Source organism: Perca flavescens, chromosome 17 (assembly GCF_004354835.1).
Source record: "Perca flavescens isolate YP-PL-M2 chromosome 17, PFLA_1.0, whole genome shotgun sequence".
In the NCBI taxonomy this organism is placed as follows: domain Eukaryota; kingdom Metazoa; phylum Chordata; class Actinopteri; order Perciformes; family Percidae; genus Perca; species Perca flavescens.
The window spans coordinates 8,197,751-8,341,929 of record NC_041347.1 but is presented as its reverse complement, the minus strand read 5'-3'; the positions used below and the strand labels follow the sequence as shown (position 1 = coordinate 8,341,929).

The 144,179-nt window shown below is 42.0% G+C and overlaps 3 protein-coding genes and 1 pseudogene across 8 annotated transcripts in view; 3 read left to right on the top strand and 1 right to left on the bottom strand.

Moving 5' to 3' along the window:
• The window catches only part of atp6v1ba (ATPase, H+ transporting, lysosomal, V1 subunit B, member a), a 59,143-nt gene extending 37,485 nt beyond the window's left edge, over positions 1-21,658 (top strand). Inside the window, exons 7-14 of the mRNA XM_028603991.1 lie at positions 5,312-5,413; positions 7,912-8,009; positions 9,406-9,529; positions 12,183-12,333; positions 13,971-14,053; positions 15,689-15,793; positions 18,562-18,691; positions 20,518-21,658. Coding sequence (XP_028459792.1) covers positions 5,312-5,413; positions 7,912-8,009; positions 9,406-9,529; positions 12,183-12,333; positions 13,971-14,053; positions 15,689-15,793; positions 18,562-18,691; positions 20,518-20,660 — 936 coding nt within the window. The 3' untranslated portion in view covers positions 20,661-21,658. The remainder of the gene's footprint in view (positions 1-5,311; positions 5,414-7,911; positions 8,010-9,405; positions 9,530-12,182; positions 12,334-13,970; positions 14,054-15,688; positions 15,794-18,561; positions 18,692-20,517) is intronic.
• Positions 21,659-25,828: 4,170 nt separating this feature from the next.
• Positions 25,829-106,141, top strand: shtn1 (shootin 1). Of its 3 annotated transcripts, none has more exons than XM_028603992.1 (16): positions 25,829-25,899; positions 32,080-32,132; positions 41,471-41,531; positions 60,107-60,201; positions 74,685-74,856; positions 76,741-76,823; positions 82,396-82,477; positions 82,930-83,024; positions 83,163-83,309; positions 93,221-93,374; positions 94,056-94,173; positions 95,798-95,880; positions 101,577-101,680; positions 103,310-103,360; positions 104,209-104,329; positions 105,852-106,141. In XM_028603992.1, exons 1-16 carry the CDS (start codon positions 25,845-25,847, stop codon positions 105,881-105,883), a joined length of 1,506 nt encoding a protein of 501 aa, XP_028459793.1. In that variant the 5' UTR covers positions 25,829-25,844; the 3' UTR covers positions 105,884-106,141. The 3 variants fall into 3 exon arrangements, with proteins under 3 accessions (XP_028459793.1, XP_028459795.1, XP_028459794.1); XM_028603993.1 differs by lacking the exon at positions 25,829-25,899 and adding an exon at positions 25,964-26,012; XM_028603994.1 differs by lacking the exons at positions 103,310-103,360; positions 104,209-104,329; positions 105,852-106,141 and adding an exon at positions 97,318-97,435 and having other exon boundaries at positions 101,577-101,644.
• Positions 106,142-112,553: 6,412 nt separating this feature from the next.
• eno4 (enolase 4) lies at positions 112,554-143,350 on the bottom strand. Of its 4 annotated transcripts, none has more exons than XM_028603985.1 (13): positions 143,065-143,350; positions 138,687-138,815; positions 136,276-136,460; positions 130,083-130,225; positions 127,649-127,818; positions 127,427-127,555; positions 127,171-127,239; positions 126,543-126,707; positions 125,180-125,305; positions 121,884-122,058; positions 113,909-113,970; positions 113,341-113,382; positions 112,554-112,900 (listed from the first exon to the last, which is right to left on the bottom strand). In XM_028603985.1, the coding sequence occupies exons 1-13, from the start codon at positions 143,302-143,304 to the stop codon at positions 112,727-112,729; spliced, it is 1,809 nt and encodes a 602-aa protein (XP_028459786.1). In that variant the 5' UTR covers positions 143,305-143,350; the 3' UTR covers positions 112,554-112,726. The 4 variants fall into 4 exon arrangements, with proteins under 4 accessions (XP_028459786.1, XP_028459788.1, XP_028459787.1 ...); XM_028603986.1 differs by lacking the exon at positions 113,341-113,382 and adding an exon at positions 113,431-113,548 and having other exon boundaries at positions 112,716-112,900; XM_028603987.1 differs by lacking the exon at positions 126,543-126,707.
• On the top strand, positions 132,548-132,982 carry LOC114571886 (28S ribosomal protein S28, mitochondrial pseudogene; annotated as a pseudogene).
• Positions 143,351-144,179: the final 829 nt, after the last annotated feature.

Below are 144,179 nucleotides of genomic sequence, written 5' to 3'. Positions count from 1 at the left end.
CGTCGTGTTTCCCCTGTCAACACATCCCCATGGCTTAGTGACTCCATACGCTGTTTCAGGCGCATTTGTCGCATGAGGGCGGAACGACAGTGGAAATCCTCCAAGCTTCATGTTCACCAACTATATTACAAGGACCTCTTAACTGAATACAACAACATGGTTAAGGAGGCAAGAACAACTTAATTTGCTAATCTTATTTCATCAAGTAAACAAAACCCTAAAATCCTTTTTGAAACCATCAATAATATTGTCAGTCCTGCACCTCCTGAAGTGCCAATTTTTTCAAACAAGGATCGCAGTGACTTTCTCAAGTTCTTTGTAAAGAAAATCAGTGACGTCAGAAATGGAATTATCCCTTCGACTACTCCATTTTCGGCTCACTCAATCAGGCCACCAATCATGAACCATTTTGCTCCAATCTTGCTACAAGAACTCACTGATCTGGTTAACAGTATGAAATCTTCCTCGAGCCCAGGAGATATTATACCAACTTCATTATTTAAAAATGTTCTTGGGTCTGTGAGTACTTGGGTTCTCGCTATACTCAACAGCTCTCTGCAATCTGGTTGTGTCCCTTTTTATATTTTAAACATGCAAGTGTGCAGCCACTTTTAAAGAAAACCAACCTGGATACATCACTGCCTGAAAATTATAGGCCCATTTCGAAAATGCCTTTTTATCTCCAAAATTATAGAAAAAGTTGTTGCTAAACAGCTCATTGCTGTTTTGAACATTTTAGACAAATTTCAATCTGGTTTCCGTCAGAAACACTCAACTGAAACCGCTCTTCTTAGAGTGTCCAACAATTTATTAATGTCCTCTGACAAGGGTCAATGCTCTGTTTTGGTGCTGCTGGATCTTAGTGCCGCTTTCGATACTGTGGATCATAACATCATGCTTGAAAGACTTAAGCATTGGGTTGGTATCTCAGGAAGCGCCCTGGATTGGTTCACCTATGTATCAGACAGAAGTTTCTCGGTGTATCTTGGCCCCTATTCAACATCCTTAGATGTTTCAATTTGATTAAGGATTGGCTCGCAAACAACTTTCTACAGCTAAATGAAAATAAGACCAATTGTTGCACCACATCACTCCAGTTTTATACACATTACATTGGCTTCCGATTAACGACAGGATCAAATTTAAAGTTTTGGTTCTGACTTATAAAGCTTTGCACGGTCAGGCTCCAGCGTATATCTTGGACCTGCTCCATTCATACAGTACAAATAGGCCCCTCAGGTCTTCTAACCAGGTATTACTGGTTGTCCCACGCACCCGTTTAAAGACTAGAGGTGACCGTTCCTTTGAAGCGGTGGCTCCAAACCTGTGGAATGTGCTTCCTATTGCCTTACGTTCTGCAGTCTCTGTTGAAGCTTTTAAAAAGCAGCTGAAGACGCACTTGTTTAAATTTGCTTTTGATTCATTTATGTAAAATGTTGTCTTTTAATGACTGTTTTTTAGTCTTTTATCTTTATTGTTGTATAATTTACTATGTTTTGTACAAATTTTTATCATGTGAAGCACTTTGTGATTCTGTCTGTGAAAGGTGCTATATCAAATAAACTTATTATTATTATTATTATTATTATTATTATTATTATTATTATTATTATTATTATATAAAAGATACTTCAGATACAGTATTAGGGGACCACTAAGGTCTATATAAAAGAGACTTCAGATACAGTATTAGGGGACCACTAAGGTCTATATAAAAGCATCCAAAGAGCACCATGTCATGGGACCTTTTAACAAAAGCAAAACTTAAACCAAACTCATTGTGCTTGTATAGCGTTCACTGGGCTTTGGCTTTAGCTCCAGTGTCAACCAGATTAGGTCATACTTAAAGAAGGAGAGTGATGTATTATTTCCAGACTAATGGAGGTTATTTGTCACAATACACCAGTTTAAGTAGGACAGCTTTGGAGATCGTCCACACACCCCCCATTGTATTCCATGAAACCATATTGATTGATTCAATCTACTGAAGCACAACTGAGGTTTCTTATGTGATAGGCCATCGGCTGTTCTTGATCCTCTTCAGCTGATGGAAAAAAAAAAAAAAAAAAAGGTTTTAGAAACCAATGCCGACCCCTGTATTCTTCTTTTCACTCCAACAGTCTTGTACACATCAATGCTCAGGGACAAAAATGAATGCATTACTGACTGACAATGGTGTGCAATTCGGTCAGTAACAACGTTGTATTTCTTTATGTATTTCGGGAGATGTTTTGATAGCCACTAAAACCCTATTTTGAATGTGTTATGACACCGGGAACAAGACCATGTTTAAACTTCATTTGTTATCTGCCACCATCAGTTTCCAAAATGCAAGTAGAAATGTGAAAATGAACTCTTATAAAACTAGGTTTCTGTGTTAGTACAGATACAGTTATAAAAATATAAATGTAATGAATAATTTATGAATGTAATCAGTGTTGCATATTTCTGACTGGGAATCCCCACATGTCAGTTAAAAGGGGCTGTACTTGACATTCAGAACATTAATATAGCAGTAAAGAAATATTTACTGTGTAAAGGTATAGTGGAGTAAAGAATGAAGTCACACTCCCTCTGTGTGTGTGTTGTACTCTGAGCTTCTCTAGTGTTTGTTTTGGTAGCCGGTCTGGCCATGCGTGCATATGAATGCATGTGGGGGGGTAAAACGCCGGTATTTCATGTATTGGGGGTCTGTGAGAGCCATGAAGAATTTTTTTTTTTCAGTATTTTGAGTACAGCTCCTTTTTTAAAATCAACAGTTGGCGGATTTCACATTTAGGCTCCTCTTTATCCCTGATCAGAGAACAATATTCCATGGACCTGCTTTTAATATTTGTATGGTTATGCTTTCCACAAATACTTTTAAAGTGAAGTCAGTTAGATTAAGGTTGCAACCAAGCCAGGTTGTAGTGAAAATGTACAGTGCAAATATGCCATAGAATCAGTTTCTTTAATCAGTTATTGTGTTATGAGCATAAATACAGCCGTCAACCCCAATCTCATCCGCAGTCTGAAAATGAATGGTCCAAAGGGTCCCGCTGGTGAACGGGCCAAAGAACCAGGGCGTGTGTTGTCCGCCTAATGAGGACCCGCTTGTTGTGCCATCGGGATGGTGTGAACATTTGGCTCATTGTTTGATGAAGCACATGTCACAGAGGTCAATCATGTGTTGGTGTTGTGTATGGGCCAGGTGCCTGAACCCGGGGGTGCACGGAGAGGTCAGGCCGGATCAACGCTGTGGCCATGACATTATGTGATCAGCGTGAAATTCCTCTTTCATTCCACAAAGTCATGACGCATCACACAGAATCTTCACTCTGCTGGATTTATTAGTTTCAGTGAAGACGTTAGTTGTGGTTTGTTGTACAGTATAACAAATGTAGAATTAAAGACTTGATGAGTTGTCTCTGTGGAGCCTTTAAACAGAATAATTTAAGCATAAGCTGATATCTTAGATTTGTCTTATTGTTAACTAGGGCTGTGTATCATTCAAAAATATTCGATACAGATACCAATAACGTGACTTTGATACCGGTTCCTAAACGATATACCAATTTTGTAAAACGAAAAGAAATTACAACATTACACATTACCGCACAAATCTTTTCATTGTTTTTCCAGCTCCTACTACGTGAGTGATCTCTGTGTAACAGAGTTTTTTTTGCGTGTCTCTACGACGTGTAACCTTAGACAGCCAATCCTAGACATTTATTAGTGCTTTGGTAGAAGAATGCTGCGTGCTGATTGGCTCACCGACGCTGATGAGATTTACTGATTTAGGTATTCAATGACGAGGCATTTTTCGATACTCGATACTTCATAGGCAATTCGGTCGGTGCCTAAAAAGTACTGAATTCTGTACCCAGCCCTATTGTTAACACATTCCATTAAAAGAGTAAAACCTTTTAACCATGTAAACGGACTCCGATCCAAGCCCATTGGTTCCTTCTGAAGAGGTAAATCTTTAAATAGAGCTCAATACATTCCTTAATATAAAATAAGGTATGCTAAGCAAGTAGGCTACACTTGTTATTACATTTGTTTAGGATTTCATATCTTGTGTTGCTCATGTAGTTCAGCTTGCAGCTCCAAGTTGTGAACATGAATTAGGCTACCATTTAAAGCTATGGTGTTTCTGAATTTTCTCAGCCAATACAAGTTGATCACAGATCTCAAGAGTAGTTATCTATAACCTTAGGTGCTTGGAAATGTTGGAAGTTAAATCTAATTACAGTGTTTCCCACACTTGGACTAATGTGTGGCGGTGAGCAATACAATCAACACCGGCCGCCACATATTGCGTTTTGTTATAAAAACATTTTTTTAACGCTATTTAAAACACGCAGCGTATTCATTCAGCTGCATTTCCTTTCCCTGCTCTCCTCCATCTCTCTGTCGCTCATGCGTCTCTCACACAGATACACGAACAAGCGATTGCGCCTGCTTTAGAAAGTTAACATGCAAAATGGGTTGAGTTGTCGAGGTCTATATGTAGCAGCTGTGAATCAAATAAACTTATTATAAATAATGTTATGTCATTTTTTGTACTCTTACACTGAATGTTTGCTGCTTCAATCCAGATGAGTATTGAAAAGTATTTTCCGCGACTGAAAAAGGCCCGTGTTGAGGATGAGGACCAGCTTGAACCAAATTAGATTCAACCAAATGCTGTCCAGTCCCAACAATACAGTACTTGACACATTCTTGTACTCATAGAAATAGAAACCTATCGTTTACATCCTCTCGTAAATATACGTTGCGTCATTAGGTGGACATTTGTTATGATAGTAAAGACTGTAGCCATGTTTCCATCCACATGTTTTTATGCAACTGAAAAAGGCAAAGAAATGCCATCTGCATCATCATAGCGATGTTTTGATAGTGTCATTGTCTTATTATAGCTTGACATGTCGCTATCAGCTGGCACATAAGCACTATTACAACTTGTACTGTAGTACGTAGGCAGCGTGATCCATTTTGGCTAGCAAACTTTGTTCGCAAATGTTAGCTTGAAAATGTTAGCTTGAATGTTGAGCGATTCAGTGCGAAAATGAACGGAAACACCTTCAAATGTCTCAAATCTATTCAATATAAGAGTGTGACAGCAACACAGCATGTGACGTCATTACACACAGGTCTTTATTGGCTTTAAAGCCGTTGGATGGAAACGCTCTCACCGGCTTTATTCGCATGATATTTTTTAGCGAAATTCAGATAATAAGATTGACAAGTGGGTGGAAACCTAGCTTGTTGTGTTGACATTAAGACCTCCTGAGTGTCTGAATGCTCCTGTGTGTTTTCTTGCTCTCAGATTGCAGCCCAGATCTGTCGCCAGGCTGGCCTGGTGCAGAAGTCCAAGGATGTGATGGACTACAGTTCTGAGAACTTTGCCATTGTCTTCGCAGCCATGGGGGTAAGCAGACCCCCCTCCCCCTTCCAATCTGTGACTCTAATCCCCCTTTTAACCCTGACGTGACACCCTGTCCCTTCTCCCTCCTCTCCCACCCTGCTTTCTGTCTTTTATTCACCAGGTGATTTCACCTTTAAGTCCCTCTTGTTACTTCTGCCCCTCTGAGCATATCCCCCGGCCATGTAGACAGGTTACTAATTCAACAGGCCCTTTAACGCTGTCAGCCCCGCAGTATCAGGTTCTCCCCTCCTGGCTGCTCTAATTCCCACGATTGTGACAGGTTGACCTCTACCCAACGCACGCACATTTGCTTCACTTGCTAAACACTAATCCTTCCCTCTTCCACTTCTCCACCAGTACATATCCCATTGTGCCTATTCTAGCAGGAGCGTTGCTAATAGGGATTTATACAGGTCAACACATGGATATGCATTTTTTGAAAGGGCAAATTGAAGAACATAGTGCGCACAGTGACAGCAATGCATATGTTTAATGGTAGTTAAAATGTTAACACCCCAAACCTTTGTTTACCCAGAGTATAAGACTTGTACTGAGCTGCGATCTCCTATGGAATGACTCCTGATTAGAATTTGTCTTGGTCTTAATCCTGAGTGCAAAAATCAGTGTTTTTGTCATGTTTGATTTTGACCAAAACTCTGACCATGACAAGACTAACTATAGGAAACCTTAACACACTTTGGTCTAGTTTTAGTCTGGGCCAGTCCTTTTCCATCACAACCGCAAACATTGCACAGTTCCAGCTTCTCAGTTGTGAGGATTTGCTGCTTTATGTCAACCCATGTAAACATGTTGACCATTTTACATGTTGGTCTCATGTCTGAATAAACGCTTGAGTCACTTTTACATAAAAGTCATAACAATAGTCTGCAAGTCTGAAATTATGAATATCCAGCAAACCACTAAACATACTGCATTGACATTCTAAAACCGGCAGCAGAAATAGGCACCTAAGAAATGCTGAAGCTGATGAGGACATTTAATATGGAATTGACTTTAAGAAGAAAAGAAAAGATCAAGAAAAGAAGATACCTTGCTAGCATGATTGCAATGGAAGAGACAAAACTGTCCTCTTTTTGTTGGAAAATGCATTCCAAAGTGCAGTTTAAGCTAATGTCTGAGTTAGTCTAATCAACTGTGGATGTTTGAAAGTTCCTGTCTATTTAGGACAGAATTGCCTCTTTTTATTCCCTTGCTGAGCTACAGTACGAGAGACATAGCAATAAAGGGGGGGTTGAACTTTAAAGAGAAGATACCCACTGGGTTTCTATAACTCAGACTGCCGAACCCTGATATTTGCTTCACTTTAGCTATGAAATCTATTTTTGCACACAACGAGGATAGTGGTGAAAGAAAAAAATCTTTGTTTGGTACAGATCCTCGCAAAAATCGCACTATAATCATTTTCATTTCTTTCAATGATAATAATTTCAATGAAAATGAGAATAATGATACAAAAATGATCATTCCCTCCAATATCGTGAATCATATTGCAACATCAGTCAAAAATAATCGTAAATTAGATATTTTCCTCACATCATGCTGCCCTACTCACCACTGTTCTCTGCAGTGCACCGCGCTCTCTCCACAGTGCTCCCGTCATGTTTGTATAGATCATAACCAGCATTTCTTTAATGGACACATATATCCGAATGACAAAAGCTTTTATATGTATACAGATATTGATACAGATAGTGTTATTTATCCGCGAAGGGCAATTCAGTTTCTACAGTTCACTGAAACATACACATTCATACTGCCAGTCATCAATGATAGAGGGAGCTCAATAAAAAGTCATATGGGAAGGTGCGATAAAGAGAGAGGAAATAAAATGGATAAAGTGCCAAGTGTATTGCACATAACAAATTACAATCCACCAATTTTAAACCATAACCAATATGAGGTTTGTGCAGAATACAATTCATTCAAGACAGCTACTCGGCATTCAGCAGCTTAATGGCAGAGGGAATGAAGGATTTGGAGTAACAGTTGGTCTTTTTGGGTGGCAGCAGATAGCGCCGTCCTGAAGGCATTAACATTTGTGTTGTATAACACAAGGTTTTTTTCCAAAAGATGTGCCTTGAGTTATGTCTCCCAAGAAGGAGTAAGATTTTGACTCCAATAGCCGCAATCGGGTAACTGTACCTCCACTGCCTCCATCAACGGTGTTTCACAGCCTCTGCTGCAGCTTCAGCAGCTAACAGGGATGGTCATCCGGTCAAATCAACATGCCAAACTACAATAACTATCATGCCATGGTTTTCTCCAGCATGTACCTGTCCCTTTCAGCTCACGCACATCTTTTCCTTCAACTCTCCGGCGTCCCCGTCGGGAAGCAGTTTAAGTAACTTTGCTGTGACCGATGCCTGAAGCCAGTAATGTTACTTATTTGATGTCTGAAAAGGGTCTTATTTTTAACCTTTAGTAAAAACGGTTTAAGATCTTTCACCTCATCTCATTAACTTGTATAATTTGTCTGTCAGGTCAACATGGAAACTGCCCGCTTCTTCAAGTCTGATTTTGAGGAGAATGGCTCCATGGACAACGTCTGTCTTTTCCTCAACCTGGCCAATGACCCCACGTAAGATTCACTCCGAAATGATCCTCAGCAATGACAATAGTAATTGTACCAGCCAATCCTAGCTTCTGTATGTTTTGCTTAGTTATTGATTCTGAATGATGTTCTATACTAGAGATAGTCTATATCGACCACGTTACACTTCCGGGATTGTTCAGGTGCCGCTGGAAATTCCACTGGATGTCCGTCCCCTTCCCTTTGTCTTTGTGTTGGCGTTCTAACCTCCGGTGGATTTGTGAGGACTATGGTTAACTGCTCCTCAGGTCTCTGCAGGGTAAATCCAGACAGCTAGCTAGACCATCTGTCCAATCTGAGTTTTCTGTTGCACGACTAAAACTACTTTGAACGTACACATGTTCCACCAAAACAAGTTCCTTCCTGAGATTATTTAGATATTTAGCAGAGTCACCGTGGCTCCGTCCGGTGCTTAGCGCCGCCCAAGATGATTGTGATTGGTTTAAAGAAATGCCAATAAACCAGAGCACGTTTTTCTCCCATCCTCCTCTGCAGCGCTGTGGAGGAAGGTCTGGCAATGCAATACTATACTAGAGGTGACCTCAAATCTTCAAATATTCGATGTAAAGAGCCTGATTCGACTGCCAGTCTCACAGGGGAATCTTGGCAGCGCCGTAAAGCCCAGTTCAGACCAAAGATTCTGGACGAGACGAGTGTAAACTAGTAGCTACTTGCAACGCATTGGTCTGCAACGTTCTGACAGCTGCCAGTTTACACCACTGTGACGAGACCGTGTATCATCTCCATAGCAACAACTCTGTGCACTTCTGTCCTACCTTCCAACTTTGAGGCTTTTTTTGTAGCTGGATTTATCACTTGTATGAATGTGGATAGCGTTGGTGATAGTGAGATATTTGCTACAGCTGCATTTCTAGTGATGAAACAGCAAAAACACGTTTTATTTCTCTGATTCACTGCTCAACAACACTCGCTCTCTTCAGTCACTCTCTAGGTCGCTCGGCCATACAGCGGGCTTGCGGGTGCTCGTTGAGCCTCCACCCATTGCAACTACTGCAACCTTTCCCCGCAACGTTCTAAATCAGTTTTGTCTTATTGCGAATCTTTGAAGCTTTTATTGAATCTGTTTAAAGTGGGTAAATAAATCCAACCGCCCCATGATGTCAGATTTAAGTTTTACTTTCCATGATCCGTGACCGACGGTCACCCCCAACCCCCACGATTAGTGGACGATAGGCAAGACTTGACAATTCTGATTATGATTCTGACTATGATAATTCTTAGTCGGCGACACCCCTATTCTATACACACAATCTTTTGTTCATTGGCTTCATATTGTCATGTAAAATGTATGAACAGATTTTAGAGTTGAATTCAGACCTCAATTTGTTATGTGTACAATATAACTTTTTTTGTAACCAACCAGCATCGAGCGTATCATCACCCCTCGCCTGGCGCTGACTTCAGCCGAGTACCTGGCCTACCAGTGCGAGAAGCACGTCCTGGTCATCTTGACTGACATGAGCTCCTACGCTGAGGCGCTGCGAGAGGTACCACACCAACTCATCTGCCTTACACACACACTGGTTACACTCACAGTCACAACATGTTCACATGCCCCATCTGCACCGAGGAGTAGAAAAAAAACCTTTCACTCCTGCATATAGTGTCGTTAATGTGGGCCCTGCTGGAAACTTAAAAATAAGGTAGTAATATGCCTCAGTAAGTAAACACAGCTGAAGATGTGCTTCTGTATGTTAATGTATTCTCAGCATGAGTGACGAGCTAGGAAAATTTGAGAAACGATTGAAGGATAAGTCTGGCATTTAAAAAATATTTTTCTTACTTTCAATTAATCTCAGCCGAAAGCCCTATCGTCCCTTGTGATGATGGAAATTTTCAAATTTGTTCACAATACAAAGCCAATTTATCAACTATCAAGCTATGGGAAAGCACTGCAGCAGAAATACCAGACCTAATGACCTCAGCCCCACAAGAGCTAGAGGAGAGTGACTAGGCAAGGTGTGGTTTCAGTTAGTTTGTTTTGTTCCTCGAGACCGTGGGGGGTGGGGAGGTGGGAGGGGTTTTTGTTCTTGTTCAATTTGTGTTTTTGTTTCTGTTCTGTGCACCATCTGATATTACCTGGCAAGTATTGTGGAATTTGTTCTGTATGTCTGAATGATAAATGGTGCTAATAATAAAAAATGTATCTTAAAAAAAATATATTTTACTATTTTCAGCTGTGGATTAATCCACATTTGGTGTGCTTGTCAATATTTCTGTAAGTAAGACTGTGTATGTAGGTTTAAATGTGGGAATAACAGTGTGTGTGTGCTTATGGTGATGGAAGAACATGTCAGCCAGTGCAGCAGTGTGTCTTTTAATGTATTACCATTGCACATTGTACCTAACCTTCTGCTGTATGCTTGTTGATAACGGTGCGGAGGCTCAACCCCACATGCTTATGTTTTATTACTTACTTCTCTCTTGCCAAGTAGTGTGTGTGTGTGTGTGTGTGTGTGTGTGTGTGTGTGTGTGTGTGTGTGTGTGTGTGTGTGTGTGTGTGTGTGGGGCCAGTGCAATAGTCTGTCTTTTTAATGTCTTACTATATCACATTGTACCTATCCTGATGTGTGTACTGTACATGGCTCTTGGACCATCACTAATATCTATCTTGTAGTTTTACAGTCATTAGAACTATATCTGCCTTACTGTTCCGTTATCTTAATGTACAATTAGCACATGTCCAGTATATTCAGGAGGTATAGTACACACTTACTCTCTCTGAGTTAGCAGTTCTTTGCGGCGTTAGCAAAAAGGTGCTAGACTCACTTAAGTATTGTGCTCCTGGCTGAAAGGGAGGATAATGCCCCCCCACACACACACACTGTTCTCCTCTGACATTGTGGTGAGGAGTCAGGCCTTTCACTCTTTTGTGTCTCTGTAATAATCCTTTTATGTTGTACAGTTTGTTGTCTCAATATGCAATAAGGTTTTTAAATGGTGCATTCCCGTCTTGTATTTGCTGTCCATAACCTTGTCACATGAACACTGCAGGAATAGTCAGGTAGGACTCAGGCAGCTCGATGGGTATTTCAGCAGCTACAAAGAGCCAGGAGGACATTAACATGCAACCTCTGTTCCCCATTCACACATGTGAAGGTTGAGTTCAGCATTGAATAAACAGTTCAGAGATGTTTAGCCTGCTCACACCCCTTTAAACCCAAGCATGAATGGGATGCATTTTCTTTCCCTGTTGCTCTTAATTCATTTGACTTTAGAAACAAGACTCTGCTTTTGGTCATTTCTTTAGAGGTCCTGATAACAGAATGGCAACATTTCCAACCAGCTGTTCGCCTCTTGTGAAAGATACTGAAGGAGTTGGCATTACTTGACTCTCCAACAGTAAATGGTTTTAGTTGATTTTTCCTTCTTTGGTTATGTGGAAGAGCAAAGAAACGCAGTAAGATTACATCTTCCTTAAGATAAAATAATCATATCTATTTCTATGGTTTGTAATGAATCCCCCTCCTCTTTACAACTCCTAACCCCAAAGGTCTGTTGGGAAACATCAAGACTTTAAAGGTGCACTCGTCTTTATTTGTTAAAAACAAAAGATAAAAATGTGAAAGTTGTTACTTGTAGCGTCCCGGAGCTCTGTAGCAGCTAAATCCAACCAGCAACTGCTGCTCAGACTTGATCCTTCTATGGCACTATAGACTGTTCACGTTACAGCACTTTACTTAATTTAATATACTTCTATTTTAGGTATATAATACTGCACTGTCCCTGCAGCTGGGAAATGACTGTAATGGCACTGTAGCTGCACTTTTTAGTTAGTTTGTTAGTTAGTTGTGACATCACAACGTACAGAAGTCCTGACGACTCGTTTGAAGACACTGTTTCTGAATAGAGGCTGTGTGCATTTCTTTGTGGATTGAACGTTTGATACTTTCACAGTATTTATATAGCACCCTGAGCTGCTTTATAATAAAAAGAGACATGGAAATCTCAATATCAATCAATATGGGACCTTTAAACTTGTTCTACTGATCCCAAGTAGCCAAAGATTTATTTATTTATGCAGCTCTAAAATGTTCTTGAACTTGATGAAATATAGTGTAAATGCATGTTAACAACCTCGTTCCTTTTAGCTCCTGGTTTTTACAGCTCTGGTGTCGCCCTCCCTGTCCTCCCCTGTAGGTGTCTGCGGCCCGAGAGGAAGTGCCCGGCCGTAGAGGCTTCCCTGGCTACATGTACACCGATCTGGCCACCATCTACGAGCGTGCCGGCCGAGTGGAGGGCAGAAACGGCTCCATCACCCAGATCCCTATTCTCACCATGCCCAACGATGGTGAGAGCAGCAGCAGCAGAACAAAAGCATTCTTTCAGCCTTGTAGGGGACCTAGATATCAATGAACATGTTTTTTGTATTTGCTGTAGGGCTGTCAATCAATTCATCGCAGAGTGTCCTAGTTAACTCGTGATTAATTGCAAATTTATCACACATTTTTCTATCTGTTAATCCTCCTACATGTACTTTTAAAAGGGTTACTTTTTAAGTAGTATTGGAGACTCAAAGTACTCCGGTGGTAACTCAGTTATGGGTGCACGATATATCAACTTAATATTGATTTTTCAATATCACGTTGTGCAATATCGATTTCAAAAATGTCCCGAAAAGTATGCGATATACCGTTTATTTGTGGAGAGATGCCCCGGTGGCTGTTTGTTCTGATCACTTTAGAGCCTGCATATTTCATTGACCAGTTGCCCTGTCACACGTACACACTTGGACAGCGTAAGTGAAGAGGAAGATAGAGAGAGCAACAGAAGCGAAAGGACAGAAAGGGAGTGTGAAGCGAGTGGGTAAGGGGAAAAGAAAGAAGACACCACAGAGATTGAAGAGGAAACGTTTGTAGCCTGAAATAAATAAGTACTTTGGCTTTAAGCCAACAGATGTTGTTCAAGCTAATTGACTCTGCAAAACATGCCGTATGTTAGTACGGCATGTTAAGAGGCAATACAACAAACTTATTTTCTCACCTCAAAAACCAATATAAACCAAATCTATTAATTTTAATAATTTATTCAGGTTCTACTGTCAGTTTAAATAAACCCTTGTGTTGTACACAGACCTGTTTTGATATTCTATTAATCTATTTAGATGTGTTTTCCCATAACTTTTGTGTTTTGATATGTTTAAGAATATCAAAATGAATATGGATATCCTAATATTTATGGTCAATTCTGCAATATCACATTTTGTCAATATCGTGCAACCCTAAACTAAGTTCACATCAGAGTACATGCAGATAACTTTAGTCTAGAACCATCTGGAAGGGCTTTGAAACTCAACTTTCCATTCAAAAGACCCTTTTCTTCATACGTTTCTGCTAGCCATCCACTGCCGTTCATGGATGTATTATAAGACCTGTAAGACCTGCTCCCGTTCGGAGTCTCTGCTCCACTGCTTGTGCATCTGTGTGGTCATGCAGATTGTATTTTTTGATTTTTCTCTCCCTCAGTGCTCTCCCCTAAATCTCTTGGCAAGTCATTGTTTGAATTAGTGCAGTAGGCATTTCAAATGGACCGAAGAGACATTTCTGATACATGCAGTTACTGTACCATAGCAACACACATGAAGAGCCTTCTCCGATCTAGTTGAACTGGAGTCTGCCATCACAGCATCATGGGGAGGTGATTGTGTCGGCTTTTACTGAACACTGCTGGTGTTCCCAAGGGCTCTTGATTCAGAGTAACTGTCTTTAAAATGACAAGCTGACAAAAAAAAAGCTTTCTTCTAATTCTGTTCTATGTGTGGCATTATGTTAATGCCTGCAAATCATTGAGTAATTAGAATTGTGTCTCAATAGTAGATGTTCTTCAATGTGGAAGTAAACTAAACTATGTAGAGTTTACGTTACTTGTACTGCATTGCAAATACATGAATATTTGTGGGATATGTTGTTATTTTTGTGCATGCAACAGACATCACCCATCCAATTCCTGATCTGACTGGATACATCACAGAGGGTCAGGTCTACGTTGACAGACAACTGCACAACAGACAGGTATTCATCAGTCCTTTTTTTAACACTGTTTCTTCAAAACAACATTCATCCAACTTGAGGCGAAGAGCTGGTACTCATTCATGGGTCAGATGGTTCCAGTGTTAGCTCGGATTAGATAAGCCACATGTTCTACTGGGCTTATTTGTGTGCATTTTCATCTAGACACGTGGAGTGATTTACTGCTCAAATGCTTGCACCTGGGTTTGGTATTTTAACCGGGTGAGAATTCAAACTCAGGCATCACCAGATGCAAGCCCATCAAGATGCTTGACAATTCAATTCTTAGCCATCTTCAAAAAGTATTGCAGGCCTTTCATACAGCTAACGTGCATATGATGCAGGTCTACTGTCAAGAGTTGGACTTGCGTGGACATTCATACAAGACAGCTGTCACAGTAAATCAACCGTATACTGGTTGTGACTATTAGCAGAGACTTCAGTCTGTAAGAACACACTGACTGGGGGTTTTGATCATCCATAACTAAACAAAACATGCAAGAATTAAATCTCCCTTCCATTACCATGGATATAGAGCCACTCGGCCAGCCATGCAACAACACTTATTTATGAACTTCAATATCCAATGGAAAATAATCTCAAAATGAAACCGCACAACGTGGTGTCAACATAAAACACAGAGCTTTCAAGCCGGAGAACAGAGTTCACTTCGCAGCGGGAAAAAAAAAAACTTTCACCCAGGACCCTTTAGTTCGTTCCTCAGGAGTATTTTGACTATGTTGTTTTTCCTAAACTTAATCAGTGGTTTTGGTGCCTAAACTTAACTGTCATCGCTGCGTGACGCTCACTTTTTCTGACTGAACTCCACTACCACGGCCCCTGAAAGCACCGTCATCTGGCGGTGCCTGTACCCGGCTCACAGTCACCTATTCCAACTCCTAATCCAACCAGCAACTGCTGCTCAGATATTATCCTTCTATGGCTCTATAGAGTGTTTACGTTACAGCGCTTTACTTAGTTTAATATACTTCTGTTTTAGGTATATAATATATGGTTTAATGGTGAAATAGCATTGATTATTATTGAGTGGGGGGGGGGAGATACATTTTGTACCCACCGTGTATAAAAATAATTCAGCAGAGGCAGGGATATGTAGACCAGAAAGGGGGAAATCCCACGCGCACATCTCTCCGTCCGCATCTCCCCGTCAACTCCAACAGCAAACTACAACAATGGGTTGTATGAATACCCTAAAATGATCAAAATTTGTTGAAAAATGGTGCTAGTTGAGCAAAATGTTACTAAGTGATATTTTGCACAAGGCGCAGGGTTTCCTGACTTGTGCAGAAAGTAATGTTGGTCAAAATGTTCCATTCAGTATATCATAAAGCCTGTTAGCTAAGACCCTCTCTTATCAAGAGAGTGACAAGAAGTGGAATGCAATACTCTGGGTGGGCCTATCACATATATAGCATATAGATATCAGTTCACATATTCATGACAAAGTGAATATGTCCCTAACTAGACCTCGACTTGGACTGAGAAGAAAGTGCTGTTTGTCATTGCGTTGTTTGTTTAGTAAACTCTTTTGTTGCAATAAAATGTTTTTTTCTTAGCGGAGTTCACATTTTGCATTAACAACACACATTATCAGACAATCTCATACTTGTCTTTCAGATCTATCCACCCATCAACGTGTTGCCTTCACTGTCCCGTCTGATGAAGTCCGCCATCGGTGAGGGGATGACCAGGAAGGACCATGCTGACGTTTCAAACCAGCTGGTAACAAATCTTACCTACTGTACCTAAATAATGCAGCCTGTAAACTGGACATAAGGGTTTTTTTAATAACTAAAAGCACTGACGAGGAGAATATATGTACTATACTGTACTATATATCCATATTATATCCAAACACCTTCACACTCAACACTGCGCCTCCTCGGGTCCTGAGCAGTACACCTGCCAGGAGTTGCATCCCCTAGCAATTAGGGATGTAAACAGTTAATCGACTATCGATTAATTGTCAAAACGGAGCGGAGTGTGGGAGCTTTTCAAATTAATTAATGATGACAAAGACGCCCAATGTAAACTCTGCGGTACTACGTTTAAGTTCAGCAGCTCTACGAGTTCGCTAAGATACCACCTTCATAACTTGCATGCAGCCATGTTGAACGGAGGAAGTCTGTCGCCTTCACAACCTACAATCTGCTGTGGTGGGAAGGAGAGTATGTGACCACAGGAAAGCGGAGGGCATTACTCAGAGGATTTGCAGCATGATTGAAAAAGATATGATGCCAATTAGCACCACTGACGGTGAGGGATTTCAGGAGTTAGTACACTACATGGAGCCAGGATATAATATCCCTTCTCGAGCGACCATTACTACCCACTTGGAAGCACGCTACAAAAACAAGAAGGCTGAGCTAAAAATACAGTTAGCCACGGCTAATGTGGCTCTGACGACAGATTGTTGGACGGCACTGACTACAGAGAGCTACATAACAATCACTTCAATTCAATTCAATTTTATTTATAGTATCAAATCATAACAAGAGTTATCTCGAGACACTTTACAGATAGAGTTGGTCTAGACCACACTCTATAATTTACAAAGCCCCAACAATTCCAACAATTACAGTAATTCCCTCAAGAGCAAGCAGTGCGACAGTGGCGAGGAAAAACTCCCTCTTGGGAAGAAACCTCGGACAGACCCAGGCTCTTGGTAGGCGGTGTCTGACGGGCCGGTTGGGGGTGTGATGAACAGTGGCGATAATAGTCACATTAATAATGGAACAGTGACTGGATGTAGCGGGGAGCTGCAGGGTTCAGCAGGAAGCAGCATGACATTGCAGGGCACCGCTGACCTCGGCAGGGAGTGCAGCAGGACCACGGCGACAGCTGGAACCAGGATCTTGGTGCCAACGTTCTCCAAGGAAATACGCTGGGGGAAAAAACATAAGGACTCCAGGGAGTAAACTCCCCAGAAGCTAGGATTAGTAACAAGCATTTCTGGGACTGGATACACACAAATAGTAATAGTAAAAGTAAATAGTAAATAGAAAATAGAAAGGGAGAGGAAAGAGCAGCTCAGTGTGTCAAAGGAAGGAAGGAAGTCCCCCGGCAGTCTAGAACTATAACAGCGTAACTATAACAGCGTAACTAAGAGAGACAGGTCATAAGGAGAGGTAGCTTTTTCGGGCTTAGAACTCTCCCCCTGCCGGATCGGGCTTGGCTGGCCTGCCTCCCTCTACTTTGTTATGTATTATTAGTCTAACAATTATGAAGAGAAGCAGGTGGGCCAGTTAGGTGAACACTGCAACTCCTCTCTCCCTAACTATAAGCTTTATCAAATAGAAGAGTTTTAAGTTCATTCTTGAAAGCGATTACAGTTTCTGCCCCCCGAACCCAGATCGGGAGCTGGTTCCATAAGAGAGGAGCCTGGTAGCTGAAGGCTCTGGCTCCCAGTCTACTTTTAGAGACTCTAGGTACCACCAGTAACTCTGCATTCTGGGAGCGCAGTGCTCTAGTGGGACAATAAGGTATTAGGAGCTCTTCTAGATATGATGGTGCTAGACCATTTAGAGCTTTGTAGGTCAATAGAAGGATTTTAAACTCAATCCTGGATTCAACAGGAAGCCAGTGCAGAGAAGCTAATACAGGAGAAATATGATCTCTTTTCTTAGTTCTTGTGAGAACACGCGCTGCAGCATTCTGGATCAGCTGGAGAGTCTTAAGGGACTTATTCGAGCAACCAGACAGTAGGGAATTACAATAGTCCAGCCTAGAAGTAACGAATGCATGGACTAGTTTTTCAGCGTCGTTTTGAGACAGGATATTCCTAATTTTAGCAATGTTACGAAGATGAAAAAAGGCTGTTCTTGAGGTTTGTTTTAGATTGGCATTAAAGGATATCAGGAATCACTTGCCACTACATTGGAAACGACTGGCAGGTAAAGTCAGCAGTGCTTCTCACGTTAGAGAGACATACAGCTGATAATTTAGCTGACAAACTCAACCAGGCTGTGCATAATTTATTTTGTTAAACTACATAAATGCCATTATCTGTACCGTATCCCAACTGGTACAATAAAACATCAACTGAGCAATATAACATGCATTTTTATTCAGTATATAAGCAATATTTTGCTTTTTATGTTAAAGACACTATTGATAGCGTGAGAAATTTACATTCTCAGGAAAAAAGCCGCGTATCAGTTAATCGTTAATCGATCGATAAAGTCAGTCAACTAATGATTAATGAATTAATCGATAATTTGCATCCCTACTCAATACATAGATAAGCAACAGCAGGCCACATACATAACAAACAGAACACCAAAAAAATTAATGCAAAAAAAAAAAAGCGGTATAGGGAATGAAAAGACAGACAGGGAAGTGGCCTGACAGAAGCCAGGCAGCTATTTGGGACAAGGCTATTTCCAGAAACAAAAGCATTCATTCTGAAAGTTACATGACTGATGCTTGAAATGTTTGAGTTTGCTACATTGTAACATCCCCTCTCCTCTAATGTCTCTGCTTGTCTCCAGTATGCCTGTTATGCCATTGGTAAGGACGTCCAGGCTATGAAGGCTGTGGTGGGAGAAGAGGCCCTCACCTCAGATGATCTGCTCTACCTGGAGTTCCTCCAGAAGTTTGAGAAGAACTTCATTGCTCAGGGTAAGAAGATGCTAGAGGAGCCATTCACACACTTTCAACCGTATTTCCATGTTGTACTTACAGAGGTAGTATGTCTACATCATTCCTAATGGGGAGGGTGCAGGCGTTAGCTGGCAACCGCAGCTGATAAGCTTCATCTGCCTCTTCACAGAGGCAGCCATTGCTCACTTCCTGTGTATTAGTCGATTGAAAGAAAACAAATCATCAACCATTTTTAGAATTGAAAAAAACCGTGAGCGTGCCACACAGAACCTCATGCAAAGGTTCTGCTGTTACTTATGCAGTGTGGGAGCAGGAGGCAGAGATGGGGACTCGAGTTTGAGGCTCGGACTGAATAGTAAGAATGGATCAAATCACGTACAGAACATTTACTATAGTGTATAGTATTTTATAGTAGTTATAATGGGAATGGGGTCAGTGCAAGAGGGTTCTTGTGATGTAATGACAGGTCCTGGAGGATGTCAAATTTAGTAAGCAAATAAGTGTGGGAGTGGAGGAGCGCTAGCTGTCTCCTGTCTCTATCTGCTCCCTAAAGGCCAATGTAAGCTTTTGGGTTAAATCGACACAGACGGCGACAGCACTGAACAAGAAGTAGCCCAACACAGACAGTAGCTCCATCATTTTTATTTATTTGACACTGTGTTTTCAACAAAAAGAACTTGAGGCACCATGTCAAGTAGGCCAAACCCGACCATCATTTGTCCGAACCCGGCCCAGCTCGTCAGACTCGGGTTGGGCTTGTGGGCGACATGTAGCCAGCCTCTTCTCAGGTGGTTGGGGAATGACAGACTGCTTAAAAGATGCACTAATACTATTTTCATAAACAGTGGTTTAAGGCACTGTGTAATGTGTAATGTAAAAGGGGCCACTTGTTGCTAACCCACAGAGAATTCTCACCTTCTCTGCACTTGCCCTCAGCTCTAAGGAGCTTTTTAGCTTATTTTAGCTTATTGTTTGGGTTTAACAGCTTGCAAACTCTGCCCTTAATAATCTCACTTCCAGCAGCAAGCAGCTCTTATTAGTGAAAAATGAATCAATGCTTAAATAAGCCACTGTATGCTACCGGCTCAGCAGCAAACAGCCTACAGACAAAGTTAGCGAGCAGCTGGTGAACAGTGGAACATTTAGCAGCTAAAGAGTCTGCTGTTTATCTCTGGAGATGGTGGAGACCAAACCAGAGCTACAAGACGAGTGAATGTTAGACTTATACCCATGAGGTGGACACAGATACGACTCCAATGGGGATGCTGATGTCGCTCTGTGTCTGCAGCTTGGGCAAACGAGCACCGAATTCCACATTTGTCAAAGCCCTTGTATGTGATATGTCCATGTTGCATGGTAATAGTATTACCAGGGGACCTCATGTGATTTAGAAATTACCCTGCCAGGTCTGTGTTACGTGCAGCACATTCACACAGGATAAGTAAAGTCTGTATTTTACTCAAATTTACTGACATTATCTCCCACAAATGATGTCAAAACTGTCATTTATATTTGCCAATACAACTCCAAATCACAGTCGATTCACACAGGACTGATATCACACAATCTCTGTTTGGCCAAATATGGTCGCTAATTTGCGCTGCTTTTGTAATAGGACAAATTGTCCACTTGGCAGATTTGCACGCGATTAAGATCAAAGAGACCAATTACTAGAGGTCCCCAGGTATTACTTGTCTTTTTATGTTTCTTGGAATCTCTTTCGGTCCATTTGTAAGAAAATGTTTTGCTTGATGTGATGTACAGTAGAGTGTGTGTGCGTTAGACACGGCCACTTGATATGTGGATGTTAACCAGCAGCGTGTGGCCCCTCTGGTCTCCCTCAGGCCCCTACGACAACAGGACGGTGTATGAGACCCTGGACATCGGCTGGCAGCTGCTGCGAATCTTCCCCAAGGAGATGCTGAAGAGGATTCCTCAGAGCACCCTGGCTGAGTTTTACCCCAGGGAGTCTGCCGCCCGGCACTGAGGCACACTGAGGGATGTCCTGCTTCTAGTCCCATTCAGCCTTTTACCCACCAACCTCCTCCCCCTTAATTCCTTTCTCTCATCCCACCCTACAGCCCTGCACCCATCCTGATCCTCACCTCCTCTTTCTCCACTGTTCTTATTACCTCCAGTTCATCATCTTCTCATGAACCAAGCCACCCCCACTCCCCCTTCTGTAGATGTACTGTAGCGTATACATGTGTTCACAAGTTGTGTATGGAAAGTGTCTGTGGTTGTAATGTCTACCCCCTTGATTGCAAAAAAGTGAACATATCCTTCAAATTATAGATGCGTCCTTATTTATTGGGGTATGTTAACTGCTGGAGCCCCCTCTTCTTTTAAAAATAAATAAATGCTATGTAATTTCCATCTCCACTAAAAACAAGAGGTTTCCAGTTGAAGGTGTGTGTGTGTGTGTGTGTGTGTGTGTGTATAGAAGTTAGATTGGTGAAGCTCAGGAAGTTGGGGGTTTTATTGAGACTGTCACAGATGTTGATTTGACTTGAATGTCATTTTCTGAACTTTGAGTATTTGCTGAACAATACAAGCTTACAGCTTCACCAGCTGACCATCAGAAATGTCACCTGTATTTACCTGAGGGTGATTTTATAGTCGAGTACTTCTTTTATTCTGTCCACGCCCTCCGTGTGGTTTAATAATAGGCAACTGTTGTATTTTTTCATGTCAGTGGCTTCAAGTTGGCTATAACTGACTGTGTCATGTCCCCATTCTCCCCATGCTGAGGACCCCCGCTGACTGTCTGTTTCCCCTACAACGCTGACTCTCTCTTCCCTACTCTGGAAATAATACAGTGGACGTTTACATTATTTGTGTTTTGATGTTTGATTTGTGCTGCGAAAGTTGAATATATATAATATTGTATTAAACATTCCCGTCTGTCTGCAGGAACTAATTCTTTGTTGTGCAACAATAATGGTTTTGTGAGGTCGTGTCTATGAATATATTCAATTATGTGAGTATGCTGTCTCATCTCTATACAAATATAATTCAACACCTTCAGCAAGGCACTGATGCATCGACCTTATTAAGCAGCCAATTAATGTCCTCTCTGACATAACAGATTGGGTGGGATTTGTTAAGAAGGGGGGGGTTGATCATGCACAACTAAACAAAATATGCAAGAATGAAACCCCCTTCCATTACCAGAGCCACTCAGCCAGCCGTGCCACAACACTTATTTATGAACTTTGATATCCAATGGAAAATAATCTCAGAATGAAACGGCACAACGTGGTGTCAACATAAAACACAGAGCTGTCACGCCGGTGAGCAGAGTTCACCCGTTTGTTCCACGATATTTTTCCTAAACTTAGTGGTTTTGGTGCCTAAACTTAACTGTCATCGCTGCGCGATGCTCACTTTTTCTGACTAAACTCTACTACCACGGCCCCTGAAAGCACCGTCATCTGGCGGTGCCTGTGCCCGGCTCACAGTCACCTATTGGGGGCTAAACAATTGCTGCTGATAGCCGGCGTCCTGGAGCTCTGTAGCAGCTAAATCCAACCAGCAACTGCTGCTCAGATATTATCCTTCTATGGCTCTGTAGACTGTTCACGTTACAGCGCTTTACTTAGTTTAATATACTTCTGTTTTAGGTATATAATATATGGTCTATTGGTGAAGTAGCATTGATCACTTTGGGGGGGGAAGGGGGGAGGATACATTTTGTCCCCACCGGGGATAAAAATAATTCAGCAGAGGCAGGGATATGTAGACCAGAAAGGGGGAAATCCCACGCATCCCCCCAGCAACTCACACCCTGAGAGGAACCCAAATGTACCAGTCCCGTCTAACACTGGGGACCATCTTGTGATGGGATCACACCGGCTGCAGCGCCAAGTCAGGCCAGGGGCGAGAAGTGTGGGTGGAGTGGGGTCGATGGCCCCTTCTCTACTTCCTGCGCCCCTGCTCGAACCACACCCATCTTTCTACTCCGCCTTCTTTTTTCATTTCAACTACTTACACACCTGTAAGGTTTCGTGACTGCATGTTGCAGGTGACACTCACTCTCGCCGATCCACTTCTGTTCTACTTCCTGCTGCAGGTGTCTCCAGGACAGCATTTTGACTCGCACGGTGAAAACTATACCTACGCAGGTCGCAGCTGGTAAAAATGTAAATTGTCTGCAGTCATTTTAAAGAAATTGAATATCCATATGAATACGTAGTTATTCAGTTGAGCTTTATATTGACAGATTCCGAGGGCTCAGTGTTTTCACACTATCTGCTGATTTATGTTGGAACTGTAGAAAAGGTGCTGTCTGGTGTTACTAAGCAATTACTTTTTTGTATATTTTGCTAAATAAGTGTTAAGGTTTGTGCTGGTCACAGCTACAATAAGCAGCTCAGAAAGTCTGATACAAAAAGAATAGATGAAAAAGAATGCTAGAATAGTTCGTGTTAATTCTTCATTTAAAGTCAGTAAAATGTCTTGTTTTTTCCAAAAGAAATGCAATTGGTCCCTTCAAGAGCTGTTATCTTTTAATAATGTTTTTTGTTTCTGAGGTTTTAACAGCCTGGCATGAGTAAGAGTGAATATGTTGTTGTGTTCAGTTTTTGGAATGATCCACCTTAATGGACTACAGCTCTACAGAAACATAATGGTCTACAGATACCATTATCAGCTTGTGTTATCTGTAAAGCTCCTTTGTTCAACAAAAAATGTAAGCTTAATATCCACTTATAGCTTGTCATAGCTTTCAATCACATCTCATAGTCTTCATTCAGTGTTAGTGGTTCATGTCAAAGCGGCTGAGCAGATGTTTGAGATTCTTTTTTTGAAAACCTACTGTTTCCAGTATGAAGCTTTACATTATTTGAGTATGCTCCTTATTTATTTCCTACACTTCAAAATAAAAAATAACCTTTCGTGTCCAGAAACAAAAGAAATACACAACAACCTAAATACAGTATCAAATGTAAGCTTTACACTCAGTCTTCTCAAGGTCCTCTTAACTTCCTTTGCTCTAGCATCTGGAACATGTCTATAAAGAGAATGCAACTATCTATTGTAAAACCACTCTAGAAAGCTGCATGCCCACAGATATAGTTGTTTTGTTTTATAGTTTGATACAGCCCAAATCTGTGACTCAGAACAGTGTCAACAGTACAAATCACATGGAATCTGATCTTTTCAATCCAGATTTGACCGTAAACGCTCGCTGTAGTGGCCTCCACGATAACTTCCGTACAACAGCGTGCTGCATGTGACGTTGTTATTGTCATTTGTGCAAGTGGGTCAGTTCAGAACTGTGATCAGTTCACACTGTAATCTGATTTTGCTCAGCCAAACAAATAAGAAATCTGATCTGCGCGATAAAAATATTTTTTTATTGCTAAACGACAGTGGTCACAACTGGAGTCACGTGTGCAAAACTCTAACTCCAGTCTACACAGCAGCAGTTCATGTGGACCAGACTCTAACTCCAGTCTGCATTACCAACAGTTACCTGAACTAAACAGTTCACATCTCCTGCTAAACTCCTTCACAGCAACACAACTCTTCACACACACGTCTCAGAACACAGAGTTAAAACACTAGCATCAATCCCCAAGACACACATTACAAACTGTTCATCTTTACACTTTCAACTATTTGAGTGACCTCACACTAATCAATACTTTCTTTATAGAAAAGATCCTTTACATGATTTTATTTTGTTTTATAACATACCAGTCTTTTAGGTAAATAAGAATGAATTAAAATCAGCAGTTTGCTTTAAATATATATTTTTATTTTGTCCATAGTAATTTATGTAATTACTGGGAAAAAAAGTTAGTTCTGAGCGTTCTCTATGTATATATATTCAGCATTTGTTCACTAACTAGTCTAAAACAAGACACCCCCTTAGGCTTTCAGCTAAAATTCCAATCAGCAGTGTTTGATAGGCACCAGACTGTGTTGAATGTGTGGTTAACAGTTCTGACAGCAGTGTGTTACCATCTGAACAAGGTGCTGTAAATCTACAGTGTTGTGCAGCAGGCACGTGCACACATAGACAACAAAGGGGGCTTGAGCATCTGTCCTTTTTCATCTTTGAGAGAAGTGTCCTTTTTCTTTCTTTATTTATTTTTTAAATAAATGAATATCTATATTCCTGTTTGAGCACAGCTTTCCTGTCAAACTAATTTATTTATCAAATAAAAAATCAATATATCCGGTCGAAAGATTAGACTTTGTTGAGTTCCAATTAAAATAGATCAGTAAGGAAGTCAAACAGGCCGAGCAAAACAGCAGCAGCAAGAACTCTGCATAGGACACCCAGTCTGTAGCCATCATTAGGAATGTCCAGTGCATTAATAAAGCTCCATTCATTCACTCTACTATAGTTGCACTTCTCCATGTTTGGCATTGATACATTCAAAGATGCATGCTGCTGACTGTCTATCACCGATCATTAGAAGAGTTGTGTTAATATATTTAATGTTTTGTTAAAAAAAAATTTAAATAAATAATTATAAGATTTGCCCTTTTTTTACAAAATGTCTTTAGACGTCCCTGTTGTGCAGGTTGTGTAAGGTCATGGGCCTGGTGGCTGTTTTGTATTGTAGTCTTCACATTCTTGATATAGCCTAATTGATTATTTGATATCCATAATTTATCTCATTCCTCATAGATTCTGCCCTGTGTCTCTGATGTTAAACTATTTTTTGTAAGCTTACATTAGAAGCATGTATTGCCTCTTTCTTTCAAAAATGTACAGTAGGCTATGTCGTGGCATATCAATGGGAACAACCTAAATGTGTCACATCGCTTTCAAAACACAATGCACAAATGATCATGCTAATAGCCTTGTATTACTGCCTCTTGTAGGCTACCTATAGGTACCTAATAGGTGTACTATTGTTATTTTTTGTATGTATGCATTATCATTTACCTACTGTGGTAGGCCTATACACAATGACATTTCACTGTTTTAAATTATAATTTATAGAAACTTTAGTGGAAGCAATACCAAAACCACCAACAGTGTTACAAAATCAGCAGGGCTGAATTCTGATGATGATGATGATGAAGGTGCTCTGTTACTACTGTACTACTGTATCCTACTGTAGGCTATGCGTGTGGCTGTATGCTATCTTACAGGTGTGTCGCGAGGCGAGGCAGCACTTCCTGTTGAACTCTGGTTAAACATTGTCTCGCTATGGCTGCAGAAGAGCTCGATCAAATCCATGTCGTTGAAAACTTGTCCAACCAAGGTAAGTGTGCTGGGAGCAGTCCCCTAGTCAGACCTGGGCCACTCACTGACTAACTTCAACTAGTCTAAGAGATGCAGTAGTTGAGCGCTGACTGTAGCTGCTAGTTGGTTAAGGTAAGCTACACAGCTCGTGGAGCAGTTGCTTTGAACAAATGTTTGATTCTGAAAATGACAAAGCCATTTTTCTGTCAGTAAAAGACACGTGCTTGGTGTCAGGTGTAGTTGTATCATAGGATTTAGAATCAGTGTTGTTAATGTTCTGGAAGCTGGGGAGAACTTCGCTACTATAACGTCTCCTCAATCACTTCAAGGCTGTTTGTATTCATGGGCAAAGTCCATGTCCATGACTGGGCTCTACGCCTCCTATAGCAGGACTGGGTGAAACCGCTATGGGGCCCTGCTGGTCGCCCCCCCCCATGCTATGTCAACACTATTCCTCTGTTGAGATAAAACATGGCCTACAGTTTGCTGTGTGGTCATTTGATGAAACACAATAGAATTATGGCGCTTTTCCATTACATGGTACCTACTCGTCTCGCCTCTACTCTACTCGCCTTTTTTGGTTTTCCATTACGAAAAAAAGTACCTGGTACCTGCTAACAGGTACTTTTTTTAGTACCTGCTCAGTCGAGGTTCCAAGCGAGCTGAGGCGAGCCGAGAAGGTGACGTGAAACCCTGCAGGCTGCTGATTGGTCGGAAAGAAGCGTCACTGATCACTGCATTGCTAGCGAGAGACGGCATTTTTAAATAGTTTAGCCAGCGGTGTTTTTTTGCTGCCGGAGGCTCCACGCAGAGCTTTCTCCGTAGCATACAAGTGGCCTGATGGTTATACTGGTGCGCTGGTGTGTGCATGTGTGATGTGTGTGTGTCGAGTTGCCGTATGTGTGTGTGTGGGGAGCTAGTGAGCGAGGGAGAAGTGAGAGAGTGACGGCGATTATCTCCGCAGCGAGTAGCGACTCTAGAGTCATATATATGTGACCACGGTGGGAAATCTGGAGCAGTAAACGTTAACTATCTCTTTGATATCATTTTGTTTACGGAGACAGAGAACCAGGAAATGCGTCGGGGGTATGTCAATGGGAAAAGCAAGCTACTAAGCCGCGCCCACGGCAGTCGCTATGACGACCAGTCACGCTGAGGCGATACTAAAATCTGCAATGGAAAACGGACGCACAGCGAGTCGAGGCGACTAGAGTCGAGTAGAGTCGAGGCGAGTCGAGCAGGTACCATGTAATGGAAAAACGCCTTTAGTGTGGCAGGGTGGTGCAGTGCTTACTGTAGTGACGTTGCTTACTGAGCGGGTATAAGTTAGCAGCAGGTTTGATATTCGCAGGATATTTGTTTTCGACCTACCCCCATTCAGTGTCTTCAATAAAATTCCACTACTTTACTAGTGTAGTATGTTGAGGACAGTTTAGGACACTATCAAAAAAAAAGATCACAATGGTATTTCTTGTCGCTACCGATTTACGAGCAAAAACAGCACTTCAATCTATGTTCTGGCTGTGGGCTGATTTAGGGACCGTCTACAAATTACATTGCTCAGGTTGACATAGACTAGGCCTACTGGGATTTTTCAGGAAAGTAATCACCAAAATTCTATAAAAAGACATTTTCTCATTCTGATTGCTGTAGTAGTTGCCAATGGTGGATTGCTAGTTACTACAGGTCATATTTTTGTCATATGTCCCATTATAATGAAACGGGATGGAATTAAAAGATTAACATATTCACCAAAAATCAACAAAAATACATTTTCTCATTCTGATTGCTATAGTAGCTGCCAATAGTGGGCTGCTAGTTACTACAGGTCATATTTTTGTCATATGTCACATTATAGTGAAACAGTATGAAATTAAAAGTTTAAAATATTCACCAAAAATCAACCAAAAGACATTTTCTCATTCTGATAGCTGTAGTAGTTGCCAATGGTGGACTGCTAGTTACTACAGGTCATATTTTTGTCATATGTCCCATTATAATGAAACGGGATGGAATTAAAAGTTAAAAATATTCACCAAAAATCAACCAAAAGACATTGTCTCATTGTGATAGCTGTAGTAGTTGCCAATGGTGGACTGCTAGTTACTACACGTCATATTTTTGTCATATGTCACATTATAGTGAAACGGGATGGAATTAAAAGTTAAAATTTATCACCAAAAATCAAGCAAAAGACATTTTCTCATTCTGATTGCTGTAGTAGTTTCCAATGGTAAGCCTTTACTTACTACAGGTCATATTTTTGTCATATGTCACATGATAGTGAAACAGTATGAAATTAAAAGTTTAAAATATTCACCAAAAATCAACCAAAAGTCATTTTCTCATTCTGATTGCTGTAGTATGGGCTCCAATTACCAATTAAATGGTAAGGTATGGCTCCAATGATGTTTGTTGTACGTCTTGACATGCTACATATGTGTACCAAGTTTTGTGACTATACGTCAAACGCACTGCAGGGGCTCAATTTTTTTTTATTTTGTAGGGGGCGCTAGCGAGCCATTTTTGTGCGCCTATCCCAGAAACCCTTAGAATACGTACATTTTCACCAGAATTGATGTGACTGCCAATTTAGGTGAGTTTTTGAGTATGTTAAGCCCCTCAAAAAGGCGATTAATTAGCCGGACGAAGGAAAAATAATTATTCCTTCAGTTTTAAAAAGGCCTTCGCCGCAGTCGGTGCTCGGGCCCTAATTAGTTTTTCTCATTCTGATTGCCCTCATATTTCATAGTCACTTCCTGCTACTTAATACAGACCATGGTTTCCTAAAACAACAAGTTATATGGAAGCAGGACTCAATTTTCTCTAAAAAATATTCACCAAAATTCAATGAAATATTTTTTTCTCATTCAGATTGCCGTAGTCCTTACCAAACTCTCACTGCTACTTACTACAGGCCATGGTTTCCTGAAACAACAACTTATATATCAGGACTCAATTTTCTCTCAAAAATATTTTTGCTGAATATTTTAAACTTTTAATTTCATATTGTTTCACTATCATGTGACATATGAGAAAAATATGACCTGTAGTAAGTAAACGCTTACCATTGGCAACTACTACAACAATCAGAATGAGAAAATGTCTTTTGGTTGATTTTTGGTGATCATTTTAAAAAATATGACCTGTAGTAACTAGCGGTCCACCATTGGCAGCTACTACAGCAATCAGAATGAGAAAATGTATTTTTATAGATTTTTGGTGATTTCTTTCCTGAAAGAATCCCAGTAGTCTATGTCAACAGCCTGAGTAATGTAATTTGTAGACGGTCCCTAACTCAGCCAACAGCCGGAACATAGATTGAAGTGCTGTTTTCGCTTGTAAATCGGTAGCGACAACAAATACTATTGTGATTTTTTTTTATACAGTGTCCTAAGCTGTCCTCAACATACTACACTAGTAATGTAGTGGAATTTTATTGAAGACACTGAATGGGGGTAGGTCGAAAATGAATATCCTGCGAATATCAAACCTGCTGCTAACTTATACCCGCTTACTTACTGTGTGTAATAGGGCTGCCGATACATGGGCTGCCCATTGAATTTGTATTGCGATTCTAGAAGTATTGTGATTCGATACTACTGAGTATTGTGATTTTCTTGAGACTTCAGACTTCTAGAGACAATATATCATGAGACATTTCTAAAACCTCAGTTTTCTAAGAAGAATACACATCACATGTCAGTCAGTCAGTCTGACATGTATTTCCTTTGTAAAGAAGAACATAACATGGATTTTCTGTATTTTCTGCTTTGGCTCTGTTTGGAAACAACAGAATAAAAAAAAAATAGAATGAATGAATAGAATCCATTTTAAAGCTCCATTGTGTAATTTTTTTTGTTGATTCTTAGCAAATACCCCTTTGTTCTTTCACAAATATGTGCTCATTCATGTGTAATTACTTCCACCAACTAATCAAAGTATTCTCGTACGCGTAGAATCTGACATTCAGAATCATTCAGAATACATACGGGCGAGTCGCTCGAATGACGGCCGCCATGTTGCACCTCCATCTTTATAATACATTAGCCAAAAGAGGGACATACCTCCATCTTTAAAATATATTAGCCAAAGAGGGATATACCTCCATCTTTATAATATATTAGCCAAAGAGGGACATACCTCCGCCTTTCGTGCTTTTACATTCAGTGGTGTCGTGACGAATGCCAGAGAGGGGGAGACAGGCAAAACAACAAGACCAAAGTTAATATTGGAGTGGCTTTTCCAAGATGGAAAGAGCTCATAAGGAGCAAGGATTTTAAAAAGGGATGCCGAAGTTGCCTACTTTCTTCTCAAAAGGTAATTCTGCCAATTTGTGTAAATTTGAAATTTTATAGTTTCTTGGCTAACTAAAGCATGGTTGTGCATAACGCTAGAACGACGTCTAGGATACTTTTCCTAGCGTAAATGATGAAAAAGGATTGTCCACCTTGTAACATAAACGTAATCATATGTGTCGTGATTTCCCTGGCAGACAGCTTACGTCATACACAGAAAACAGACTAGCTCCAGCTAGAACAGCTGCGTGTAAACGATGGAGATACTAAAAGCTAATTTTGGTTTCATTGACATTGTTCATACTGCTCAGAGAAAGATTAAAAACACAAACCTCCGTTGCTTCTCTCCTACGCTGTAAATATTGCCTAACACTATTAATCTCGCACAATATACAGAATAACAATAGCACTGATACTTTACTAATATTAGCTTGCATATGTTTGGGAACTGATAGGTGATGGTAGCAATGAAATGGTACCAAAGTAATGTACTAAACTATTATTACACTGGAAGGAACACTCACGGATAAAGTCGTACTTCTTGGAATAATAGGGCCCCCGTAGGAGTTAAAACGCGCTTGGAATGGGAGGGGCTAGAAAGTCATATTCAGTTGGTTGTCACATACAATTTTACCGCTAGATGGGAGAAATTCTTACACAATGTAGCTTTATAAAAATCGTCACAAAACAAATCCCGATACATATGATTTTCGATTATTTTTCCCACCCCTAGTGTGTACCAAGGTTATAATCGTTAACGAAAACGAACAAAATAACAAAAACTAAGTGGGAAAAAACATTGTCTTAACTGAAATTAAAATAAAAACAAGGCATTACAAAAAAATAACTAAAACTGTACTGTCTGTTTGCAAAACTCATCTTTCTCAGCTTTCAAACACCCATACTGTATATCCCAAAATGTCAGACTGTTCCTTTAAAAAGCCATTGAGTCAGAGCTCAGTATACTTTAACTGCAGGAAAATAGCGTCCTTAGTCAGCTTCCTGTTCTGTAGTTCCTAAATGTCTCAAGGAGCAGTAGAGGCTGAATTTGGTTACTGATTAGCACATGTTGTTCCATGGGATAAAAATAAGTTAGCTCTTCACAGACGTCTGTTCTCACTGCATTGTAGCTACAGTATGCATCATGACACATTTAACACAGCGCTGCGGACGAAGGTCTGGCTACTCCACACAGCATTCTGGGATGGGAGAAAAACGTGCTCTGGTTTATTGCCATTTCGTCTTGGGTGGTGCTAAGCTAAGCTAAGTGGCTAAGCCACGGGTCCTCTGCTAAATAGTCTCAGGAAGGAACTTGTTTTGGTGGAACGTGTACATTCAAAAGTAGTTTTAGTTGTGCGAGAGAAAACTCAGATTGGACAGATAGTCTAGCTAGCTGTCAGGATTTACCCTGCAGAGATCTGAGGAGCAGTTAACCATAGTCCTCACAAATCCACCGGAGGTTAGAACACCAACACAGAGAAAGAGGAAGGTGTGGGACATACATGAGGGACATCCGGTGGACTTTCCAGCGGCACCAGAGTAATCCCGGAAGTGAAACGTCGTGGATAAAGACTATCTTGGCAGTGACCATCCAGAATATCTGTTAGTACAAATGTATGACAGATGGCAGTTCCCCTTACTATTGTAGCTACACCCAAGGCAAATATTCAGTCAACCAGAGTGTTACTATATTGTGTATACTATCCCCTGCTGTAATAGTCAGGTGACACAGGACACAGGCTGCACTAGTCACTGAATGAGAAGTTATCACATGCTGGAGAAGTTCCCACTTGTTGACTTATTTTTAACAGGATAATGGGAGTTCTGTTGTCTTGGCTGACATTTGCTGTATGCTGATGTAGTGATGAACATGGCTTACTGGTATCCTTTGCTCCCTACAGCCCTGCAGGAGTATGAGGGCCTGCAGAAGAGGCACGAGACAGCAGCCATGGAGGTAAGTGTTAATATCAGTCAGGGTCACACACATACATGTTGGATGTCTGACAATATATAGACCTGATCCCTGGTTCTGTTTTGACCATCTCTGTTAGTAGAGCTGCACCATATTGGAAAGAATGATATCGCTGTGTTTGTTTTTTCTGCAATATATAGCATAATGTATATTGTGATGTGAAAAGATAAAGGACTATTCACTAGATGACTTAAATAGCTCTATTTGAAATGAATGAATCATTCTAAAAATATTGAGGTGATCTTGCAGGGGAGTGCACATAGAAAATAATAAATTTGCAAATAGCAAAGTAGTTAACATATTTTAAACAAAATTAGAAAAATAGAAACAAAAGAGCAGCTATACATCAGCCCTTGTGAGTGGTTAACAAAAATATGTCTCATTTTATTAAACAAATAGCTTGTAATAAGCTAACATTGAACTTGTAATAAATAAAAAATAACACAGGACCGTTTTGTTTCACAAACTTTTTCAAATTTACTTTTCTTGGCAGCAGTGCCAAAGTAAAACTGTCGGTCCTCATCATCCTGCCTAAAGGATATTTACAGCAGACCCTGAAAGAAAGAGACTTTTTGTTGTTGTAACAAAGAAGTTACCTGAAGCAAATAATTCAAATTCCCCCCCCAAATATAAATGAGCTAAACCAAACCGAAGCCCTGATCCTGTTACAGCACCACGTGTTAACTGACACGCAGCATCTAACAAAATGTGAGGCGTGGGGCGTGAGTTTGGACTAAAAAAGAGGTGGTACATGATCTTGGTAAGCAATTTGACAACATTGTAGGAAATATTTTCAAATAGCGTGCTTGTTAAAATACCAGCAGACGAGTTAATCCAGCACAAATTAGTGCATAATAAGTCTCCAGAATGAAGTATGTGAACCTCATAATTAAATACAAAATGAGAAAAAAAAAAAAAACTGCAAAAAGGTCCTCTTTTTGAGAAAGAGACTAGGCTGGCTATGGGCCTGGAGCAGCAGAGGCAGCTACAGCAGAACTGAGTAGCTTCCTGAGGCTTCTATGAAAAATAACAGCATTTATTGTTTGTTCAAAAACAAGCTATGCCTCCATGACCCTGACATGGACCTGTGGCAGCGGACGCTGTAACTAAGGTAAATGGAGTGTCACGCTGTTGCTACAGTGCAGAGAGGGGGGTGGGCAGTATGGCTCCACATAATGACTTCTTCTCCTACCAATAGTCAATTGTCTTTTTTCTGCTAATGTAGGAGCCATAACAGCAGTTTTTGTTGATATTTAAATAGCACTAGTTATTATTTCAAGACTTCTCATATTTGGTTATAGTTCTGAGCCACTGATTTTGATTGACAGCTGACACTGATTGGCAAATCGGCCACACCACAGTAATTGTGGGCGTGGTATAATTAATAAAGGGAAGTTGGAAACACGAGTGGAAATGTTTTGGAGTCCTATGAGACAAAACAATTTTTAACCACCTAGTCATCCTGTTCTAACTTATTTGATGGAATTTAAGAATCCATCAGTATTATTTATTTTCCCTACTTCACACACATTCTATATTATCCTCAAACGTTTTAGTAGGATCATAAAGGTGTATTTCTATAGGTAGGATATTTGAGTTTATTTATTATTTTCAAGCAACGTGTGCATGGTGCTTGGATCGACAACAACGGAACAAGGAGGTTGCTGGGACAGTGGCTATCATTTTGAAATGGAATAGCTACTACACCAAACAACACCTAACCATAGGTGTTGCAGATCAGAAAACAGCCTTTTACCTATTGTGGAGTGGACTTCTTGAGACATGTTTCCAACTCTGAAAAGACCCCACTTTTTAGAGATGTATAAAAGGTGAAGCTGTGACAAAGTCACAAAAAAGTCAGATTTTAATACTGGTCCAAAAACTAATCCCTAACTTAACTGGTATTGGTATCAACCTTCAGAAAGCCAGAGGTAACCCCAGGTAGGCCTTGGTATTGAAGCTCAATACCTTTTGAATACTGACTGAAATATGTCTGGTCAGATGTGTACTCTTATTTACAGTGGGGGAAATAAGTATTTGACCCCTTGCTGATTTTGCAGGTTTGCCCACTTACAAAGAATGCAAAAATCTACAATTTTAATCATATGTACATTCTAACAGTGAAAGACAGAATCCCAAAGAAAATTCCAGAAAATCACATCATATGAATTTATTAAAATTGATAACCATCTGATGAGGAAAAACAAGTATTTGACCCCCTGGACAAACAGCAAGTATTCTGGCTCCTACAAGCCAGTTAGTCTTTCTTTAAGACACAGCCCCAATCCGAACCAATTATCTACATCAAATACACCTGCCTCACCTCGTTACCTGTATAAAAGACACCTGTCAACACCCAAACAACCAGCATCCAACATCACCACCATGGGCAAGACCAAAGAGCTTTCTACGGACATCAGGGACAAGATTGTTGATCTGCACAAGGCTGGGATGGTCTACAAGAGAATCGGAAAGCAACTTGAGAGAAAAGATCAACTGTCGGTGCAGTTATCAGGAAATGGAAGAAGCACCACACCACCGCCAACCTCCCTCGGTCTGGGCCTCCACACAAGATCTTGCCTCGTGGGGTGTCCCTGATCATGCGAACGGTGAGGAATCATCCCAAAACCACAAGGGGGGAACTGATGAATCAACTGAAGGCAGCTGGGACCACAGTTACAAAAGAAACGGTTGGTAACACACTACGCCGTCATGGATTGAAATCCTGCAGCGCACGCAAGGTTCCCCTGCTCAAGAAGAAACATGGACAGGCCCGCATGAAGTTCGCCATTCACCACCTGGACGACTCAAAAGAGGCCTGGAAGAAGGTGATGTGGTCAGATGAGACCAAAATAGAACTTTTGGCCTCAACTCAACTCGTCGTGTTTGGAGGGCAAAGAACACCGAGTACAACCCAAAGAACACCATCCCCACCGTCAAGCATGGTGGTGGCAACATCATGCTTTGGGGGTGCTTTTCAGCCAAGGGGACGGGACAACTCCATCGTATTGAGGGGAGGATGGACGGGGCCATGTATCGTGGAATTCTGGACCGACATCTCCTTCCCTCAGTGAGAGAGCTGAAGATGGGTCGAGGATGGGTGTTTCAGCACGACAACGACCCTAAGCACACCGCCAAAGCAACAAAAGAGTGGCTGAAGAAGAAGCACATCAAGGTTCTGGAGTGGCCTAGCCAGTCTCCAGACCTGAATCCGATTGAAAATCTTTGGAGGGAGCTTAAAATTGAGTTGCCAGGCGACAACCTCGGAACCTGAATGATTTGGAGGCTGTCTGCAGGGAAGAGTGGGCCAACATCCCTGCCGAAATGTGCACAAACCTTGTCACCAACTATAAAAACCGTTTGACATCTGTGCTGGCCAATAATGGCTTTTCTACAAAATATTAACATGCTGTTTGTCCAGGGGGTCAAATACTTGTTTTTCCTCATCAGATGGTTATCAATTTTAATAAATTCATATGATGTGATTTTCTGGATTTTTCTTTGGGATTCTGTCTTTCACTGTTAGAATGTACATATGATTAAAATTGTAGATTTTTGCATTCTTTGTAAGTGGGCAAACCTGCAAAATCAGCAAGGGGTCAAATACTTATTTCCCCCACTGTACTTACTCTTTGATTAAATATTTGCTCATTTAAATCATCCTTTTAGACTGTATTTCTCTCTCTCTCTATATATATATATATATATATATATATATATATATATCTCTATCTCTATCTATCTATCTATCTATCTAAGATTAGCTAAGGGCTTAAGGCATATGACTGGTAATCGTTGAATTTGTTTAGATATGCCAAATTGTAATTATATAAGTGATTATTGGTCAGATTTTTTATTATTACAGTGGGTATGGAAAGTATTCAGACCCCTTTACATTTTTCACTTCATTGCAGCCATTTGCTAAAAATCAAAAAAGTTCATTTTATTTCTCATTAATGTACACTCAGCACCCCATCTTGACAGAAATTTTTTTTTTTATTAAAAAAGAAAAACTGAAATATCACATGGTCATAAGTATTCAGACCCTTTGCTCAGTATTGAGTAGAAGCACCCTTTTGAGCTAGTACAGCAATGAGTCTTCTTGGGAATGATGCAACATGTTTTTCACACCTGGATTTGGGGATCCTCTGCCATTCTTCCTTGCAGATCCTCTCCAGTTCCGTCAGGTTGGATGGTGAACGTTGGTGGACAATTGGGTTTAGGTCAGGGCTCTGGCTGGGCCAGTCAAGAATGGTCACAGAGGTGTTCCAAAGCCACTCCTTTGTTATTTTAGCTGTGTGCTTAGGGTCATTGTCTTGTTGGAAGGTGAAGCTTCGGCCCAGTCTGAGGTCCTGAGCACTATGGATGAGGTTTTCTTCCAGGATATCTCTGTACTTGGCCGCATTCATCTTTCCTTCAATTGCAACCAGTCGTCCTGTCCCTGCAGCTGAAAAACACCCCCATAGCATGATGCTGCCACCACCATGTTTCACTGTTGGGATTGGATTGGGCAGGTGATGAGCAGTGCCTGGTTTTCTCCACACCGCTTAGAATTAACACCAAAAAGTTCAATCTTTGTCTCATCAGACCAGAGAATCTTATTTCTCATAGTCCTTCATGTGTTTTTTTGGCAAACTCTATGCAGGCTTTCATATGTCTTGCACTGAGGAGAGGCTTCCGTCGGGCCACTCCGCCATAAAGCCCTGACTGGTGGAGGGCTGCAGTGATAGTTGACTTTGTGGAACTTTCTCCCATCTCCCTACTGCATCTCTGGAGCTCAGCCACACTGATCTTTGGGTTCTTCTTTACCTCACTCACCAAGGCTCTTCTCCCACCATTGCTCAGTTTGGCTGGACGGCCAGGTCTAGAAAGAGTTCTGGTCATCCCAAACGTCTTCCATTTAAGGATTATGGAGGCCACTGTGCTCTTAGGAACCTTGAGTGCTGCAGAAATTCTTTTGTAACCTTGGCCAGATCTGTGCCTTGCCACAAGTCTGTCTCTGAGCTCCTTGGGCAGATCCTTCGACATCATGATTCTCATTTGCTCTGACATGCACTGTGAGCTGTAAGGTCTTATAAAGACAGGTGTGTGCCTTTCCTAATCAAGTCCAATCAGTTTAATTAAACACAGCAGGAGTCCAATGAAGGAGTAGAACCATCTCAAGGAGGATCAGAAGAAATGGACAGCGTGTGAGTTAAATATGAGTGTCACAGTAAAGGGTCTGAATACTTATGACCATGTGATATTTCAGTTTTTCTTTTTTAATAAATTTGCAAAAATTTCTACATCTGTTTTTTTTCTGTCAAGCTGGGGTGCTGAGTGTACATTAATGAGAAATAAAATGAACTTTTTTGATTTTAGCAAATGGTTGCAATAAAACAAAGAGTGAAAAATTTAAAAGGGTCTGAATACTTTCCGTACCCACTGTATTTCAATTGTTAGTTGTTGGCACCTGACCCTATACACATTCATAGCAAGAAAAATGACAAGGGGGTATGCAAAATATGGAATTTCTCTCTCTCTCTCTCTCTCTCTCTCTCTCTCTCTCTACATATATATATATATATATATATATATATATATATATACACATACAGTACAGGCCAAAAGTTTGGACACACCTTCTCATTCAATGTGTTTCCTTGTATATACATTGTAGATTCTCACTGAAAGCATCAAAACTATGAAAGAACACATATGGAATTATGTACTGAACAAAAAAGTGTGAAATAACTGAAAACAAGTCTTCTTCAAAGTAGCCACCCTTTGCTTTTTTGATAGCGCTGCAAACCCTTGGTGTTCTCTCAATGAGCTTCATGACGTAGTCACCTGAAATGGTTTTCACTTCACAGGTGTGCCTTGTCAGGGTTAATTAGTGGATTTTCTTCCCTTATTAATGGGGTTGGGACCATCAGTTGTGTTGTGCAGAAGTCAGGTTGATACACAGCCGACAGCCCTATTGGACAACTGTTAGAATTCATATTATGGCAAGAACCAATCAGCTAAGTAAAGAGAAACAGTCAGTCAGTCCGGAAAATTGCGAAAACTTTGAATGTGTCCCCAAGTGCAGTCGCAAAAACCATCAAGCGCTACAACAAAACTGGCTCACATGAGGACCGCCCCAGGAAAGGAAGACCAAGAGTCACCTCTGCTGCTGAGGATAAGTTCATCTGAGTCACCAGCCTCAGAAATCGCAAGTTAACAGCAGCTCAGATTAGAGACCAGATGAATGCCACACAGAGTTCTAGCAGCAGACACATCTCTAGAACAACTGTGGAGACTGCAATCAGGCCTTCGTGGTCACGTAGCTGCTAGGAAACCACTGCTAAGGAGAGGCAACAAGCAGAAGAGATTTGTTTGGGCCAAGAAACACAAGGAATGGACATTAGGTGTTAGTGCTTTGGTCTGATGAGTCCAAATTTGAGATCTTTGGTTCCAACCGCCGTGTCTTTGTGCGACGCAGAAAATGTGAACGGATGGATTCTCCATGCCTGGTTCCCACCGTGAAGCATGGAGGAGGAGGTGTGATGGTGGGGGGTGCTTTGCTGGTGACACTGTTGGGGATTTATACAAAATTGAAGGCATACTGAACCAGCATGGCTACCACAGCATCCTGCAGCAACATGCCATCCCATTCGGTTTGCGTTTAGGGAACTCCTTCAAGACTGTTGGAAAACCATTTCAGGTGACTACCTCTTGAAGCTCATCAAGTGAATGCCAAGAGTGTGCAAAGCAGTAATCAGAGCAAAGGGTGGCTACTTTGAAGAAACTAGAATATAAGACATAAGGGCTTTTAATAACTGTAAACCAGGGAGGTCCCTGTGTAATTTTTATCAATATGTCACCTGTGCAACACGGCGGACCAAAAAGCTGGACCTCTGTTATGGATCCGTCAAAGGTGCTTATAAATCCTACAGCAGAGCTCCACTTGGCATGTCCGATCACAACTCTGTTTATTTGGTTCCGTCCTACAAAGCGGTACTGAAGAGAAACAAGCCGGAACGAAAGTTGGTTCCGGTTTGGTCAGAGGACTCAATCCAGTGTCTACAGGAATGCTACTGCTGTACTGATTGGGATCTATTTAAAAATGAATGTAAGGACATTGTTGAGCTTACAGAGACTGTTTCTGCATACATCACCTTCTGTGAGGAGTTAGTCATTCCTAGAAAACTAATTTCCATATATCCAAATAATAAACCTTGGGTCTCCAAATCTGTTAAAAGCATAATTAATCAACGAAATATTAGCTACAACCAAGGTAACATGACTCAATATAGAGTATTTCAAAAACAAGCTAAAAAGGAACTTAAGCTTGCAAAACTTAACTATAAGGACAAAGTTGAGAACATGTTGAGCACAAGCAACTCACATTCTGCATGGGAGGGTGTGAAAGCCATGATGGGGATGCAGTCTAAGAAAGGGCCGATTTCCCTCAATGGCATGTCAGACCTTGCCCTCTCAAATGAACTTAACACTTTCTATAATCGTTTTAATATTTATGACTTTAGTGAGGAGTTGTCAGTCTTTCATAACGTTGCCCCTGGGCAGAGCAATGTCCAGGTTGACAGAATTAAGGTCCTGACACTCTTTAGAGGTCTTAAGGAAAGGAAAAGTCCTGGCCCTGACGGCATTGGAGGCCGTATACTGAAGAACTGTGCTGAACAGCTGGCAGACATTTTTTGTTTTATTTTCAAAATGTCCTTACATCTCCACACCGTTCCTAATCTTTGGAAAGACTCAATTATTGTTCCGGTGCCTAAAAATAAGACTCCAGAGTCTTTTAATGACTTTAGGCCTGTGGCACTCACGTCCCTCGTCATGAAGACGTAAGAGAAGATCGTGAAAGATGAACTATTGAACTCTGTACAGGATCTACTAGACCCCCTTCAATTCACCTACAGACCAAAACGGGGAGTGGAAGATGCAGCATGTATTCTTTTTAACTTGATCTATACCCATCTTGAGGGTGCAAAGAGCTTTGTGCGTCTGTTTTTTATTGATTTTTCTTCAGCCTTTAATTGCATTCAACCACATATTTTGGCAGGGATCTTAAAGAATACTTTTAATATTGATCATAGTCTTATTTGTTGGCTGATGGACTTTTTAACTGACAGGTCACAACGCGTGAGAGTGAATAGCATCTTATCCGATGTTCTCTTTTCCTCCACTGGTTCCCCCCCAGGGCTGCGTCCTCTCTGCGATCTTATTTATTTTATATACAAATGCATGCCAAAGCCAGCACACCAGGCGTCCCATCATTAAGTTTGCTGACGACTTGATAATAGTGTCACTGCTGACTCACAACGACCCCGAGTATGGCACTACTTTAAATGATTTTACAGCGTGGTGCAAGTAATCTTTTATGAACATCAACACGGCAAAAACTAAAGAAATGTTGATCGACTTTAGGAAGAATTCCCCCCCCCTCTCTCCGACCCTTATTAACGATCAAGCTATCAAAGTAGTGAAGCAATACAAATACCTCGACGACAAACTCACCTTCGAGCCTCAGGTTGACGCTGTCTGTAAAAAAGCACACCAGCGTATGTTTTTTTATCGTAAACTTCGCAATTTTAATGTCGATAAGACCTTTATGAGGATGTTTTATTGTTGTTTTATTGAAACTATTCTTTCCTTTGCCTTTTTGAGCTGGTTTGGGTCCCTCACTCTTAAAAACAAAAACAGTCTGCAATACATTACTAAAGTGTGTGGGAAAATTGCCCTGAACACTCTGACTGACTTAAAATCTCTATATTAGACAAGGACCCTGAAGAAGGCCCAGTCAGTCCTGGCTGATATAAGCCATCCCTTGAACAGCTACTTCATGTTGTTGCCGTCTGGCCGCAGATTCTGTCTGCCTAAATGCAGGACAAACAGACACAAAAACTCTTTTGTTCCTGCTGCTATAGGTCTTGTTAATAATTCAATGTGAGATGTGGACTTCTGTTTAGTATGTATTTACTTGTGTCCTCCATCGATAGTGTCTGTTGTCTGTATGGCTTATGTGTCGTTTATGTTGCACTTTATTTGCTGCAAAACAAATTGCCCCTCGGGGATAATAAAGACTCCTTGACCTTTCAGTTATTTCACACTTTTTTGTTAAGTACATAATTCCATATGTGTTCATTCATAGTTTTGATGCCGTGAGAATCTACAATGTAAATAGTCATGAAAATAAAGGAAACGCATTGAATGAGAAGGTGTGTCCAAACTTTTGGCCTGTACTGTGTATATATATATATATATATATATATATATATATATATATATATATATCCAAAAGTGTGTTAAAGTTTCTCTGTCTGTCTCTCTTACATAAGTGCAAGAGGCTGGAGGAGGAGAGAGACAAGGCCATCAAGAAGCTCAATGAGTTCCAGCAAGGTAAGTTTATCTCTGCTGTTCAGGAAGTGAGATCGAGGCAGAAATGTTTTTTTATTCTACAAACAAGCTTTAATTCTTGAATGTATTCATATAAATGGATTAGGGTTGTCAAAATAAACGCGATCATAACAAGTTAACACAAATTCCTTTGCTCATTGTTTTGACGCACAATTAACGCACACGCGTTTGGTGATTTGGGCCTCGGGCTGCTCTGTAGTTTGAGAAATCAGGAAGCGATGCAGCGTAACGTTGTGGATGGCTAGCAGAAACAAAGCTCTGTGAGCAGAAACGGGTAAAGAAAAGGGTCATTTGAATGGCAAGTTAAGTTTCAAAGCCCTTCCCTATGGTTCTATCAACAAGACTAAAGTTATTTGCATGTATTATCAATGTGAATTGAGTTTCAAGTCTTAAATACCACTGGCTGGTCAAGCTTACGGCGGATGCAGACAGAATTTTCCTTCTCGCCAAAGGTACGTCAAGTTGGAGAGTTTTTAATGGAGACGCCTGGATGTACACATGTACCTGTACAATGTGTCTGTTGCTAGGGCTGCACGATATGAGGAAAATATGCGATAACGTTGTTGAATGTCACGATACAGATATTATTTGCGATAAATAAAAACAGATATTAAATCTGTGTAAATGACGTTATAGAGAAGTCTCTCTTGTAGATTAGTGTTTCTAGCTTTGTGGCTCCAAAGTCCTCTAGTTGGGACAGACCCCTGGTTTTTTTAGGCTAACTCAATTAGATTTAGCCTGGCTAGTAGCTGGTTGTAATGGCTGGTTATGACCACCTGGCGGTGCTCTAGGAGGGGGCTCTACTGACAATGATATGCCTGTATGTGGGTAGAAGAAGAATGAATAAAAGTTGTTGAGTTGTATCCTGACTGTTGTCTCCTTGAGTATACAGTACAGAGGAACAATATATGGTGTCAGAAGATAATAACCTTTAATAGACGGAGTCTAGTGACACGGACAACAAGTTTTGCTTCTGGATTGAAGGAAAAAGACTGAGCATACCAGGTGAATTCTCTCATTTACACAATGGTTGATAAGGCTGATGACATCCTTGGTTCGCTGCAATTGACTGAAGAACAACAAAATGACTACGACACGTTTACAAAGGCTTTTGATGGACACTTTGTTGGCGTGCATAATATCATTTATGAACGAGCCAAGTTTAACAATATAAGGAATTCGGTGAGTCTGCAGAGAATTGTATTACTGCCATGCACAAACTAGCTGAACATTACAAATATGGCTGTCTACGTGAAAAAATGATCCAAGATAGGATTGTAGTCAGCATACGTGACTTAAAATTGTCAGAGAAACAAAGTTGGATTTAGCCACAGCCATAGTCCAAGTAAGGCAGCATGAGGAAAAAAAGCAGCAAGCTATTGTGCAGGCAACAAAATCACCAGGCCAAGTGGATGCATACAACAGTAAGAGACAGGCACAAAGAAAGAAGCCAGCTCAACCTGGTAACTATACTCAGCATCAGCCTGCCTCAGCCAAGCCAATACAGTGTGGTAGGTGTGGCAAAACCTCTAAACACTCATGGACTGAGTATCCAGCAAAAGATGTTGAATGTAGAAAATGCCACAAGAAGGGACATTTTGCAGCTGTGTGCAGATCAGTCCAAAAGCTGGAGTCCATAGAAGAAGATGGGGTGCCGGCCTACTTAGGAGCTGTTCACCATCCACAGACGTCTTCATGGACTGAAACACTTTCTGTAAATGGCGGTCGGCTTCGCTTTAAAGTGGACACAGGTGCCTCTGTGACCGCTATTCCAGAGTCAGAATACACACTGGATAAATATGGCAGCCCCTCTGCCCCTCGCATACTATTACTGGGACCTGTCAGCAAACCCCTGGATGTTAAAGGACAGGTGGATGCTGTTATCCAGAGAGGACACAGAAAGATAGAGGAGGAGCTTTTTCTTGTGAAGGACCTGACCACACCCTTGTTAGGCTTTCCAGCCATTTGAACACTGCACATGATTCCTCAGCTCCATAGCATAGATGATGCTGAAACACACTTCCGCTCAATCTACCCAGATGTATTCTCAGGTTTAGGTAAATTTGAAGACAAATACAAACTTAAGCTTAAAGACACTGCAACACCCTATGCCCTCTCTGCACCAAGGCGGGTGGCCATTCCACTCCGGCCAAAAGTCAAAGAGGAGCTAGACCAGAAGATGGGAGTAATAGACCGTGTTGAAGAACCAACTGAATGGTGCGCGGGCATGGTTCCTATAATAAAACCTACAGGGAAAATACGCATTTGCATGGACTTAACCCATCTCAACGAGAGTGTCATCAGAGAGAGAGACATATTTTGCCTGCAGTGGATGAGACACTGGCCAAGCTAGAAGGAGCCAAAGTCTTCACAAAACTTGACGCAACATCAGGCTTCTGGCAGGTACCGCTCCATAAAGACTCAATGCTCTTGACCACCTTCATCACACCAGAAGGCCGCTACTACTTCAAGACGCTCCCTTGTGGGATCTCATCTGCTCCAAGCATTTTCAGTAATCTCACAGCTCATTGACGGCATTGATGGAGTTCTGTGACATGCTGATGTCCTTGTCACAGGAAGAGACCGGTCAGAACACGACGACAGAATGCACAGAGTATTACAGAAATTCAGAGAGGCAGGGCTCACTCTGAATGAGAAATGCCAGTTTGCCCTGACCAAAATCTGTTTTCTGGGCCACGTCATCAACTCACAAGGCATCAGAGCAGATCGGGGTAAAATCAAAGCGATCCTGAACATGCTGGAGCCCAAAATGTTGCAGATGTATGCCGTTTCATGGGCGTGGTGAACTATGTAGGCAAATTCTCATCATGCCTGCCTGAGCTGACAAAACCCATCCGAAATCTTCTCAAGTCAGAGAATAGCTAGACATGGGGAGCATCCCAGAAGCTTTCCTGGAGACAAAGACAGAGCTAAGTTCAGACACTGTGTTAGCTCAGTACAGCCCAAGTAGAGAAACTATGGTGTCAGCTGATGCCTCATCATACGGACTAGGAGGCATCCTGACACAAAAACAGGCAGATGGTGAGGGAGACCTGTCGTCCTTGTTTCTCGAAGTCTGACCAAAACCGAAACAAGATATGCCCAAATTGAAAAAGAGGCTTTAGCTGTGACCTGGGCATGTGAGCGCCTGCGAGGATACCTGAGTGGCCTGGACTTTAACCTTAAGAACTGACCACAAGCCCCTCATAACGCTCTTCAAGTCTAGAGCGTTGGATTACCTCCTGTCAATAATCAGGTTCAGACTCAGGCTGCTCAGATTCAACTTCAATATCGTCCATCCATCCATCCATCTTCATCCGCTTATCCGGTTTCGGCCGCTTGTACCCTGGATCTCGTTCTTTCGGTCATGACCCAGCCTTCATGACCATAGGTGAGGGTAGGAACGAAAACTGACCGGTAGATCGAGAGCTTTGCCTTCTGGCTCAGCTCTCTTTTCGTCACAACGGTGCAATAAATTGAATGTAATACCGCACCCGTTGCGCCGATTCTCCGACCAATCTCCCGCTCCATTGTCCCCTCACTCACGAACAAAACCCCAAGGTACTTGAACTCCTTCAATTGGGGTAAGGACTCATTCCCTACCTGGAGTAGGCACTCCATCGGTTTCCTGCTGAGAACCATTGCCTCAGATTTAGAGGTGCTGATCCTCATCCCAACCGCTTCACACTCGGCTGCGAACCGATCCAGTGAGTGCTGAAGGTCGCAGGCCGATGATGCCATCAGGACCACATTATCTGCAAAGAGCAGCGATGAGATCCCCAGCCCACCGAACTGCAACCCCTCTCCACCCCGACTCGATATCCTGTCCATAAATGCTACAAACAGGATTGGTGACAAAGCGCAGCCCTGGCGGAGGCCAACCCTCACCTGAAACGAGTCCGACTTACTGCCGAGAACCCGGACACAGCTCTCACTTTGGTTGTACAGAGATTGGATGTCCCTGAGAAGAGACCCCCTCACCCCATACTCCCGCAGCACCTCCCACAGTATCTCCCGGGGGAACCGGTCATACGCCTTTTCCAGATCCACAAAACACATGTAGACCGGTTGGGCATACTCCCAGGCTCCCTCCAGGATCCTTGCGAGAGTGAAGAGCTGGTCCGTTGTTCCACGACCAGGACGGAATCCGCATTGTTCCTCTTCAATCTGAGGTTCGACTATCGGCCAAACCCTCCTTTCCAGCACCTTGGATTAGACTTTACCAGGGAGGCTGAGAAGTGTGATACCCCTGTAATTGGCACACACCCTCTGGTCCCCCTTTTTAAAAAGGGGAACCACCACCCTGGTCTGGCACTCCTTTGGCACTGTCTCAGACTTCCACGCAATGTTGAAGAGGCGTGTCAACCAGGACAGCCCCTCCACACCCAGAGCCTTGAGCATTTCTGGACGGATCTCATCAATCCCAGGGGATTTGCCACTGTGGAGTTGTTTGACTACATAAGTGACTTCCACCTGGAAAAATGACAATGATCCCCCATCATCCTCCAGCTCTGCCTCTAACATAGAGGGCGTATTAGTCAGATTCAGGAGTTCCTCAAAGTGCTCCTTCCACCGCCCTATTACCTCCTCAGTTGAGGTCAACAGTGTCCCATCCTTACTGTACACAGCTTGGATGGTTCCCCGCTTCCCCCTCCTGAGGTGGCGAACAGTTTTCCAGAAGCACCTTGGTGCCGACCGAAAGTCCTTCTCCATGTCTTCTCCAAACTTCTCCCACACCCGCTGCTTTGCCTCCTTCACGGCAGAGGCTGCAGCCCTTCGGGCCCTTTGGTACCCTGCAACCGCCTCCGGAGTCCTCTGAGAAAGACTCCTGAGAAAGACTCCTTCTTCAGTCAGACAGCTTCTCTGACCACCGGTGTCCAGCACAATGTTCATGGGTTACCGCCCCTTGAGGCACCTAAGACCCTAAGACCACAGCTCCTCGCCGCAGCTTCAGCAATGGAAACTTTGAACATTGTCCACTCGGGTTCAATGCCCCCAGCCTCCACAGGGATGCACGAAAAGCTCCGCCGGAAGTGTGAGTTGAAAGTCTGTCGGACAGGGGCCTCCTCCAGACGTTCCCAATTTACCCGCACTACCCGTTTGCCACGGAGCCCGGCCGGGCACAGCCCGAACAAGCTACGTGGCTCCCATCTCTCCAGCCCATGGGCCCACCACCTGTGGGAGGAACCGTTGGGGTCGGGTGCGATGCCACATGGGTGGCAGTGAATGTCAGGGGCCTCGACGGACCAGACCGGGCGGCAGACGCTGGCTCTGGGGACGTGGAACGTCACCTCTCTGTGGGGGAAGGAGCCGGAACTGGTGCGGGAGGTGGAGCGCTACCGGTTAGATCTGGTGGGGCTTACCTCTACGCACAGTCTCGGTTCTGGAACCGTACTCCTGGATAGGGGTTGGACTCTTTTCTTCTCCGGAGTTGCCCAGGGTGTGAGGCGCCAGGCGGGTGTGGGGATACTCACAAGCCCCCGGCTGAGCGCCGCTGTGTTGGAGTTTACCCCGGTGGACGAGAGGGTCGCCTCCCTACGCCTGCGGGTTCTGGGGGGGAAAACTCTGACTGTTGTTTGTGCATATGCACCAAACAGGAGTTCGGAGTATTCGGCCTTCTTGGAGACCTTGACTGGAGTCCCGCATGGGGCTCCAGTGGGGGACTCCATTGTTCTGCTGGGGGACTTCAACGCACACGTGGGCAATGATGGAGACACCTCGAGAGGCGTGATTGGGAGGAACGGCCTCCCTGATCTAAACCAGAGTGGTTGTTTGTTGTTGGACTTCTGTGCTAGTCATGGATTGTCTATAACGAACACCATGTTCGAACATAGGGATGCTCATAAGTGTACCTGGTACCAGAGCACCCTAGGCCGAAGGTCAATGATCGATTTCATAATCGTTTCATCTGATCTGAGGCCGTATGTTTTGGACACTTTCGGGTGAAGAGAGGGGCAGAGCTGTCAACCGATCACCATCTGGTGGTGAGTTGGGTCAGGGGGTGGGGAAGACTCTGGACAGACCTGGTAAGCCCAAACGTGTAGTGCGGGTAAATTGGGGAACGTCTGGAGGAGGCCCTGTCCGACAGACTTTCAACTCACACCTCCGGCGGAGCTTTTCGTGCATCCCTGTGGAGGCTGGGGGCATTGAACCCGAGTGGACAATGTTCAAAGTTTCCATTGCTGAAGCTGCGGCGAGGAGCTGTGGTCTTAGGGTCTTAGGTGCCTCAAGGGGCAGTAACCCACGAACACCGTGGTGGACACCGGTGGTCAGGGAAGCCGTCCGACTGAAGAAGGAGTGTTTACGGATATGTTATCCCGGAGGACTCGGAGGCAGTTGCAGGGTACCGAAGGGCCCGAAGGGCTGCAGCCTCTGCCGTGAAAGAGGCAAAGCAGCGGGTGTGGGAGAAGTTTGGAGAAGACATGGAGAAGGACTTTCGGTCGGCACCAAAGTGCTTCTGGAAAACTGTTCGCCACCTCAGGAGGGGGGCGGGGAACCATCCAAGCTGTGTACAGTAAGGATGGGACACTGTTGACATCAACTGAGGAGGTAATAGGGCGGTGGAAGGAGCACTTTGAGGAACTCCTGAATCCGACTAATACCCTCTATGTTAGAGGCAGAGCTGGAGGATAACGGGGATTGTCATTGATTTCCCAGGCGGAAGTCACTGATGTAGTCAAACAACTACACAGTGGCAAAGCCCCGGGGATTGATGAGATCCGTCCAGAAATGCTCAAGGCTCTGGGTGTGGAGGGGCTGTCCTGGTTGACACGCCTCTTCAACATTGCGTGGAAGTCTGGGACGGTGCCAAAGGAGTGGCAGACTGGGGTGGTGGTTCCCCTTTTTAAAAAGGGGGACCAGAGGGTGTGTGCCAATTATAGGGGTATCACACTTCTCAGCCTCCCTGGTAAAGTCTACTCCAAGGTGCTGGAAAGGAGTGTTCGGCCGATAGTCGAACCTCGGGTTGAGGAGGAACAATGCGGATTCCGTCCTAGTCGTGGAACAACGGACCAGCTCTTCACTCTCGCAAGGATCCTGGAGGGAGCCTGGGAGTATGCCCAACCGGTCTACATGTGTTTTGTGGATTTGGAGAAGGCGTATGACCGGGTCCCCCGGGAGATACTGTGGGAGGTGCTGCGGGAGTATGGGGTGAGGGGGTCTCTACTCAGGGCCCGGGGCTTGTGAGTATCCCCACACCCGCCCGGCGCCTCACACCCTGGGCAACGCCGGAGAAGAAAAGAGTCCAACCCCTATCCAGGAGTATGGTTCCAGAACCGAGACTGTGCGTAGAGGTAGATCCAACCGGTAGCGCTCCACCTCCCGCACCAGTTCCGGCTCCTTCCCCCACAGAGAGCCAGCGTCTGCTGCCCGGGTCTGGTCCGTCGAGGCCCCTGACCTTCACTGCCACCCGTGTAGCAGCGCACCCGACCCCAGCGGTTCCTCCCACAGGTGGTGGGCCCAAGGGATGGAGAGGGAGTTGCCACGTTGCTTCTTCGGGCTGTGCTCGACCGGGCTCCGTGGCAAACCCGGCCACCAGGCGCTCGCTGACGAGCCCGCCATCTGGGCCTGGCTCCAGACGGGGGCCCCGGAAAAGTTGTTTCATAGGGTTTTTGAATCATGTTCCAGGTAAAAACCTGATAACAGCTGATGCCCTGTCCAGAGCACCTCTACCATAGAGGGCCACTGAGGTAGATCAAGACCTGTAGAGGGAACGCAAAGCTTATCTTAATAGCGTTGTAGACAGTCTGCCAGCAACACAGACAAAGCTTGCACAGATCAAGACCACACAACTCTCTGACGATACCTGCACACGTCTCAGTCGGTACATTGCTAATGGCTGGCCTGAACACAGGCGAGATGTGCATGAGTTGCTGCTGCCATACTGGCCAGAACGGTCAGTTCTGCATGAATTAGGCAGACTACACATGAAAGGGGAATGACTCATCATTCCAGAACACATGAGACCCGACATCCTGCAGAGTCTTCATCAAGAGCATCAAGGAATTAACAAATGCCTTGCTAGGGCAAAAGAAGCAGTCTGGGGGCCAGGCATCACGTCACAGGTAAAGCAGATGGTTGAGAGATGCGAGATTTGTGCACGTGAAGCTCAAACACCAGTTGAGCCTCTGCTCACAACTGACCTTCCAAGCAGACCATGGCAGAGAGTCGGTGCAGATCTTTTCCAATGGAAAATGGGAACTCCTTAATGATAGTAGACTATTTCTCCCACTACATTGAAGTATATACCTTAACAGGAACTACATCATCAAAACAGACAATCGCACGGTTTAAAGCTGCATTCGCTAGGTATGGATGTCCAGAAGTGCTTGTCATGGACAACGGCCCACGATTCTCCTGCCATGAGTTTGCTCAGTTTGCACGAGATTATGACTTCAAGCACATGACAAGCAGCCCCTGATATCCCTGCAGCAATGGTGAGGCTGAACGGGCAGTCAGGACTGTGAAGTCTCTCCTAGAAAAAGAGGGGGATTTCCACAAAGCTCTCCACAAAAATGGTTTCCGTAAAGTACAATGTTTTCCTTAGTTCAACAGTTGAACAGTTCATTTAAAAGGGGGAGATGTAATGGCTGGTTATGACCACCTGGCGGTGCCTAGGACGGGGCTCTACTGACAATGATATGCCTGTATGTGGGTAGAAGAAGAATGAATAAAAGTTGTCGAGTTGTATCCTGACTGTTGTCTCCTTGAGTATACAGTACAGAGGAACAATACACTGGTAGCCAGCTTCTAGTCTGGTAACTCTGCAGTGAAGAATGGTCGGGAGACGTCGTGATAACGTTGCATTAATCAGGTGCTTTATTTCATCGTTGCAGAAAACACACACAAAGCATGTGCATCACTGTGTCTGCTGCACCTGTCACTTACATTACTTCTCTAGACACACATGGGAGAGCCTCACTTCCCCTAACAAACCCCGTCAGACTACGGCACATACACACGTTGCCCAAATGGCCGCCGGTCTTAAAGGGAAAGGGTTGGCCGGTGACGTTAGACATGGAAAATGAGCACTGTATTGCAAATGCGCACATCGCGATGTCGGTGCTGAAAGATTTTGCCAAGGACATATCTACAAAAAAAATCATCTAAATGTAAAGTCTATGGGATTAACATGGGAGAGGCCATGGATAGGGACAATAGGCCGAACAAAACAGGATGTACTTTTTTTTTAACTTTTTTGCGAGATTAGGCGCACACCGTGATGTTGATGCTGAAACGATATATCGTGCAGCCCTAATCTCTAATTTCTTGGTGATCTTTCTTTCGCACACACGCACACACACACACACACACACACACACACACACACACACACACACACACACACACACACACACACACAACATTGACAGACATAAATTCAGCTTTGTGAGGGACTTGGCCAGCAGTTTTTTTATTTGTACTTGCCCTCCTGTAACATAATCAAAATTAGAATAATTAGCAGATGATGTGTTTTCAAGCAATGAGCGATTTCCATGTGAACTGAATCAACCTTTGATGCCAACACAAGGACACTAAGACATTTTATTAAGCACATTCTCAGAAAGGTGTATCAGATTTAACACATCTGCCTACCAATACCTGTGTGATCTCATTTATGACAGCTTATGGATTGGTAAGAGAACCTGTGTTCTGTTACAACAAACGTTTGTTCTTTTGAAAATGATCACAGCTGTACAAATATGTGAACCAGCACACAGATGATGGCACTGGAATATGTCTTGGCTTCAGCTTTTATCACATGCGTCATTCCAAATGCTACAAATTTCAAATGTTTTGGCCCACCTTCAATTTTTTTTAAATGATTTTCCTTACAGTTGAATGCTTTATGACCACTTCACTGAAGACAGAATTTAAAATAGGGCTCCACATGTCAAAAGATAGAGCAAATAGTTTGTCTTTGTAATGGTGACAGTTGTGTGGATTTTCATCTGAATAAATCTGGCCCATGCTCGTGTATTCAGCGATTCTCCAGCCAAAACACATATTGTGTTTGACTTCGTCGTTAATAGAGGCTGCCTCACTGTGCCAAGCAGCTGCATATTAGGACCTATTACGTGATTTCATAGCTCTTAGAAAATTGCTCCTATTCACAATGAAACGGCTGGGGGTGGGGCAGCAGGGTTGATGGGGGGGTAGTGGGAGGACGGGAGGAAAAAGCCCCCAACACACAATCATGCCTTTTCAATTGCCGATGGCAAGGTTGATGACAACATGACCATTGTGTTATAATGATAACACCACAAAGGCATCTGCCCCCCTCATCAAAGCTTCACAGAGGCTGCAGATACAATTTAATTCACTGCTCCGTTGGCGGCGCTGATAACATTATGCAGCTCGTCGGCACAGGGGTAATCACTGTCTTTCTGAGAGGAGGATGAAAAAAGGCAGGCATAAAAAAGAGGGTAGAAAAAAGATGGAGTGATGATGATGGGGAGGCCAAAACTTACAATTAAGACTGCCAATTCTGACGTGTCAGAGCCCCCCGTTGACTGGTGCTCATACACTTTCAACACTTCCACTGCTGTTTATTTACCATGGCTACCAGTAATTATAATTAACATGTCATTTAGTTCAAGGCATCCTTTCGTAGGTTGCCGAGTGTGGCCACGGCATTATGGAGACAGGCAGAGAGGAACGGAGAAGAGGCCAAGGATGGAAACTGGCAGCTAAGTGCTATTGACTGACTGATATGGAGGGCGCCAAAGGAACGTGGATATTGCCTGCCGCTGGCGTTCATCAACTTCCTAATTAGGTGTCACCGGGGGAAGGAATTGCCCATAGCAATGGCACTAATGCTTAATTTCTTCCTCGCTCAACCACAATGTTTAATTAGCTAAGTGGTAGGGCATTTTTCAGGGGCGTTCTTTTTGTACTGAGGTGTGATTGCAGCTTAAACAACATTACGGTTTGTGAATTGTACCTGATTCTTTTCAACTACCCAGGTTTAGTTAAAGCTGCAATAATCAATATTTTTTATATCAACAATAAATCAAATGATGGTGTCACTCAAAATAATTCCACAGAGTAATATCACAAACCCTGCAACCTAAGCTCTACAAAGCTTTTTAGCCTCTTTAGTTCATTGTTTGTTCATTGTTTTGATTTGATTCAATTACGATTGTCCTGTCAACGATTCAATATCCCGAAGCATCACGATGCGTCACCTCCTCAATATTATTATATATTGCTACACATGGTTTTCATCAACAAAGATAGATGTGATATAGTCAGATATACAGTATATGAACTCCCCTTTTTTATTGTATTTGCTCTTAAAAAAAAGACACTTCCTGAATGTAGCAGCGTCTGAACACAACAGACAAAAGGCAAAAAACTAAAAAAGCAGCGACCGGAAAATCAACTAGTAACATCAGTAGGCAATAATGGATTATGGTCTGACACTGCATCGATGCAGAATCGTCTAGGTCCGCATCGTGACGCATCAATGCAATGATTCATTTCAACGCCCCTATCTCACACCGCCTCAAAACACACCGACAAGTCTGATCGCTGGTTACATGATTGGCGACCACAGCGTAATTTCAGGTTTTGTTTCTCAAAAAGTTGACTCGGTTTTACCGTTTCGCTGCAGACTGTTGTGTTTTTTTCCAGCTCCCACCAGGGCTCCCCCTCTCGCAGCCTAAACACACTACCCCCATCCAAATGCATGGAAAGACCTGCGTTTTCGCTGTGCTGTCTGACGGCCCTCGCAGGCTGTGTGAACGCTGAATGCACACTTCTCCTCCATGTTGCAGACTGAACAGGGTGGAGTTACGTGACTGAAGAACATGAACACACACAGTGGCGAAAGTAATAGCAGGATTAAAAAAACGAAATAACCAACGTGGTAAAAAGTAAAGTAGAGTTTCAGAATTTTGATTATTTTTCGATTAGTCTCGCATTGCCAGACCTTCCTCCACAGCGCTGCAAAGGAAGGTCTGTCTAGTCCACACAGCATCCCTTCATGGCAGAAAACGGAGCCACGGTGCCTCTGCTAAATAGTCTCAAGAAGGAACTTGTGTTGGCGGAACATGTGTACGTTCAAAAGTAGTTTTAGTCGTGCAACAGAAAACTCAGATTGGACAGATAGTCTAGCTAGCTGTCTGGATTTACCCTGCAGAGATCTGAGGAGCAGTTAACCATAGTCCTCACAAATCCACCGGAGGTTAGAACGCCAACACAAAGAAAGAGGAAGGGGATGGACGGCCGGCTGAAAAGAAGAACATATGGCGAAATTTCCGGTGGCACCGGGGCAATCCTGGAAGTGGAACGTGGTGGATATAGAGTATTTTTCGATTCATTATCCAGCCCTAGTTTCTGACACAGAAATTGAAGTGCTTGTGGGTGAGGTGGAGTTTAGAAAGCACATACTGTCACAAACTATAGGAAACTGCGGTTTAAGTGAGAGTTGGAAAGCTTCTGTTCATCTGAAACCTTGTATCTCCATATTTTGTCATTTTAATTTCTTTTCATTAATCAATGCTATTGGTCACCCTTTACATCTGACTGTGGGTTTAACACATATTTAAACTGATGAGGTGATTTTGTCTAAGAGAAATAGCTCAATAAAATGTCCATTTCCTGAAAAGCAACAGTTGTGGGCATACAAGGTTTCTGGTTGACAGCAACGATATTAAGCTCGATATTTAGCGTAAGCAAGCATTAGATCCAAGCTTGATGGTTTATTCTTGTTTTTGATTAGGATTAACTTTCAGAATCAGAATCAGAATCAGAAAAGCTTTATTGCCAAGTCTGTTTACACACACGAGGGATGTGTCTTGGTATCGTAGGTACAGGTCACATTAAAGCATTAAAGCAACATGCACAAACACACCGAGTCGCCATATGCGGCGCCATCTCAACTCTCTCCTAACTCTCGCAACAGATACAGCATGATCAGGCTGCGGTTTCTGAATATTCAACAGACATTCGTTCTTCAGTCTATAGTATGTATCTATATTAGTATAAATTAAGTGCCTTTATTTACTTGATTTAACTAATTAAAGCCCTTCAGTATTTTATCAAATCACTGTCCTGTTGTACATGCTACAGTAGTTTTGCAAATAATGAAGGTTTTCAAAGCAAATGTTTCTCTTCAGCCTGGGTTATATTAACATATAGTAACATCACATGTATCATACTTAACAAAGTGCCTACATACATTCTAAACTATTATTTATAATCACATTTTCTAAAGTTGTTTCCTGCATGTACCCTATTTAGTCTATAGTCAATATACATTGGTGCTGGCTGATGGAAATAAAAAGGTAGGTGAACTTATCTGAAGAAAAGATTCTGTTCACTTTCTTTTGAAATCAAATCATAATTAAAGCTGCGACTTTCTAGGGGGCGCTAGCAAGCCATTTTGTGCGCCTATTCCCAAAACCCTTAAAATATGTAAATTTTCACCAGACTTGATGCAACCGCCAAATTTGGTGAGTTTTTGAATATGTTAAGCCCCTCAAAAAGCTAATTCTAAAAAATAATAGAAAATAATAGAAAATAATAGAAAGAAATAAAGAAATAAAAATGAAAGCTGCGAGCAGCGATGGACGGGCCCTCGCGCCTCTGCGCGCGTCGGGGTTACCGGCGGACGCCGCTCCTTGCGACCGCGCATTTGCGCGGCACTCAGATGCCGCGAATCGTCAACAATGAAAAGGGAACTCCCTGCCGAGTTCAACGATAGCTCACACAAGACTCTACGTCATACGGTTCATTAGCTGTGAAAAGGGGCAAAAGCGTAGGGGGCGGGTCAAACCATCACCAATTAAAAAGGAAGTCTTTGCTGAGTTCAATGATACCTCACACAAGAATCTACCTTAGATGGGTCAGCATTTATTAAAAAGGGCGTGGCTTCAACATAGGGGGCGGGCCAAACCATCACCAATGAAGAAGGAAGTCTCTGCTGAGTTCATTGATACCTCACACAAGGGTCTATCTTAAATGGTTCAAATTTTAAGAAAGGGGGCGGGGCTTAAGCATAAGGGGCGGGTCAAACCATCACCAATGAAGAAAGAAGTCTATGCTGAGTTCAATGATACCTCACACAAGGGTATACCTTAAAAAGTTCAAATTGTATGAAAGAGGGCGGGGCTTAAGCATAGGGGGCGGGTCAAACCATGACCAATTAAAAACGAAGTCTCTGCTGAGTTCAATGACACCTCACACAAGACTCTACCTTAAACGGTTCAAATGTTATGAAAGGGGGCGTGGCCTGAGTAAGTGGGCGTGGCCATATTATAGGGGGCGGCTCAGTATCACACGTAGACCACACATTCTGAGTTTCATGCAAATTGGATGATGTTTGTCATATAAGGCAGATTTCCTGTTGCCAGCGGGGGGCGCTATGACCAACAGTCAATTTTGGCCTGTAGGTGTCCTCAGGCCTGGACCCTTGTCAATTGTGAGAAATTTCGGGCAGACACGACAACGTACACTCAAGTTACAACAACTTCTTTGTTCATCGCTTAACACTCAAAATGGCTGCCACGCCACGCCCACACCGTCTGACAAAAAGTTTTTCTTTTAATAACTTTTCATCGTTAAGGTGTTGGGATGGTACAGACCAAGTTTGAAGTCCATCGGATGAAATCTCTAGGAGGAGTTCGTTAAAGTATAGCACCTTGACTTTTAGGCCTACTTCCTGTTGCCACTAGGGGGCGCTATGACTTTAAGTAAATATCGGCCTTTATTTGTCCTCAGGGTCGGACTCTTATGAATCCTGAAAAGTTTCGAGATAATCGGACAACGTACACTCGAGTTACACCCACTTCCTGTTTCGGCGGCGAAACGCACAAAATGGCCGCCCCGCCACGGCCACGCCCTATGACGAAAAGTTTTTCTTTTAAAAACTTTTCATCTTTAACATCTTAAGATGGCACAGACCGAGTTTGAAGTTGATCGGATGAAATCTCTAAGAGGAGTTCGTTAAAGTACGACATGTGGAAATGGCCAAAATCGCACTAATTTCGAACATTTAATTAAAAATGGCGGACTTCCTGTTGGGTTTAGGGTATTGCTCTAATGAAGTTTTTTTGTACATCTTGACATGTTACATATGTGTACCAAGTTTCGTGAGTCTACGTTAAACGCACTGCAGGGGCTCAATTTTCTTAACTTTCTAGGGGGCACTAGCGAGCCATTTTTGTGTGACTATTCCTGAAACCCTTAAAATACGTATATTTTCACCAGACTTGATGCGGCCGCCAAATTTGGTGAGTTTTTGAATATGTTAAGCCCCTCAAAAAGCCAATTCATTTGACGGGAAAATAATAGAAAGAAAGAAAGAAAGAAAGAAAGAAAGAAAGAAAGAAAGAAAAATAATAATTCCTTCAGTTTCAATAGGGCCTTTGCCGCTGTCGGCGCTCAGGCCCTAATGATGTACATAGGTCACTCACTAGCGAGGCTACTCAGATGGCAGCCACAGAAAGTATTCATATATACTTCAGTGTCAAGTGTTATGCCACTCTTATCTCGATTAACTGCGCAATGAAATGATAAGTCACTCGTATGCACCCACTCATAAGGAAATCCTAAATGGAATGGCAATGAGTTGACATTTTTAGTTTGTACTGACATGAATGCAGCCATACAGTAGAATTTTAATTGCTGCTTTTCATATTTCATTAACTTTGTCACATCATCCAAGGCTACTGACTTAGCCTTAACTTTTTCTAACCTAACTTTTCTTTGACCTTAAGCAAGGACTACCCCTAGACATTATAACATCAGCATCATTTTCTTGTGTCTGTGTATGTTTGCCACACTGACCATGGATTGATTTCAATATGTTAATTTGTTGCTTTGTCCATTGGAGAACGGTGTTTTGATTTGCCAAATGTGAAACTAACTTAATGGGGATGTTTGTTACTGGTTGGGCAGAAAGGCTTCTGTGCTTAAAGTTAATGTCCGTAAGATTTTCATCTAGTTAATTGTACACAAACTACTTATCTATCAAAAAGTAAAACAATAGTGATTGAGCATATGATCCACTGATGAAAGTGCTTGTATTTGCTGCTTTGTCAAGTAATAGGATGTGTCTTTGGCGACTTTTCCACCCTAAATTTAAATGGAGTGCACAGTTAGAAGGGTTGGGTACTGAACTGCCTAACAACCGGTATCTACCGGACCGAATGGACCTTTTTCACAGCAGACATGTTGACTTGTCATAGTAGGAAAAGCACAGCTGAAATTGATAACCTTAACGATGGCTCAATTCCATCAAGTGTCCCAGTAAGATATTTCAGTGAGTCAGCATGCAGGGTACAATACCAGGACCTCTCCTTAGTGGAATGCAGCCATCAGTAATGGTTTTGAATACACCTGTGCTTTTCCTACTATGACATGTCAACATGTCTGCCGTGAAAAAGGTCTATACCAACGTGGATTTTGGTGCTTCGTTTCGTTGCCACTTAAATGCCTGCGCTGCTCTCTGATGCTCCGAAACAGATGTTGGAGACAACAGAAACATTGCTGTGTGTGACGCTAGTTACCACTACACTTGACAGCAGGTAACCTTAGCCTACCGTTAGCTAGTAGCTGGAGTAAACACTGTTCAAATGCTGACAGCTAAACAGTGTCAAGTGTGACAGTTTATCACTGGAGAGGACTGTAACAGCAGGACGAACAACAGTCTGCAGCAACTGTTGTTGGATAAATAACACAGACGGTGCGTTCACTTCAAACTGGTAGCCTAAGCCTCGTGGTGCATTCAAAGTTATTGTAAAATACCCTTTTCCCATCTGGTGGTTGTTTTTGTTGTTAAACAGCAATGTACTGTTGAAATAAGTTATTGTTATATGTTATTGTTATTACATTATTAATAAATCATTTCATTTTGAGCATATGGCCTGAGCCATACACATAAAACATAATGTTGTTATTTGCTATTTTTTTTAATTCTTTTTTTTAAAGTTTCAGGCACCGTTTCACTCCCATCGTACAATAAAATATGGATGCTTGGTCAGTGCCTCTCAGCGATAGCAACACAAAAATCCCCCTTCAGCATCTGTATGGAACATCTGTAAGATGACGTAGTATTTAGAGCGACAACGGTAGCGTGTAGTATGAAAAACGGTAGCGAGTAGTATGAAAGTGTGGAATTCGCGTAGGGAGGTTGGTTGGGGGGGGGGGGGAGACCGGGGTTCATGTCCTGTTCTCGTTCGGCGTGTCACGGAAATGTACATTTAATAACCCCACCCACCATCTTTTCCTAAACCTAACTGTCCAGTTCTTGTCCTGCATGTCAGTTAGACATATACGTCCCGACCCAGAGCGTCAAAAGTGCGTGAATAGTCCTGACCAAGTGCGTTTAGATATGACACTAAAGGAGAATTTTAGAGTCAATAACAACGCCCTGACCAAACGTCCATATTTTATGTGATGGGAGTGAGAAAGCGTTGCCAGATCACACAACAATAGCCGTTCCAGCTGAAAAGAACTACTGAACTTGCTTTTTGGTGAATGATAAAGTTAATTCCACAGAAAAACACAGGTTGTAAATTCATAAGGTTATTTAATGATGGAACATTCTGTTGTTTGCACCAAATTCTATGGTGAAAATGAATGTTTCTGATATCGAAATATAATGATGATTTTAGAAACACACACACATACACTCACACACACACACACATCACAGATCACATGTCAGTCTGACATGTATTTCATTTGTAAAGAAGAACATAACATGGATTTACTGCATTTCTGCCTTTAATCTGTTTTGCTGGGAACGGATATGATGTCATCGCCATCGGCGTTACCGTATAAACAGAAAATATTTAGCTTAATCATTAGTAAAAAATGTGAAATAATCAATTTTAAAAATTGTCACACAAAACAATCCAAATACATATGGTTTTGGATTTTTTAATTAACCACGTAATATTACCTATTTATTTGTGTCAGTTGCCTGACAAAGGAAATAAGTAGCCTACAAGAGTTCACCCGTTTCCAGCGCCTGTTGTTAAGGTGATAAGCTTAATGTTAGGCTGGCTCTATTGAGATTGTAGTTTCATTTCACAACAGTGACAGACAATGGTGAGGCTTCCAACGGGCGCAGCTGCGGTGGGTTCATGGCCACTTTAGACAATCTTTGTGATTTCACAGACGTGCCGCAGCGCGTTTCAGAATCAGCTCTGCTCTGCACCTGGGGGAAAACTTAGCGTTACCTGCCGGCTGTCACTAATGGAGGCAGGTCAGGGAGACGTGGACGCTGCTCCGCAGGGCGCTCCATTTGCGGAACTGTGGTGGCTGTGAGAGGCTCGAATTCTGTCTCGGAGAATCACAACTCAAATGCAGTTGTCTAGCATTACAGCATGCTTCTAACTGAGAAGTGATGCCCTGGGCCAATTAAAAAACTAACTTAAAATTATAAAAATAAATAGAATGAAATGTCTTGCTAAAAGGGCACTTATCTAGTCAGAGGCCAAAGGGGCAGGTGCTTAAGCAGTAGTTGGGCTTTATCTGTGCACATGCCTGAATATGGTTAGGGTATGGTGTCTTTTCCTTTGTCTTTAATTCTCTTTTTTTCTTAGTTTCTCAGATGGTAATTGAAGAGGTCAACGCCATTCAGGAGGACCTGGTGATCGAGAGGACATGTAGAGAAAGTGCTGAAGCCCTGGCCTCCAAGGTACAATTCATCTTCATACAAATACTGCCGACAATACTGACAATGAAGCAGGGGTCCATCATACCATGTGTGTCATTTCTATGAATCTGGATTCAAGTTGGAATCAAGTAAAACACGCTCACAACCAAGAAAATGTTACCAATAAATTAAGGCTACATTTTGGTTTTTAAGTGGAGTTTGGGCCAAAAGCGATCACGTGAACAAAGTGTTTTTATCTCCAGAACTCATCTCCGTTTAAACTAACACGCCCAAACCTCATATCTCATCAACATTCTGGTATACTGGACATAAACAGGAGGCAGCGTGGAGACTCAACCCACTGCTGGTAGTTACCATAGTAACGTTAGTAGCTTAGTCTCAGAGAACAAGACGTCGTGACCGATGAGACCCAATCAGGAGGAGAAACGATGGCGTCAGTGTTGCCAAAGATCTCCGTTTGCGGCCGTTGAGACTGCAAACAAGATTCCAAACCAAAATGGGTTACAAGTGTTTCCTAATGTCTCTGGTTTAGGGGCTTGGAAACGCCAGAGCAGGGGGAATGAGAGGGGGAAACGCCAGAGCAGGGGGAATGAGAGGGGGAAACGCCAGAGCAGGGGGAATGAGAGGGGGAAACGCCAGAGCAGGGGGAATGAGAGGGGGAAACGCCAGAGCAGGGGGAATGAGAGGGGGAAATGCCAGAGCAGGGGGAATGAGAGGGGGAAACGCCAGAGCAGGGGGAATGAGAGGGGGAAATGCCAGAGCAGGGGGAATGAGAGGGGGAAACGTAGCAGAAGATATTCCTTTTTAAACCAAAACATAGCAATGTAAATGTAGCCTAAAACAAGAGAACATTAATGTGATCAGAATTGTAGGGTATGTTGATTTAGAACAAATTCAACTACATAAATATTACAGCATCACATTAGCTGTGAAGACACTCTGTTCAGTGTAATCCAGTAACCGTCACTTTGACCTGTTCAATTTGTATGTTGCAATCAAAACCACTCTTCCAGTTCTGCTGCTGTCCCCATATCTTAGTGCCTAAAATGGCATTGAATTCTTTTGATTCAGAGCCCAATTTTTTGGATTCCTTGCTAAAATGTGAGTTGTGATTGGGAGTGGGGGAGCCTGGCACATAGTGATTTTGCAGCCCACTAGTGCTGAGCTTATCACTGTAATCATTTCTCATTCAATTTCTGGACAAAAGCCCTCACATTGCACCTGGTTGGACCAGATTTTGGGCAGTGGGAGGCTGAGGGATTATTATGGTGAAGGTCGACTTTCAGGCCTTTTTTCCCCACTGCTCCTTGTCCTTCAGTCTTCCTCTTTCCTTTGGGTTGTTTGTCGTCCTCATCTTAACAGGGGTGACAAGTACGATTTTTATTGCCACAAATGACCACAGAGTATCTGGGTGAGTTGACTCTGTTGTTGATCAATGCTATTGGATCGATACTTTGCTTGTTGTTGAGATTTTGGGCATTGCAAAACTGTATCTTTTGACTCTCAAGACACTCGCTCATCTACTGACATTAGGGACGGAATGGTTCAAGTAAAAAATCCCAAAAATTCAGTCCCCTAGTCACAGTTCAGGGCATGTATGTATTGTTCAGTTCATTTTAGTCAATAAGGCAGTACAATTAACACATTAGGAGGCAGAGGAATAGCTAAACATTTGACACGCTGATCAACAGAATTTGGAGGTTGGTTTGATTTTGGTTGACCAATCACAACAGAGTGGGCCAGCCAACCAATCAGAGCAGACTGGGCTTTTCAGGAAGGCGGGCCAAGAGCTCAGAGTGTTTCAGGTGGAGGAGCTGCAGCTATGGGCAGTATGAGAAACATCATATGTTTTTATGTTTGTGTTTAATATGTTTGATTAAAGTGGAAGCTGCTCAGCATATGCATGTTATGTCCAATTACGTATTCAATGTTGCCAGACTGGCGATCAAATCGCATATCGGCGATCTGGAGTAACCACAATTGGATTATTTGAAAATAGAAGTGACCACCCAAGCCTACTGCATGTTTGGGTTATGCTGCACTTAATGTGTTTCATTTTTCAATAACACAGTGGCACTTATAGGCATCTTTCAATTAAAAAAAACATCTCGTGCTGGTTTAGCTTATATGCTTCACTTTATGTTGATGGCCTTAGTCTATAATGTGGCCATGTTTACATAAAAATAACAAAGCTGCACTTTCTTTTTGCACTAATTAGAAAAACCCATTCTCTGAATAACAATTTGACAATGTTTATGGTCCTTATCTTCTTAGTCGGAATTTTGTTAAGGCAAATCATTCTGAAATTGGCAATGCCCCTCCTCTGTGCCAAAAACGTTCTGAACCAAACCAGGAACTTTGTGAACCCTTTCACCCCTAATTGCCCTTGTCTACTGCTCATTGCAATCCATGTGACATTTTAGGTAGGGATGTCCCAATCAGCTTTTTTGACTCCCGATCCGATCCCAATTTTTTAAATATTGAATATCTGCCGATACAGAGTCCCGATCCAATTCTTGAATTTGCTCAGATAATAGAGCTGCATGCCATTTTTTTATTTACAAAAATAACGACGTAAACAAAGTAACTAACTAAATATATGTCTTAAGCTTAATACATTTAACTTACTGCAGCAGATGAGTATTTTCTCTCAACACCAAAACTGTTCTCTTTAAGATCCCAGCAAACCCCCAACCAAATCAAGTTCCCCGCTGAACAACGAAAACTAAACTTTGTGACGCCTCTTGCGCTTAATAGTCAATCTCTGATTTTCTTCTTGTGTTTTCCGATGTCGGTTACAGGCAATAACAGTCTGTAAGTGTGGTTTCCTGGTGGAATCACAGAAGAAGTGTGGAGAATTGGAGTAATCCGCTTCTGGAAAAAATGGGTAACTAAGAAACACAGACTTTTTTACTTGTTGCCAAGGGCTGGCAAGCTACGAGACACACTGGACAGACACTGGTGAGTTGCTGCGTGCCATGTTGGTTAGAAAGTGTCGGCATCTAGGCGGTCTGGCGGTGTGTCTGTGGCGTAGGGTGCGAATGATTAAAGGCAGCGATCAATACAAGCTGATGTACATGATCGGAGTTAGGTAATTAATTAACAGTAACAGTTAAAAAATGCCAAAATGGGCTCCGATCCCACACTGTGATCGGGACATCCCTAATTTTAGGTTGAAAAGTTTAACCTTTAAACTAACAAATAACACATGACAATATTAAGCGTGGTGTTATTCAAGATGTGTCTGTTGAACCTCTGCTGTAGTTTGTTATCTGCATTAAAGGGGTGATAGAATGATTATATAGGGTATTTAACACTGTTCCTTAAGGTCTCCTAATAGGGTATGTAACATTAGCCTCTTTTTGACCAAATAGTTACAGGAACGTAGTTCTAGGAAAAGTCCACTTCTAAGCAGATCTACTAACTACTCTCCCCCCAAAACTGTTTTTTCCACTTGCATTCACACTGGCCCAGTGGCCATAGGGACTATAGGAGGGGTAAGGGAGTAATGCAAGCACGGCAACGGTCTTTATAGCGTTAAAATCAGAAAACAAATACACCAAAAAAAGTATGAATGTATATAGCATATTTGTCATAATTTGAACAAGTCTCCCGAAGAGAAACAGGTATCTCTATCTCCCCCGCCTCTGCCTGCTGTGCTGTGGACGTGTGTGTGTGTGTGTGTGTGTGTGTGTGTGTGCATGTGTGTGTGTCTGTCCATGCTTGTTGAGTTTAACTCAGACAGACTAAGACAGTTAACCACAGGTTCCCGTTAATCTTATGATGGACATGTGTTGTGATATTTAAACAAACGAACCATCAACGGCGAAATAAAAGCCTCTTATTTATGAGAGCGGTCTGAGAGACCTCCAGCTTACAGCGGGGTCTCTGAGCAGGACTGGCCCAGCGACGAGCTAGTGGCCGGGGCAGGCACCTGCTGGCTGTCGCCTCACTTCATGGCGCTTCTCAACTCCGAAAACTTTTAAGCAAATTGTCAATTCGCCATCAATTGTCGCAAGAATGCCTATATTCGAAAACTAAACAGTTCATTTCTCGCATAAAACATTGTTAGAAGTGAATTTAGTGATGAATAAGATGGCGAAAATTGTTAAAATTTCACCGCTGTTGGTCTGTCTCTACCGCAAACCCGACTCTCGTTGACCTAGGTTCCTATGCTGAAAAGGGGACAGCGGAAAGACCCTGCCCTGAAGTAGGAGCTGAAAGAGTTACAGGAACTGCGGCCAGAGTAACTAAAAAATCCCCAAATTGGTCCAGTCAGAACACGAGAAAAAAAAAGGAATTTTATGTTCTAGGAACTGCAAAAATCCCTCTGGTCAGAAAGCGGCTATTGATTGGGCTGAAAATTGCCCGGTTGCTATTTTATGGGCCCTTATGCATCCCTGTGTTTTGTCCCTATTTGGAACGAGAGCTTTTCTTCCAAATATGGTATGCTCATGAATATTTAGATGAGCTACGCGCTGATTGAGTGAGGAACCACATACATTGGAGACGAGACAGAAGGTCTCATATTTCAGACACTGCAATGTTTTGTTACTAAATTCACTTCTGAGACTTTTTTATGCGACAAATCCACTATATAAAGCTCAAATATGGGCCGTTTTACGAAAATGTATGGCTAATTGCAAATTTGGTAAGACGTGTCGGACTTCAGGAGGTCCACACAGTCTGATGAGACAGCGGCAGCCCCGCAGCGCTCCATACCCAGGAGAAAGTCACCGTTTCTGGGTTACTGGACTACCAGGGCTCCGCGGAGCTGGCCGGCTGCCGGCATAGCTATAGTATATTTACAGTTTGAATTTTGTCATGCCACTTATGTAACGGCTACCCTAAGTTCTAACGCTTGTGTCCAATTTCAATTTAATGCATTTTTGTGAATATGAGGGGTTTCGTTAGCTGCTGGTGTCCCTTAAATCCTATGGGTAAAGATCGCGGCTAGCTGCAGCTCCATCAGGGCCTCTGCATTTGGTAGTCCAGTAACCCAGAAATGGTGACTTTGACGGGTATGGAGCTCTGCGGGCTTCCGGTCATGACGGAGATCCATTTAGCTCACAGCGAGCCAGTGTCTAACAATGAGGACATGCTTGGTGGCGAGACAGCACCGGCCGCTCTCACGTTAGCCTACTGAGCTCCTGCTGAGCTGCGACACATGTCGGACAAAATTTGCAATTAGCCATAAATGTTTGTAAAACAGACCATATTTGACCTCTACATAGTTGATTTCTTGCATAAAAAAGTCTCAGAAGTGAATTTAGTAATTAAATAGCAGACGAACAATGTATAACATTTCTGAGATCTGCACGACCTAGATTCAGAAGACTTAGCTGACCTCAGGTCAGTGGTTTAGCCTATGTAAATGTTGGGGCGTAACAAACACTAGGAGTTGAGGAGTTGACGTCAACTGGAGCTCTGTCCAGGCAGCAGCGTTTGGTAGTCCATTAACCCACAAAACGGTGACTTTGCGCGGGTATGGAGTGCTGTGGGCTGCCAGGCGTGACGGAGCTCAGTCTAGCTCACAGCAGGCCGGGGTCTGTGAAGGGAGGCAGGCCGGGCAGCGAGGCAGCTACACAGGCAGCACCGGCCGCTGAAATCCGACACACAGTCGGACAACATTTGCAATTAGACATCAATTTTTGTAAAACGGCCCATATTTGACCTCTACATAGTTGATTTTTCGCATAAAAAAGTCTCAGAAGTGAATGTAATGGTAAAATAGCAGATGAACAATGTATACAATTTCTGAGATCTGCACAACCTAGATTCAGAAGACTAACTGATCTCAGGTCAGTTGTGTAGCCTATGCAAATGTTGGGGCGTGACAAAGAGAGGGACTAGAGCCAAATGAGGAGGAGTTGACGTCAAGTAGGCGGCTTGTTGAGATTTGCCCGTTTTCAGAGGCAGTTTCAAATACTGAGATTTGCAGAGGAAAGAGGTGTCAATGGGATTTAGAGGTTCTATGTATGTCCTAGTTACCCTCCTTTTTTTAAACTTCTACAAATAATGTATTAAGTGTGCAATACAACAAAACAATCAAAAGATGCAAAACTAATTAAATAACTGTACAAATAAAACTAAGTAATACAAATAAATAGATAAATAAATAAATAAATAACTGAAAAGCAGTAGTAATGGTGATCTTTAAGTTAGTGGGACATTCTCATCCTCCAAAAATTCCAAAAAAGGTTTCTACACTTTAATAAACTGTTTTCTTTTCCCTCTAACAATATATGTAAGAGGGAAATGGAAAGGTATGCTGCAATCTCCTTCAACCACAACTTTACAGAGGGCAACTGTATATTTTTCCAGAAAAGAGCGATCAGTCTTCTAGCTTGAAGAAGCCCAAAATCAATCAACACTGACTGTGTAGAATTGACGACCAAATTTTCAGGGTATATACTCAGGATACAAAGTTTCGCTTTCAGGGGAACATTCTTAGCTACCATCTGCCAAAAGAGTTGTACTTTGGAACATTCCCAAACACAGTGGAACAGTGTCCCTTTTTCCTCTAAACACTTACAACAAATATCTGAAATATTAGAATAGATTTTATTCAGCTTTACTGGGGTGATATAAGTTTGCATTAGCTATTTATACTGGAGCAATTTCAATCTTGTATTAATTGTATTTTGCCGTGCCTTTAAGTATGCCACTTCCCATTCTTCTTCAGGTAAATTCTCTCCAATATCGACTTTCCATGTTTCTAATCTGTTTTTGGATGATTCCTTTTCATAAAATACCAAAGTCCCATAAAACAAAGATACTAGACCCGTTTTAGCCAGGTTTGTGATGATTAGGTTTTCAAGATTTGTCAGAGGTGGCTCAGACATTAGATCTTTATTTATTGATAATATAAAATGTTTAGGGCTGCAACTAACGATTATTTTAATAATCAATTAATCTGTCGATAATTTTTTTGATTAATCGATGAATCGGATAAAAAAAAGCATTAATTTACATCAACTCAATACATGCATACTTATTGTTTAGGTTAATAGTTGTGTAAAGGTAAGTAACCCAAATAGCAGATACAGACAAAACAGACAGACAGACACACACACACACTTATTCATTAAATTATTACCATCATTGTAGTAAGTGCAACGAACAACGTTACGGGTCTCTCCGGTCTCTCTCCGTATTTCCTCTACCCCCGCTCTGCTTTTTTCTTTTCTTTTGTTCCGCGCTGCTCCACTCCGCGCTCAACTAAATTTATTTTTTTTATCTCCGCGACTAGGTGGCCTAATAGTTTCGGGACACAACGAATCGATAATTAAATTCGTTGCCAACTTTTTTAGTAATCGAATTTTATCGATTCGTTGTTGCAGCCCTAAAAAATTTTCAGTTGTAAATATTTGAAAAAATATTTTTTTGGTATACTATACTCCTTACATATTTGCTCAAAGGTAAGTAGTTTGCCATCTCTGTATCTCAAAGCACTTTTACATAGTACAGGAACCATTCACCATTCACGCACACACATACACACACACACACACATTTATACACTGGTGGCCAAGGCTGCCATACAAGGTGCCACCTGCTGATCAGGTGAACATTCACACACATTTACTCTCCAATGGCACAGCATCGGGAGTAATTCAGAGTTTAGTGTCTTGTCCAAGCACAATTCAACATGTAGACTGCAGGGGCAAGGGGATTGAACCACCGTCCTTCTGATTGGTAGATGACTGCTCTACCACCTGAGCCACAGCCTTCATTTGTTTAGTATCATTTACAGACTACTGTTAATGAAATTAGCATCACCTAATAATGGCACACACACACACACACACACACACACACACACACACACACACACACACACACACACACACACACACACACACACACACCACCATAATTTCCTGTGGTGTTAAACTGTGTGTGAGGATACAGGGCTTTAGGCTTATACATTTTTATGTTGTCATATTAACCAAAATGAATTTGATTCCTAACTGGTCTAGATTGCAAGGCTATATGACTGCAAACTAAAACTTTAAAATGATTGCAATATTATAAGAGTACATTACAGGCATATAACTTCTTCTTTAGGCTGGAGGGCCAAATATAGTCCTGACAAATCGCAACACTTTAAAAATACTTTATTATTTATTCTTGCCTTTGAAATATGACTATTGCAATTATTGTTGCAACCACTGACTTGAGTCACACAAAAGAATATTAGATGTTGGCCCAGCGGCCAACCTACTGTATGTCTGAAAAAGAACAGAAAATATAATGGCATTGATGGATGCTAATGTATGTATTTGGAAATATAATACTAATAACGACAGAAATGAGTTATATTATAAGTATAAACTATGGTTTAAAAAGACAACCAGTTGGGCACCTCTGTCCGTAACCTCGCTGTCCACATTGTTTGGAGAGAGGGGGGCCACACCTGCAATACCATCCCCATCCGACCACATGTCCAAGAGCAGCTGCACTTATACTGGTGTTGGAAAGACTGAAGGTAACTAATCATGGACGTATTAAGAGAACTGGATACAGCGTCCGGCGCAATGAGCTCATTCCAATGAGAGCTGCTCAAAAGTGCATAAAGCAGTCATGGAGCTCGATGCCCATGACATCACGATGGACATGCACACTAGCGACAGCTCAACGAGTTGTCGTAGCAACACCTCGTTTATGAGCTTCTTTCCAATGGAAACGAGTATACGCGGAGAACTCGTCGTTTATTGTCTTAAATATTCACTAACATTGGGTTTTCATTTTTTTCATCGTTTAATGATTATCATATAAACGATGGATGTATAAAGAGAACAAAGGTGATGTAATCATTATGTTATATAATCACTAGCTACCCATATATATAGATATATATACGCTAGGTTAGCGGAAGCCCCGGTAGTTTGTGAACAGAGACGTTAATGTTACAGGCTTTACAGCATACATCCCTCGGATGTATTATAAGATAATGATGAATTACAGCGGTATAGCCATTATTACAGCTACATGAATTCAGTAGAACCGTCATATGAGCATGCGCAGTGCAGGGTGACGTGGGTGCAGTACCGTGGGTCGGCTCATGTTCCATTATGTGCGTTCATCATACCTAGTTAAATAATTCTGGATTCGGAGATAAGTGCATGTTAAATGTTTTTAAATATGACGGTTTAAACAAGGACCATTTGAATGTTCGGACTGGTACAGTAAGTTGATGTACCCCCAAAACATTTGCCACTGAAATATAGAAGTTTTTTTTGCCATGCAAAGTCTATGGGAAAAGTCTTTCTGGGCCAGTGTTGTCAGACATTGCAGTTCCTCCGTTGACCGCTAAGCCCATGGTTGGTTTCAGACATGGTGCTGTTCCTGATTAGTTTTTAGTTGACTTCCTTCTCGCTCTCTTTCTTTCTTCTTACATTTAATATTTCTGTTGCTCCATTATTGCTGCAGAAGTTAGGGTGCAAAAAGACACCAAAATTTGAAGTAGAGTGAGACCTCTTCCTGCCAATAGGAGCGCCGTCTCTCTCTCTGAAATGATCTGTGATTGGCCAAAGTCTCCCGTCACGGCTAGATTATCTAAAACCTAAAAAGAAACAGATCCAAGAGAAGGTACAGAAGTCTAGTTTTCTCTCAGAAGACTTGAATTACAATATGCTGAAAGATTTGCCCAACGACACAAAAAAATAAAGTGCCTACCGCAGCTTTAAATCCAGTCCAGTTTGGACCAAGTTAAACACAGTGGCCCTCATTTATCACCCTAACGTAGAAACCAGCGCAGATATGAGCGCAGAAATCATTTTACGACAGGCTTCACGTGGGATTCATGAAACGTTCGTATCACACCAATCCGAGTGTAAGAATGGTCGTATATTGATAAATACGGCGGCTGGAAACGATCGTCATTTAAATATCACGCCCCAATATATTCTGGGTTTTGAGGCCTCGCCCCTACAATTTATGACATGGCGAGACGTAATCCGGCTTGAGAAGCGGAACTTTTCAGAGGTGGAGATTGAAACCCTGATATCTCTGGTTCATTTGCACTAACGTGTGTACTATTTGGCAGCCTGAAAACTGGTATTAAAGGCTGTAGAAAGAATGCGGAATGGAAAGAGATCACTGATGCGGTCAACAGTGTTGCCGTGGTAAATCGGACTCCAGCTGAAGTTTAGCCTATTTAATTTATACATCCTTGACACATTTTCTATAGTCCTAATAGTAATATACAGGCTTCTATTGCAATCTATTAGGCCTACATGTAGGTGTACCTATAATTAAATAAACACACGGTAGCGGAGTTTATGCAGTGTCTTTTATTTTACTCGTGTTCGTCGGAACGAGGCAACAGCTGAGGGAGAGCTCGTGTCCTCCGCCCCCCCGTGCTGGACCCTGTCTCCTGACAGCAGAGGGGCTGGAAAAACAAGCCAAAATAACTTGGTCAATGGCAGAAATAAATCATTCACTTGAAAGAGAAACAAAAACCTGAAGAATAAATAAAAATGTTGTGCATCGTCATGCTTCCTGTATTGAATATCATTGCCAAACATAACACTATAGGCTACCTTTTAAAAGTGAGGAATAATATCCTGTCTCCTTCATATAGCCCCCAGTTGGGGCTGTTCTGGACACTTCTCTCTGGGCATCGGGTCATCTGGCTCCATCGCTACATTTATGGCACCGTGTCTTCCTGTGCGATGTTGTGCAGAACCCCCCCAGGCTAAAACAATGTTGCAGATCGGCGCATAGAGGTCTTCTAAAAGAGCCAGATCTGCCATTGCTGATATGTGATCAACTGATGACTTCTCCTTCTCCTGTTAAACTCATTATATGCTGCACCGCAAGTCCACACTGACTCGAAAACTTGCGTACACGAGTTCAGACCAGACGTTAGATTTGATCGCAGCTTACGCTCACGTCCAAATTGATAAATGCCGAGCTTTGCGTAGGAATCGGCGTACGCCCGTCGTACGCCTGTTTTAGGTCGTACGCACGTTTCATAAATGAGGGCCACTGATTGTCTTGCAGTATGATGTTGCTGTTCCAAGATCAAGATCTCACTCCCAATATCATGTCTGAAGCATTTATTTGCAATAACATTAACTTACTATAGGAGAGAAATAATGGTAGAATACTTTTATACTCTTATTGAAATATTCAATATAGTCATTCTTTTGTCAATAACTCGTGACTCCGAGGAGATCAAGTTATATGGGTATGAGTTTATTAACATATCCATTCAAGAAACTTGGATAAGGTTTCTGCCTCAGTATCCTAGTTTCTCCAACCAAACCCAGAAAATGATGTTTCCATCTCCTGCTTCACCTGAATGGTGCAGAGATGTGGCAGATGTTAATCTATATATCTCATCTTGTATGTGCTGCATCTGTGGCCATTGTTCCAAACATAAATATTCCAAGAATGAACATGAACACAGACCTTGTTTTTTAAGAAAGCCCACCAAATATGCAACCCATTTTTGTCATTGTACTATATGGATGCAAATATGCAGGTTTGGAAGTTTCAGGGTTTGCAAAGTGAATATTTAGCAACTGATGACAACGAATCAAATGTGATGAATTGCCATTGCCTTGAAATGTGGGACAGATACTATTTTGTGTCACTTTTCTTTTCCTACTGAAAAGACATAATGTATGAGGCTATGTCCACTGGGCAGAGCTGCTTAGAGGCAGCAATAAACTAGCCCACTCCTGGTCTTACAGCAGGAATTAATCTATTTGTTCGTAAGAATATACTGGCTAAAAGCTTACTTTGGGACAGTCTAAGTGACTACTCTCTTTCAAGCTTTATTTGATTTCTTTGGTCTCTTCTTCATGTGCTCACTGCTTCTTTTCTCCTCTTCCTCCTTGATTTAAAACATTGTCCATACCTAGACAGTCCCCTGCCTTGCAAATACAGCAGGGTGTCACTGTGGGGGGGCGGCACGCAGACTGATAGTCCTTGATTAGCCATATCCAAAAATATATCCATACATCCACTATTCAACACTTAATTTAGTTGAAAGCAACACATTAATTTGCCATTAATCCAAGTGCTGGGAATAGAATAAGGCTGGAATAAATGACATTACCTTTTGAACAGTGTTGACCTTTCAATAGCATTTCAACAATATTGTAAAGCAACAATTCCTGCACTCTGAGGGTGGTAACATCACTTTGTTACTCATTTATTTTTAAATCAAACCCAAAATACATAAGGAGGTGTTCCCAGTGGAGGACAGACAGATTGTAGTCTATATTCATTTCTTTGTACGTAATGATGGTAATTTTGCATACCAAACATTCCCAAGCCCACTCTGAAAGAAGCTACATCAGAACAATTCCTTTACACCTAACCAAACATTTTGAATTAAAAAGGCAATTTACCACCAGTCAAATCCGAACATGTTTTTGATGCTTACAGTTTTTGTGTTGATGCTAGCCTGATGCTAAATCAGCCTTGATTTATCTATGTAATTTTATATGTACTTCTCTCGTGAATTGTAGATTATTATCAGAAGAATGTGATTCCATGTTATGTATTGTTGATTGCATTTCAGAAAAAAAAGCAGTCTGAAGGGCATCATCAAAAGATGGAATTGCTAAAAATCTGCTCCCACCAGGATGCCATTAATAAATGTTTTTTTCATGGCTCGCTTTTTCTGTTTCTCTGCTTTTGTCAAGACATTTTTTCTTCCTTCAGATGCCATCAAGAAACATGCATAATTGGCATCCATCTCCTTCCCATAGGCTTCTTTCATGTGTTACTTAGTGATGGTCTCCTTATGGCCGTCCTGGTGATTGAACTGTTAGCAATGGATTCGCCATAGTGGCAGTTTAGTATGTATGCTTCATGTAGAACTGATCAATTTGCAAATAATTTTAAAAGGAAATGCCACGTAAGAATATGTGTTAGAAGTGATAATCACACAGAAAAACATGATGCGTAGAAATGAAAGATGCAAATACATGTCACATCAAAAACCTGTGATTACATCTAAAAGGAGAGATATTCACTGCCTTTTCACGGCCTGCCTGTGCTTCTCTAACGATGTGTGTTTTTTCACACCTTATCATTGCCTTTGCATGCGTCCTGCTATTATGACTGATTGCAGGGCCAAAGAAAAGAGGAAATCAACAACATCTCATCTGCCCCGTCTGTCGCTCTGCTACCTCATTTCTTTGCCTGTTTTCCACATGCTTAATACAAAGCACGCTTGTCACTCTATGCAGATTTGAGAATGAAGGCGCTGCAGGATGCAGGCTCTGTCAGTTTTTGTTAGATTCATGACATCTTTTACGGAATAGGTGCTGAATATGCTGTATGTTGTGCATGCAGAGTTTGTTCATGTGGCTGCAAAATGCAATCTGGTATTGAGGTATGGTGAGTGTATTCAGTGAAACTATTTACACTAAAGTGTTATTGTCGTTGTTGAAAAACTAGCTACAGTTTGAAAATTTTAATGTTGCTGCTTTTGTGTACCACCTTTGCTGCTTTATCATGTCCAACCGATTTTACATAGCAGGTATAGCAGAAGAAAGCTGTTCTTCCCTGTTTTTAAGTGATTCATTCAAGCCATCATTTTTTTTTTCATATCACCTCCATGTAATTTCAAGATTCAAAATGTCTGAACCAATTACAGTGTATTAAATACTATAATTTAAATACATACAATACAAAAGTGACGCTTGGTCAGGTGCCTTTGGCGTTTGTTATTGACGCAAAAAATCTCCTTAAGAGTCACATTTAGACATGGTTGGTCGGGACTCTTGGCATCACTATTTGACGCTCTGGATCGCGACGTACATTTAACTGGCATGCGACACAAGAACGGGACAGTTAGGTTTAGGAAAAGATGGTGGGTGGGGTTACAGAATGTACGTTTCAGTGACACGCGGGACAATAACGGGACATGAATCCCAGTCTCCTGTGTGAAAGTCCTGTGTTGTTTGACCCATCCACCCCCCCAACCAACCTCCTTACGCAGATTTCTTATTTGCACAGCAGCACATTTGTGCACATTTGTTTGAGCAGTAACACAACCCTAAGTACTTGCATGTATTAGAAAGTGGCAGTACTCAGTCAGTCCCTACAGGATTTTGCGGCCTTCTTTTTAGATTGTTGCGGCGATGTCTTTTGTATTTTTGTTGAAACAAAGTTGCAAGAGACCGTGAATATTGCAAAAAAAAGTAGTGATTTATTTTGTATACTTGTTTTGGGGAGAATAGAACTACTCTGGGCTGAGTTTTCCTAGAAACCAAATTTAAGACAAAAAGATTATAATTTATTGAATGAATCAAATTTGAACATATGTGTCAGTGGCTTGTTGATCTTTACATTGTTAGTTAATTTCCTAACCTGGCCTAGCCTTTTTTATATTACCTAAAAAAAAACTAACAGTTTTAGGCTACAAGGTTTTCAACCGGCAGGGACAATATTCATGATATATTGTTGAATACATTCAGCATGGACAGTCACGTGTGCTTATACGGTATGTTTGTGGCTGTGCCTCCTCGCTGTAGTTGAACCGTCAGAACCGCTCTCTGAAGAGGAAGAGCATGATGCTGTTACCCCTCCTCGGCCCAGAGGCCATCGCTGAGATCAGCCTGGACGATGAAGAGGAGAACGAGAGTGAAGAGCTACATGCAGCTAGCATGGTCTGCCTCTCTGCCCAGTGCCAGACCACCATCTCAGGTGTGTAAAGTGCCAAAAAATGTAAACTAGTCATTTGTTAGTCTTGCATTGCCAGACCTTCCTCCACAGCGCTGAGGAGGAAGGTCTGGCTAGTCCACACAGCATTCCTGGATGGGAGAAAAACGTGCTCTGGTTTATTGGCATTTCTTTAAACCAATCACAATCGTCTTGGGCGACGCTGAACATGTGTACGTTCAAAAGTAGTTTTAGTCGTGCAACAGAACAGCAATAACATGCAGAGCAATCCCAGAAGTGGAATGTCGTGGATATAGACTAGTCATTTGTTAAGTGCTAAACTGTGCATTGCATATTCATGAAGTAACAATAACTACATACACTATGTTCAGTAAGTGAGGCTGGTGAAGCAGCACTCACTCACCTACTTCCCTACCAATCCAGCTGTCTCTGGGAAATGTCATGGTCACTTCCTTAAGTCAGTAGGTAATTATACCTGAGGTGATAATGGATGATGCTTTTCCCATCATGTTGTTGAAGGCTGTTGGCATTATAAGGGACAGACAATCATACCATTTGGAAATGATACACTCTGATGCGGAAGATGACTAAATGCATTAATAAGTTGACTTGCTCAACGATTGTGGGCTTATTTTGTTGCATAATTGCATGTTAATGGACAGTGCCAGGGTTGGGCAATATGTTAAAATTGTCAACATATTGTAAGTCCAACACCCCTTAAAAAAAAAGTATGCTGGCTCTGCACGCTGTCTCTCTCTGCCGTTGCTGAGTAGTCTTGCATAGCCAGACACACACTGTTTTAGAGCTGTGCAGCGGCTCTGACTCCTTCTGCACACACACACCGTTAAATTAGCAAAATAAAATGACAAAAATCAGCCAAAAAAAACACAGACCATTAAATTAGCAAAATAAAATGACAAAAATCAGCCAAAAAAAAACAACAAGCGGTGATGTACTCAGCCAACCGGCCGGTAGACAATTTGTTCCTCCAATCGCCCAATCCCAATGGGCAGCTAGTCAAAGCACTTCCTGCCAGGGAACACATCATTTTCATTTAATGGGAGAGTTTTATCCATCAGCATACTTGTCCTACTTAACAAAGGGCATTCTATCCCTCCCCAAAAACAATTCAAGGTGTCAGCGACCTTTTTCTGCTTAAGTACCCTCATAAATGCCTCAGCCTGGTCCTGCTGTGAGCTGCGTTGTAGTAACAGGTATAATCTCTGTGTAATTTCAAAGATTTCAGAACTAAAGTGTTCCTTGAATTTCCTCGGCAAACAAATTTGAACATTTTGTGCAGTTTACACATGACGTTCCCAGAAAAACAATAGTCTGTTGGTGCTGCTATTGTTTTTTTATTAAATGTCACACTATATTCTTTCACATTATATTTCATTTTGCCATCACATAAAGTATAACAAAGAAATAAATGAATGGCGGTTGCAGTATATTCTCCAATGTTCTCGTCTTTTCACTGCTGCTCCGGCGTAAACATATACTAAATATTCTAATATCTAAAAGCAACACAAATCTTATATTTGATCACATGCTGTGGACTGTGATATTAGTTTATAGTCAGTCACACTATTCATACAGCCAAGGGTTACCGTTAACTGATTGATTTGGTCAGGTGACAACAATGTCACCCAAACTCTTACCCTCAAGGTTTTTAGTTTTTAGTATTTTTAAGTATTTATGTATTCTCTTGTATGTTTATTATTGGCTATGGACTGTTGTATGTTGTGTCTAAATGTGCCTGAACAAATGTTCTTTTGATATATATAATATTTTTTTTTCAAACATCCAAGGTGACAAAAAGAATCCCAAAGAATGCACTATAATGCATTCACCCCTATAATGCAATCACCCAATATGAGCTTAAAACTGCTTTGATTTTCTTTGTTTCAGAGCTACAAAATAAGTTGGACAAACACCCAGCTGTCACTGATCTGGAAGCAGTGAAAGAACAACTGAGGGAAACCAGGGAAGAAGTAAGTGCACTGTTTCTGTCACTTGGATTCTAGACACAATACATGTTTGCTCATAATAAATCTATGTCAATGGCAAGGCTACCAAATTGTTGCGAGCATGTTACTAAGAGGAGGTCTCTCCTCTTCCTTTGTTGTTTGAAGTCGGCCACCCAGCTGGGCTTGGATGTGCACACTGTCCACCTGTTTTACTAAGAGAGCAGCAAAATTCAGATTAATTGCAATTATTGCTGGTAAATACATTGTTTCTATCATTCCGGCATGATTTTAGCCTTTCATCACTGTGACTCATCAGTAACGACAACAGAGTTACATGTAAGTAACAAATAAGATAACAATCCCCGTTAGTGGATGTTTATCTGTGTAGCATCATGTTTGCGCTGGTTAAATGTTGTGTTTGTGTCTATCCTGTTGCTAAACTAAAATCAGTGTGCTGCCAATTAAGATCTGGATCCGAGAATATCAGGAAACATGGTTCTTTGCCATGGCTGTTGATATGTCTATGTGTAATTGTTGTCTAGCTCTGTGTGTATTTTTCTTTTTATTTCTTCTTTTGAGCGCAGCTGCTCAGGAACGCAAAATGAATTTCGATGTAAACTGACAATAAAGTTGTATTGTATCGTATTTGACAACAGTAGCTAGCATACCCAGCTGCTGATTCTGAGAAGAATCCAGTGGCTGGACACGACTTTGGCATGGTGTAAGAGGGCAATGGGTGCCGTGCACACGTGTGCTTTGTTTCCAAATTGTCGTCAGTGTTCTGTTCTGCGTCTCGCATCTTGGATGAGAAGAGAAATAGACTGAGCTGCAACAAGTCAGAGATGCTTATCTTTGTAAAGAGAAATGCAGAAGTAGTAGGCTTGAGGTGATTTTCTTTTCCTTTTATCATTAATATTCAGTAGAGAAGGCCCACTGTATGGGAAGGCTTTTTACCTAAGTAGAGAGGCCCATGTTCCAGCCGACTGTTAGTTTGTGCTTAATGGAAACACAAGAGGTGAAAGATATTTATATTTGATTTATTAATTATGTTTATATATACATATATATATATATATATATATATATATATATATATATATATATATATATATATATATATATATATATATATTAACATTTAATTGAATGACCTAAAAACAGTTCAAGTAATTGTTTTATAATGATGGCACAAAAGGGGGAATAAATACAAAAAAGGCTGTTATTTTAAACATTGGTATTGGCCCAACCTTTCACAGTCATCTCTACTTTTTGTGCTATTTTCCTCAATGTCCATTGTCGCAATGGAGAAAGGATTTTTTGTAAGGTCTCGGGGAGTTAATTAACACAAAGCCGTGCAGCCGGCTGCCAATTACCAAAAAAGGATGTAGGCCTACCTGAAGCCCAGTGAACTTTTGGTGGCGCTTCTCTCGTCTCCTGCACTCTCCACTTCCAACGTGGTTGGCTGGTCTAGTTTCCCTTTTGCTCACCGCTCACTGAACGCTCACAGCTCTGCGTTGCTTTCAGTTCATGTAGGTTAACAACAGTGTTGGGCAAGTTACTTCCAAAATGTAATACATTATATATTACTAGTTACTGTCATTTGAGAGTAATTAGTTATATTATAATATTACTGTCTCGGAATTGTAATGCGTTACACTACTTTTGCATTACTTTTGAGTTACTTTCACCAAAATAACAGTGGAAGTTTGACTTGGCAGCTAGCTTGTGAATTTCATCACTGGATAAATAAAGTCTCATCTTTATCCACTTTAATACATCACAGATTATTCATAATAGTTTGTATAATTAATATGAATATGCAAAGTAACTAAAGCTATAAAAAATAGATAAGTAAAATGTACAATAGACAAGTAGGAGAAAATGAAAATACTCAATTAAAAGTACCTTACAGTTGTACTGAAGTACGGCATTGTTGTAAAATGTTTGTTTAAAGCACTTGAATAAGAAATTCATGTTTAGTTTAAAACAGTCTAAAAGAAATTGTCAATTATAGTGTGATTAAAACTCACTATTTACATTATTTACAATACTTGATTTACAGCTGATATGTGAAAACGTCGACAACCTTATTTGTTTAACAGTAATTTAGTTTTACTGCGAACCGTCAAGGGAAGTGCTTTTATTTTGAAGTAGCCTACACGGAAGTTGTCGGTTGTGTACCTTGTGTACTCTTGCTAGCTTACTGAGATTCAACTGTTATGCATGTTGTTGATGCAACAAATACTGTCTATGGATGCAACATGTCCGTCAAGCTAAGTTGCTCCCTTTCTTGTTTGTAAAACTGCATCTGTAATAATTATTACCGTTCATGACAGAAACATATTGAACAGTAAATGGTCACAGTAAAAGAAGCGTTTTTGGTCGTCAAGCCATTCCACTACAGGCAGAGTTACTCTCCACGGCTGATAAACTGCAATGATTTACGTGTAACAACCTAAACATTTATTCCCGACATGTTTAAATCTGTCAGCGGCTCGGACACACTGCTGTCCGAGCTGACGTACCGTCACCTGTTGGGACACAGATGTTATGAAATAATACGCACGGCTTTTTTTCCCTGTGAACAAATGCTTCGCGGTGTTGGGAAATTCTTAAAAAATGTTGCGTTAAAATGTGTTGTAACTCGCGTTACTGAGATTGTAACGGGTAATAATATTACCGAAATTTAATTAGTAATGCGTTATATTACTGCGTTACAGCAAAAAGGAATACATTACTGTAATTGCGTTACTTTTGTAACGCGTTACCCCCAACACTGGTTAACAAATAGATGGAGACAGAAACTAACCAAACTACTCTTTCTTGCATCTCCTTTCTCCTCTCTCTCTCTTCCTCCTCTCACTTACTTCTTGACATTCAGCAACCAATCAGAAAGACAAAGACCATGGTAGTTTTCTCTCTGAAGAGGTTAGTCTGGACTCTTGCCAGACTGTCAGTATTTTAGGTTGGGACAGCACCACTAATGTGTGACAGTGGATTCTTCCTAATCTCTCCCGGTTTCCAAGTGCTGCCTCAACAAGGCTGCATTTCAGATGCTATTCGCCCAGCATTTTAAATGACCATACCAGTTAGATATCGTTTTTTTTCTTCCCAATACTGATTCCAATACCTGAACTTGTGTATCGGCCAATACTGAGTACCAATCCGATACCAGTGTGTTAAAAAATTTGTCATAGCAGGTTTAATAAAAAAAATTAAAGAAAGTATTTAGCTTTACGTAAACGTTAATTAAACTCTCATGAAGTGGTTGGTTTGTACATTGGCTGTCATGAGACAGTTATAATTTTGTCATGAATATTTTTCCTTGAGTAGAAGGAAGTGAAACAATTTGGACTTATCATAAAGATGTCATAAAGTTTGATTATACTCTCATGCTTTTATAACGGTGTCATAAATAATTCTCTTAACCAAGTGGACCCATTTGGATTTGTCATTGAGATGTGCAGTTTGACCAGTTGGACTACAGCGAATACAGTACCAAGGTGATTTAGGTAGTTTTGGACAGCCTAAAGCTAATGTTACTTGTTGCTAAAGTAACTGGTAACTGTAGTTAGCTGCCAATAGCTAGTTAGCTCAGTTAGCAGGACAGCTGACTCAGCCCCGGGGTGCAGGAACCAAGGAGGTTTGGCTCTTGGCACCTCAGGGCTGAGTCAGCTGTACAGCTAACCAAGCTTAGCTAACCGCAGCTAAGTCAACAGTTAGTGGTTACTTTAGCAACAAGTCAAGATAGTCTAAACAGCGAAAATGTTTAAAACATTTTCTGTCTAAAACTCATTAAATCACCTCAATACTGTATTCACTGTCATCAAACTGGTCTTAGAACTTTTATTACATCTTAATGACAAGTCCAAATGGGTCCACTTTACTTAAGGTCAAGGGAATTATTCATGACACCGTTATAAAGGCATTTGATAGGGAAATCAAACGGAGCCCTGCGGAGCTCAGTCTGGGCAGCGGCATTTGGTTGTCCAGCAACCCAGAAACAGTGAGTTTGCGCCGGCTGCAGAGCCCCGCGGGCTGCCAATATCTCTATGCCCGAGTAGCAGTGCTTTGGCTGTAGTCTCCTCCCACCCAACATAGTCCCAAGTCAATATCTGACTAGGAAATTGTCTAGTCTTAATCTGCATTGCTATTTTTACTTGTTGTGAACACGCAGGCCACAAGAAGTAATAAGGTTGTTTTTGTTGTTGTTGGGTCACGTTTACTCACGACATGCTAACGGCAAACAAGGATTCCATTCATTACGCTAAGCTAAGCTAGCGGTGCCAGTCAAGACAATTGGCGTTTTTCCATTACATGGTACCTGCTCGACTCGCCTCGACTCTACTCGACTCTACTCGCCTCGACTCGCTGTGCGTCCGTTTTCCATTGCAGATTTTAGTATCGCCTCAGCGTGGCTGGTCGTCATAGCGACTGCTGTGGGCGTGGCTTAGTAGCTGGCTTTTCCCATTGACATATCCCCGCATATCCCCGACTCATTTCCTGCTCTCCGTCTCCGTAAACAACATGATATCAAAGAGATAGTTAACGTTTACTGCTCCAGATTTCCCACCGTGGTCACATATATATGACTCTAGAGTCGCTACTCGCTGTGGAGATAATTGCCGTCACTCTCTCACTTCTCCCTCGCTCACTAGCTCCCCACACACAAACATACGGCGACTTGACACACACACATCACACATGCACACACCAGCGCACCAGTATAACCATCAGGCCACTTGTATGCTACGGAGAAAGCTCTGCGTGGAGCCTCCGGCAGCAAAAAAACACCGCTGGCTAAACTATTTAAAAATGCCGTCTCTCGCTAGCAATGCAGTGATCAGTGACGCTTCTTTCCGACCAATCAGCAGCCTGCAGGGTTTCACGTCACCTTCTCGGCTCGCCTCAGCTCGCTTGGAACCTCGACTGAGGAGGTACTAAAAAAAGTACCTGTTAGCAGGTACCAGGTACTTTTTTTCGTAATGGAAAACCAAAAAAGGCGAGTAGAGTCGAGGCGAGACGAGTAGGTACCATGTAATGGAAAAGCACCAAATGCATGCACTGAGACAAAAATGCGTTTGCCCACCTATATAAATATAGAGGAGACGGTGAATAACCCTATTTCAACAAACGGTGGTGTATTCCTTTAAGGTTAAGGAAAATATTTATGAATGGTCTCATGACAGCCAATGTAAAAACCAACCACCTCTGACAGTTTAATGTAATGTTAACCCAAAGCCAGATAGTTTCTTTGAGTTTGATAATTATGCCTGCTATGATATGTTTATGACAAGTTATGTTGTCTAGGTTAATGTCAAGTTGCCATAACACAACAATGCCAACTTTGCATTAAAAGTGTCATAATTTACCAAATTACAATGCCAATGACAACAGTCAGAAACATTCATAAAGACATTTTAATGACATGTGTTATGTCACAGTTATGACGGTGTCATATCAGTCTTATGCACACTCCTTCAAATAAAGTGTTACCAAATCGTCTTTGTCATCTCCATTTTAACAATGTCAGTGATTACTATAAAAACAGAACTCGTAACATTATCTGTATTGTTTCTCTACTTTACATTTGCAGCTGCTGAAAGAGAAACACGATAACACTGTTTTAATTGCTGAGACGGTGCGGCAAAAGAAACTCCTGGGGAAATATAACAGAGGTTAGTGAGGGGGGGTGCACATGGTTAATGTGGTCTTCATATTTTAGAAGACCACTCACGATCATGGTGCAGCTGTGGCTCAGATGGTAGAGCGGTCGCCTACCAATTGGAAGGTCAGTGGTTTGATCCCAGTCTACATGTCGAAGTGTCCTGAATTACTCCCAAGACTACGCCATCAGAGTGTAAATGTGCGTGAATGTTTATCTGATGAGCAGGTGGCACCTTGTACGGCAGCCTCGGCCACCAGTGTATGAATGTGTGTGAATGGTGAATGATTCGTGTACTATGTAAAAGCGCTTTGAGTATGTGTTAAGACTAGAAAAGCCCTATATTAATACAATCCATCTTATTTCCTTATACCAGGGTATCACATTCATTGATTGTTGATGGACTGTATGTTGCATTGTTATGGTAAAAGACATGAAAGACCCAACATGGAAATCTTTGTCCAGTCTCTCATTTTGCCGTGGAGGAATATGAGGCCTTACAGGACACCTTGAACCTGGAGAGGGACCTGAGGACAGAGGCAGAGAGCTTTGCCAGAGCGGTAAGTTAGCTCTGCATGTTCCTCTTTTATTCCCGGTATGATGATTTCCATTATGCTGTTTTGTCCCTTGCAACAATGTGTCCTGACTGTCTTCCATAAGGGGAAATAACCCTTTTTTTCTTGTGGTCCTTTCTTCAGATGGTGGTCAAGCAAACAAAGCTGAAGAGACAGAGTCAGATCCTGATGCAAAGCTCCTCGCCTAGTCAAGCTCTACAGGAAGCCCTCAGCCAGGTCACCGGACTGACCCAGGAACTGGAGTCACAGAGGCTGAAGCACCAGAGCCAGGTCTGTGCACACAACCATGCACAAACTAGACTAATGTATGGATGTCACATCACACAAATAGTTGTGGTTCTTAAGTTCTTGTTTGGGTATGATGGACATGGAAGAGTGAGGAAATACAACTGTACAGAATGCAAGCTCTTCAAGCATGTGGAAGTTAAGCCTCACGATGGGACGTCCACATTTGTCTCCTCATAAGAATCTCATAAGCACTTCTAATTTGGGGACTTTTCCTTTTTCGTTCCAATTACATTCTCAATGTGCAGTTCTAAAAACAACACACAAACCCAAATTTGAGGCAGTGGAGGAGTCTTTTTAGGAAAAATTGAAAACAACGTCGTGGTGTGGCCCAACAAGCAAAAATATCTAGTCTCTGGCACCACTTACTGCTAAATAAGCACCTAGCTTACAAGTACGACACGCACTTTATTCAGAATCATATCTAGTGGGCATTTTGTCTTTATTAAACAATTTCTGATAGTGTTCTTAAAGTTATCAATCAGCAGAACTTTGGGGATTGTTGCTTGTTACCAACATGTGGCCATATAATCTAAAATAAGCCTCTAATGATCTTGTGAGAAGAAATGCTGTTCATTAATTTCCCTGATTAAAACAAACTTGGAATAGAAAAGCAACAGGGAACAGCAAATTAAAATACTACTATTGACATTAACAGTAGTGGATTCATGTGTGCAAAAACAGTTTCCAAGAAAAAACAAGTAGTGGAAAAAATTATCAGGCTTTAGTCGTGTGAACATGATTTTAGCCATCTCATTTGGGATATTTTGGTGTTCTCAACTGGTAAAACGAATCAACGTGAGGAAGAAAACACACCAGTTAGAGGAAACTGCTCAGGACAATCTTTTAGTGGAGACATGTTTAGACTCTGGATCACACAACGTCTTCATGACTTCTGATTCATTCTGCAGTTCAAACATGTCTGACGAGATGTGTAAGAAGAGTATTCATCTTTTCATCTTTTGAACTGGAAATAACTAAGGAGGAAAAAAAAATACATGTACTCGGGGCAAACACTAAACTCGAGATCTTGACTTTCAAACTCGAGATCTCGAGGCGGAGAGTTCCGTGGCCGGCGGCAGCGTCAGGAACACAGCTTCGCCTCGCTGCTGCACCGGTCCCCCGGTCATGTTTCGTCCGCTTCCTGGGAGCCAAAACCAACACCACGCTGCTGGAGGCCCACGCCGTACTGCTGGGCCCGCTGGAAGGAAAGGGAAGCCTGGGAGAACCAGTACCAGGATTGAGCGGAGCAGATAACACAGACCGTGAGTCTGGCGGGACTCGGACTGTGGACAACGAAACATGACCTTGGGACCGCCTGCGAAGCTGTGTTCCTGCCCGGGGGAAGAGACGCTGCTGCCGGCCACGGAAATCTCCGCCTCCCACTGCCATCTCATCATCAATGAACCTAGGGGTTAATAACATATGTGTACCGAGTCGACCGTTCTCTAGGACATGTTTTCATGCTAATCTAATGTGTCTCTAGCTTGAAACAAGCTAGCGCAAACCGGTGGTTAGCTTATAATGCTAGTCTTCGGGGCAGAGGGTAAATCTCTATTTCTACACCACTAACAAGGCTCAAAATAGCACCACACTTCCACGGTAGCATAATGAGGGTCCCTACATGCAAACTCAAGCATTGAGAACTTTGTAAGTGTACAGACAGTTTATTAAAAAGATAGTTTATAAGTTATAGTTTATGTATACAAGCAGGCGCCATCTTGGGAAAACAGTCATGACCAGTCGAACGACGAATGCCGTGCTTGAGCCGTTTCTGGTTACTGGTTGCACAGCGTTCATTTCAAGAGATTATAATTTTGAGAATTGGGTACATTTCCAATTATTTACTTTTCCACATCAAGACATAATCTTTTAAGAGAGAATCAATGCCTCTAAGAAATGGATCATAAAGATGTCATAAAGTTTGATTTCACTCTCAAATGCTTTCATAACGGTGTCATAGTGGACCCATTTGGAATTATCATTAAGATGTCCAGTTTGATCAGTGTGGCGACAGTGAATGCAGTGCCGAGGTGATTCACGGAGTTTTGGACAGATAACATTAGCTTTAGGCTAACGTTACTTGCAGTAGCGTACCGTGGGCTTTCAGTCAGGGCCTTCCGTAACGACCCCCAAACCCCCAAAAAAAAAAAAAAAAAAAAAACACCACTGTGCATAAAACAGTTTTAGGCACATCAACACAGCATCACCATCTATACCCAAACAGTAATACAAATTTATATAAATAAAATACCGCAATAACTTTATCTCTAGCAACACTCACCCATTAGGCTACTTGTAAATGAAATCCATCCTCCGATCCTTTCTGATGAAACGTTCAATGACCTCCTCATGCAGTTGTGCGTTGTGTTTAAGGTGAATGAGCAGCTCCTTCTCTATGGCAATAGATGCCAGAGCAGAGAGTCGTGTTTGTCCGGTTGCATTTCTGGAATATGTTTTGATGCGCTTGAGAGCTGAGAAAAATCGCTCAACTGATGCGGTGGACACTGGTATTGTCACGATCAAGCATGTGAGGGCGTAAAGCTGTGGCATGCTGACTGCAAGCCCCGTGCTCCTCAGAAATGTCAGTAGGTCACTTGGACTCTTTCCCTGAAAGTTAGTCATGCTGTACATCACTTTGAGCTCTGCTCTGAGTCTGCCCAGGTCAAACTGTGCGCCGTAGCTCTCATCCAGGCTCCTCAGCTCTGTTTCGGGAAATGTCTGCTTGAACTTTGTAAACAGCTGTGCGTCCAGCAATGCAACAAACAGTAGTCGCTTGTGATCCTCAAATCGATTCCTGATTTGCGTGATGATGCTGTCGATTAGCGCGGTGTGTAGCTGTCTGTAGTGCGCGTGCGGGTCTGTTTGGCCTCTAGCTGCGCTCGGCAGTCCCGCGGCCTCCTCGGTCCTCTCATAGATGGCATCAAATTTTCCACGCTCACCTTCAAGACTCAAGACAATTCTGGCGAGACTGAACTGCATGTCTAAGCTCTTATTTTGCAGTATTCCGAAGAGCACATCAGCAAAGTCAAAAATTCCGATAAAAGCAAAGAGAAAAAAACAGAACTCAAAGCTTTTCAACTGTGACAAGTGTCCTAATGTACAATGTACCGTTGGTGGAAAAGCTCGACCAGCTCAGCTCTTTTGTCGTGGACTGTGCCCACCAAACTGGAATTGAAGTTCCATCTCACCTGAGAGATCGCAAAACTCATCCGGCAGTTTTGTTCGCTTGGGAGAACGTGTAAAAAATGCTCCCAGATTCGCAAAAAAAATCTTGCAGTCCTTTATTTTTGATGCTACCTGAGACATCACAAGATTGTGTGTGCGTAACAGTGCACAAACAGAGCCTGAGGCATTTCTTCTTTTTTACGCGCGCCTGTACGCCATTAAGTCCCGATGCCTTTACAGCGGCTCCGTCATAACACTGTGCCACTAACTTTGTTTTGCAATCGTAGCTGCCCAACACTTCAAGTACTGAAGCTGCTAGATCATGAGCTCGTTTTCTTTCTGTGACATCCTCAAACTTTAAAAATCTCTCTTTTACTCCGGTGTCAGTAACGTACCGAAGTACAAATGACAGCTGTGCAGTGTTGCTGAAATCTGTGGTCTCATCCACCATAACTGCAACAAACTTGGTGTTGTTCTCTTTTTTGATGGCATCATTTAGCACCTCAGCAACAGCATTTATGAGATCATTTTGAATTTTCCCAGATGTTCCTGTAAAAACGGTGGCCGTGGCAAGGTGGTGTCGCAAGTCAGCATCATATTCTGATAGCAGAGATAATAGCTCCAAATAATTACCTTGATTCAGGGACTCTTTCCCCTCGTCATGTCCCCTGAAAGACAATTCTTGCTGTCCCAAAAAGATGACACAATCAACGAGGCGCTTCAGTATGTCCCGGTTTTTTCTCACTCTCTCATTGTGCAGGCTTGTCTCTCGTCTCCGCTGCTCATCCAGTTGCAAATCCACCCTGGACTCACCAAAGGTCTTCAAATGTACCACCGCTGTGAGGTATCGCTCGGATGCCTGATGTTTGATAGCTGCCTTGGTGAAGCTATTAAGGCTGTTAAAATCTGTGGTGTTCCATGTTCCCTCACTGGTATTAAAAAGTAAACACGGCCAGCAAAATAGCTTGTTCCGCTTGTGCTAGCTGTTAGCCAGTCATAGCGGTCGTAGTTACCCTCAGTGAAGTGCCGCACAAAACCTTTGCCAGCCTTGGTCAGCCCATCCAGCTTAGGTGTAGGTCTTCCTCTTAAAATTATTTCGTTCTTCTCTCCAAACGATCGCCTTGAAAAAGGCACATGAAGGAGATCGGAAACAGGATCGTTAGGAGGTGTGAAGGCAACGGCCATAGTTCACTCCTGGTTCACTCACAACCCGCTAAAAGGTTCAAACTTCGTTGATGACATCAGCAGGGGCTAGCGTCGACACAACGCTGGGCCCATCAAATGGGAAATGGCAGTTTCAACGAAAGGCTAGCAATGCTGCTAGTGCTGGTCCACGGAGCTGTGATGCATTTAGATGACATGGGAAATCCAGCTACTCAGAAAAAATAACCTATTTTTCTGGAAATATAGTAACGTAATGAAAAAGTAATTGATTTTTAGACACACATTAATTTAATTATGAAAAAATATATTTTTGATTTTGACAGGGCCAGCAGAGAAGGCCCCGATGGCCCTGACAGCCCACCACTGGTTACTTGTTGCTAAAGAAACCACTAACTGTAGTCAGCTGCAATTAGCTAGTTAGCTCGGTTAGCAGTACAGCTGACTCAGCCACGGGCTGCAGGAGCCAAACCTGGAAAGAAAACCATCTCGGTAGTATATGCATGTCTTAAACCTGGCTCCAGCTCCACGGTAAGTCTCGGAGGCTGTGTTTGGTCCCAGTCCGGCGACTTTGGCTGTTTTCACTGGAAGTTCACAGTCCCGACAGAGTCAGCTAACCTACTAGCATGGTGGATCAATGCAACACACATTCAGCGCAGTGGGCTACTGTAAACGCTAATCAATATCCGCTTTGGGTGTCAGAATATAATCCAATAATTTACTTTTCCACATCAAGACATACACTTTCAAGAGAGAATCAATGCATCTAAGAATTATTTTCCCCCCTACCTCTAACCTGTAGTGCCTCTAAATCATATGCATCAAAACACTAATTATTTAGCTGGTTAATTACACAGGGGGGAAATGACTGCTGAGTTATCACAGGCCATGACAGTAAAACCTAGGGGCCGTGACCTGCCAGATTAATAATTAAAAGCAGCGGCGTAGCCTCCAGCTTCCTCCCACCTCCTCTGGCACTGATGGATAAAATTAGAGCTGAGTGGGATCACTGATCTCTCCTGGTGCCGGGGTGGAGGTTAGCCATACCCTTCATTTGAGGAACAATTAAAACCCTGGTTAAGATACTGGGGTTGGGAAGTGGATGACTGAATGTCAACTGACAGCGACCCAATGCTACTTATCAGAAATCACCACCGTAGGAGCTGCTGCTGTCACAGCCAACACAATACTGCAGAGCTGCTCCTTTTCCTGCAACGTTTAGCTTATGATTGTACATGAACATTTATCACATTTTAGCTCCTTATACTTATATTCCTTTTAATCATATATTCAGGGTGCGATTGTGTGCCTCTGCTGAATTATTTTTATCCTCCGGTGGGGACAAAATGTACCCCCCCTCTCAAAGTTATCAGTGCTACTTCACCAATACTGTAGACCATATATTATATACCTAAAATAGAAGTATTATAAACTTAGTAAATGGCTGTAACGTGAACACAAGGATCAAATCCGAGCAGCAGTTGCTGGTTGTATTTAGCTGCTACAGAGCTCCAGGACGCCGGCTACCAGCAGCAGTTGTTTAGCCCCCAATAGGTGACTGTGAGCCGGGTACAGGCACCGCCAGATGATGGTGCTTTCAGGGGCCGTGGTAGTAGAGTTTACACAGAAAAAGTGAGTGTCACGCTGCAATGACACCAAAACCACTCGTTAAGTTTTGGAAATAGATGGTGGTTTGGATTAAAACACACCGAGGAACGAACAAGCGTTTTCTGGGTGAAAGTATTTTGTTTTCGCCTCAAAGTAAACTCTGCTTGCTGGCTTGACAGCTCTGTGTTTTAAGTTGACACCACATTGTGCTATTTCATTTTGAGATTATTTTCCATGGGTTATTGAAGTTCATACATAATTGTGGCTATATTCAATTAAATTTTATTTATAGTATCAAATCATAACAAGAGTTATCTCGAGACACTTTATAGATAGAGTAGGTCTAGGCCACACTCTATAATTTACATCCATCCATCCATCCATCTTCGTCCGCTTATCCGGTGTCGGGTCGCGGGGGGAGCAGCTCCAGCAGGGGACCCCAAACTTCCCTTTCCCGAGCAACATTAACCAGCTCCGACTGGGATCCCGGCGTTCCCAGGCCAGGTTGGAGATATAATCCCTCCACCTAGTCCTGGGTCTTCCCCGAGGCCTCCTCCCAGCTGGACGTGCCTGGAACACCTCCCTAGGGAGGCGCCCAGGGGGCATCCTTACCAGATGCCCGAACCACCTCAACTGGCTCCTTTCGACGCAAAGGAGCAGCGGCTCTACTCCGAGCTCCTCACGGATGAGTGAGCTTCTCACCCCTATCTCTAAGGGAGACGCCAGCCACCCTCCTGAGGAAACCCATTTCAGCCGCTTGTACCCTGGATCTCGTTCTTTCGGTCATGACCCAGCCTTCATGACCATAGGTGAGGGTAGGAACGAAAACTGACCGGTAGATCGAGAGCTTTGCCTTCTGGCTAAGCTCTCTTTTTCGTCACAACGGTGCGATAGATTGAATGCAATACCGCACCCGCTGCGCCCGATTCTCCGACCAATCTCCCGCTCCATTGTCCCCTCACTCGCGAACACAACCCCAAGATACTTGAACTCCTTCACTTGGGGTAAGGACTCATTCCCTACCTGGAGAAGGCATTCCATCGGTTTCCTGCTGAGAACCATGGCCTCAGATTTAGAGGTGCTGATCCTCATCCCAACCGCTTCACACTCGGTTGCGAACCGATCCAGTGAGTGCTGAAGGTCGCAGGCCGATGATGCCATCAGGACCACATCATCTGCAAAGAGCAGCGATGAGATCCCCAGCCCACCAAACTGCAACCCCTCCCCACCCCGACTACGCCTCGATATCCTGTCCATAAATACTACAAACAGGATTGGTGACAAAGCGCAGCCCTGGCGGAGGCCAACCCTCACCTGAAAAGAGTCCGACTTACTACCGAGAACCCGGACACAGCTCTCGCTTTGGTTGTACAGAGATTGGATGGCCCTGAGAAGAGACCCCTCACCCCATACTCCCGCAGCACCTCCCACAGTATCTCCCGGGGGACCCGGTCATACGCCTTCTCCAAATCCACAAAACACATGTAGACCGGTTGGGCATACTCCCAGGCTCCCTCCAGGATCCTTGCGAGAGTGAAGAGCTGGTCCGTTGTTCCACGACCAGGACGGAATCCGCATTGTTCCTCCTCAACCCGAGGTTCGACTATTGGCCGAACCCTCCTTTCCAGCACCTTGGAGTAGACTTTACCAGGGAGGCTGAGAAGTGTGATACCCCTATAATTGGCACACACCCTCTGGTCCCCTTTTTAAAAAGGGGAACCACCACCCCAGTCTGCCACTCCTTTGGCACCGTCCCAGACTTCCACGCAATGTTGAAAAGGCGTGTCAACCAGGACAGCCCCTCCACACCCAGAGCCTTGAGCATTTCTGGACGGATCTCATCAATCCCGGGGCTTTGCCACTGTGTAGTTGTTTGACTACATCAGTGACTTCCGCCTGGGAAATCGACGACAATCCCCCATTATCCTCCAGCTCTGCCTCTAACATAGAGGGCGTATTAGTCGGATTCAGGAGTTCTGCAAAGTGCTCCTTCCACCGCCCCTATTACCTCCTCAGTTGAGGTCAACAGTGTCCCATCCTTACTGTACACAGCTTGGATGGTTCCCCTTCCCCCTCCTGAGGTGGCGAACAGTTTTCCAGAAGCACTTTGGTGCCGACCGAAAGTCCTTCTCCATGTCTTCTCCAAACTTCTCCCACACCCGCTGCTTTGCCTCTTTCACGGCAGAGGCTGCAGCCCTTCGGGCCCTTCGGTACCCTGCAACTGCCTCCCGAGTCCTCCGGGATAACATATCCCGGAAAGACTCCTTCTTCAGTCGGACGGCTTCCCTGACCACCGTTGTCCACCACGGTGTTCGTGGGTTACCGCCCCTTGAGGCACCTAAGACCCTAAGACCACAGCTCCTCGCTGCAGCTTCAGCAATGGAAACTTTGAACATTGTCCACTCGGGTTCAATGCCCCCAGCCTCCACAGGGATGCACGAAAAGCTCCGCCCGGAGGTGTGAGTTGAAAGTCTGTTGGACAGGGGCCTCCTCCAGACGTTCCCAATTTACCCGCACTACACGTTTGGGCTTACCAGGTCTGTCCAGAGTCTTCCCCACCCTCTGACCCAACTCACCACCAGATGGTGATCGGTTGACAGCTCTGCCCCTCTCTTCACCCGAGTGTCCAAAACATACGGCCTCAGATCAGATGAAACGATTATGAAATCGATCATTGACCTTCGGCCTAGGGTGCTCTGGTACCAGGTACACTTATGAGCATCCCTATGTTTCGAACATGGTGTTCGTTATAGACAATCCATGACTAGCACAGAAGTCCAACAACAAACAACCACTCTGGTTTAGATCAGGAGGCCGTTCCTCCCAATCACGCCCTCCAGGTGTCTCCATCATTGCCCACGTGTGCGTTGAAGTCCCCCAGCAGAACAATGGAGTCCCCCACTGGAGCCCCATGCAGGACTCCAGTCAAGGTCTCCAAGAAGGCCGAATACTCCGAACTCCTGTTTGGTGCATATGCACAAACAACAGTCAGAGTTTTCCCCCCCACAACCCGCAGGCGAGGGAGGCGACCCTCTCGCCCACTGGGGTAAACTCCAACACAGCGGCGCTCAGCCGGGGACTTGTGAGTATCCCCACACCCGCCCGGCGCCTCACACCCTGGGCAACTCCGGAGAAGAAAAGAGTCCAACCCCTATCCAGGAGTATGGTTCCAGAACCAAGACTGTGCGTAGAGGTAAGCCCCACCAGATCTAACCGTAGCGCTCCACCTCCCGCACCAGTTCCGGCTCCTTCCCCCAGAGAGGTGACGTTCCACGTCCCCAGAGCCAGCGTCTGCTGCCCGGGTCTGGTCCGTCGAGGCCCCTGACCTTCACTGCCACCCATGTGGCATCGCACCCAACCCCAACGGTTCCTCCCACAGGTGGTGGGCCCATGGGATGGAGAGGAGTTGCCACGTAGCTTGTTCGGGCTGTGCCCGGCCGGGCTCCGTGGCAAACCCGCCACCAGGCGCTTCGCCGACGAGCCCACCGTCTGGGCCTGGCTCCAGACGGGGGCCCCGGGCTTCCTCCGGGCAGGGTCACTCCATCTCTGCTTAGCTTTTTCATTGGGGTTTTTGAACCATTCTTTGTCTGGCCCCTCACCTGAGACCACTTTGCCTTGGGAGACCCTACCAGGAGCACAAAGCTCCAGACAACACAGCCCTCAGGTTCACAGAGACACACAAACCTCTCCACCACGATAAGGTGATGGTTCACGGAGAGGTCTATAATTTACAATGACCCAACAATTCCAGTAATTCCCTCAAGAGCAAGCAGTTGCAGTGCAACAGTGGCAAGGAAAATCTCCCTTTTAGGGAGAAACCTCGGACAGACCCTGGCTATATATAACGAGGGGCTCTATATCATGGTATTGAAAGGGGGATTTAACAATAAGCTAATTGAGGGTCCATACGGTACAAGCCCTTTGTGGTAAACATTGAGTGTGTGTCCATCCGTTGTCAGATGAAGCAGATGGAGGACAGGCTGCGGAGCTGCGAGGCTCAGAGGGAGCTGACAGCATTGAGGCGTAAACTGGAGCTCATGGAGGAGGAGAAGAGAGAGTACAGTAAAAAATGCTCCAAGGCTGAAGTGGAGGTCAAGGATCTGCGGAGTACAGGTGAAGACATGTTTGAAAGTCTAAGCATAAGACACACTGTGGGGTATTACAATGTACGCTATAGAGGACAATGCAGAATAGAACCGTATAGGGCAGTGATCTTCAACAGGGGGTCCAGGACCCTTAGGGGGTCCTCAGAGTTACTTGGGCCACAAGTTATTGTTTATTCACTTAAAAACAAGTTAAAAACGTAATGTCTGAGAATATACATAAACATGAGTCCAACATATTATTAGCAAAGATAAATTGTCCTATTTGTTTTTTAATGTACACAACGTTGATAGAGGTAAGGTAGCCACCCACAGATACAGTCAAGCTTAAGGATTCACTGTGCTACATGTATATGTTTAACATTAAAACATGATTCATAAATATATGAATGTCAATAATTATTTGAATAGCTTACTGTAGACCCAGTTTAATATACAACTAAATTTCATACAATATGTAGTGTGTGTGTGTGTGTGGGAGGGGTGTCAGCTAAGGGGTCCTTGGCCTAAAAAACGTTGAAGACCCCTGGTATGGGGGGACCACTGTGTGTGGGCTACACCAATGGCAACAGGCCCCGTTTGGTGTAACACATGATTCAGGAAGACCATTGGTTGTTCCTCAGAGTTTCCTTCTCTGTTCTCGGTTCTGTTGCTGTGGCTCTACTCTAACTGGATGGGTTTCCCTGGCCAGTTGAGGAGCTCCAGAAGAAGCTGCAGGCAGCTACCAACCCGCCCCCAGCTCCGGCGCCTCCCCCTCCCCCACCACCTCCACCCCCTCCAGCCCCAGCTCCAGCCTCCAACGCGCTCAGGTTTGATCACACACAATATGCTCTGTACATCACAGTCACAATCAGGAAAGGCTTAATTGCCAATGCTATGTTTACACGTGGCCGGCTATTTTCATAAACGGACATTTCAACCTCTCCGTTTTCAGTGCCGTCAAGAGCATTGCCAAACCTGGTGGTGGCCCATGTTAGCCAATCAGAATCCCAAAAATAGCAACAACAGCAACAAATCACTTCCTCTCTCTTCTCTTCCTCACTTCCTCGGCTGCCTAAATCTCCGTTTGTCTCAGTTTACATGCAGACGTGCAAACGAAGATTTCCCAAATCTCCACTCTGGCCGGAGTTTTTAGAAAGACTCGTTTGTGTGAAAACGAAGGTCACAAACAATGGGAAATGTCTCAGTTTTTCAAAATAACCATGTACAGTACAGGCCAAAAGTTTGGACACACCTTCTCATTCAATGCGTTTCCTTTTTATTTTCATGACTATTTACATTGTAGATTCTCACTGAAGGCATCAAAACTATGAATGAACACATATGGAATTATGTACTTAACAAAAAAGTGTGAAATAACTGAAAACGTCTTATATTTTAGATTATTTAAAGTAGCCACCCTTTGCTTTTTTATTAATAAGGGAAATAATTCCACTAATTAACCCTGACAAGGCACACCTGTGAAGGTAAAACCATTTCAGGTGACTACCTCATGAAGCTCATTGAGAGAACACCAAGGGTTTGCAGCGCTATCAAAAAAGCAAAGGGTGGCTACTTTGAAGAATCTAAAATATAAGACATGTTTTCAGTTATTTCACACTTTTTTGTCAAGTACATAATTCCATATGTGTTCATTCATAGTTTTGATGCCTTCAGTGAGAATCTACAATGTAAATAGTCATGAAAATAAAAAGGAAACGCATTGAATGAGAAGGTGGGTCCAAACTTTTGGCCTGTACTGTACGTGTAAACAGGGTACAAGTAAGTAACACTTACAAGGAATTTGCCTTGGTGGTTGGTGCACACATAAACAAACAAGCCTATTGAACGTTAATATTAATTAATTAATTAAATGAATAATTCAATATGATTATTTATTGTCTTTTAGTGGAATCATATTGTGATGAAATCGTATATCGAGATATTGTGACATACAATGACGTTGTCTAACTTGATAATAACAAGCACACACTAACTCAGTGTTCTCAGAATATCTGTTGTGAAACATATTGAGGGAATATTGTTTGACATTAGAAGAACTGCAGATTTGTTTTAACATCACACTATTTTTGTGCATGCGTGTCAACATAGTCAGTATATAGTTTGAAATCCCTATAATTTCACTTGAAACAGTTTACGACATTTTGGATGGATATCTAAAATCTCATTGTAAAATTTTTTTTGTGAAAGCATCAATATTCCACCCGACAATATCGTCGCAATATCGATGTATTTGGTCAAGAATATCGTGATATCGTTTCTCCATATAGCCCAGCCCTAGCATGCAAAACCAAAAGCTAATGCATGATTAAAACCTTTATTTGTTGCTGAAAGCTTTACAAGAACGTTGGTTAATTACGCTGACCAAATCGATACCAGTAAGCTCTTTGGGATCCTGTGACACCTGATCTTCATGTGTGCCTCCCCCTGCAGCGCGCTGTTGTCATTGATCCGAAAGAGACCAGACATCAGTACCGACATCCCACTGGTGGTCCAGGACTCAGCCAAGACACCAGGTACACATCAAGCATCCACAACATGTGTGTTATATATATTATCTGATGCAAGTCTTTGTTTGATGTGCTAAAGTAATGCAGCAGTATAACTACAGTATACACAGTAAAGGCTTTAGCACCTGCAGTTTAAGAGTTGTTTTATAGTTAACTACTTCTACAACAGCACAAACACAAAGCAGATTCTGAAACAACAAAGAAACAACAAGCAATGCTTCTGGCAAATACACACGTTTGGAACATGATAGTGACATTGAGCAAGAAATGGAAGAAAGCAAGAAGTCAAAGGAGAAAGAATGAACAGAAGAAGAACCCAATTAAATAAACCATTTTCACAGCAGACATCTTGCCTTGTCATAGTAGGAAAAGCACAGCTGAGATTGATAACCTTAACGATGGCGTCAGCATGCACAATACCAGGATCTCTCCTAAGTGGAATGCAGCCATCAGTAATGGGTTTGAACACACCTGTGCTTTTCCTACTATGACATGTCAACATGTCTGCCGTGAAAAAGGTCTATAGAGACCAATAATTCCCCTGCAGACCTGCTCAGCTGAAAGACTTTTCCAAAAAGTGACTCCCCCCCTCGCTGGGAGACTTACTTTGCCATGAAGAAGCGGCGTTCAGTTTTTATACACCACATATCTTGAACAAACCTGGCTGTACTCTCAGTTCTTTAAAATCAAGGCTGGAGACTTTTCTTTTTGATGCTGCCTTTTTTTAAATTAATTGTTCATTTCTTACACTGCAATGTAACTTTTATTCTTGTATTTCATACCTGTTTTCAGGGACGTCATTAGGCCTATTTTAGGGGGGCTCAAGCTACCCCAAAATGTTCCTAAGCCCCCCTGAATAATAATAAGAACAACAATAACAATTTGATTTATCCACATTCATATTTAGAAGCAACAAATGATATATATATAGCTACAAAATAGCCGAAAAGTCGGAAGTTAGACAGAAGTACAGAGAGTCGTGCTATCAAGATGATGCACCGCCTCGTTGCATTGGTGTGAACTGGCAGCTTTCAGAGTGTTGTGAGTAACTGGGGGATTCATCTCGTCTCGTCGCTACTCTTTAGTCTGATCTCGCTATGCACCCTCCCCCACACATACACACACCGATACACACGCTAATGGTGAAATGAAGATTGATTACACCTAGTGTGATACAGAGTGAAATTGTAAGTTGTTTTTAATGACCTGCTTACCTTTAGCTACGTTTTCTTGAGGTAAAGGAAAGGGGATATTTTAGTTTGCTATGGAAAACTAAAGTCTAGCTAGAGTGAACAAGGGAAATACAAGAAATGGTTAACTTAGCAAGCTAATCACAACTCTTTATTCATTGCCAATAATATAGCCTATCTCTATAGTAGGCATATTCTAAAGCAATATCAATCCCCATAGAATGTTGTCGTCACTAAAAACTAAATGTCATAGGGTCCCTGGTCCCCGTTGTATCCTTCAATTCACTGAGCAGATTTGATGGATATTGGAAGATATTTCAGCAGAGAGAGAGAGAAGCAGGAGATTGGCAGAGCAGTTGATCCTGATTGAGGTCAGTAATGGTCTATAGGTCTAAGGATTGTTTTGTAACAATAAGCATTTGTTGGCAGGTCTAGGTACTATGCATAGCCTAAACTAAATTATTTCATTATATTTATTATATATGCTAGCTATATTCTAACCAATTTAACTTTCTGCATTCACTGGCTGTGATAAATTAAATAAATATGTAGATGTTGCCTAAATGTAGGCTAGGCTAAAGATGAGCACATGCCCACAGATACACATGTGAAAATAAAATGAAAGCAATCCTACATACATACTGTATGTAGGATTGCTTTCATTTTATTTTATATACAGTAATCATTACTCCAAATCTTTTATTCCTTCCGCCATCAGGTTATTGTATTTAGACCGTAGCCACTTTAAATAGGAGCCATATTAATATCTTACATGATAAAGTATACAGTGATGCCTATTTTTTTCTTTTTCTTGAACTGCTATTTGTCATATTTGTTTAACTTACCAACGTATTATCTGTCTGGCCTCTGTTTGTCTGTTTTTGGACATTTTGGATGTTGTTTCATCTGACCAATTTGCATTTCAAAGTCATGAAATTAGCATCAGGGTTTAGTTTTATCTTAAAGGATAAGACCGAAGGAACAGAGTAGAAATGGAAGAAGGGGATATGTCTGTCATTTTTGACTTGTTAACATCTTGGTTTCTCGACTGGTTGTTGACATAGGTGTAGCTCTAATACAGTAACGAAAGAAGTGAGTGCAAAGATTTTGCAAACGTAAGTTACAAATACCCTGGGGGCTAAGCCTAGTGACGTCGTTTTAATATTCTCTTTGATGGATGTTTTAACTGCTCTTTAATATTTTTATGTAAAGCATGAATTGCCTTGTTGCTGTAATGTGCTATACAAATAAAGCTGCCTTGCCTTGCCAGTGGAGGGCAGGGGGCACGTGGGTCTGGCTGCTCCGGAAATTCAAAGCCAGACTGTCACGGCGGCTCGTTCAGAATCCGATCTCATATTGTATTAAAATAGTTCACCGAAACATGTTTCTGAAAACATGTTAAGCGAGAAATAGGCCGTTCAGTTGCTGAATCTGTCTTCATTTCAGATCAACCAAGGTCAGTTTAAAAGATTTTCGTCAGATTTTGAGAGACTCTAGTCACGCTCATCCCGCTCCCCGTTTCTGGGTTAGCACTCTACCAATCAGATGGCTCATTTGAGTCAGACTGCCGGCAGTGCCCGCCCCGACGATTATACATGTCAAATCGGCCAAAATGAAGGTTGACGGCCCCTTGGACACACCAAACCGACCTCGCCAGACTGTCCATCAGCCGATTATCGGCTTGGTGTATCCGGGCCTTAAGTGTGGCGAATAAACTCAATTATAACTTTTATAATACTCGGTTTTCCTGGTCAACTTTTGTACCGGTACCAGAACCTGGAACCAAATCTTTTCTTTCGGTAGCCTACTTCCTTTCTGTTATAACAGTATTTTATTTCAGCTGTAAAAATGAGTCCAGACCTATTTAATCCTATTTACATTTTGTTATTTATTTAGAACATTTTACACACCAAAAAAATAAAAAATAAAACCCCTCCCTCTCCCGTCCCTACAACCTCCAGCCTGCCAGTCTGTCTGCAGGGCATACTGTACAGACAGCTGCTGTCTCAGAAGCGTAACCACACCACGACCGCTTTCTGATCACCATCATTTTAAGGGGCTGGGAATGTTGTCTGCGTGGAGTTTTGACTCACTGGGACTTGAACAAGCTGCTGAGGCGACGTAGATTCGCTCCGTCTCCACCGCGGCTCTGCTGCACCCATTCACGGAACAAGATCTTTTAATGTTGAAGTTTCACACATCACGACAAACTATTACTATTACTACTATGTTTCAGTTTGTCTACTAAGATATTAATTTCACTGACGGTGTCTCTTTGTGTATGTAAGACGGTGTCAGACTGTATGTGCACGGGGCGCCACATACAGTACTGTACCGGTCCATCCACTCTGGAAGAAGAAATAAAGGACACAACAACACATTAGCCCACTGTGCTTTTCCCCTTGTCTCTATGTGGAATGGTTTACACAGCCATGCAATAAAAGATGAAACGGTGCTTTACTGGGTTCCTCTGGTGTCTCAGCCATGTCCATGTCTCCCTTCTTCTCCGCCACTGTGCCCCCACCAGTAGCAGACACGCTCTGACGCCAGGAAGCAATTCTTTTTTTTGGCCTCCACCCTTAGATCTATCTTTATTGTCCTCACTAAAACTGCAGCAGCGACATGTTGCCACTCGCTGCATTTTCTTAAGTTTGTGACCCCACTGCTGTGCAACAAACGACATGTGCTTTCTAAAGGTCACCCACAAGCACCTCCATTTCACTCCTGTTGTTGCCTTGATTCACCGTAAAGGACCATTGATAGCAGGCCAGTTTCTTTGCATCAATCTTCATGATGGGCTTTGCATTGACTAATGAAGCTCAGCGCAAATTCTTTCAGGAAGACGTCATTAACCCAATCACTACTCATTCTTAAATCAAATCAGCTGTTCAAGAAGTGACGTGTCAGTTAAACCAATCGGACTCGGCCATGAGATTCAAGGGCCAATCACAGCCTTACAACTCTGCTTTAAATCTTTAAATCTCCTTGTGCTGTCAGCTGTCGTTTCAGGCAACGCGCTCGTCCCTCCTCCTCCCCTGCCGCCTCCGGTAGTTGTGTTTCTCCGGCTGACCGCTCCGTTGCCTCTTCGGTCCGGTCTCTGGTCTCTTCACCGCCGCCACCAGTGTCTGGACTCCATCGGGGGGTTATGTTCCTATTCCCTACCCCTTTAAGAAGATTAATTCGATGAAGTCCAATCTCCAAAAGACTTTGTACATTCAATATCATACAGTTGTACAATAAATATCTTTGCATATCTGCAAACAAAGTCTCTCCTGATTGAATTTATGGTTGAATGAGGGCATGTAGAGGGCTGCATATGAGGCTGATCAACTTGCGCACATTTCCAGGCGGACTGTGATAGATAAAGGGAACATTTCCTGCAGTTGGGCCATTTTCAGCTTTTGTGCGCATGTATACTTTTAGTATTGATTCTACACACTTTTGTATAAATGAGGCCCCTGGTCTTGAATCCTATTTGTGCCTTTCAGATTGGATCCTTTTGGCCCTTTCATTTGCAAATCAAAGTCACTTTTGTGTAGAAGGACAAATTTTGAAGCAAGTTGTGCATGAGAAATTCATTCTTAAATCTCCATCATTGGCCTATTAGGTCAACCTGGTGAATTCCTTAATTTGTGCAAACAAAGGGAAGCCTTGACTTGATGGAGCAGGTAAGACGTCCATGTTGACTGAACGGGGTGGACTGTGTCATCATTTTGTGAAACAGTTTTTGAATATATGAGGCCTGAATTGTGGGTATTTGTTGGAATTACATACAGCGCTGAATAGGTGCCAGCAAAGGATCCACCACCCTGACACCAGAATAAAAGTCTCTTTGGAGGAAAATATTTTACTATTACCTTAACACAAAATAGTTTTTGTGTGACATTTGGAAGACATCTTACTGACAATAGTTCCATTGCATATGCCATTGAATGTTCTACGTTCGGAAATTAAATATTCACATTCTTTGCCAATCTTTTGTGAACTTGAGAAACTCATCCTCACAGAAATCTTTTATGAAAAATTGCTGAATAGTCTGTGTTTTTACACAGTGAGTTGAAATGAATTCCAGAATAATTTTGGTAACCTCACATACTACAAAGGCTCTAAACTCTACAGGTGTACCTTATTTACTACAAAATCAGTGGCAATGACAATAATTATTCATTTTTTCCATGACTGCTGCCAAATCCACCCTGAAACAGGCATTACACTAATGCAGTTCAGTCAATACTTATGGCATAATTAAAAAGCTGGAGGTTCTCCAACCAAAACGTCATTGATTGGTCCTGGGGGCTGGTGTCATTTTCAAGCTTTTACATCCAAATGAGCTATATTTCAAGTGCAGCGCTAATGATGCCTATGAATTACACAGTGCCTTGTACTTTTCCAAATCATTTAAACTCACTTTGTTTCTTGGCAGTCTCCCACTGAGGCAGACTCCTGTTTAGTGTCAGTGAAGCTGTCTGTTAAAAAGGACCGTTGTCTCTGTTGTGTCTCCGTCTCTCCCAGAAGTGGACATCAGGCAGCAGGCAGTGGAGGAAATGATGCACAGGATTAAGAGAGGCGTTCAGCTTCGACCTGTCAGCCAGTCACCTAACCGAACCAGGAGACAGGTACCTTCAATCATTTTCTTAAAATGATGTAACAATATCTGTGACTTTCTGTGGTTTTGACATTTAAAGCCAGTTCATGAAAGCTTTTACTGTAACCTTTAGTTTGATGACAGTAAACCGTCAGTAATGGCCAATAACGCTGCAGCGCTCTGTGTTTGGGTGACCTTGCTCTGGCACACACCTCCGTGCACTGGGTGTGGTGACCTGTGTGTGGATGTGTTATGAATATTCCACCTACTCTCCACTATGGCTCTCATCCATCCATCCATCCATCTTCCACTTATCTGGGGCTGGTTCAGTTTAGACTGGTAGAGTTCTTTATTTTCCTTTGATCTGCAGTTGGCGGTACAAAAAAAACAAAAAACAATGTAAAAAATAACACTATATGACTCCTTCAGCATCATATCTAAACGCGCTTGATCGGGACTATTCGTGTCACTTTTGACGCTCTGGGTCAGGACGTACGTCTAACTGACATGCGGCACGAGAACGGGACAGTTAGGTTTAGGAAAAGACCATTGGTGGGGGTAATCAAATGTGAATATTTAGTTAAACGTTTGGTGTAACATTTGGTTCAACATTTTTTGTATTTCTCTTTTTTTATTATATTTTTAATTTTATATTTTTAACAAGATAAATGCTGGAATAAAACTGAGGCATATCAAAAATTTCACAAACTTTATCTTCTGTGATAAATGTTCTGTGTTTGACTGTTCAATGTTCCATGCTTATTAAAAGAAAAACACTTATTGCTGGAAGTTCATATCTATGTTCTCATCCGTGTACATTATACACGGATGAGAACATAGATATGAACTTATACACTGTATAAGAACATAGAGCAGTTTCAATGGTGTCTCATGTTATAATGCTCCATGACATGTTTGATCTGTCACACCATGAATATTGATCTTTAGCTATACTTTCAAAAACAAATTAGCAAATTTTTATCATGTGTTCCACTCACTGCTTGTTTGGACTAAACAGACAAATACGTCAGTCAGACAGAAAGAAAAGAGTGCCACCTGCAGAAAGTTGGTAGAAAAGTCCAGTACAAACTGCAGAGACGCCTCACAGTGAATACTAAACATTGATGACAGAGAGAGAAGATATGAAAACATGAAACTGGAGTGTTATTATAGGAAGTGCATGTGTGTGATTTGTTTTGCTGTGATTGTGACCGGAAATGCGTTGGCATCTTTGTTGAAAAATCACCAACGGAGAACCACGTTTTACATTGTTGAGCGTCCATTGTTCAGTGCTCTTAAACCCATCAGCGTGTGGGATAATCTAAGAGCTGCTTGTTTTGATAAAACATGACATATGGCCAAGACATCTTTTAGTCTGCATGTTCCTCCGCCACAACAACTCCGCCAAATTAGATAGCATTAGGACCTGCTCTGCGAGGTAATTATAAATAATGAGGATGGGAAAATTGACGTGACCCAAAATGATTGTGTGTTTACACATTTGCTTCTTGTGGAAAGCATACGTCGGCGTGCTTGCCTACAGTGTCTCGTCTCCGTGGTAAGAGGGGCCTCTAAGTGCTGAATGTGGAAAAATAAGTATAATGTGTCAGACTGCTGTTTATTTACCAAACCCATCTTTTTCCTATTTTCCTTTTATCAGATGGAGAGGCTGCCCTCCAATTCTGCCATTCAGGAACTTAAAGGAATCATGGTAATGGGACTTTAAAACAACCCCATGTCCTCACAAGACATATTTCACTGCTTGAACTTTGACTGTTTACACAGGAGGCCAGGCTCTGTTCTCCTCACTGTGCATGGATGTCTTCATACCACAATAAAAAACGTTAAAGTATAATCAAATTCAACAAAGGTTGGAAAAGTAGTCCGATGTTTTACCTAAGAGAAAGTGCTACTGCAATATTTAAAGAGCTGCAGACAATATTTATATGCTACACATAGAAGATGAAGGAATGAGCACATGTTCTTTTACCGGGGTGCTGTTCACTATGCATCCCATCAGCTGAAGTCAGACACGTACCAGCTCAAACTGCTGCAGATTCTCTGAGATCAATTTTGTGTGCAAAGGTTCTCTATGTTTGAAACTGGTAACGTGAGGACTAATGTAAAATATAGATGTGTTCCAGTTTTGGGGGTTAAATTATGGAATGATGAGGAGAACGATATGTTCGTCTCTGTTGGGTTTCAAAAAAGCTTTAAAATCTAAACTAATTGAGGGTTATGAAGTTATTTGATTAAAATGTATTACTGTATTACTAGGCTTGTACTCAAGTATTTACTTTCATTCAGTTTTGTTGGATTTCTGGGTGATTCTATGGGTATTATGGGATAGGCAGCAATAAGTCTTGGCTTCAGCCTATTCCTTTTTCAGTTAGCTACGGTGGCAAATTGTGGGAAATAATTTAATTGTTTCTTTCATGTATGTTAACCCAAATAAAATGATTCATCATCATCATCATCATCACCAGAGTAGTTGCAGCTCCGTTGGTACTGATCTGGTCTCTTTGTTTGGCTGTGTGCGTTTTTGTTGAAACTGTGAAGGAGAACTTTGGTAGAGCCTCCCCCCAACCGAAGGCAGCGTCTCCGTCACCGAGCGGCGACGAGCAGCTGCAGAGGATCCTGCTGAGACGCCGCGATGCCCTGGAGTCCCAGCACCCTGCCAGTAAGTCTCATCCCCTTCACTTTAACCTGTCAGCGGGCCATAGTGCATCTACCAGGTCTTCTTTAATCCGGACCAGTTGTCTGTTTGGTAGGGTTGCACAATAAATCGCAATTGTATCGCAATCGCAATATGGACTAGTGCAATATCCAAATCACAGGGGGGGGGGGGGGAAATATTTGTTGAAGGCAAAATATGTGTCAAACTGTTCTGAATGAAGTATTGTGGTGCTCCAGAGACGTCCTGGCCTACACATCCTATCCTACAGACAACAGAAAAAGTCTTTGTTTGGTACAGATCCTTGCAAAAAAAAAACTATAATTATTTAAAAAAAATGTTTACTGTAATATTTTTCAATGAAAATGAGAAAAACCATACACAAGTGGTCATTCCCTCCAGTATCGGGAATCATATCACAATATCGGTGCAGCCCTACGGTTTAGTCCATCAATGGTTTCTGCTCCTGTGTCTTCATTTCATCACCACTTTCTTAATCTCGTCAGTCCAAAGAAAGACATCCAGTACAGAATATGAATCACTCTGAACAATACAACTAACAAAAACTAACATACGGTAGAACTGTATTCTGGCTTCTCTGTGTTTGCGTGTGATTTTGTGACAGAGTTTAAAGTGAATATAACCAGCGATGTAAACCAGAGTTGGCGATCACAGAAGGCTTGTATCATGTGGACGCGCCGACAGTGTTGTCGTCATTACTTAGAATTCCTCATGGGGGAGACAGAAACTACACACTATAGCTTTAAGTAAAAGTACTAATACCACACTGTAAAAATACTCTGTTACAAGTAAAAGTCCTGCTTTGAAAATGATACTTCAGTAAAAGTATCTAAGTACCATCAGGAACATTTATTTAAAGTATTAAAAGTGCAGAAAAATCCTCCCATTTTAGAAAGTGCAAATTGTTATATTGTTGGCTAGTTTACTTTAGAATCAAACATCAGATTGTATAAACTACATGTGTTTAGTGTGCAGAAATCTTAATGTGTAAAGTAACTAGTAACTAAATCTGTAACAGATGAATGTAGTGGAGTAACTAAAGTAACTAGTAACTAAAACTGTAACAGATGAATGTAGTGGAGTAAAAAGTACAATATTTCTCTCTGAAATGTAGCGAAGTAGAAAGTGGCATGAAAAGAAAAGACTCAACAAGTACCTCAACATTTGGACTGAAGTACAGTACTGGAGTAAATGTACTTAGTTACATTCCAGCCCTTCTAGCAACACATCTAAACACCTCTGTTATATCCTGTCCCACATCATCCCTTTGTAGAAACTACGCTATGTCTCCTTTTTTATAAACCTTTTTAATATATAGGTTAATCTCTCCATGGACATACATTGAGCAATATGAGAGCTATAGTCCTTTTTGCCTGTAGTATAGCAAAATCAATACATTTATATTCTTGGGGTTTCAGATTTACATTTGTTGGATCAGCAGTCAATTCTTAGAAGGTAAGAAATGACAACACAGATTGTTTCAGTGAGTTTTGGTCTCTTTGTGCAGGTCTCCATCCCATCCTGTCCCCTGCTGTGTGAAGGGGGCCCCGGGCTGAGCTTGGCCTTGACATCAGCATCCACCCATAGAGACAGGATGCAGGAGACGGAAGATCACATGACACAAGATCAATGTCTAGCATTTCATTTGACTGCGTGACAAATAATCAAACCGTATTATGAGGAGTGAGTGATACCGTCAGATGGTCCTGATCAGTCGCCCCTGAACTAAGATCACAAGTGTGTCAGTGATTTATGTTTTATGTTTTTAATTTGTTTATTATTGTTTTTTTTAATTGTTTTCTAACTGCTCTTTAATGTTTTATGTAAAGCACTTTGAATTGCCCTGTTGCTGAAATGTGCTATACAAATAAAGCTGCCTTGCCTTGCCTTGAAGCCTTTGACGTGTAGCCCACATTCAGCTCTCTTTCTAACACTGAAGGTAAAGTCCTGTTTATAGTTTGGGAGGAACAGAGGAGCGGCTTGTCTCTAAATTGTTTTTGTTTCCACTGTTCCCCTCACCCGCTCACCCCCCCCCCCCGAATCTTCTTACCCGGATTTTGCACCAGGCTCGTCTGCGCTGCGTTCCTGCTACTCCGCCACGCGCCATACTCAGCCACGCGCCAAACTCTGCCACGTACCATACTCCGCACCAAACTCTTCCATGTACCATACTCCGTACCAAACTATGCCACGCCACGGCTCACGTGAAAATAGACCTGGGGCATATCTTTAGCAGAGCAGAGAGCCGCTTCACGGATGCTTTTGGGACGCGCCATGACGCAGCTGGGGGGAATGTCAAGCATCGACTTGAATGGCTGTGATTGCTCACGGGGGGCCGCGGCGCCTCCAGAACGCAGTGCAGACGCGCCCGGTGGAGAACAGGGGGTTAGGCTACCAGTTCATGTAGGGCACTGTCTCCTCTCTGCTGCAGCCAGCCTGCAGTTTGAACTAGCTGCTACAGACACCAAATTGTTATCATTTCATATAATTTACGTGAAGAAGATTCGGGAGACCTTGATGACTTCCACAGAAGTTAAAGGAACACGGCGACTTATTGGGACTTTAGCTTATTCACAGTAACCCCGGAGTTCGATAAGTCCATACATACCCTTCTCATCTCCGTGCGTGTTGTAACTCTGTCTGACGCCCCCACCGCTAGCCTAGCTTAGCACAGATCTTGAAGGTAACCGGCTCCAACTAGCCTAGCTTAGCCCAGATCCTGGAGGTAACCGGCTCCAACTAGCCTAGCTTAGCCCAGATCCTGGAGGTAACCGGCTCCAACTAGCCTAGCTTAGCACAGGTCCTGGAGGTAACCAGCTCCAACTAGCCTAGCTTAGCACAGATCCTGGAGGTAACCGGCTCCAACTAGCCTAGCTTAGCACAGATCCTGGAGGTAACCGGCTCCAACTAGCCTAGCTTAGCACAGATCCTGGACGTAACCAGCTCCATCTAGCCTAGCTTAGCACAGATCCTGGAGGTAACCGGCTCCATCTAGCCTACTGCTCCCAATAAGTGACAAAATATCGCCAACATGTTCCTATTTACATGTTGTGATTTGTATAGTCACAGCGTGTACAAATAACAAGGTCACATGACACACAGCCATCTTCTAACCGTATACATACTGGAGACTAGATTCTCAGAAGGCCAAGCACTGCTACTTCCTTTAACGGACTCTCAATTGAGGAGAGATTAAGGCAGACAGTACGGTTTCACCACAATATGTTATTGTGTGGCATCGTCCCAACTCTCTGAAGTTGCTGTCTTCCTGAAGGTGTATTTAAACTCATGCTGGAGGCGTTACGTTTAACCTGCCCAATGAAATCAAAGAAGTCGCGGGCGCCGTAAACACAGATGGCTTAACTAAAGCCTAGTTTTCAACGACCTCCAAAAGGAGACAGTCCTGAAACCAAACCTTCCCTTATCATGCAGCGGTCTAGATTCCCTGAATCTGTAGACACACAAACAGAATTCTACATGGACAGGTTTGGTTATCAGAGACTGGCCGGATATTCTCATCCCCTGATCTGTGACCTATGAATGACCTGATGTTGTCTAAGCTTTGCCTTTGTCTCATCATACCACAACATGGTGTTCAATCTGTGTTACAGTAACTGACAATGGTTTTCCAAAGTGTTCCTGATCCCAGGTGGTAATATCCTTTTACATAATGCAGTGCTGCCTGAGGGGTCGAAGGTCACAGCCATTCAATGTTGGTAAAAACAGATTTGTACCCAATCATGACCCATTAAACTGTTCACTGTGGAATGTTCCAAACAGGTGTTTTTTGAGCATTCCTCAAGTTCCCCAGTCTTTTGTTGCCCCTGTCCCAGCTTTTTAGGAACATGTTGCAGCCATTAGATTCAAAATGCTAAGAAAATGACGTTAATCAGTTTGTACATTAAATATCTTGTCTTTGTAGTGTATTCAATTACATATAGGTTGACAAGGATTTGCAAATCATTGTATTCTGTTTTTATTTATGTTTTATACAATGTCCCAACTTCATGGGAATTGGGGTTTGTATCTTCACTAATAATATGTTGGATTCATGTAAATATTAAATGAAAAAATGTAAACCATCAAACAATCATTTGGCGGCCCCCCCGCAGCCCACCCTGCAACCATGTAAAGGATAAGTGGTTACAGATGACGGATGGATCGTTCTGTTTAGGCATCAGAAAAGCTATTAACATTTAAATAAATCCACAATATCTCCCTTACCTTAGCCACAGTGCCTGTCTCTGCTTGTCTGTCATTAGGGATTACAGACATGTCCAATAGTTGAGTTAGTTTGAATGATTTTGCTCAAAATGTAACAAACGTGTCACCGCTGCAATGCATTCTGGTCTACTGAGATTACTGTTGATGAAGAAATCTCTACAATGGATTTCTCCCTATATGTGGAGGTTAAACATTTGTAAGAAACGTTTCATTCTGAGTAAATACCAATAAAATGTGATTTAAAAACAAATGCTAACGATATGATGAGGGAAGTCGCACCAGTGGGCATTTCAATGAGTCCAGAAATGCAAAACACTTCACCCCTAGCTGTTCTGTAACAGTGTTAAAGGGTCTTAGGGTGGAATTCCCCTTTAAGCCTCAGTCAGCGGTGGGTGTTAGTCAGGTATGGAGCAGAGGGTCAGCCTGTGCCCTTTGAAAATCACAATGACTGGTCTGCTGATTTAACCACAATGGTGGGCTGCTCGCGTGTTGTTTTGTTTCCCCTCGACACCTGCCCATGTTTCCCAGACGCGTCCTCGAGCGAGGGATTGAAACGTGAGAGCTGTGAACTGTGGCCAATGTCCGTCACCTATTGTGTTCCGCTGTTAATTAAAGCTCAGGCTTCGTTTAGCACTGAGGTGCAATTTCCAGCGTCAACCCCCCCCCCCACCTCTGACAGTGTTGAGGAAATGTCATTGTTGCTCTTCTCTAACCAGATTCATCAGCAGCAGGCTTCAAAGACTCCAGTCCATCTTCCACACACTCATTCATCCCTCGCCGCAGGAAGTCACACCCTAATTTTATTTAACAGCTCATTTAGTCACAACAGTGGAGCTGGTAGAAACAGGAAATGGCCTGTGAGGAGATTCTATAAACTAATCAGTTGTGCAGAGAGCATAGTTGGCTTTCCCTGCTCTATTTTCTCATGAGCCAAGCAGCATGAGGATGTGTGAATTATCTCGGCGAACATCTTGGAGGATAGAGTGTCGGAGTAAACGGGAAGGAGAAGGCCTTTGTATTGATTTCTGTCCCATCCTCATATCCCCCCTCTGTAATGAGGTTCTTCTAGTCTCTGTGTCCCAACCGGCAGCAGCAGACGCCCGCCCACCAAGAGTCCACAAGAGTCAGGGTCTGTCCCAGGTTTCTGCCTGTTAAAAGGAAGTTTTTCCTCTCCACTGTTGCACCAAATGCTTGCTCGTGTGTGTGTGGTCTAGACCTACTTTATCTGTAAAGTGTCCTGAGATAACTCCTGCTGTGATTTGACAATTTAAATTTCATTGAATTCTAGTAACATGCACTATAGTCTCTGATTCAGAGGAGAGGATCTGTTGTCTCCGTCTTCCTTCCCTCAGCAGAGACAAAGTCAATGACTGTCTCAGCTCTTTACTCCGCCATCTGCTCCAGCCGCCCAACTCGCTGATGCTGATTGACGGACGGTACACACACCGCTGATCGAGGCAAAACATGTAATTACACAAACCATGCTGTGTCCTTTTCTTCTCCCGCAGCCCATTCTCAGCTCTCCGTCTCTTCCCTCGTTATCGTCCGATACAATTTAATGTTTTGTTGTTTTTGTGTTCTTGTCCCTTCCGGGACCAGCAATTAGGGAGGTCCTTTTTAGTGTGTCTGGGAAACACTTAATTTGACCTATTTTGTTAGTCATTTCATTTATTTTCCCAAACATTGTAATTGCCTGCCAGGGAGCCTCAGTAGAGACGCTGCCGTGCGTCCAGCCTCAGTTTGTGTATGCACGTTTCATTGATTAGAGGTTGTCGGTTACAGCTAACCAAGAAACCACATAGAAAAAAACTGGAAGAATGATCAGTTTGAGAACATTTGTTATTTCATGTATTTGCCTGACATTAAAGTAAAATGGAGCAATTGTATAACCTAGAAAAAAAAACCGATGAATTTAGAGAAACTGAAATGTGTCAACTGGACCACACTATCAACATCTCCAGTGGGGAATTTTCATTTCCAGCCTTAACAAGTGAAGCAGAACTATGTTAGTGTGTAGGGCCATGTCAGCCACATTCGCTCTGTTTAATGGAGGAGAGCTGTGAATAAGGGAAAACTCACTTGACAGGCCCATTGATGCAGCTGTATGTGGCTGGTACACAAAGCATTTGTGAAGCTCCTCCATTTCCCACTGTATACAAGCAGCCTTTTTTCATCATTCAATCATTTCCTCCAGGAACTGAGGAGCCATGAGAGGGGGCAGCGAGGGTGCTGACCAGTTATGAAGGGGCCTTTACCTCACACGTCCCAAACACACAGGAGGCAAGCTTTGTTGGACAACACAGACACAGTTCTGTGTGTGTGTGTGTGTGTGTGTTCTCTGACAGCTACTTACAGCCTTTTCTTATCCAGCTCTGTTAAAGCACGGACCTTCCACTGGCCAAATGAACACAATGAATCGAGAAGTATTTAGTCTACTCTTGTATCAATTAGCTAATATATTGTTTAAGTATTTTCTTTATCAATGTATAATATGAAGACACAATCATCCAACTGTGATATAAGTTTATAGGATTTTATTTATTCACTTGTTTCACAATGGTCTTGTGTCAATATGAATGAGTGTGATCGGTGAGCTGGGAATATTGAAATAATTTCATTGGGTGGAGAGGTTTATAGTATTCTAAATTAACAGTTCCCAACACGGGGGTCGAGACCCACCTAAAGGGTCGCAGGATACATCTGAGGAATCGTGTGATGATTTACAGAATAGGAGAGCACAAAAATGTAGGGCTGTGGAATTAACCAAATTTTTATCGCAATTTTGATTTTTGCTGCCTAACGATCACAAAAACAATGTAATAGCGAAAAACTATTATTTTTGCACATTACGCTTTGCAAGTAAACTCTGATTTTGTCTTGTGTTCTGAATGTAAAAAAAATAGGGACGAGAAAAGTATTAAAGGGAATGTCACAGTTTAAGATGTTTTCACCGTTTGTTTTTTAAAGATTAATAAATGCATCATCTTTCCAAAAGTCAATGAGGAATCTTATTAAAAAAATCATGATTTTCGATATTGACCAAAAATAATCGTGATTATGAGTTTTTCCATAATGGAGCAGCCCTACAAACAACCCATTTCTGCTCAACTTAAAAAGGCATTTTTCTTGCGATTGAAGTGGATGATATGATTTGTGGGTCTTTAGTGTAGCTGGACCCAGCCTGTTGCTGTGTGTTAACTGTGAGCAGGGCTTCCAAACAGCAGCAAAGCTCTGTCTTAGTGCTGGGAATCACTGATCTCCATTCTGGTTCAGAGGAGTTGTCTTAGTGACGCCGATGAGGGCCGACGGCCGACACATTTGTATACAAAAATATACAAGTGGATGAATATTAAGGGTGGGCCTAAAATAATATCACGATACTTCAGGCTGTATCTGCGATAATGATATTCTTCAGGATGGACAAATAAGTCAATATTTTATAATTCATTTCAAGAACATACAATTGCAACAAAACAATGTTATAGTTTCTGTGTCAGGCCTTCAAATATTCAGTAAAAACTCAAACAAAAAATGATCTCTCAGCTCTGTAGTTTGCAAACAAAACATTCTGTATAAAATAGAAATAGTACAAGAAAGGTCACATCTAAACAGTTGCCAAATTAACAGGCAGTTACATCAACAAGTTATATATTGCTATTATCATGATAGGATTTTTAAATACTACATTATATTAAAAATGATACCCTTTAATCGTATACGATATGATATGGCACATCCCTAGTGAATATATTGTTTTTCTACCTTAACAAAAGTACAGAAACTGAATCTTTCTCTTTTCATACTACAAACGTTATTCATAAGAAACGTGCTTTAAATAGCAGTGAAATAATGCCCTTCCCCAGTGGATCTCTTCTGTTTGCCTTGTAGTGTGTACTGATGTTTCTGTGTTGTGTAACGAGGTCCAGCATACAGCACTTGTAATGTGGCGTGTACTGTATACAATACTGAAGTAGCAACGAGATGCCTGGGGGTTGTATAGACTGTTTTTATTGAAGGTTATGTTCACCCACTTAGCCTCTCTCTGAACAGCTTCATATAGATTTTTTTTTACCGCAGGTTTGAAAAAAATCACAACGGTAACACTAGATGAATGCACCCCAGCCGGGTTTATAAATGAAATCCTGACAGATCTGCTAGCTATGAAAGTAAAATATAATGTGGTTGCACTGACACAGATTTTAAATCAGTCCTACTTTCTGGATAAGAACAGAAGCTGTTAGCAGGCCATGTCAGACAGAGTACTCTCTGCAGTAGCGGGCCGCTCCTGTGGTTTTTCAGTGAACAATGGAGGGGGGTGCTTCTCCTCGGAGACTGTGGACGAGACAAAATAATGAAATGAAGTGAACAGACAAAAGATAGACCGCAGATGTCTCAGATAACTGGACTGGAATGGTGCTTCTGCCGGTGCAGCTGAAGCACACAGAGCCTTTCCCTCTGGGCTTCAACATACACGATCAACACAAACATTAAACCCCAATAAACATGTTAACTCAACTTTGTTTGATGGGAATTGAGTACACACAGACATGTACTCATCTCTCATTAACCCTCCTGTGTCCCTGCATGCTTTTTGGAAATGACTGGGGCTGGGAAAGTATTTGTCCCTGTGTGTAATTAGGGGGCCAATTAACAGGTCCACTCACACACACACACACACAAATACACATTTGTATGATCCCTCACACACAGTTTCCTTTCACATCGAACACTGAGAGCGGGAGCGATGTGTTCTCAAGCCTGGGGATTCCTACCTCTCTCGCTGGCTTTGTCTGGCCTCCTTTCTCTCTGTCCAGCTAAAAAAAAAAAAAAAAAAAGACAAGGGAGGAGTATGAAAAACGTACCTAGGATTCCCTGTTGGGCCAGTTCTTCCTCTATAGAAATCAGCCGGTTGAATTTAGTCATGGTCTCAGCACTCCTTAGACCTCCCAGTTTGACATAGTCCAGGCCCAGGCCCACAGCCTGGGGGAGGAGAAGAAGAGCAACACTGTGTGAGAGACAAACTGGTGCTGAGGAAAGGAGTGCCATGCCACCAAGGGGAAGATAGTCTCACATTGCCAGACCTTCCTCCACAGCACTGAGGAGGAGGGTCTGGCTAGTCCACACAGCATTCCAGGATGGGAGAAAAACGTGCTCTGGTCTATTGTCATTTCTTTAAACCAATCACAATCATCACTAAGCTCCATACAGAGCCACGGTGCCGGGGCCTTGTTGGTGAGGCTGACTGCAGAGTTAAGTCAAGTCAAGTATTACTTGACATGACATGACATTACATGACATGAAGCTGGAAACACTAAATGAAATAGAGGGAATTAGACTCACTAGATCTGACAAAGAGTCATCACTGCAGGGCTCACTGTATGTCGTTCCCATTAACACTGAACCTGGTAGAAGGTAAAGAGAGAGACACACACACACACACACACACATACACATTATTAGCATTGATATCATTCCACCATTGAAGCAATATTTCACAGATGAAAATGAAGAGGGATTTTGATATAGCACTGGCAATAAAGTTTTGCTTCAGCATGCATCAGCTGATTCATTCATGTGTCACCATCAGCTGACTGATTTGTCCAATCATATTCATGCTGGTGTACAGGTCAGCCATTATTACATGACACTTCTCAACTTCTCACTGCAGGTCCCCATCCCCCAACCTCCTCCTTTTTTGCTACTATAGAGAGGCCAAGAGACCTTTCCTCATTCATTACCGTACATATTTGTTCCCAAATAAGGTCCTATGGTGGTCCACCGGAGAGGGTGGGTGTTATTTAGTTATTTTTGATTTAACTAAGATTTATTGTTCATGTACTGTATGTTTATTAAAGTTGGATTAGTTCTCCTAACAGAACACATTCTTGTTGCATCTTAGAGTCTTTGAGAGCTCCCTCAAACAGCAGAACCTTTTTTTGTTACCATGTCTAACTGTACAACCATTTGCTATAAATGGTTTATTCCTTGACATAAATGTCTTTGACCTGTATAGAGTAGAAGTCAAACACAACCCACGCTCCTGCTAGGGCTGGGCAATATATCAATATTATATTGATATCGTGATATAAGGCTAGATATTGTTTTAGATTTTGGATATCGTAATATCGTGATATGACGATATTAGTGTTGTCTTTTACTGGTTTTAAAGGCTGCAGTACAGTAAAGGGATGTACTTTTCTGACCTTACCAGACTGTTCTAGCTGTTCTATTATTTGCCTTTTTCCCACTTAGACATGATGTCCACATTACTGATGATTATTTATCTAATATCTAAGTATGAAGATATTTTGTTAAAGCACCAATGTCAACCCTAGAATATCACCGCAATATGGATATCGAGGTATTTGGTCAAGAATATCGTGATATCTGATTTTCTCCATATCGCCCAGCCCTAGCTCCTGCTCATGAATTTGGCTGGGTCGTTAGAGAGTACTGGGACAGAAACAAAGTATTAAACTAATTGCAGGTCAAAATATGAGTGTTGGAAATAAACAGCAGAACAGTGGAGCACTTTCTACGTTGACTTGTTGAACAGTGCGTTAGGAAATGGAAGTTTTAGTCAGGCGGGGGGCCAGGATAATATTATCCACCCTTAAAAGCCACATTCATTAAGTCTATTGCTTTCATTAGTTTTAGTAGTTTAAAGCAGGTATGAAGATAATCAGATACAGCTTCATACTGGGTGAGATTAAGTTGTGTTTCTAGTGCACCCAAACTACAGAGGGTCCACTCTGCTGTCTATGAACATTGAGCTTGCTGCTTAATCAAATACAATCTCCTGACTCTCATCTCATCCCATCAACTGTCCCTCACAAAGCACTTCTCAATGTGAAATCAGCCCTGATGATATGATATTTAAAATTCCCGTTCTGATTAGAGATAGAGGTACCAGGGTGTACTCAACTCAGTTTTCACAATTGTCAAACCTAACTGCTGTTCCCTGCCAACAGACAATGTCTAAACCGGACCCATTACATTCTCTTAAGTCCTCTTCTGGTGATTTAAAATGTGTGCTATTAAACATTAGATCACTCTGTAGTAAGAGTTTCTACATTAATGATTTTATTTTATTTCTCAGTATGGACTACGGTTCTTATTCCTCACTGAATGTTGGCTCTCATCCAGTGCCTCAGCAACACTTATTGTGACTTCTCCTCTGGACTACAGCTTCTTATTCTCTGCTAGAGAAGGGAAGAAGGGGGGTGGTATTGCAACTACACATTCAAACTTGTTCTCCTGAACTAAGTGCACTTTCGGAGATTTCTCAAATTTCTTAATATTTCACAAAATATTACTTTTTCTTCCATTGATAATGTCACAGACAACCTGAACAGTGCCTTGCTTAACACTCTTGACTGTCACACCTCTTAAGAACAGGAAACGCGCTCCGATGAAAATGGCGCCATGGTTCACTGATTACACTCGTGCACTAAAAAAATCTAAACATGCAACTTCTCACATAGCCTGGGCTGACAGTTTTTGATTTTTGATCCTCGCCTGACATTCCAGTCTCACATCAAGGCTATTACCAAGACAGTAGGGGTGGGAAGAATAATCGACTGTTAGATGCATCGCGATTCTCTTTAGAACGATTCGATCCTCGATTCAGATAAGTTAATAATCGATTTATATATATATATAAAAAAATTTAAATGTGTTGATTTTTATTTAAAAGTTACTGTCTCTAGACAAGTACAAATCAGAAAACAGAGTGACTGAAAAAGGATGGGATAATGGACAACAACTGACCCCCAATTTCCACCATCTGCGTAACGGCTGCGTAACGGCTCCGAAGTCATTAGGTTTCCATTAAAGTCAGTGTGTGTATTTCCACTGACTGCAGAACGCCTGCGTTCCGACTGCGTCCCAGCTCCGGCGATCAGCAGCCCTCCGCAGCAGATACGCAGAGCTTCTATTTTTGCCGGACGCCGGAGAGCTCCGCAGCAATTCAGCACACGGCAGATAGTGTGGGACAGGAAGTCGAACACAGAAGCAAAATAAAACATCCGGTTCATTTTCAAAATAAAATACGCTGTGCTCACGGCGTATCATATTTATCTGCACTACACCTTGAAAACACAGCACAGAGTCGTTTCCCCTCTACTCGTCTGGATGGAAACTAACTGGTGTTGGTTTTGTGGTTCTATTCCAACGTGAATTCGCGAGATCTCGTGGGTCCTCGTGACTACAGCTGTCAGTCACGGCCACAGCCATTCCACAACAAATCCCGACCTGGTGGGTATTGACGGACGGCGGAGCACGCAGCAGACACGCAGCGGAGCCGGCCCGCAGACGTTCTGCATCCTGTGGAAATTCGGAGTTAGAGTTTAGGCAAGAGTGCAGAAAAAAAACACACAAAAATGGCCAAAAGGAAGAAAAGAAATTACATTTTGTATATATACACATGATCTAATAAGACAAAACACATATAGGCTGTTCATCTACTTTATCACATTACATCTAACATCTTCATGTTCTAAGAAGCCAATTCTCCACCTTTAAACATGACTGAGCCTCTGACATGGAAGATTACTGGGAGAGAAGGGGATTTTCACAAGCAGGTTTAAGGTTTAAGCATGGAATGACTACAAAACAAAAACCTCAGTAGACAAAACATTTCATTAAAACGTGTGTGACAAATATATGTCAAAATCTAAGCTTTGTCTAGCTGCTTTGTCTAAGAAGTGATTAGGAAACACTGAATAGCAAACTCAGATTTATATGTATATTTTTACATAAAAAAATGTTTGCATCGAGATGCATCAATAATCGGTTTAGAATCGAATCGTTGGCCTCTGAATCGGAATCGGAATCGAATCGTGAGGTGCCAAGAGATTCCCACCCCTACAAGACAGCATTTTTCCATCGCAGTAACATTAAAAAAATTCAACTCATCTTATCATTTTGTGATGCTGGAACTGTATTCCAAGCATATCTGATCACTGCAATGTCCTTTTTCTGGTATTCCAAATTGTGCCACTAGAAGACTTCAACTTGCTCGGAACACTGCAGCCAGAATCCTGACAAAAACTACAAGAAAATATGATAACATAACTGGCCTCTCTTCAGTGGATCCCAGTGCAAGCTACAGTTGATTTTCAGGTTCTTCTTTTAACATATAAGGCCATGCATGGACACCTTATTTATCTGAGCTTTTCACACCATATACACCGGCACGCTCTCGCCGCTCCCTTGATGCTGGTCTCCTGGTCATTCCCCTAGTAAACTAAAAATCTGTTGGTTATAGAGCACTCTCCTACCGTGGCCCTCATCTTTGGAACGGCTTCCCATCCATCCATCCATCCATCTTCGTCCGCTTATCCGGTGTCGGGTCGCGGTGGGAGCAGCTCCAGCAGGGGACCCCAAACTTCCCTTTCCCGAGCAACATTAACCAGCTCCGACTGGGGGATCCCGAGGCGTTCCCAGGCCAGGTTGGAGATATAATCCCTCCACCTAGTCCTGGGTCTTCCCCGAGGCCTCCTCCCAGCTGGACGTGCCTGGAACACCTCCCTAGGGAGGCGCCCAGGGGGCATCCTTACCAGATGCCCGAACCACCTCAACTGGCTCCTTTCGACGCAAAGGAGCAGCGGCTCTACTCCGAGCTCCTCACGGATGACTGAGCTTCTCACCCTATCTCTAAGGGAGACGCCAGCCACCCTCCTGAGGAAACCCATTTCAGCCGCTTGTACCCTGGATCTCGTTCTTTCGGTTATGACCCAGCCTTCATGACCATAGGTGAGGGTAGGAACGAAAACTGACCGGTAGATCGAGAGCTTTGCCTTCTGGCTAAGCTCTCTTTTCGTCACAACGGTGCGATAGATTGAATGCAATACCGCACCCGCTGCGCCGATTCTCCGACCAATCTCCCGCTCCATTGTCCCCTCACTCGCGAACACAACCCCAAGGTACTTGAACTCCTTCACTTGGGGTAAGGACTCATTCCCTACCTGGAGAAGGCATTCCATCGGTTTCCTGCTGAGAACCATGGCCTCAGATTTAGAGGTGCTGATCCTCATCCCAACCGCTTCACACTCGGTTGCGAACCGATCCAGTGAGTGCTGAAGGTCGCAGGCCGATGATGCCATCAGGACCACATCATCTGCAAAGAGCAGCGATGAGATCCCCAGCCCACCAAACTGCAACCCCTCCCCACCCCGACTTATAAAAGAGACACTGAACTGCCGGCTGCAGACAAGTGTCTCGGACAAGCAAGAGAGAGCAGGGCGGAGCTGTGAAAGAGAGAAATAACACAATGTTTTCACAGCGATCACGTTGTAAAGTAACCCTACACGGTAGGGCTGTCAACGAATATTCTAAATTCGAATATATATTCGAATAGTTTTAAAAAAACGAATTTCGAAGGTGAAAATTAATATACCAAAAAAAAAGAAAAAAAACGCTGGCGGTAGCAGAGGCTGTCTGGCTGTCTGCTTTGCTAGCGCGCCTGAAAGCCGTTACATACCGGACGCAGCCCAGCTGGCGCATACACGTGACATCATGAGATCGCCGTGACTATTTATACCTGCACTGGTGCTCGCGACACTAGCTGCCGTCTTCTCCTGAACAGCGGTGGCGCTAATGAGCAAATACTACCGACGCTGCCCTTTCTACGGACTAGAAGAAGAAGGTAAACAACAGCAGAACTGGCAGCAGCATTGCCGTCGATGCTTCTATTTGATTCACTGACCTACTTGGTCGGATCGAGCCTTTCATTCACCATAAAAGAACTCATCTTAACCCAGTAAGTTTACCAGAGAGACCTGCAGTCACTCTGAGAGTCCTGCTGTCGGCAAACTCAAAAAAGAGCCGTGCGCGACGTCGGCTCGGCCGGATAGCGATATTACGAATCCCACTATGGCCACGCCAAGACCCGCCCTTCAATAGCGTTCACACACTACTATTGGCCAGGCGTCCATGCTTACATGTACAGGTCCTATCCCCTGACCAATCCCCTAACCCTAACCTTAACCACTCGAGGTGAAATGCCTAACCCCAACCAATCGAGCTGCTTCGTAGGGCGGGTCTTGGCGTGGCCATAGTGGGATTCGTAATTTTGCGGCCGGATATTGCATAATTTTGACGTCACGATGTCGCGCGCCACCTTGAATGCATGCGCAACCCAAGGGGGTAAGCTTCGCTTCAGAACTCGAGCCATCATGGCGCCATTTTGTTGCTAACTGGCCATCACCTCCTGTTAGCATTCCGCCGACCGCCGTTGTTTAGTTCCAAAGAAACACAGCAATGTATAAAAGGCTTCATTACCTTGTACCTCACGTTATGGCTCCGTAGCAGACGTTTTTGTAAAAATAAGCTAACGATTGTGTCATAACCAAGTGACTTACTGTCGCATAGTAGAGGAATTACCGTATAGTACAGGAGAAGCTCGCAGGCAGTTTCGATTTACATGAGATGTTTAGGTTTAATTACTAATGTTAACTAGCATGTTAGTGATCAATAATTAGCCTGTGCCCATGTTATCTCCTTACATACACCTACAGTCTCCATATCTGTAAGATTGGGAATGATTGAGATTTCTCTTGGCACAGCTACCAGAAGACTTACAACTTTCAGACACGTTGCTCACGTCACATTCTCTCAGTTGGAGGCTGCGCAGTAAAGCTGGCCATCACTGGAAAAGTGCTTCTAATAGCCTTCACTGGTCTCCGTCCAGAGCAACGGGGTCTATTGGTCCATTATATACTGTCTATGGCGCAACCAGATGTTCGAATAGTTGGAATATTCAAACGTAATTTTTAAGCAATTTTGACAGCCCTACTACACGGCAGCTGGATTCTCGCGATACCACAAGATCACATATCACACGAAAATCCATCTTGTCAGGCTTCATGTAATGCGTTTATGTCTGAACTACCAGCTTACTGAACCAATCAGCTACGGGCGTGGTTGAGGTGTGTGTGACGGCTGCGACTGTTCATTCAAAACAACAATGACAGACGTGATAGACAGTCGGCTTATCCAATCACATGCAGGTATTTTTTTGAAAGTGCCTGCCCTTTCTCAAACAGTTTTCAATGACTTCTCAGATGGTTCTGATTGATGGTTCGAACCGTCTGCCGCACCAGGTTAGTTTTAAAGCACAGTGGGAATATAATACATGTTTGTTTTTTCAAGTGAAACAGACAGGCACAGTGAACTGCAGAGTTTGTTTACCCCTATGACCAAAAGAAGCATTCATCCCATCATGTTGCTTTATAGGTCAGAGGACTCCTTTTCTTAATCTGCAGGGTCTTTAGACCGTGGTGGTCAACAATGGGCTCAAAGAATTCTAGTTCCTTAAAAATAGTTCTGGGGACTTGAAAGAGCCCAGAACCTTGGGTCAAAACGCAGCTTATTATCCACAAGTGCTTGCAAAATATATGAGGGCCATCCCCTTCAGCTGAGTATACTTAATGCAGCTCAGGTTACCATGGCTTCAACAACTGCATTTCTGTCAGGATACTCGCATCATGGTTTTACTATTGCAAACATGCATTTGAGTGTCTTCTCCCAGAACAAATCTATTTAAGTGTAAATAAAAAATATACTGTGTGTATGTATATGTATGTATGTATATATATATATATATATATATATATATGTATATATATATATATATATATATATATATATATATATATATATATATATATATATATATATATATATGTGTGTGTGTGTGTGTGTGTGTGTGTGTGTATATATATATATACACAAAATTTCTTCAGGCTTCAAGTCCAACTGTATAAAGGCCAAAGGTGATGACTCACCCTGCCAGACCTTACACAACAGCTGAAATATATGAATTCTTATTGATTTTAAATAGGTGCTGAATGCAACATGGTTGGTCATGGAATGGAAGTGTACAGTATGAAAAAGACTTGAAAAGGACTTCCATCTGTCACTGGCTCCTTTCCAACACATCTTACAAAGGAAGCATCTAAAACAATGTGATGTACATTCAGTATAATCCAAATTTCAATGTATTTTGAAAGAATGTATCTAATAACTGTTTTGTATATTCTGTGAGCACTGACGTGTTGGTTTCGGAGACATAATCAGACTAATTGGTGCAATTGATTAATAAACTCTTCAAAGAGAAAGATTGAAACAGCAAATGTGCTTCTTAAAGTTCCCAAATAGAGTTGGAAAGTCAAAGAATTATGTTTCTATGTTGTATTCCTCCTGTGGAAGTTGAGTTGAATTTTACCAACTAACAACTGAATTGAGCAGTAGTACTGCTATCTTTCCTACCCAGAATGTAATGTTATTAACCCCACCTCAGTGGATGTGTTACCTTGGTGCTCTGACGTGATGCAGATCAAATCACTGACTGTTGTCTCATGAGTGTGTTTTAAGATGTGACCTCTGACTCCTGGAAGGGGCGGGGCCTTTGACTTGTAGGTGATGTCAGAGAGCAGTGAACATGAGTTTCCAATCACATTGCTCAGCTTCTCCCACTGGTCAATGTCCTTTCAGAGCACAAACACACAATACACAAGAACAAACATACACATTTGAGCAAAGAACATGCTGTACAAACGCTCATAAATATGCATAAAAACATCTCTCACAAACACAAATAAACAAAGGTACAACAAGAATTACTACGCAAACCCAGTCTTTCCCATACATACAGTAGGTTCTACATGGGCGTCCCGCCCAGGTACATTGAGACCTGCCTAGGTTGATAAAATCTGAATTATATTTAAATAAAGTATGACAATAAGACTATCAATATTGGATTTATGAGTATGGATTTATTGTACATAAGGCCCCGAAAAGAAACACGAGTTCCAGACTGGATAGAAGAGCTCTTGTAAGGGCTACTATCTCCTCGGGGACAGCACAGCATCGGACCGGCACAGCTGTTATCTTTTAGAGGACAAAGACAGTAAGGAGCCGGCCGATTAGGTTATTAAATCATTAATAAACTGCACATTTTGTTATTGTTTTTGACAAGCTCGGTCTCAGAGGGTTTGTATGTATAATAAGGTGACTAGATTTCTACAATGAAAACAGGACAATTACAGTTTAGGCCCCAATATATCATTAAAAAAGGCCTATCTGATGGTCTTAACTATTAAACAAAAAAGAGGGACAATTCCAGTTTAATGTAATTTGACCATTGTAACTGTTGTGCTGTAATAAACAGATGTGCAGACATACTGATAAAATTGCTACTAGCCTAACTATTTTTTTTTGGATTTAAATGATTAAACCAAGGCCTAAAAACTTAAATTTTTTAAGAAAGTGACTAGTGTGAAACCATATGCAGCCTAATATTAGACAGTACTACACAAAATGAAAAGACAAAAACCATGTTAATAAAAGCTTTTCTAAAGTAGGCCTACTATTTTACCAAACCCTGCAGAGCAGCACAAAGCAGAATCCCTACAATTAAGCGGGACAGTGAAGTGTTCTCACATATGTATGTGGGTGATGGACTGTATAAAAAAGGGCCATCAAAAAAAGAGAGCGAGCGGCAAACAAGCACAACGCGATTGAGACGTCAACTCTGTTACCCAGTTTTTCCTTACAACACTTTACTCTAAATAGCAAGGCTTGCTGTGTTTTTATAACTTGAATTTGAATAACCGGATTGAGGTTATAAAAACATTATTTCACAAGGAGACGAGCCTACCCAAACATTGGAAAAAAAATGGCTAATGGAAATTGACCTTTTCGGATTTAACCAGAATTTGTTCTACTTTTCTCTTAACCAGTGCTGTGCCTGTTGAAAACGGGCTGATTGCTTGGCATGTGGTGTTGCTGCTTGTAGAATTTATTAAAACCAAAGTGTACCCCAAAAGGACTTACAGAAGGACCCTGAACCACTTAATATGCAACTCCACTGTATAGCCTACTATCTATTGACTTAGTGTAGGCTACGTCTGCATCCAGAGCACCCACGGAAAATACCAGCACCCACTGAGCACCCACGTGTGCCAGATTGCCGGTAAGCTACATTTATTTAAAATTAAACATTGCAATTGGTGTTAAATGGAGCGTCTGTCATAATGTGATTGGTTATGTTGCTGTCAGTCCCTGCACCATATACTATCCACCAATCACAGCGTCTCTTGGATGAAAACATTTAATTTATGTTTACGTTTAAACCTAATGATGCAGGTGCATCAACGACATCCACCACCAGTGCAGAAAGTTCTTAATTTCCCACGAAGCTGATCGCGGTTGATGGCCAGAATCGGTTACTGTGCGCTAGATACAGTGCACGGTCGTGGTGCTCCGTCAGGTCAGCGATAGTTGGTGGTCTAGTTACCCCAGAATAGGTGACTGTGCGCTGGATACAGAGCACCGTGAGTGGCCGGTCGTGGTGCTCGTTAGGTCAGCGGTAGTTGGTGGTCAGTAAACTTCTCATCTCCAATCATATCTGTATTTGTGAGAAGTGGCGCTGTCCTGAGTTGAAATTTTACGGCTTTATTATCAAGTTAAGAGTGTGTATCGGCCGTGAACATAAATCGGCGACTATGGAGGAGACGTGCATATATTTACCTGACAGAGAACATTGCAGAATCAGAATGTAATCACAAAATATCATAATTAAAATGTATTCAGACATTAGCGTCATGGACTCATGGCAGTGCGCTACCCTCCCGGCCCGTTATGAGAGCTAAACAGCACATATCTGCGTTCATCAACCACCAGAATCGGACTGTGTGTGTGTGTGTGTGTGTGTGCGCGCACAGAGAGAGAGAGAGAGAGAGAGAGAGAGAGAGAGACAGTGTTGTATTGTGTTGGATTTCCATACAGGTTTAGAGGCTTGACGGTTAACGGTGAAGTAGGGGATTTGATTTGCGGGGGGTATTTTGGCGACTTAATTAACCCACCCAGATGAGTCTGATGAAATCTGATGTAGGCTATCTGATAATACAATATCAGGAAAAGAGTCAGAGGCGCTGATTTGCAGCTTACCTCCCCCCTCCAAACACGGACACACATACTGTATAGTCTGGCTTTATAAGATAGATAGCTTGCCTATACGTGGCATCACGCTCTGTCTGCATTTGTTGTAGCTGGTTGTGCTTTGCATGTGTGGGATTCTGAAAGGTCCTTAAATTCGGGAATTGTAGTTTGTTTATTCAAAGTCAAAGACAGTCCAAAGTAGTGCTACTTTGGACACATTTTAGCTGCCAAAGCTCCGCTGCTCTCTCTCTCTCTCTCTGCTCAGAAGGGGAGTGGCCAGCGGCTAGAGCGGCAAAAGCCAATGTGTGCTTCTTTTACCTATATATTTAGATATTTTTTGCATTCCTAATCCAAACAAAGTCAAACTTGGCACTGCACTAACTCGTGCCCATAGCAAGACACCTGTCAAGTTTGAAATCCATCGAACTAACGGTTCGAGACTTATGCGCTTAACACCCAGATGGACAGACGGACAGGCAGACAGACGTTCCTGCAATTATAGATAGATAGATTAGAGATAGATAGATGTATCAGGAGCAGAAACTCAGCGATTATAAAAAAACATGTACACTAAACAATGAATAAAACATATTGTATGTAAACAATATTGTGTATATACATGAATTTGAACATATTGATGAAAGAATGATAATGTTGTGGACTCACCTCTCTCCTAAATGGATCGATTAAGGCCACCACCGCTGGGTATTTGCTGATGAGGGTTTGGTATAAATCAACTAATTCATCTGGAGACTTCAAAACTCCTGTTGCAATTTCATACTTTCCTTTAGACTGAGAGGAAGAGAAGCAGAAACCAAATGTCATTCTCTTCGCTGCGTGTTGTCTATCAGCTGGGCCTGTATTTACATGTGAACTGACCTCTTCAGCTGTATGCATATAGAATTGATTTAAAAGACGACACCCACACAATGACTCCAAACCAGGGGCGATTCTAGGATCAGAGCTTTAGGGGTGCCTGGAACCCTTTTAACATACATTTTTTAAACGTTATTCTACTGTGCTAACTGGGCATTTTCATCATTTAGGACCATCATGGTAGGGGAAACATGGAATTATTAAACTAGAAAGACACCAACATGTTTAAGAAAACTTACTTTAATGCTGAGCCACAGGGCCATTACTACAAAGGTCAGGTGGTATTACAAATTAAGTTGGATATTTATCCATGGAAAAGCAGACATTTCCAAAATGCAGTATCAATAACTTTTGAAAATTAAAGATTTATGCAATTTTGGCTGAGAAGCACTATTTTCTTAGCCTGGTCCTACCAGACCTACATTTCATTTGTACAGAGAGTCTGGCCACTCTCCATTGACAAGTGTTAACTTCCTTGAAGTACTCTGTTGAAGTTTAAAACTATTGGATCTGCCCAGAGTCACTCTGGATCTGCCACAACCAATCGCTAACGTTGGTCGTGAGGTAAGTCATGCACATGTGCAACAAGAGGGGAGACCGACAACAACTATTGGCTTATATTTACCATTAGCATCAGCCTTAGCCAACTCCTTCACCACTAACGGAGCGAGCTAGAAAATCTAACTTTTCCCAAACCCCGTGTGGAGGAGGGCCACAACATCATGGCCACCAACACAACTCGACCGAATGGCTTCGCTCGCATCTTTCTAGCGCACGTCCTCAACGTCATCGTTCTCAGCCACTCCCTCTGTTCGCTGATTGGACCGCCAAATATTTGGCCGGAGAAAACCCGCGAATATACCGCAAACCCAGACAGAGTACTGAAGGGAAATGAAAATTGAGCCAGGCTATTATTTTCTGAAAATGGCTCAGAATTGTTTTCTGAATGATCTCAGCACTAGCTTCTGGGTTTAGTTTCACAATGCTGGGATATTCCTAGAGCAGAACTCCTTAGCTCACAACAGACTAACAGTTTTTTTTTGTTGTAGAAATCATTTTTTAGGGTTGCCAAGATCAAGTTAAGGGCTAAAATTGCCACTGCTGCAAACACCTTGGGTCACATAATGCCAGCAACTACCTTTCGTCAACTTACATAGTCCATTAGCTCAGGGGCAGCACAGTGTACTGCTAAATGGATCTCTGTTCCCAGTGCCAGTCCAAAGTTAGCACAGGCTTCAGTGATCAGATCTAGAGGCTGCTCGGGCCGCTCGTAGTTCACAACCAGCACTCCACTGTCACACAGCATTGCCTGGGTGGCCTTGGTGCAAAGACAAAGTTTGCCTTGTCAACAACCTCTATGTATTGTGCTTAGCTGATGCAGCATGTGAATGACAATAGATAAGAATTCATAGGTTTGAATGAGACGGTTGTCATTGCAAGATTTTTTGACATTCATAACTGTTCATGTTATGAATGTTAGGGCTACGGGTCAGTGAACAATGCAGGAGACAACTCTGTGTATATACAGTACAAATGCTGCATGAAGGAAAAGTATTGAATGCTTTAATAAGCATTTCAACATACCTCCAGGCCTGCATACCTGAGTTAATTTGAAGACTACCCATGAGAATAAAAAACAATTTTTTCTATGTAACATTTAGGAAAGCTCAGTAACAGAAAAACCTTGAATCCTGCCTTCACCGTTTACATTATGTGCTCTCATAAAACCTGTGTGAACTCAGGTCCTATGCTTACAGTGAATAAATTGTAATGTCCCTCACCCCGGCTTTTGTTGAAGCGTTAACTATACGCATCATCTCCTTCTGTAACTCAAAGGTCATTGTGATGATCTGTTGAAAAAGTTCAGTATGTTTAACAAATGCTAGAGGGAAAATGGAAAAAAGAACTGAGGTGCCTTAGCTTACCTAAGAAAGAAATTTGCACAAAGGACACTAACTTTATACAGTGAACATATCTAGACCAACTACCAACAGATGTAACAGAAAGACACAAAGATGCTTGAAGAGCGGTGAGTACTTGTTTGACTCTTTGTCCAGCTTTGGGGATCAGGATGACTTCCTCCAGTAAACTCAATTTTCCAGGAGAAATCTTCCCACAGCTCAGCAAGGTTACCAAAGAGACAGGGATGTGAAACTGTGTCGGAACCTGAAAAAAATTGTTAAAGACATTTTTACATGTTCTTCCCAGTGTAGTGTTTTTGTGAATATACTGTATGTGTTTGTACGTGTGTGGTCTAACCTCTCTGTTCTTCAGAGCTGCTATGTATCTGTAGAGAGAGATACCCTGTGTTTTTGCCCCAGTTTTGGCTACAGCCAGAGACACTGAGCCAATGGCCAAGCTCCCAGGCAAAACTGGTTCTGGTGGCTCTGCTGGAAGAAATGACTTTTCTGCAGTGTTGCTTTTTTTGCCTGTGATGTAAGCAAATACAAACAGTTACAAACTAAGACACAGACGATGTGACAAAAGGAGTCTAAATGCACATTTTGGGCTTTTTAGGTGATGCCCTTTATAGAGCAACTTAAATGAGCTACAAAAAATAAGACAACATAAGACTCCTACACAGGGAAACTGTCACAGCAGCAAAATAAAGTGCAAGAACAAATGCTTAGTATATATGCTACAATCCATCATCAGCTATTAAAGCAATAGCTCACAACAGGCCGTGGTATGTTGTGAATATATCATAGCTAAGGGGCATTGCTAAGGGATTTATGAAAAAAGTCCCCTGAAATAAATAAATACGATACGAACGTATGAAATTAAATGAATAGATAAAAATACTTACTTAACTACACTGACTCATTGATATATATATATATATATATATATATATATATATATATATATATATATATATATATATATATATATATATATACATACTGTATATATAACATCCTGAAATAAATAAATGATATATATATTGCATCATTTATTTATTTCAGGATGTATTTCATAGGAATATTTCTTTATGTATTTATTCATTTATTTATTATTGAATAAAATGGAAGAGTTGACGTCGTTCATCAATCAACACAACCTAAATGTCAACATGACAACTTGGACCATAAAATGTGTTTGTATTGTCTCTCTTCCATGACATACGCTTTAATGATTATTGGATCTTCAAGCACTATATATGAATAAAATATAATATAAAATATATAAATTTGGAATATGCAAACTTAGAATTTTCTATTTCCTCATTTGGAGAATAAAAGTGGTGCAGCGTTGTTCTGGTGCGCTCTGGCAGTCCTACACACCTGGATAGATAGGTCTTGAAGAAAATCTATTCATCCTTTCAACTCAATCTATCAGCATTGAGGAGCTGGCTGCTTTTCTCTACAAAGTAATTATTCATGCTCAAACTTTCCTTAGTTCTTTGGATTTTTTGCTATAGTCTATGAAGGTATTGTATTTGCTATAATAGGAATCTCATGTTGTATGAAACCCAACATTATGTGGTAACTAGTCTATATCCTTGACATTCCACTTCCGGGAAACTACTTTTAAACGTACACATGTTCCACCAAAACAAGTTCCTTCCGAGTAGGGCTGCATGATATGAGGAAAATATCTAATTGCGATTATTTTGACTGATATTGCGATTGCAATATGATTCACGATATTGAAGGGAATGATCAAATTTGTATCACTATTCTCATTTTCATTGACTAATATTCAATCTTAAAATTTTTTAATTATTATAAAAGACTTTTGCGAGGTTCTGTACCGAACAAAGATTTTTTTCTTTAGTCTGTAGGAAAGGATTTGTAGGCCAGGACATCTCTGCAAAACCAAAATATTTCATTCAGAATGGTTTGAAACATATTTTGCCTTTAACAAATATTGTGCCCCCGTGCGATTTGGATATTGCACTAGTCCATATTGCGATTTCGATAAAATTGTGATTAATTGCGCAGCCCTACTTCCGAAGCTATTTTGCAGCGGCACCGCAGCTTTTCCCAATACTTAGCACAGACAATTCTGATTGGTTTAAAGAAATGCAAATAAACCAGAGCACGTTTTCCTCCCACCCCCGTGTGTGGACTAGCCAGACCTTCCTTTGCAGCGCTGTGGAGGAAGGTCTGGCAATGCGAGACTAAATTACTGTTGAAACATGTCCGGTTATGTAGTATTTGGTTCAGAAGCCTTTAAAAGTGCTGCTATATTCTATTAGTGTGCACTGCTAACTATAGTAGCTGAATGCTAACGCCAAGGAAACCTGTAATCTTGGCTGTCAATGTTGTTAACTGCTCCCCAATTTCGGGTGACATTGCTGCTAAAACGTGTCCGGTTGTGTCATATTTGGTTTATAAGCCTTTATTGGTGTTTTTAAAAGGTACAAAGTCCTGCTGTATACTCAGTTGAAGCCGGATACCGACTGTAGGGAGACAACAGGAGCGAGATGCTGACTGCTGACCAATCAGAGCAGACTAGGCTTTCTCGGGAGGGGGGGCTTAAAGAGACAGGCGCTCCAAAAGAGTATCTCATACAGAGGGTGAATACAGGAGCAGAAGCCATGGGCAGTAAGAGAAAAATAAAGTGGTTTTTGAACATTAAAGCATGTAAACATGTTCTAGTAAAACACAAAATACAAGTATGAACCTGAAAATGCTACATAATAGATCACATTTAAGCAATACTATTGCACGACTAGTTGCTACCCTACCTTTATCAACACTCTTCTTGTCTTTAGTCTGTGCAGGTAGTGGAGAAGACAAAACCACCTCAGCCTCGCTGGGTGAACGACTCTCCTCCTTCTCCTTGTTCTGGATGTCTTTCTCCTCCAGGTAGTGGGCCATGAAGAAATTGCTACTCAATTACAGAACACAAAATTACAACAAGCTCTAAAGGAAGGCTGATCTGTAAATCAGATTTTTCATGTGGGGATAAGAAATAAGACACCAAATGTAAGTGTGTAAGTACTGAGCTCTAAAATATTTGTGGCACCTAATACATGTCAACACAGGAGATCTGGTCTCAAGTCAACCTCACTTAACAAGGAGATGCCACAAGGTTCTGTGCTGGGTCCATTATTATTTAAAATCTACATAAACAATAGTATTGCTCTTGTACAGACTTAATATATACATTTTTATGCTGATAACACATTATTGTATGCATATTGATCTTCTCCAACTCAAGCCATGTCTACAGTCTGCCTTTAACATACTTCCGACATCTCTGCATAATCTCAAACCTGCACTGAATGCCGATCGAACAAAATGTGTTTTACTCTCAAGAACCTATAATCCTGAATAAGCCTGAAGTGCTGCAAAGCGCAAGGCACAATGATTAAGATGTGCCCTACTATTAATGACAATGGGCTTTTTCTTATTCTTCATCTTCCGAAGGATTTTGGCTGGCTTCTTGTCTCACAGCATTGCCAAGACATAGGTACAAAAAAGAAATCATTACGTGCGGAATGATCGGTAATGGTGTGCTATGACTTTTCTCAAAGATTCGCCTAGCCATTTCATGAAAATCGCATAAAAAGGCTAAACATTTCCCCATACACAATGAAGGGAAATCAACGCAAACAGAGCTAAAAACAACACCCCTCTTGAGGGCCATGCTGTTTCGCTATACTTAGCGTAAAAAGCTACAGAAGCCCTGAAAGGCATGATGAAACCTAAAGTTTTACTCCTATGTATGACTTTAACTTAGGTTTTCGCCATGAATAATTTCTCCTACCTAGTGTCGTACAAACGACTACAATTTTGACTTCTTTATTAGGCTGTTTTGAGGGCGAGAAAGCCGTGCTGAAGCGCTTAGTGCGTGATAGAAAGGGAATTAAAAAGTCGGCCAAATGCAGCAACAAAAGGTTTTACCTTCTTAGTTAACAACAAATGTCTACAGTATAAAACATATTTGAACTATGTATAGCGCCGACTTGGGTTAAACAGTAGGCTACTAAAGAGCACATGGCTAATTAATATTCATTTGTGTGGAAGCCGATGACGTCATTCACATGAATAATAATTAGCCATGGAGGATCGCTGGTTCACCAAAATTGAGTTTATAAAAATCTGCTTACTAAAAAAAATTTGACTACATATCAGACAACTTTTTTTTCAGCATGTTTGTAGTAATTCGCTATTCGTGCTATGTAACACAGCTGCAGCTGATGAGAGCAGACTGAAATATCGGTTTGCTACGTTTATGCCTGTTGAACAGGTGTAGGCTAAGGGCTTGTTTTTTGTCATGTTTTTCTTCTTCTTTTGGCTTACCGGCAGACTAGATGCCTTGCGGCACATTGCTGCCTCTGACAGGTCAGTTTAGGTTATATTTCAAGAAGGTTAATCCTGTTGCAGAGATAAAATACATGACTGCTACTATCTCAAATCGATGCTTACAGTTTCTCCTACCTAGGAGATACTATTCATGTCCAAAACATTAGTTAGTCAAGCTGGTTATTGGATGCCAACCAACTGCCCAACAGACTGCCATAGAAACTTATTTATAGAGGAAAACAGACCATGTCAGTTTTCTAACCTGCTCTATCTCTCATATATTTAACATCACAACAGTGCCTGAATTGGACCCAAAAAGGTGCTGGTACCCTAATTCAGCAGTTGCATGACATGATCATCACACATGTCTTGGATATATTTATACTTATACACATATCATGGTATTATATCACTTCAAATGTGTTTGCACTTTGCATTTCGTTACATACATTAGGGGTTGATACTAACTTTTTTGCTCACAAGCCACTCTGGTTAGGGGTTATGGGCAGTAATATGTGCCACCAGAAACTGAATTTGAATCATTTATATTTGAATTTGAATTGCTAAACTTGAATAATTGCATTGAAAAACTGAATTTGTATTGTTTAATTTGAAATTGTATTGTTTAATTTGAATCATTGCATTGAAAAACTGAATCTGAATTTAGTTAATTCATTTGGAACTGACGTCCAATAAAATTTGATCCTCACTGAAAATTCAACTCTCTATATATCTTCACATTCAGTTCTCACAATTCAGATTCAGTTCTCACAATTCAGATTCAGTTCTCACAATTCAGATTCAAGTTAGTTGAAGGATGAGGGAAGAGCAATCGAGCGCAGATCGATCGAGTTCAGTGGCACAGGATCTGCACTAAAGATGCCAATCTGCTGTGCTGCTTATGGATGACCACCTGCAATCTGAGCTCCGGCGGCGGCGGGAGGCGGAGAGTTCCGTGGCCGACGGCAGCGTCTCTTCCCCCGGGCAGGAACACAGCTTTGCCTCGCTGCTGCACCGGTCCCCCCTGATCCAGATGGGACCGGCCAAAGACAGAGTGGTGATAGGGAGGATCTTCCACGTAGTCCAGGACGACCTGTACGTAGATTTCAGCTGGAAGTTCCACTGCGTTTGCCGCCGCCGGCCGGCGGACGGAGAAAAGCTACAGCGGGGAAGCAGAGTCCGGCTGCAGGATCTGGAGCTCACTGCCCACTTCCTGGGAGCCAAAACCGACACCACGCTGCTGGAGGCCCGGGCCATACTGCTGGGCCTGCTGGAAGGAATGGAAGCCCGAGACTGGACTGAGCAGAGCAGACTGTCGCAGCTTACTGAAGTTTAAATTACAATTTTCCTAAAGGGAGTCTGGCGGTACTCGGACTGTGGACAACGAAACATGACTTTAAGTCTCGTTAAATAAATAAATACATGCAGAAATAAATGAATAAATAGTGGAGGAGTGAGCCTGGACATTTCTGATGGACTCCAATCCGTGAACTGATTATAATAAATATTCTTTGTATTAACACATTCGTCTCTTTGTTTTGTTTGTTACTGCACATGATGATGAAGCTACACTTTTAAATCACAAACAAAACTAACTTTAATATTTATATAAACGCTCTAGGAAGGAGACTAACAATCAGATATTACGAGTTGATAAAAATAGACTCAAAAACTAATTTACTATTTTGTGTTTTAATGTGGAAACATCTTGTATAAACTCAGGGGACTAGCTCTTACATCATATTGTATTGCAGGCTTGCTGATGTACAAATGTTGTAGAATTCAAATGTTTCAATTAATTAACATGTATTTTTAAATATGGATAGTCACACCATTTTGCATGCAGTAGGCTATGCTAAGGTAAGTAGCGAAAGTTCATTTTATGTTTACTTAAGTGAAAGAATGTGACTAATAAACCTAGGCCTACTAGCACTAGGCATTACATTTTGAACATGAAGTAGATTATATTATCTATGAGTCTCTGGGTCAAGGCAAGGCAAGCACTTCTTCCTCGTTTCATGGCGGTACTGTGCTCCAAAACGTAGGTGCTGATTGGCCGAAGAGGAGTCCTGTGTATCTGTGCCACTGAACTCTATCGATCTGCGCTCGTTTGCTCTTCCTTCATCCTTCAACTAACTTGAATCTGAATTGCGAGAACTGAATCTGAATTGTGAGAACTGAATGTGAAGATATATAGGGAGTTGAATTTTCAGTGAGGATCAAATTTTATTGGACTTCAGTTCCAAATGAATGAATTCAATTTCAAATTATACTATTCAGATTCAGTTTTTCAATGCAATGATTCAAATTAAACAATACAATTTCAAATTATGTGATTCAAATTCAGTTATTCAATGCAATTATTCACATTTAGCAATTCAAATTCAAATATAAATGATTCAAATTCAGTTTCTGGTGGCACATATTTCAGCCCATAACCCCTTACCAGAGTGGCTTGTGAGCAAAAAAGTTCATATCAACCCCTAATGTATGTAACGAAATGCAAAGTGCAAACACATTTGAAGTGATATAATACCACGATATGTGTATAAGTATAAATATATCCAAGACGTGTGTGATGATCATGTCATGCAACTGCTGAATTAGGGTACCAGCACCTTTTTGGGTCCAATTCCGGCACTGTTGTGATGTTAAATATATGAGAGATAGAGCAGGTTAGAAAACTGACATTGTCTGTTTTCCTCTATAGATAAGTTTCTATGGCAGTCTGTTGGGCAGTTGGTTGGCATCCAATAATCAGCTTGACTAACTAAGATTTTGGACATGAATAGTATCTCCTAGGTAGGAGAAACTGTAAGCATCAATTTGAGATAGTAGCACTCATGTATTTTATTCATGTATTTTATCTCTGCAACAGGATTAACCTTCTTGAAAGACAACCTAAACTGACCTGTCAGAGGCGGTAAGCCAAAAGAAGAAGAAAAACATGAGAAAAAACAAGCCATTAGCCTACACCTGTTCAACAAGCCATAAGGGGGTTTTATAAATTAGCCACGCAGCATTTTCACTAGCCACTATTTTGTGGGAAAGTAGTAGTAGTAATAGTAGTAATAATAGTAGTAGTAATAGTAGTAGTAGTAGTAGTAGTAGTAGTAGTATAGTTTTATTTGATTAAAGTTCAATGTGGTGTACTACAATGAACAACTACATTTACAACCTCAGACATTAAAAGAACAGCTTTTTATTGCATAAGTGTCTATCTAAAATAATGTACCACAACTAATCTGACTAAACTTGTACTTGTCAGGCATTGCATATAATATAAATATAGCACGGTCCACTCTAACCATACTGATGATGCCAAGTAACTCAGTACGCTCTTCTGTTGGGTCATGAGACATAATGCAAAATAAACCACAATGAGGAGGTCAGTGCATCATGATGATATGACAGGCTGTGACAATAGGCAAACAAGTGCAAAGCATTAACCTCACCATGACCCCATTCCAGGAGGTTAATATGTTGTAAACTATATGTGACCCTATTGGATCCTCATTTATTCACATGTTTGTTTACATGTAGTTTAGGATTAAGGCTATTGAATTCCAGATTAAAGCTATAATGCGTAGTTTCTGTCTCACACATGAGGAATTCTAAATAATGACAACAACACATGTGGCTTCCGTGATCGCGCACCACCTTTCCCCCACACAGGACACAGAGGATTAAAAAAACATAATGGACTCTTCAGAAGAGGTCATTATCTTCACACAAGTTTCCGTAAAAAACTAAAAAATTATCCGCTTTTAACTTTTTCTTTAAACCAATCCCAATCATCTTGGGCGTTGCTAAGCACCGAGTGGAGCCACGGTGCCTCTGCTAAATAGCCTAAGGAAGGAACTTGTTTTGGTGGAACGTGAACATTCAAAAGTAGTTTTAGTCGTGCAACAGAAAACTCAGATTGGACAGATAGTCTGGCTAGCTGTCTAGATTTACCCTGCAGAGATCTGAGGAGCAGTTAACCTATATATATATATAATAGTCCTCATAAATCCACCGGAGGTTAGAACACCAACACAAAGGAAGAGGACGGACATCCGGCCAAAAAGAGTGACATCTGGGGGAGTTTCCGGCAGAACGAGAGCGATCCCGAAAGTGGAAAGTTGTGGATATAGACTAGAAAAGGAATGGCCTTTCTATTAATTTTATTTTTATGGGTGTGACACTGCTATGCTCAGGAATGGAAACTCAAAGTTTCATCCTGGAACGGTCCTTGAACCAATCAGTAAACCACAAACACATGAAATACGACCATTTTTAGAAGTATTTTGTTTCTACCTGAATGCATTCTTGATTACAATAAAAAAGCTTCTCAGCAGAATTTATTACAAAACACACAAAAATGTTCCACTGAAACTGAATTATTTAAGTCTAGTACCTTTTGAAAGCAGGCTGACCACCACAATTGAATGTGGTGCAAACTGCCCTAGATAAATAGAATTTTACAATAAAGTATGGGTGAATATGAAGTGTACAATAATTATTATGACAAAAAACAGCACAAAACTCTCAATTTGATTAGTGGAGTATCTGGAAATGGATGATCAATTCAATATCTCTCCAGATACAAAACCCTCCACAGTAATTTGAAAAACATTTGAACACTACCTGAGTATATGGTCAACATCTGATTGGTCACAGGGGTTTTGGCCCTTCAGCATGTTGTTAAGAGGTTCATTGATCCACTGGGCAGCAGTCATCACATGGTCAGCCATCTCCTGACACTTTGCTTTCCAGTCCAGCGATGTCTCCTTATGACCGAAGTGGCTGGAGATGGCAGCTGAGGACATGCTCTAAACACCAAGACAGGGAAAAAGTTATTTTACTACTATAAGGCATGCACTACACGGCCTAGCACTTGACTACATCTCACATAGGCCTTTTTTTTTATGAACAAGGAAGGCCCCTCAGATCTTCCAACTCTTCTCTTTTAGCTGTTCCACAAAGCAGAATAAAAACGTATGGCGATGCTGCGTTTAGCTACTATGCACCAAGATGCCTGAGGATCTGAGAGGAGCTGGAAATATAAATACCTTTAAACGGAGACTAAAAACCTACTTCTTCAGTCTGACTTTCATGTTCAAATTATAATTTTATTATCTTTTTATTATTTTTTTTCTTTAAGTGTTTATATTTATTTTATAACTTCTATGGTTTTAGTGTTTTATACGTTTATATGAATGTTAGATCTGAGAAAATTAGTTTCATCCATTCAGCTTAGGTGTTGCCTAAAACGGCTCAGGTGCTGCACCTAAAGCTTATAATAAACACCAAAAATGACCTTCGACTAATTATTTTCGAAATTGAAATCCAAGAGAACTACTATATTCTCTCTTTGGACAATCTGCTTAAAACGGGCAATACATCAGGGAGGATAAAATCAAATTTCAGCATCAAACGCATTATTTGTAGACTTTTACCATAATTTAGTTTATCTTTGACAGTTTACAATAGAGTATTACAGGAACATTTGGGAGGTAAATGAGCAGTCATGTAACAAAGGACCTAAGTTGTAGGTTCATATTAAGTGTACTTTTTACGGTTGGCCACGAGATGACTGAACTGATAAGATTTATACATGAAACTATATCTTCAAAAGCAGCATGTCAATGATAAGCTGCTCCTTCAAAACCATCATATCACCTGCAATGTTATGGAGGATCTACTTGTCCTTTGATTCTATTAATATCATGCAACTGAGCAAACTACATGTCTCCCTCACAGTTGTTAAAACTTCCTTTAAATAAACTCACATAAATCATAAGTTCTTATCATAGGTTTAGAATCTGCAGTCAAATTTCCTTATGCTAAGGTTCCTTGTCTTCCAACATCAAACTGCATTGCAAAAATCTCAGTGTCTTGCTGATGACGAGCTTAATTCAATCTTTGTGTGATTTCTGTCCAATCCTGCTTCTTACATCTGTGATATTTAAAACAAATTTAATCCTTTTATGTTTTAACTACAAAGCAAAACTGTAACCAATGCTTTTATTACATCTGAATTAGATCCCTGCAGCTCTCTCTATTCCTGTTCAGAATACTCACATGATCCAATAGAAGAATGCATATAACCCATCTCTACATTGGTTGCCTGCGTGTTTTAGACTAGGTTTCAAGATTAATGCTGATCAACTTTAAGGTATACATATGGGATTTGCTACTGACTATATCTGTATTTCTATATCTCACTAGCTCTTTATCTTTGTTTAAATAAACGCTTTATTTTAAAATAGCTTTCTCTGAAATGATTTTAATGCTGTGCTTTTATGTTGTTTTCAATCTTATTTATTTATATTTTAATACACTAAACCATGCATATGTTAAATAGACAGGGTCAGAGGACAGAGGGCGCCATATGGTCTGCAGATTGTAAAGCCTCTTGAGGCAAAATTGTGATTTGTAATATAGGGCTATATCATTAAAATTGACTTGACTAAGTTATTATAATTATTATTATTATTATTATTATTATTATTATATGATCTAGCTTTGGCACTGAAGAAGTGGCCTCCGCCTCCTTACAATGAGGTTATAGCACTAAGTAATACTGTTGAGTAAAAGAGTTTTTATACATGCCAATTGACTGGACCCTAGTTGTGTGCCCTTGTGACCCTGGCGTGACCTGGGTTCATGATGTCACATCTCATCTTTCTGGCTCATGTGATACTGTAAAAACTGAAATGGCAAGGGTCAAGGGTCATGGTCTGTTTTGTGATTGCTACCGTCTTTGCTCGCGTCTTGCCTCCAGCTGCCTCTTCACATCAGAGTTTGAAGAGGCCCCTTGCTGTCATTTCAAACCATCAGCACATCACTAATGAATCACATCGCCTTTGTTAAACCTTTATTTGTTCAATCTTCACGCTTAATGCATATTCTGAGCTGAATATCCAGAATCTGCCACATGAGCGATCGTCAGACATTGTCCAAGAAGAACAGTTGATCTGTTGAAATTATATTGCACCAGTGCTGATGTTCATAAGGAAAGGCCAGAAAGGCTAAATGTAAATCATGAGTTTTACCTTTTCCTTGTTGCAGACGATGCAGAAGACCTCTGCCTCAATGGCTAGCTGTCCTCTTGCATCATAAACCTCCCTTCCCTTCAGTCTGCTGATCCTTGGTGGTGCACATAGGTTTGTAAAGTAATTTGCCTGGAGTGACAGGTAATGGTTAAAGAAATGAGGTACATTTAAAGCCAGAGTGTCTGGTTTTATGATTCACAAGAGCAATTTAGATCGCATCACATGGAGATGTGTTTAAAACTGCGACACATTTCATACTAACTTTTACCTTACAAATATAAGCATATTCAGCTCAAATACATTTCACTATTACATGCAGGGACAACATTCAAAACCTGAATTATTTCCCTCCTCATTCACAAAGGATGTAGCCTAACACACACACACAAACACACAGTAGTAACTCTGTTTTTCTAGACCTATCATTATTTTTCATGTGCAATGTTAAAATATGTTTAAAGCCTACATCTGAAACTAAATGCTGCAGGCTGTGTTGCATTTGAAGGAAACAGCCCAAAAAAAAGTTTGAATGTCCTTCAAAAAAAATTAAGGAAAGTGTTACAAGAGGTAAAACATTTTAATGAAATGAGATTTCTTTTCAATTTTTCTCAAAATTCTGAACCATTAAAAGGTCCCATGACATGGTGCTCTTTAGATGTTTTTATATAGGCCTTAGTGGTCCCCTAATACTGTATCTGAAGTCTCTTTTATATAGACCTTAGTGGTCCTCTAATACTGTATCTAAAGTCTCTTTTATATAGACCTTAGTGGTCCCCTAATACTGTATCTGAAGTCTCTTTTATATAGACCTTAGTGGTCCCCTAATACTGTATCTGAAGTCTCTTTTATATAGACCTTAGTGGTCCCCTAATACTGTATCTGAAGTCTCTTTTATATAGACCTTAGTGGTCCCCTAATACTGTATCTGAAGTCTCTTTTATATAGACCTTAGTGGTCCCCTAATACTGTATCTAAAGTCTCTTTTATATAGACCTTAGTGGTCCCCTAATACTGTATCTGAAGTCTCTTTTATATAGACCTTAGTGGTCCCCTAATACTGTATCTGAAGTCTCTTTTATATAAACCTTAGTGGTCCACTAATACTATATCTGAAGTCTCTTTTATATAGACCTTAGTGGTCCCCTAATACTGTATCTGAAGTCTCTTTTATATAGACCTTAGTGGTCCCCTAATACTGTATCTGAAGTCTCTTTCCTGAAATTCAGCCTTGGTGCAGAATTACAGCCACTAGAGCCAGTCCCACAATGAGCTTTCCTTAGTACGTGCCATTTCTGTGTCTGTAGCTATTGAGGAGGAGAGAAGGGGCGGGGGGCTCCTTATGACCTCATAAAGGTCGTTTTACAGTTGTGCAGAGGCTCCACGCAGAGCTTTCGCCGTAGGCTACATACAGTACAGGCCAAAAGTTTGGACACACCTTCTCATTCAATGTGTTTCCTTATTTTCATGACTATTTACATTGTAGATTCTCACTGAAGGCATCAAAACTATGAATGAACACATATGGAATTATGTACTTAACAAAAAAGTGTGAAATAACTGAAAACATGTCTTATATTTTAGATTCTTCAAAGTAGCTACTCTTTGCTTTTTTTGATAACTTTGCAAACCCTTGGTGTTCTCTCAATGAGCTTCATGAGGTAGTCACCTGAAATGGTTTTACCTTCACAGGTGTGCCTTGTCAGGGTTAATTAGTGGAATTTGTCCCCTTATTAATAAAAAAAGCAAAGGGTGGCTACTTTGAAGAATCTAAAATATAAGACATGTTTTCAGTTATTTCACACTTTTTTGTTAAGTACATAATTCCATATGTGTTCATTCATAGTTTTGATGCCTTCAGTGAGAATCTACAATGTAAATAGTCATGAAAATAAAAAGGAAACGCATTGAATGAGAAGGTGTGTCCAAACTTTTGGCCTGTACTGTAAGTGGCCTGATGTTTATACTTGTGCGCTGGTGTGTGCGTCGTGTCGTCATGTGTGTGTGTGTGGGGAGTGGGTGATAGAGCGAGGGAGAAGTGAGAGAGTGATGGCGATTAGCTTCGGAGCGACTCTAGAGTCCTAGTGAGAGAAACAAAGAGTCTCCCCTGTTCTTTCTGGCCATGGTGGGAAATCTGGAGCAGGAGAAGTTAACCCTCTCCTTGATTTCATGTTGTTGATGGAGAAGGAGAACCAGGAAATGAGTCGGGGGAAATGCAACGCTACCAAGCCACGGCCGAGCGACGTGTGTCCCTGCAAGGTGTAGTTACATTTTTAGAGAGGTGCGCGTCAGGCTACGGGGTAGGGTCCGGCGTAGATGCAGAGGGGTCTGCGGGGCTACGCCGTCGATTTTACGCACAACTATAAAATGGCCTTAAGGAGTAAGATTCCAGATCGGCCAATCTGAGCTTTCATTTTCTCAAAGGCAGAGCAGGATACCCAGAGCTCGGTTTACACCTATCACCATTTCTAGCCACTGGGGGACCACAGGCAGGCTGGGGGAACTCATATTAATGTTAAACCACCTCATAAAGTGACATTTTCATGCCATGGGACCTTTAAAATGTTTCATACAATTCAGTAGGAAATGTACTTGGTGAGATGATTAGAAGTCCTTTCTGTGATTTCTACAGATTTTACAGTAACAGAGCAACTCAATTCTATTTTTCCTCAAGACCTGAATATCCCATTACAGAAACGTTGGTATCATAGAATGGCAGCCTCTTCTATAAACGATGTGCTCTTGAGGCAAACGTGTAGGTTTTTAATCTGACCTTGCTGGTTCACTCATTCGCTTTTCCTGGGTATGTAAACTTTCCCTTAAAAACGTCCTCCTGCCTTTGCCTTCCCTTCCTTGTTGTGTCCTTTCTGACCAAGAAACTGTTTTTAGTGCCACCATCTTGCCAGCCATTAAGCAGCTTTAGTCAATAAACGTTGTCCAAGAAACAAGAAACAAGAGATTGGTACCAGGAAGTATTGTTATCCATCAATCAGTGGTGGTTCTAGACCATTTCAAATGGAGGGGCCAGGCTGGGACCACATGTGATTTTATGGGTACCAAATATATTAAGCACAAGTGTTAGATACCACCAACCCTCCATAGGTTTGGTTCTACAAAAGACCAACGATACACACATAACAATAAACACAAGAACACTCTGTGTTAACCTACATTTTATATATCACTGCACATGAATAATATCCCCTCTTTGGGGATAAAGCTGTGGTTAAAAATGTATGAAAATATGTTCCATAGTTAGGGGGGGGTCAAGGCTTAATATTAAGGAGGCACTGGCCACCCTTGGCCCACAGCTAGAACTGGCACAGCCATCAATACCTAGGTGGAATCCTGTAAAGCTACACACTGATTAGCAACAGCCATGGCTGACATGTGGAAGGACGTTACTTAATTGTCCCACTTATAAGGACTTTATTTAATATATGTGATAAAAAAAAGTTGTAAAAACGTAAGGTCACTAAATGTGCAGCTTTCATTTGCTCTGTAAAGAAGTAACGTTAACAGACTTGATCAAACTTTTGTTTGTCATAACTTACTGCATTAAACTTTTTCACAGCAGACGTTTTGACATCATCAAGAAAACTACAGGTGGAAGTGAGGCAGTATTCCATTTAACGGGTAGGTTTGCCTTTTAATTTATTGAACTGAGCAGTCATTGTCATTAATAACAGACATGTGCTTCAATCTTCAGTTAACATCAGTCAATATGTCTGCTGTGAAAAATGTCTATTGGACATGTGCTTTTATGTTTCAATTCTGTTCATTTGTCTCCTCTACTTCACTTCTCTCCCTTCATTTGCTCACTTCTCTCCCTTCATTTGCTCACCTCCTCCAAGCTAGCCTCTTTCTAATAGAGAAGTGTGATGGATAGAGGAGAGCACAAGAAACGGAATACACCCCCCTTAACAATGGAATTGCGTGACATTAACCTAGCTAGTTAAGCTAAGGTAACCTAGCTAGTTAAGTTAAGTGCACCGGTGTACTAGCTACAGGTTGGAAAATATAATATGTGACCATGACGGTAAATTATTTAAAGTAGAAAGCCACTTTGCCAATTTGTTTTATTGTATTTGGTGGATGCATTTTAATAATAAAAAAATACATTCTTGAAGCAATTGAATGCAACACTGACGACTAGGTTAGCTAGCTAGCTAGTTAGGCTACTGGTAGAGCAGGTAAACTATGTAGGCTAACTTTAGCCTACCGTACGTGCAGTAGCTGAAGTTAGCCAGCTAAAACACAAAACCGGTTGTTAACTGTTGCTGTCGGTGCATTTAGTTAACGTTTACATTAGCATAACTTTACTGCTCGGGCTGTGCAACGTCGTGTTTAAGCATGGAAACACGGTTAACGTTAACGTTACCAGATAACCATGAACGTCTTCTGGCTTGTGGAAGAAGAGCTCGTTCAGAGCTCTCTCTATCTCCTCGGGGACTCTGTTCACCCGGTAAAACTCTGCCGCTTCATTTTTAAGGTCGTAGAAGTCCTTGGCCTCCGTAGAAACCCGGCTCATAAACCCTCGGTAAGACATTATTGCCCAGGTGCCATCACTGTCACTGGCCCTGTAGTCTTTGTGTTGTCTGTTACCCTGGAAACAGCCCATTCAAGTGACAATGGGAGCCCAGGAAATCCGAGTGACGTCGCGCGCTGTCTCCGTCTTTCGTTTATGCCTATGTAACGTTTTATGTAGTTTTATATCTATCATGTGTAGGCTGTTTGCCATCTCATAGCCTAAATACAAGTTGGATAATGACTTTTCGTTCCATGTATTTATTGATCATGACAGGGATGTTGTGGGATGTTTGCTGCCATATCCTGTAGGCTTCTGTGACCCACTGCTTTGTAAAGCAATGCAAACTAAAAAATAAAAAATAGCCTATTTATTATTTATTTATTTAAGAGAAAACACATAATTATATAGCATATTCTTTGGTGGACTTCCATTAGATGCTATTTGTGATTCAATAAACAAGATGTGAGGACATAAATATTAACCTTAACAGCCACACTGCAAACATTTGCATACGTGTTGGCCTTTACTTCTCCCCAGAAGCTTTGACAAATGGCATGCAGCAGATCCCCGTACTGTGCAGACAATGGTACTGGCACGTTTGCATGGTTTGGGACCTCCCACATGTTTCTGGGGCCTGTTGATGAGACTGGTCTCTGTATCACAAGCAGCACTATACTTCAGTTAAACATAAGCTGCAGTTGTCTTCCTCTAGCTCAAGGCTGCCCAATTTGGGGCCTGCGGGCCAAGTTTGGCCCGTGCTCCCTTTGTTTTGGCCCACTATGGCATTTAACATGCTCATGCTTATTCTCCTGTTATTTTGAAAGTGCTGTAAAATCCAAATGACTACAAAACGTACATTTTGTGCAGATAAAAAGTGATTAATCTGAGTTTTACCACAATGTAAACCTCCCTGTAAATTAAATACATACGTTTTATCTACGAAGAATTACATGAATTATGGAATT

Excerpts from the sequence above, each read along its gene's own strand:
- eno4 (XM_028603985.1), bottom strand. The coding sequence starts at position 143,304 with ATGGGCTGTTTCCAGGGTAACAGACAACACAAAGACTACAGGGCCAGT. Across the intron at positions 125,306-126,542 it reads CCCCTGAGCTAATGGACTAT|TCTAAAGGAAAGTATGAAAT; the intron begins GTAAGTTGACGA and ends TCTTCCTCTCAG. Across the intron at positions 113,971-121,883 it reads CATCACGTCAGAGCACCAAG|GTTCAGTGTTAATGGGAACG; the intron begins GTAACACATCCA and ends ACCTTCTACCAG.
- shtn1 (XM_028603992.1), top strand. The coding sequence starts at position 25,845 with ATGGCTGCAGAAGAGCTCGATCAAATCCATGTCGTTGAAAACTTGTCC. Across the intron at positions 83,310-93,220 it reads GGCTGAAGCACCAGAGCCAG|ATGAAGCAGATGGAGGACAG; the intron begins GTCTGTGCACAC and ends ATCCGTTGTCAG. Across the intron at positions 95,881-101,576 it reads GGACTCAGCCAAGACACCAG|AAGTGGACATCAGGCAGCAG; the intron begins GTACACATCAAG and ends CGTCTCTCCCAG.